General features: G+C 34.4%; 2 protein-coding genes and 3 pseudogenes across 2 annotated transcripts; 2 read left to right on the forward strand and 3 right to left on the reverse strand.

The window, feature by feature from the left end:
* Nucleotides 1-2,208: 2,208 nt before the first annotated feature.
* On the reverse strand, nt 2,209-11,905 carry TBR1 (T-box, brain 1). The gene is made up of 6 exons (XM_011358574.2): nt 10,895-11,905; nt 10,129-10,283; nt 9,612-9,733; nt 8,850-9,008; nt 7,743-7,804; nt 2,209-4,723 (listed from the first exon to the last, which is right to left on the reverse strand). The coding sequence occupies exons 1-6, from the start codon at nt 11,584-11,586 to the stop codon at nt 3,865-3,867; spliced, it is 2,049 nt and encodes a 682-aa protein (XP_011356876.1). The 5' UTR covers nt 11,587-11,905; the 3' UTR covers nt 2,209-3,864.
* A 4,580-nt stretch (nt 11,906-16,485) lies between these two features.
* On the reverse strand, nt 16,486-101,293 carry PSMD14 (proteasome 26S subunit, non-ATPase 14). The gene is made up of 12 exons (XM_011358588.2): nt 101,152-101,293; nt 95,329-95,422; nt 92,999-93,050; nt 56,825-56,896; nt 56,473-56,592; nt 53,884-53,954; nt 52,751-52,901; nt 38,528-38,635; nt 32,152-32,226; nt 28,496-28,621; nt 19,346-19,408; nt 16,486-16,901 (listed from the first exon to the last, which is right to left on the reverse strand). The coding sequence occupies exons 3-12, from the start codon at nt 93,044-93,046 to the stop codon at nt 16,803-16,805; spliced, it is 933 nt and encodes a 310-aa protein (XP_011356890.1). The 5' UTR covers nt 93,047-93,050; nt 95,329-95,422; nt 101,152-101,293; the 3' UTR covers nt 16,486-16,802.
* Nucleotides 86,725-92,990, reverse strand: LOC111738697 (annotated as a pseudogene).
* Nucleotides 101,294-106,624: 5,331 nt separating the features above from the next.
* LOC105291062 lies at nt 106,625-107,199 on the forward strand (annotated as a pseudogene).
* A 4,738-nt stretch (nt 107,200-111,937) lies between these two features.
* Nucleotides 111,938-112,056, forward strand: LOC111739401 (annotated as a pseudogene).
* The last annotated feature ends 30,464 nt before the right edge of the window (nt 112,057-142,520 follow it).

A 142,520-nucleotide genomic window follows, 5' to 3' on the forward strand; every position in this document is an offset into this window, starting at 1 on the left:
CCCGGCCACGCTGCGGCCTTGCCTGCCGGAGCAGGGCGTACCTGCAGCCTGCGGCCACAGCCCTCCACCGCGGCGCGCTCGGGTCCCGCCCGTCGTCTACACTGACCGGCGGCGTTCGCCTCGAAGGTTAAGAACCGAGGGTGCTGCACGCCTCGGCTCCAGCAGCTCCTGCCAGCTACAGCGCTCAGCCCCGAGCGGGTGAATGAAAACGATTTAAGATGGCGCGGGCTGGGAGTAGCGGGGAGGCATGAACCAGCATAAAGTGCTAGCTGCACGCTCGGCCTTTTTTCCTCCTCCTTTTGAAAAGACACTTTTGGAAACTGCAGAAATTTGCAGTGGACGGGGAGGATTCGTCGTCCCTCTCCGCCCTTACCCTGACCCCCACCCGCACGGACCTAAAAGAGCAGCTCGAAATGTAACCAGGGACGCGAACTTTGGTTCCCACCAGCCCTCTCCTGTCCTAACTCTGATTTCCTTGGAACGGCAGCGGCTTCTCAGACACATAGACGGTGTCAGTTGACTAGACACTCAAAGACTTCTTGGAAGCGAGGAGAAATGATCATGCTTGAAAGGGACAGGAAAGCACACTGCCGCCGAGAGGAGCGCGGAGCTGCGAATCTACCTCACGCTGACTCAGTCCACACAGCAGATGGTGGCAGAGCTGCAAGGGAAACGACCTCCCTAATTTTTTAAGTACTTCCTAATAGCAGCTAAAATGCGTCTTTCAGTACAAGGCACTGCGTTCCTGTGAAATCTATCCTCGGCTTCTAAGAGCTTCGCTTTCGCACATGACACTGACTCGGCTCGCGGTGACTCTGGCCCCAGGGCGGCAGGCCTGGCCGGGCGCCGCGCTCCCGATCCCCCGCGCCCCGCGCCCTCTGGCCTCGGCCCCGGGCGCCCTCCCCAGCGCACGTGCGCCTCCTGCTTGGCAGCACTGGGCGGCAAGGTCGCAGAAGCATAGGCCCATGAAGGGGGGAGGGGGGAGGGGAATCCCAAAAATACAGTGTTCGGCTTCACACGCTACCCAGGAACCGTGTTTTGTACTTTTTGTCCTCTTGTTTAGTTCTTAGGTGTGGGAAGGAAGAAAAACACAAAGGAAAATCAGTCATCGCTTTTCTAGGTGGCAGACAAAACTCCGCGGAACGCCGTCTAGTGGCGAAACTGTCCAGGGACGGCAAATCGGTTTTGTTCCCCTCTCTAATGTTCGTTTTAATTGGAACTTTGAAGCCTCATAGCATCTGTCAAATTGCAAAGGTGACCCAGGACAATCTCTAGGAGATGGTAAATTTAGTCCCGTGACCTGAGACTGGCCCAGACTAAGCAAGAGTGTTGAAACATATTCCACCTCTTTCCTGGATCTCCTTTCTTTGGAGACAAAGTACGAAATCGCTTCTCCACGAGGTAAAGGCGGAGCTCTGCAGATTCCTTGAGCAAGACTTCCCCAGCTGGAATATCCAAATTTTCTGCATTTGTCCTCCAGGGCTGGGGATCTGGCTTGGGCAGGACTGGCACAGGGATTCCCCTGTAGAAAGGATGGAGTCGTGCCTCCCAAGGATAGAGATACATCCCAAAGCAAATTTTAAGTTCAGTGGTTAAAAACTGACCTTTCATGAGTTGGCCCTTCCCCCTCTTCAACTACGTCCAACTCCCTAGTCTCCCAAACCAGCCACTCGAGAAATGTAGGTCATTCTGTGTTTGCATTTACAGATTGGCCACTGGCCTTCAAGGCCTCGTTTTTAAAGACTGTAGTTCTCGACTTTTATCTAAAGCTGAGGTCAGCCGCCTAATTTGACACGCATTTAAATTACACCCTACTCTTGCCCCAAACCTCATGCCTTACTCTGTGAAATTTAAAGAAATTCTTAATTCCTTGTTAAAGACCCTCCTTTTTCCTGCTTGCTTATTTCCAACATCAGAGATCTCAAGACATATTTGATGAGGAAGTGCATATATTTTCCTGGGAAAAAAAATGAGTGCAACAAAGTGAAAGGACTCATAGGGAACTAAGTAGCTGTAAATAAGAAAGAAAAAGGGAATTGCTAGTAGTGCTATAAAACAAATTTAAGGGGAAAATGAGAGGTGGTTCCCATTAAACAGACCGTCCTATTTTGAAATGAAGACAAGCTATTCTTCCTGAATCCTTAAAAGTAATCGCCTATAATAATTAAATTATTTTCAAACTGTAAACTGCGTTCAAACACCATAGTGTTTTACCAGATTTATTTTACTTGTTATACACAGACGATACAAACGAGCAAAAAAACAAAACGTTTCTCAATGGAGTGTGTACTTGTATAAATTATTCAGTTCACAGACAAAACGAAACAAATATAAAAATCACAACATTAGATTTACAGAAGAGCCAAAATATACACACGTTTAGACCCTGAATTCCTATTAGGAAAAATCCCCCCATGGACTGGAATCTAGATTGAATATTGTGTATGATGCATATTTCACATTAATTTTAAAATACAAAAAAAAAAGTATAGGTTTGCTACACATTAGAAATCTTACTAATCTATTTCCAGGGGGATTAATGCTCCTTATCAAATATAACAAGACTTAGAAGGAGGGGAAAATCAGTCTTAACTTGCATTAATACTAGTGTTTTCCCAAAGAAGTCAAATTGCAGCTGTTTCTAGGTGGTGGGGAAATCATTTTCAAAACTAAAATGCAGTAAAATATACAACTCACACAATTCATCTTCACTAGACTACACTATAGTTACCAACAATTCAGTCAGCTATATCATTAGTGGAATATTCATTACAAAGATTTACAGCATATAAAGGTGGAGGGGGGACTGAAAAGATATTCAGAAACAGTTTGTCAGCATATTTGGCACCTGCACAGACCAGTAATGAATTTGGCACTTTGGGGAAAAACAAATAAGGCAAAATAATATTGCTATGTTGAGCTATTCTATTTAGAAGGAATGAGGGGGAAAACATACAACTCCAGTTAACTTTGCTTTGCAGGCATCATGCCACTTAATCGACTTGCCTGTGAACAGACACCTATCCTTTGCAGGTGTTTGTTCCCATTGTCCTTAGCTATTTGTGTGTATTAGGGCGCAGAGTAATTATTTCATGCAACGGATTGAGAAGTGAGAAACCTACCATTATCTATCAAGTATTTCAGGTTTCCAGAGCCCCTTAGAATATTGTTCATTATCTCACAAGAAAAATTTAAAAAGGGGAGGGAGGTGAAGAAAAAGGCAAAGAAGGGAAAAGAAGTGAATGAAAAGGTTAAGCATGAACTGGTTTTGTGCCTTGACGATGAGAATAAAAACTAGCCATTCGTTACAGTAAATTAACACTATATACAATCGTTTTCACAGGCTTTGTTCCACTAAAATTATTAACATCCCTACCATCCATCCATCCATCCATCCACTCGGGGATAAGAAAGGACGCGCTGGGTGGGTCCAGGTTCTAGAGTCAACATCCTACGGGGAACGGGGAGGCCGAGGCTTGGCAGGTCGGAATCGCTGCTGCCTGGCAGGACTGCCCAGGTCTCCTGAAGGTGAAGAGTTTCATTACAAGAAATAGAATGAGGGGGCGAGAAAAAGACGAGGGGGAGGAGGGCTGTTAGTTGTTTAACTTCACAGAAGGAGAGTAAGTAGGAAAACCAAACGGTTTACAGTAAAGTTGAAGGTCCGTGCGCTAACTGCAGAAACTGCTGTGCAAAAAACAAAAAAGTTAAAATCACACTCGGAGACCTGCCCTTATTCGCTGCAGACGGTAATCGAGGGTCACATGAAATGACGGGGTGTGCAAAGTGGGGTCTGGGTGAGCGCTGTGAGGGGCTGGCGGGCGTCCGGGCCGCGGCGGGGCGCGGGGCCCGGCAAGCAGGGCCGGCCTAGCTGTGCGAGTAGAAACCGTAGTAGCCGCCTAGGTCCTTGGCGCAGTTCTTCTCGCAGTCCCGCTGGGCCAGCACCTCGCTCTTTAGCGGCGACGAGCTCTCGGACACAGGCGTGTCTGCGGGCGAGATCCGCCTCCGCTTGGCCTGCTCGTAAATCCCCGAGTCGCTCGAGTCGATGGACTTGATGGACGAGGGCGTCTCGATCCAGCTGGAGTCGGACAGGTCCTTGGGCTTGGCGTCCTCGGCGGCGCCGGGCGGCAGCGGCGAGCGCTCGGCGGCCAGGCCCTCGGCCTCCTCGCCCAGGTAGGGGTTGGCGCTGGCCATGCGCGCGGCAGCTGCGGCGCTGTTGGGCCAGCAGGGCAGCACCGAGCCCGACTTGGCGCCGCAGTACTGCGGGGGGCTGCGCGCGCCCCAGCCCGACGGGTCGGCGTAGTAGCCGAGCGGGCGGCCAGTGCAGCCGGCAGCCTGCAGCGGCAGTGCCTTCACCCCCGCCGCCGCGTACGAGAGCAGCGTGGCCGCGTTGCCCGCGAAGTCCGTGGCGGTGTCATAGGCCGAGGCGGCGAAGTCCAGCCGGTTGTTGGCCGGCGTCACGAACCAGCGCTGCGGCGACGGCGCGCCCGGGTCTTCGGCCTGCTGCGGCGACAGGAGCCCGTTGGTGTGCGGCACGCTGCGGTCTGTGCCTGGCCCGGGGCCCGCGCCCGCTCCTGGGTGGAAGCGGGCCTTGGCGTAGTTGCTTACGAACTGGTCCTGCAGGAAAGAGCCGGCCATAGCGTAGCGGGCCCCGGGCACGATCTGCGAGCGCGGGGAGTCGTTGGGCGAGGGGGTCAGGCGGTCCATGTCGCAGCCAGTGTAGATCCTGCGAGGGAAGGAGAGAGAACGGAGGGGTGGCGCAGAGGTCCCTTCGGTGGACAGAAGAAAAGGCCACCACTTTCACCCACCGCCCGCACTCTCCATTGGAACTTGCCGTCCAGGATAGAGACAGACAAAAGGTCACAGGCCCGCGTCTTCCCCAAAGTCAAGTGTGAAATTATAAAGGGACCAAATTGTCTACTCAGGGACCTAAAAATGATACATATAAGAAGGCTTCCCTCGTCCTATGTTCTCACTCGCCAAGTGTACAGAGGATCGAGAGAGGAGGCCAGCAGCAGATTCCCATTCTACATCTCCAATACGTGGACACATTAAGGCGGTTTAACCCAAGGACGAAGGCGTTATTTGCACAGTGGGCCTTTCCTCTGCAGTGAGAGTTTCTGAGCAAAATTTCTGAACAAGGCACCCATTCCTCCACCCTGTTAAGACAGCTTTCTTCCATTTGACATACATGGAGGCGGTACAGGTAGTGATCATCAGACCGGCCTTCACCAGTCTTCCGAGACCCAAGGATTGCTGCTGGAAGCCTCCACAGTACTGACTTGTTTCCCCAGTGTGATCCTTTAACCCCCACCTCTAGCAATTACTACCTGGAAACAAAGTCAACAATCAATAGAATTATTTTATTCAGACCTTTTCACCCCAGCTTTTGATCCCTGCTGGTAAAAAACAAACAAACAACTTTGGGGCAAACTCTTACAGTGCAGTTATCAATCTCCTCCAAGCACTTTCCCACTAATAATAGTTAACCCTTATACAACTTGACTGCATGCCAGGCACTTATTGTCTAGGACTGTACAGATAGTGATTTATTTAACCATCGCAACAATCCTTGGAGTTAGGTACTATCATCACCCCCACTTTTCAGATGAAGAAACTGAGGCAAAGGGAAGTTAAATAATTTACCCAATCAGTAATTGCCCAGACAGCAATTGTGTTACTGGGAATTACCTTAGATAAAATAATGAAAGATTAATTCTAGGCCCTGGGCCTAGAAAATCCCATTAGAATTGAGAGGGAGGAAACCAGAGACTGAATCAAGATTGGTAGAAGTGTTCTCTCATACACATACACACATGCCTCTTTTTTTATTTAGCTCACACATAAATGTTTTAATCTTTAATCAACAGACTGTTTTGAAAGAGAGCCTCAGTCTTGTCAGACCTTAATCCTTTGGGAAGGAGATTCCCTGGTGAGTGGCCAAGCAGCCCTCTAGTCCCCCTGAACTCTCGCTGCTCTCCCTTTTCTCCCCAGAAGTGAGCCATGCCCAAACAACCTGCATACCAGTGGAAAAAGGAAAGTGTCATAAAGCATTTTAGTCTTTCCTAACTCCTAAAAATCTAAAGCATCCTTTCATATAGGTAAAGAAGCTTTTCATGAAAAATATATAGTGACTTAAGAATAAAAGGAAAGTGGCTTTTCTAACAGAAGTCAGCTAGAGGAGGGGTAGGTGAGGGTTACGCTGCGGCTGTTCAGTCCATTGTGCTTACTGCACAAAATTTCCCTCCTGAAATTTAATTCCAGTTTCAAATAAGAGAATTAGAGGGAGGCAGGGAGGGAACATAACCAGCAAGATGCAAATATCTTCTCTGTTTACCACTACAGTGTTTTAAAAGAAAAAAGAAAAAAAAAAAGCAGCCTGCAAAAGATACAGTCTAGATGCCCATCTAGGTCCCAATCCTCTTGGGATTACTGAATTGATTTGTACAAAATAAAATGCTTTGGAACAGATGTTTACAACAGAATTAAAAGCTCAAAATCTACCAGACCCCCGAGTACAGAGACCAATATCTTTGGTCTCCTGGGTCACATACTTTTCATTGTGCCGGTTCCACCTTTTTAGACTATGAGGACTAGAGTTAGCCAAGTTTTTATTCTGGGGAATCATTGATGATGCTTGCTTCCTTTGAACTACTTTTGAGGGATGCACATGATGGTTATAGGCAGTAATATCAATGTCTCTCTTTTCTACTTGTTATAAAAATATCAGGAGGGAAGACTGCTATTTACCTGGAGATGGAAGAGACAGCCACTTGTCTCTTTTGCCATAAATTTAATGGTTTTTTAGTCAAAGACATCTCCAACTTTGCAGATCTATTCCAGGACTTAATGCAAGCTGTGAAACTAAAATGTATGTGCCCTTCCCTTTTATGGTCAGAAAAAAGTGTGGGAATCCCACAATCCAGATTTAGATTTTGCTATATAACACTATCTGAGCTCTCAGGTACCATACCTGGACTCTGAGCAAGAATGCTAGAACAAACCCACAAAGCACTCAGTGTACACCTACTGTTACCCCCAGAGGACAGCATTTTGATAGAAAAGAAATGGAGATAGGTAAGGGAGAGTTGGAGAAAAGGAACCAACACATTTAATTAAAACACATCTAAGAGTAAATATTTTTCTCTTAAAGTTTATAAATAATACAGAGCAACAGCACCTGGTTCCTTTCCCCAAAGCCTGAAGTGACTATAATAGCGGCTCTGCTTATGAACTTGCCTGTGGTGAGTGCACTTTTTTATTCAGTCCATAGTAAACTCGCACAGGAAAAGCTATTACACAAAACTTGGAAATGGGTAAATAAAAGTCACATATGCCAAGGAAACTGTAACAACTGCCAGAGCCACATGCACTTTCAGGCAGAATCCGGCAGTTTCAGACACAGACAATCTGAGCTGAGCATCTGCAGTGCCACATAAACTCCCTCACCCGGGAACCAGGGCAGCTTCCCCAGCCAGCCAGCCAGCCCTAGAGGCCCGCCAACAATTTTGTAATTCATAAGAAAGCTAAAAATAGGTGAAGGAAACCTTTGACCAAAACCACTGAAGTACTTAGCCAGAAAGTCGCCAGAGAGAAGGGGAGCGGGGAAAGGGAAAGAGGAAACCTGGAAAACAACCCTGTCTTCACACATTTCTAGCTTCCAAAAGCCTCGTACATAACAATCCACCTTTGACCTAAAGCCCAATTCCACAACTATTTGAGAAGGAAAGTACAAAATTACTTACGTGTCATAATTATCTCGAAATCCTTTTGCAAAGGGGTTGTGATCTATTTTCAGTTGCGTAATCTGGGAAAGAGAAAAAAAGATTATGACCTCACTTGCCTTACAGGAGGATTGGGTATTGAGGATATATCATCTGCCACCACTTACAAGGCTTTAAGGCCTCCAATTTCATCAAATAGCAAGGTTTCCTTAACAGAAAAATTCGAGGGAATGGATAGAAAGGAGAATTAAAAGAAAGTGTCATGAAAGTTATGAGGAACATGTTTAAATTAATCATGCCTAAAACTAAATCATTGCTTTCAACTGGCTCTCCCATGTGTTCTAAATTGCTTCAAATGCACATTTTAAAAATACTGTTACATTAAAATAGAAAATAAATCAATAAAATGCGGTTACACATAATGCACTATTCAGACAAAAATCTTTAAAGGTCACTTGAATTAATCAACAAAATTGTCTATTTTAAATGTTTCATTATATTTTTAAAAGTTGGTCGCTTCTGAGTCACAACCTGAAGAATCTACAAGTTGCATCTTAAAATCAGTTTTGTGTTTTGCAAATTTGCAAATGCTGAAGAGGTTCATGAGCTAGAAAACTTATTCCATAACCCACAGTAATTTGATTTATTGTAGTTTTTACATATATGAATGAGTGTTCTTTTGATCACTCAAAAAGTGATGTTTGTTTATTTCAGTCATCAGTTCTGAGACTTAAAAAAAATTTTTTTTGTAATTTTAAATGCCACAGCTTGCCAAGAATAAAATGCAGGGGGAAATCTGCTTGTTTTCTCAAAGGAAGAGGACTTTTAAAAAGAGAAAGAGAGATTTAAATCTGTTCTAGTTTGAGAACTAAATGAAAAATTCCAAAGAGAAAAAGCCCTGGAAATCCTGGCCGGTATGACCCGCGACGGAGACCAACAGGAAGCGTTTTTCTACGGGCTAGGTATTTAGGGAAGGAACGCAGCAGGCCCCGACCCCTACGCCTAAAAGGCAAACCAGAGCCAGCTGTTCCTGATGTTAGTGTCCGAGCCGGATGGCCGGGAGTGTACCAGCAGGTGCCTGGAGAAGCGGGTGCCGCCCGCCGCGCGCCCAGCCCCAGGCCCCCTTACATCGGTGTTCTGGTAGGCGGTGACTGCGATGAACTGAGTCTCGGGGAAAGTGAATGTCTGCACGCGGCCGGGCTGGCTGGTGTCCTCCGTGCCGTCCTCGTTCACTTCCACCACATGCAGGCGGGGCTGGTACTTGTGCAAGGACTGTAAAACCACCATCTGTCCCGCAGAGAGAAAGGGGATCGTCGGGCGGTGGGTTAGCGCGGTCGGTGTGCGCGAGGCTGCGCGCCACGGGCCGCGCGGAGGCTGGCAGGAGCCCGCCCCCGGCTAACTGACCGCCGGACTCGCCTTGCTGATGACTGGGTAGCTAAGGCAGACCAGTCCGCTCTCCTCTGGGAGCAAGAATTTCCCGAGCACCGGAGAAGAACCAAACCCAACGGCCCGATCCTCAGGGCCCTTCTCCTAGTCCTCCTTTAGCGAGGAACAAAGATTTTCACGACCTGCAGATCCTGTCGGGTCCTTTCTCGAAATCAATCAAATATTTGCACTTGGGAAGGTCGGGAACTCAGGAATTGGGCAGGGGGCGAGGAGGACAACTTTATAGATTAATATAATTTTGGAGGATGAAAATAGAATTTTAAAAAGTCTTTTTAATGAAGCAAAGAAACATGTATCCAGTTTCTCATGCTGACTTAAACTAATGGACTGAATGTTAGAGAGGGACGCGTGTGTGTGTGTGTGTGTGTGTGTGTGTGTGTGTGTGTGTGTGTGAGAGAGAGAGAGAGAGAGAGAGAGAGAGAAACGAGCACTTGAGCCACTGACCTGCCCATTGTTGTTTGAAGCTCCTTTGTTGTTAGTAAGTTTTAATTTTCCAAAAGAGATTTCCTGGCGCATCCAGTGAGCCCCCGTGTTGGGGGAATCCGGATGCATATAGACCCGATTTCCTAGAGAAAGAAATACGTTGTTTACATATGCCCCGGGCACTACCCAGTCCCAGCTCCTCGCCACGTAGGACACACACACACACACTCACACGCGCGCGTGCGCGCGTACACACACACACACACACACACATACACACACACCTTATTCTACTGTGAAGCCCATTAGCTGGGGCTTTTTTAGGCCGCGCTTTCTTATTAACTGGGGATGATTAAAATAGGTTTTGCATAATCCTCCCCCTTCTAGCCGCTCAGTCTGTCCCCCTATCCCCTTGTTTCCTTTTAGAAGTCATTGGCCGATCGTTTTAAAAGTCGCTCGAGCCAGTCCACAAAAGGCTTTAATTAATCATTCTCACCTAAATAAGTGTCAGGAAAACGTGTTAATTGGAAGGACTTGCCTTGCACATTGGTGTCCGCTTTGCCGCAAGGAACCCATTTGCCTCCTTGAAACCTCCAGTGATTGGGATCCGCCAAAATCACATCCACAAAAATATTGTAATGAGCCGTGGGATCGAGACCAGAAATGTTAAAACTTAAAAAAGGAAACATGCGCCTATTTAAATTAAGGGGGGGGGGGAGAAAACAAGGGGAAAAAACATAAATGTTAAAGATTAAATGCAAGAAGCGCGGCGCCAGATAGCAAAGCAAAACTTGCTCTCGCAGCATTGGTAGCGAATGTTTGCTGGGTTAGAAAAGGGGTGGTGGGGGAGGAAAAGAAATGGGGCCGAAGTCGGGGAGATCGGCCGGTGAGCTGGATTGGAGAGTCGACAGGTATCACTGCCCAGGTGGAGAGCAAGGTTGGCGACCCGCATTTCCACCTGTCGTGCATCCAGGCGTGGAAGCGTCCCTCCCATCTATCTCTCTGCCGCTGGCCGGAGCTCTCCCTCTCCCTCTCTCTCTCTCTCCTCTCTCTCCTCTGGCCACTGACTGGCTTGGCTCTCTGACCACCTTTCTAAAGAGAGATCACCCCCCACCCAACATCACCGCTGTGGTTCTACCTTCCACTTCCCCCTTTTCCAAAACCAGCCAACTCTAGAGAGCCTTCCACTCCGCTCCCGACCCCAAATTTTCGCGGCCGCGGCGGTCACAACCGGCGGTCACAACCCGGGTGCACTTGCTTCCGGGCCGCGCCTGGAGCAGAGGCAGCCGAGAATGTAGCATTACCTTCCCTGTTTGGTGATGATCATTTCCGTTTGGTGTCGATGAAATTTCAGCCAAAGGGGCCTGTTGCACAGGTATACCTGCGCTTTGCCGGGCACGAGCCCCGGCTGTGTGGAGGAGAACTGGTAGAACGGAGCTCCTTGGTAGGAGTGGCCGTACTGCTGTGGGTAGGGGTAGCCGGCCGCGGGGTAGCCCTGCGGTGAGGAGTTGGACAGGAGGCTGTTGTAGGCTCCGTTGGTGATGACTGGGTGGTGGGCCATGTAGCGGCTGGGGCTGCCGATGGAGAAGGCGGGGTGCGCGGGTCCGTGCTGGCCGGGATACGGGAACATGGCACTGGGAGCAGTGGCCGCAGACTGTGGCTGGCTAGACTGAGAGAGGAGGTAGCGATCTGCAGCAGAGCCATCGAAACTGTGACGAAGCTCAGAGACCCCGTCCAAGACAGGAGAGAGTTTACTTCTCTGGACGTCCCCTGGTGAGTCCTTGGAGTCAGGAAAATTGTCTGTATCTGACTGATTCGTCATCCCCCTGGTAATTTTTTTCAAAGGTGAACTTCTCTCCAGGTTGTCAGTGGTCGAGATAATGGGATGATCGTGCAAGACAAGCTCAGATCCGCCTGAATGTGGGTAACTGCTGCTCACATTGAGAAATTTCTTGGAGAGCATGATAGAAGGAGAAAGGCAGTGCTCCAGCTGCATAGCTCTAGAACCTGAATACTCGCCCTCCTGTCCCTGGTTTTAAAAGTCCTATTTATCATAAACTAGAAATCCACAGACCCCCTCACTAGACAGAAAGCACTTCAACCAGCAAATGCTTCTCAAAGGTTTGATTTACTTTTTTTTTTTTCCCTGGGAGAAGAGATTGGCCAATTGACACTATGCAGCAATCAGAAAAGGCTCACTTTTGATCTTGCTGCTTGTGCAGCCGATGAAACGGCTCCTGCCATTGGTTAACTGCTGACAGTAATTTAATTAGATAGACATTAATTAGGATAATCACCTGGCTTCTGGTCGCGACGATCATGGCAAATTGAAGGGGATGATTTTATTGTTGGCTTGGGGGGGGGAGGAATATGTGTTGGTTTTACGTGAGCACTGTTGTGTCACCTTTAAGCTTTGTGACCACTGCTTTAGGAAGATTCAAAGATGTGCAATTTACTAAACATTTTGTTACCTTCCCCCCACCTCCCTCCTTCTGAGCTGAGGGGCGGAGGAGGGAATTCGTCGATGCTAGGAGACTTTTCGGATCTGAATGAGCCAAATATTCAGTTGAATGTAACGATTCCAAGTGCAAAGTATACAAAGCGCGAGCCGGTGGCCTCTTCTCGCCCTGTAAAAGTTCCAGAGTCTGTCTTTTCCAGTTAATACAGAAGCACACAACACCTGAGCCAGTCCTTTGTGAGCAGGTCCTGCGTGTCCTCGGCGAACACCCCACCACCACCACCAACAACAACACACATTTTTAATACATAAATAAATAAATCACTGCTCCTGAGAGCCACAGTGATGAAAGTGGGCGGGAGGAGAGAGAAGTGGGGGCGAAAAGCAGCAACTCACCCACCCATCCACCCACCTTGGGAAGGTTCGGTTTCTTGGGTGAGCACAGAAACAGTGACAATCTATGATCTCCTTTTTAAGTTTTGAAATAATCATAAGCTGTCGAACTGAAGTGCCTTAATGTATTTGCAGTGATGTTTACGAGGTCTTAACTAAATATTTTATCAGCGAGCTTGGTTGCATGTTATCTGAAGAGCATCTAACTGGGGTGCAGGCGCCCTGCATCCCTCGCATCCCACTGCACTTCCTTCTCTCTGAGGTACTGGCTTGGTGACAGGTTCAAAAGCCTCGCCAGGAAAAGAGGACCGAGTCCTCCTGCAAATGGGTTCGCTGGAAGCACTGATCTGGGGAGACAGAGTGGAAGTGGTATCAACGCAGCGATCGTTACTGAAGACGCGCGCGCGCGCGCGCGCGCGCGTGTGTGTGTGTGTGTGTGTGTGTGTGTGTGTGTGTAAAATGTTTATATAATATGGAGAATAGAAAAAGAATCCATGCCAGTAAAAAGGAAGGATAGAGAAAAGAAGCAATATCAAAGGATGTTGGCACAAATAAAGAGCCCGAGACCCAAAGCGACCCCAGGTGTAGGAAGAAATCTCCCTACACCTGGCTCTACAGAGGAGAGCCAGGACGAAAGGGCCAAGAGCAGCAGAGGCTTTATGCGCCCAAAGCGTCTTCTCGTGGCGCGGCACCCGCGGACCTGCGGTCCTGCTGCTTTACACCCACGCGGAGCCGCGCTGCAGGGAGGCGGCGCGGCGCGCTGGAGCTTGCTCGGCCCAGCGAGCTGGCTGACAGGCGGGAGGCTCCGCGCCCCGCACTGCTGGAGCTGGTAGCGGGCGAGGCCACCCCCCACGCCCCCACCCCCGAGCCCGGCGCTCCGACTCAGACCAGCCGCCCGGCTCTGGCTCATTCTGAGGTCCCCGAGAGGCCCAGGAGTAGGCGCCCCAGCACCCCGGCGAACCTGAGAGGGAGCCCGCGCCCGGGAGACTGAGGGAGCGCGGGCGAGTCTCGTCTGGCGCAGACCCCAGGGACACATACTCTTCCTTTGCCAGAGGCCCGACGGGGCACCTCCGCCGGTGAGGCCTGTGCCTTCGAGAGAGCGTGTCTCCTGTCCCCGGGCCCCGCAGCTCCCTGAGGGAGATCAGCGATTGGGACATTGAGTGGGTTCTGGGCATGAGCAGAGAGGGGTTAACTAGACTCGACCTACGCCTAGGAGGGCGCATTTTTAGAGGGGCTACGATGGGCCCAGCGGTCAACGCTGAGCTCAGACTGCGCCCCAGGCGGGCTGGGCTCCTTGGCTGCAGAGGACACCAGCTGTGGCCTCCAGCAGGGCGCCGCGAGCAAGGCCTGGCGCTGGCGGCCCTGGGCTGGACAGGTTGATGACCAGATGTCCCAGACTCAAGCCGAGACACTGTTCTGGGAGAAAAATACAGCCAGGCCCATTTTTCCTTTCGGAAGCAAATCTCAGGTCCTGGCCTGGAAGGTTCATAAACAAGCAGGGGCTTTGCTGTTAAGGCGTCGGGGTGCGGGGGAGGGGACAGCAGCTATGACACTATGTAACACGGGTTTTCTTCCATTTACCTTCCACTACCATTTCTCATGAGAAGCTTTTGCTGTATTTTGGCTATTCTTGTTTTCTTCTTTCTTCCATCAACTTCTTTGTCCTTTAGTGCCTCCCACTCCACTGCTTCCAAGGTTACTCCCTCCTTCCTCAATGGGACACAGAGACTTAAGTGTGTAGCAAAAACGTGAGACTCCACCGGGCTTTTTGAGGCTTTGTCATTCCTAGCACCCTGGGTTTTTAAAAAATGATGCTAAAATGAAATATTAAAATATAGAAAAGGCATAGAGTGCACCTCCCTCAAGAGTTCTTAAGGAATTGAATTAGGAGATAAATATATACCCATTTTATCGCTACTAAATTGTGATTCCTCACATATAGGCTATACTTTGAACTTATATATGCTTGGAAGCTAAGACCTGCCTCAGGACCAGCACACCTACTCTTGAGACGAACTACTGTAGAGCAGGGTTTCTCAAGCTTTAAAATGCATATGAACCATGCCAGGATTACTGATTCTAATTCAGGTCTGGAGTGGGGCCTGGATTCTGTGTATATAATGAGCTCCCAGAAGACCCATGTGCTCCTGATCCAGACAGATCACACAGAACACTGAGGCTGGAGCTTTCAATGCCCCCATCCTAGTCTAAGAGGAAAGCAAGGATATCCCCGTGCTACGGGCAAGCAAGCATTTTAGCTCTAGTGCTGCCTTAATGTTACATAGTAGATGGGTAAGGACGCTAACATAAACCCCTACACACCTTAAGTGGCTTATTGAGTTTGTGATTAAATATGTCATTTCAATGCCTAACTGGGCCTGGGCCAACAGGCTGCTGCTAAAATAGCGGTACATTCTGAGACAAATGTGTTTGTTAAGCCTCTTCTTAGGGCATCCTAATTTTTATCAACTCCAAAGCTACAAAGAAAACGTAGGTTTCTTCAAGGAGGGATTTTGATCCGGTTGTGAAATTGGGAATAGCTCCAACACGAACCAAGTGGGAGAAAGTGGTATGTGTGGCTGTGAGAAGTACAAGAAAATGAGGTGATCAAATAAGAGCAAAAGGTAGAAATTGTGTAAGCCTTCTCAGTCACCGCACTCACTCAGGAGATATTTTCAGGGGACTAAAGTGAAAAAAAAAAAGTGTTTTCAAACAGAATGTTGAGCAACTGCCCTAAGATTATTGAGGCCTTCAGAGGAGGGCATACTGTACAAAAAAACCTTGACTAGCTCTAATGAACAAGAACGTGAAATAAGTCATAGAACTTCATTTATGTAAAGAGAAAAATCATGTGTCAAAAAAAAAAGCCCACGCACAAGTTCAAATTAGGCAAAAGGAAAACTAACTTCTGCTTAGATTTTAATTGTAGTTGTAAACTCAATAATTAAATTAATACGTATTACATATCCTACATACATCACTATATTTAAAAGAAGAAAACACAGAAAAGCAAGAAATGCTTAGACTATCTCTATTCCACCAAAAAGACTGTGAAACATAGGGGAAATTTAAGCCATTTCCCAAATCTTTAGTTTCTGGTAACTTCTCATTAGGTAACCAATAGCAGCCTAGAATTGTTTTAAAAAGGCAGGAATTTGGTCTACCACATCATCATACCACCTCCAGTACAGGTTCAGTCTAAATTCTAAGTCCCCAAGTAAAAGCCTCCTTTAATGAATGAAGCCTTAGAAATATTCTTGCCATTTTTCACAAAGGGTACAGATAAGAATTAAGTCTTTGTCTCCATGTTTTGTCATATTCCTTGGTGTACCTAGTATGGTGCTCCACCACGTGTTGAGTATTAATGGAGCCTAAACTTATGTAGAAGCGGGTTGCAGGAAGAGGTCATCTATGAAAACTGCCATTAGTCAAATTTTTGTCCTTTTCAGAAATCTGGTAGTTCTGCCATTAGTAAAATTTTTGTCCTTTTCAGAAAATTGGTAGTTCTAAGTTAATTTGGGAAAGATGAGAGAAAACAACAAAATTACTGCTTATGTGCTCGTTATGTAAAACTCACATTATGGCTACTTTCTTATTTTGCTTCAAAGATATTAAGTACCTTCTATGGCTGTCTTAGCTGAAAGTCTAGTGGAATTTGCAGCAGGCAACTCCCAGACAATCTCAACACTATTGGTGGAATGTACTCTTTTAAAAAATGATAAAATCTAAATTAATATTGCCCCTTTCTTCTTAAACGCACTCTTCTGAAATCCTGAATGTGTGTTAACATATTGCATGTACAATATAAACTTGCGGCAAATACTTTTAATAAAATATGTCAACATTTTTTTCTGGGTTACTAATGAGGTAGCCACTCATTAATGGCTATCATTTTACATTTGTGAAGTTGTGTTATTACATTGTTTTATGTGTTATAAAATCTTAAAATGCAAAAGGGAAACATATCTTTGTGTGAGATTTCTACAGCACTGTCGAATGTTTTTCTGTCAATTCCACCCAATGCCAAAAAGATCTCAGGAGACATAGATTGTAAATGTATTTTATTTTGTAAGCAACAATCAAAATATATTTGTGTGGCTGATTTCTTCAAATATTAAATGGGATCTTAACAAAATTTGTCCACTTTGATGTATTCTTATACAACTTTGGAATCTGCAAAGACCCTGACTAAAGAAACAGAAGTAATTGCACAACTGCGACTGAAGGTGTTACAGTGCTGCAAATGATACCAGATGTCTTACATTTAACCAAATACACCTTCAGAGGTCCCTTGATTTTGAGCATTAGGAACAATAGAGGAATATACACTGAAAGTATCAGTAATATCTTTTTGCATTGCTTTATTTAAATACAACAGTATCCAACATAGCTGCTAAACACTGGACAATATTTGAAGTCATAAGTACATCCACATGTTCCTCCAAATGACGTTTGGGATCCTAAAAGAAAAAAATAAGAAAAAGAAAAAGAAAAAGAAAAAGAACCATATTACTGGTAAACAAATTACTTAGATTTTTTTCAGTAGCTGATGAAATTAGTCAAGAAAGCCAAGCCTCGATTTATATTTTACGATGTAACTTTTCTAATATATGGTTATATTTTTTTTAGAATTTCTAAATCTGTTAATTTACTGATAAAATAGATTACACAATGAAAGACTGATTTACACAATCAATGCTATGACTCTGTACCAGAAATTATAAATTGTTATAAATAGTAACAAGAAATTCTATACGGCCTGCAATCATTGATTAAAAAGTATAAGCATTTATGTGTGTCTATAAGCCTGAGTATGTGTGTATATTTTCTGCCATTCACATATACTGAATGTCTGAGGGGGGTTCTTTACTCAAAGCAGACATACCAATAGGTAAGATGAAATCAACATGAATTCTCATCGCTTCCTGAACAATTTTAATTTAATTCCTGTATAATTTTAATATTTCAGGAATAGAGCTTTAAATGATTCAGGAAATATTCTTGGATCAAAAGTCACTGTTAGTAGTTTAAAATTTTAAATACAATTTGGATCAATTCTAAAATGTTAAGAATAAATCTTTCATGCAGCTATTTTGAAAAAAATGTATCATAGAAGTGTATAAGTACAATCTTTTAACTTACACCTGATCAAATCTATATTTGAAATGTCTGAGTTAAAAATAGGCTTAAAATTGCATTGTAATAATTAAATTAAAATGCTTAATTTATATTTATGTTTAATGCTGAGCTGAAGGAAATATTTCAGCTAAATATGAAAGCTTTGAAATAAAGACTATATACTACACAATAAAAAACTTGCAATTAAAGCATTATTTCCTTATAAGTATTGCTAAAATACCCAACACTCCTAACTTTAAACAAATGTTCATCATTGGAATTATTTCTTGGCTGTTCTCTTCTAAAGTACGATTTCAATACACTTGATTTCTTCTTAAACAACCCAGAGATACAACATGCTACTAATAATTTCAAGTAACCAGACCACAATATTAAATTTTCTTTATTTCAAAAATAAGACTTGGGGTATTTTAGGTGAAAGAGACTGAGAAAGACTGGCAGGAGAAAATGATTATTGGTCTAATTCCATTACAGACAGTTTTGCTTTTGCCATGCAGTAGGCTAAACCAGTGAAGTATTATATTTTAAAAATGATTCTGATGATTATTAAACTTTGCCAATTATATATTTTTCACTTTTATTTTAACTTAGTCACTTTATTTATTAATTGTCATATAAAACCTACGTCAAGAAACCACAACTTCAGAGAGTCATTAATTCAAAAAATATTTACTGAATTTTATAAGGTTCAAAGCTCCAAGTTGGTAATATAATATTATATATTAGATGAAAATAAGTAGTAGGAAAAAACAACAGGGTGACTATATCACATAGGATGAGAAAATAAGATGAACTATATTTCATTTTGGTTTGGAGGGTTCTTGTTGTTTTTAAATTATAATATTCAGAATGTAGTGAGATTTCATTTCACCCATTGTGATATTTTTAAGTCAGACCTTTGCCCCTACTGCTCTATTGGAGTAACTGGTTTTGTAGTGAATTGGTAACACACTTCCCTCGGTTATCTACATTACTTCTTGTGGCAGCTGGGTGATTCTTAGAGATTTCCCATCCAAGAATGGTCCTGGCCCAAACCTACATAGCTTGTGAGATGTGATGGGATCAGAGCATATGGTAGGATGGCTGAAAGCAAAGACAGCTTAGTGTCTTGCATCTGAAATATCAAGATTCTGCCAACATCAGCAATATGATAACCATGTTCCATGAAATGAAAAAAATGTAATCAACATTCTTTAAAAAACAGCCTAATTAATCTGTAGATTCTTTTAATTGGTTGGTGTGTTCCCCTCAACCTTAAGAAAATAGGAACTAAAATATATATTTCATCTTGGAAAAGTGAAAGAGCAAATATTTAAAACCCTTTCTCTTAACTCAGTATAATCCAAGAGGACTCTAAGCTTTCCTAAGAATATTACCTACATATTGATAAACACCAGATCATTTAAAAACTGTTACATATGAAATACATTTACCATTCTATTATCTTCACTGGTAATATTATTTCAAGTAACACTTGAAAAATTAAGTCAAGATGCAAGTTTCCTAATTTATTTCTAGTAAGTAATTTTCACTAAAGATAGTATCTCACAGGTGTATCTGTGATTCACTTCTTTATAGATGGCAGAGAGAATGTGACATCAAATAATTCAGTGACCTTTAAAATTAGCATTACATTTACATGACAGAAGAAAAATGTAGAGTGAACGGACAGGGGGGAAAATCATACAGGCCTTAAAATAATTTTAACTGTACAAGAGCATGTTATTATGCGACTGCATAACCAACCTATTATAGTACACCTCACCTGCTTGCCAACATTCTTTATTGCCAGCTGTTCAGGTGTCATCTTATCTTCTTCTTCTACAGCCTGTGAATGAAACACAAAGAACAGAGTTTCAAATTCTAAATTTACTTTTCCCACTGCAAAATAATCACCAAAGATAACAGTGATGATAATTTTCCTCCACTGAACCTTTTATTCAAGTAATTATGGAACGAAAAAGCAATTCTGCTCATCTTCAGAATATCCTTCAGGGTAATGAATACTATTACCACCATCATTTTGAAAATACTTTAAGAGATATGTAAAAGGCACTGAAAATATCAAACTGGACCACCAGCTAACCATTTGGACACTCTTCTGGATTGAGGGATGGCTAAACTGGAAAATAGAAGTACCTGAGGTAGCTGCTACTGACACCATGGTATTAACCAGTTCTAGTCTATCTTCTTATCCTTTTCCTACTTTCACTAGAGTTCATCCCCAACTTCTCATTGTATTCAGGAAAAAAAACTCACTTCTCCACGAGTGGTATTTAGTAATCACGAATAAAGATTAATTTGAAGTTTTCAACATCAAAAAATACTTCAATTAAAAGCCAAATCGAATAAAAATTAAATCAATCAAATCGACAAAATACACAAGCTACTTCCAACTATTTCCAGTTTGCTATAAACTCTTATGTGTGTGATAAATTTTCTAGTAGAGTAATTCTGAAGTAATTTGGAAATAATTACAGCATTTAGATCAGCTGCCACCACTGCTCTCCTCTCCCAAAAACAGTACCACTACAAAACTTCTTTATTGAGAGGTCTGAGTTTAAGGAATCTCTTTCTTAACAATGTGGCTATGTTACTGCTTGAAATTAGGACTCTGAATCAGGTGAACTCCCGGTCTATGATTTATTCATAGCATCTGATATATGGAAAAAAAAGAAAATTTAAGGATCACCAACTTTATGAAATAACACCATGGCACTGCAAATATGGTTACAAAAGGGGATAAAATGGTGGTGGCAGAAAGCAGGAAACCAAAATCCCAGCGAGGGTTAGATTTGGATACTCTAAATTTAATAATCTTGCAGCTGCCAAATTTCTTCATGTGTGAACAATGAACATGTAAGAAATGCAATCATCAGACATTTCCCATAAACTGGGAAGTTTGGCTGCATTTCACACCTTCTTAATAGTTTTGTAAACAGAGAACTTGAAAATGAGCAAAGATGGCAAGTGTCTAATTTTATAAATGGACAAACTATCTAGAGAATTTCTCCAGTAGAACCTGCCTAAAGAGAAAAGACAGTGAATAAGTACTGTATATACTGATTATTAGAGTATACATATTTACACATCATTAGGAAATATATTTATGACTCATAAAACTCAAAGAAGGAAAAATAAGGTTAATAACACTCCAAATCTAGAATTCCCTAGACAGAGAATATGTTCATTTTCAGAGTCAGATGTCACTCTATTATTCTCAGCTAGTTAAACAAGTATTTCCTAACTGGGAAATTGCTTCTCTCACTATCTCAATGTTTTACACATATGGATACACTGCAACACATAAAAAGTTTGTCTTTCTAAATTACTTTTACAAATTATGATACTACACCTTACCAACTGACTTGAAAACATATTAGATGAATGGAACAATTCACATAAGTTTGTAATCTATATCCATTCAGGGTTAGCTGTTCTAAGTACATGCCGACAACAGTACTTTACAGTATTGGAAGGAGGTAAGAGTTTTGGAATTTGGCTCAAAATACCAAACCGTGTACAAAATAGTCAACATGGAGTATTTTGGAGTACTGCAAATATCAAAGAGGGCAGACATGCAAAGATGAAAGTCAAAAGCATTTAAATCACTGACCTTATTGGAAAGGTTAAACAGAATGTAAGAAGCTCTAACTCAATTTTAAAAATCTTTTACATCATTTAACCACTTTACCAATTAGTTTTTCCACTTCCAATAATTAAAAAAGAGAGTTCACAAACTCTTTGAGAAGTGCAGATGGCAAAAAGTACTCCCAGCCATAGATGCCATCTGGAAAATGAGGAGCAGCTGTAGATTTAGGCATATACTAAGGTTGCAAACCCCCATGACAAAAGAGTAAGCACATCTCTTACATTCTTAGACCAGATCAGGCGAAATCACCACATCAAAACCCTAAATATTTTCTCCATCTACCTAAGTTACCTATATCTCATTTACCATCTGGGCAAAACCAGTTTGTCTTCATTCATAGTTCTAATCTGGCTAGTCACCAAGGAAAATTAAGAAATGGTAGCAGCAGAAACAAATGAAATTCAGGCACAGGCAGTGTCCTCACTAGGGGAACTTCTGTGTTTATGGCAACTTCTGTGATTTGGCATCAAATTTTGCTTTTGCATTCGTGCTCTTCGGTTTACTCAACCAACAAAAAAGCACTGAAAATGTTTGTGGCTATTCACACTAGAAACGTTTTTAACAGTTTATCAACAAAGACCCCCAGATGGCTATCCCATCATGCACGGTCTGCACAGTTCTAAGAAATTCCTGAAATTTGGTCTGTTATGTTATAATCCCCTCAGACGTACCCCAATCTCAAAAAGGTTTTTACTAAACCCATTAATATCATTCTCTTTTTTTATGGTAATAGTAACATTTCTCAAATGGAAAACTTGTTATCTCAAATTCTACCATACATTTACCCTTTAACAAACATGGTTTATATCCTTGGCACTTCATTAATAGTCTCTTAAGGATCCCTGCCAGGTGAGTGCCAATGGACTCAGTCTTCCTGAACTTTCTGAACACCTTAGAGCTAATCAAATATTTGTTTTCTCTTCTAATCCCTTCCTTAAACTCTGCTTTTCTGACATGACATCTCTTGTTCCCCTTCACATTTCTCTGACTATTCCTTGGGCTTCTTTTATCTCTATGACATTTTAAGTTTGTTCACTCTATATCATGTCATATTCCCATTTAAAGCACATGCTTTCGAAAATCATTTATATGGTATTTTTCACCATTAAACACTCTGCATAATTGCTAGTGGATTTCAAGATAATGTATTTTACTTCTTGATTTTTATATCAAGTCAGTGCACTGACAACTGAAAATCACATTATGGGTTTGAAGGTTGAGAATAAGTTTAAAGAAATAGCTTTTATAAAACACACTTGGGAAAGCAAAATTAACAAACATAAAACAGTTAAAAAACTATCTGAGAAAGTATAAGAGGTGTGAGTACAGAGAACAATAAAACTGGCTTTCCTATAACCACCAGGAATTATACATTAACATACACATGTTTACAAATATTAATTTACTGATTCCTTAAAACATCCCAGTGAAGTAATTAAACTACATTTTACATATGAAAATATTAGGCATTATTTCTTTGGGGAAATCACATGTTAATTCCAGCAATACTTCTATAAACTTTTCCAACTCTTTTTGGAATAGCTTATAACACTCCACTATATTCTATGCATGTCCTCAATAGTAGAATTTTCATCATTTTATATATTCAATAATCACTATTAAGTACTCTGAGCAACAGTTCTTGTTCTTGAAGGAGCTCATATTTGGGCTTTACTTGCCTATACATCTCAAATTATAATGCAATATGACATATACAAAAAAGGAGTGTGCACAAAGAATGATGGGTACACATATAACTGTATACACAAAAAGCAATGAAACTGTGACTCAAACACAGTTTTTATCAGTCTCCAAAGAGCTTAAAGCAATGTTCACTGCAATTTGGGAAATCGTTACTTTTTCATGACACATCCTGGATAATAAAAGAGCCAAACCCATGATTAAGTGACACTGAACAGCATAAATTCTTTCTAAAAATCTTCTAGGGGATCTGATTTTAAAATGTAATTAAGTGAAACAAGGGTATAAAATAAAGAGCATGTGTGTGTGTGTGTGTGTGTGTGTGTGTGTGTGTGTGTGTGTGCATGTATGATAGAAACTGTAGTTCAGCTTCTTGAAAAAATTTTCTATGGCAGAGCGTATTAGCTGCCTACCAAATATACATTTTCCCTTTCTTCTTCTGCCAATGAGATAAAACCAGAAGTGCTGGGTTGGAACTACGAAAAAATCCTGAAAGAGAACTTATTTATCTGGGAGATATCCCCCTTTGCCCTGCCATTTTTCCTGTTAAAAAACTGACTGGAACTCAAATGGAATGGCTATAGTTCTAGCAATCACTCTGAAATCGTGGGGAGATCTAAAGGATAGAAGCCAATATAAGGAAAGTGAAGCAAAAGACAGGATTCTGGGTCTACAGTGACTTCAAAGTTTCATACTGGCCTTGAAATGCAAGAGACATAGATTTCTATCTTGTTTAAGCCATTGTTATTTTGAGGTAACACAATCTTAGATATAAGTAACCGCTGTTTAGTGCAAAAACTGAAAGTAATTCAGGATTTACATAAAGTATATAATTCCTCTACTTTGCACCTTAGAGGTGACACTATTAACATGTGAGACAGAGAAAAAGGGAAGGAAATTTTGAAAAAGGGAAGGAAGGTAAGATAGTAGGAACTTTTCATATTGTCATACAGTTTAATTTTTTATACATAACAGTAGGTTGTAAATATTTCTCTAAGTTAGTACTTATAGAATTTTATTCTTCATAATAAAACCTTAGAAGACAACCAAAAGAGAACATGTTGGTTTACAGAGTTATATGCATTTAAAATTGAAAGATAAAATTGGAAGATGGCCTCAAAAAATGTTGTAATTACTTTACTTTCCCACTAGTGGTTTATTTTCCCAAACCACTTTTTTTTTAATTTGGAAAGAAATTTTCAACTTATAATTTTAACTTTTTTTTGACTACTTAATAACAGGTTAAATTTTTTTTACATATTTACGTGTCATTTGTCTTCAGTGAGTTTAATTCTTTATTTTTAAAGAATTCTTTAGATATTATGCATTTTTTGGATACCGCCCTTATATACAAATATTTTCCCCCAGTGTGACTTGTTACAAACATTTAATAAATATTACTTATTATTTTTACTGCAGACAAACTTTACTGTCGAATTATCAAAAACTTAAAAGGTCACTAGTATTCTTACTAGAATTAAAGTAATCTTTGGGAAGCTTGACATCGGCTTTACAATATTGGGTCTTTCCATTCAGAAACTATGGATTTTATTCACAAATGTTTTTAGTATTATTCTAATAAGTCATATATGTTTATATATCGACATTTCTTATGGCAGTTATTCCTAAGTATTTTATAATTTTGGATACTACTGTGAACTGATTTATCTATTATAGTCTTCAACTGGTTTCAGTCTATGTAACTGCATGGTTGCTAGCTACACAATTCTCGATTATAAGAGTTCTAACAGTTCTCCAGTTTAGTCTTGAATTTCTACGTTTGATTGCAAACATATACTATCATATTTAAATAACGATAATCTGACCTGATATTCCTAATATTTATATCTTATTTTGTTTTTCTTATCTTATTGCATTAACATAAAAAAAGATTTTCCTATTTAATATAGCTAATGTAGTAAACCAAATATAATCATATAATTACATATTTTATATCCAAACTTTCTCTCAAGTTCTAAGTAGGCAATATTTCTACCTGAAAAGTAAACTGTCAGAACTCAGAATTATAGGGCTACATGTTTAATTTTTATGTTTCTATACTATTCTTAAAATGCTCTTTTATAATTCATTTTTTCACTTGCACATTCATTTATAAATATCCAATCAAATATCATCATTATTTTAAACACTGATGCATCCTAGCACGAATAAATTAGGAGATGTGGAATAAAAGAGTTGTGACTGTTGCAATTCAATAATTAGAGAAATCAATGACTAATAATCAAGCAGAATTTCTGTGTGAAATTCAGACCTGAAATCTTAAAGTTAGAACAAAGGAATTTAATTATTTTCTAACCTCCTTTTACTTTAGGAGTTAATTGGCACCTAACAGTAATTACCTTAATTTAAAACCTCAACCAATTAAAAAGAATACTAAGAAAAATTGGTAGCATGGGCCTTTCTTTTTATATTTTAAGTGTTACTAAAAACTCCACCACATTCTCTTTCAATCACAGAGGGAATTACATTCCCAAATTTGGACTCCTTCATATCACAGCTTACACATTGTTTTCATTTTACAACCAAACCTTACAAGTTTTTGAGTACTACAGAGATTTTTTAAAACTGTAAAATAGCAAAAAACTTCTGTGGATGGGCAGCAGTAACCATAAATAGGTTATTTCCTGGCAGTGGTACCAATATGAATTTACTTAAACTTGTAATGTTACAAAGAAAAGAAAACCATTCCTAAGACTGCTGAATAATAACTTGTCATAACTTTTTAACTTATAAAAGGTTAACTGTTTTAAGTATGATAAACTAGTTTTTCTCTCTTAATCTTCACAGCATAAAAACATATACTAGAAAGATAAAAAATATTTTCCCTACAGTATAGAACCAAGAGGGATTTCCAGCCAGAACGCTACATATTAACCAGGACATTCCCTTCAGCGCCAAACCTAATTTTGTTGGAATTTAGCTTTGTATGAACCCAGCAACCATTTTTCAAAGCTCAAGTCTCTTAAAAGATGTCGCTGCTACACTTGGCAAATTTTATATACCATCTTTTGATTTGTATTTCTTTTCGCAAGATGTGCTTAATTTAAAAAGAGAAATGTTATTTTTTTAGTGTAACAATCAACACCAGTTTTAATTGTCAACAAAATCTTAAGCTCTAGCCCCTACCATTAATTTTTAGTCCCCATTTCTAACTGTTCATTTAAAATGCAACTCTTTATCTCCTTTCTCAATCCTTCTATTTCTACCTAAATTGGGAATGTTAATGGTACCACCATACTTCTAGTCATCTAGTCAGGAAACCTTGAATTCATCTTTGATTCCTCCTTCTTCTTTCACTTCATTTATCCAACTGGTGCCATGTTTTCTTTGTCCATTGATGCCTCCATTCTCACTGCCTCTACAATAATCCAGACACTTAGTACCTTTTGTTTGAGTAATAGCAAGCTCCTCCTAAACAGAATCTACATTTACAGCACTCATTCTTCTAAACTATTGTCAATTAAGTTTCTAAAGTCAGATTCTGAGTATATCATGCCCCTGATCAAAAATAACTCTATTCTGATATTACAAACCCTGTTACTTGACTTAATAACTTAAAAAAAACAAACAAACAAACCAAAAAACCCTTTATTCCCCATTATCACCTTCATGCATTACGTACTCTAGCCACACAGATTCTGAAACATGTCTTTGCCTTTTCTGTCTCTCCTAGTCTTTGCTGGTGATATTCATTTTGCCTAGGGTAACATGTCTCTGTATGTCTAAATCTTATTTAAATGCTTTAACATCTAGTACAAATGTTCTCTAAGAGTCTCCTGAGTCTCCCCCATCTGAAAGCATAAGCCTCTGAACTTCTATAGTACTTCACATGGACTTTTCTATGACAGTATTCTCTAACTTCTAACTTGAATGAGTACACAAAATCTCCTGGAAATCTACTTAAAATGTAGATGGTGATTCAGTAGGTCTGAGAGTCTGCATTTCCAATAAGAGCTCAGGTGATACTGATGCAGCTGGTCTGTGGACAATTTCAATACCAACGTGTTATGGAACACACCAATTATGGCCTAGAACTCTGATTATTTATCAGCTTTTCTTATTGTTCCCATTTTCCTATAAATGAGGGAAGGATCCCTGCCTGTATAGGAGATATTCAATATACTTGTAAACATAACACTGTATAATGTATATGTGTGTGTGTGTGTGTGTGTGTGTGTGTGTGTGTGTGTGTTTTACAAACTAGATTTTCAACCCATTGATGAGTTGTAAGCCTTATGTATTTGTGTCTAATACCTGTGTGTCTCATTGAAACAGAATGAATGGAGTCAAATAAGAAAGAAAATAGAATATATCACATGTAACAAGGATAAACATTGTTTCATAAAATTTTTGTCACAATTATATATACACACATATACATAAACATTTGCATGTACTGAGCCAAAATGTAAAATCTATTCTTTATGTGGCTTTGGTCAAAAAGTTGGAAACACTTGTTAGGAGTTGAATCACATCCCGCCAAAAGGTACACTGAAATCCCAGCCTGGTCAGAGATTGAATTTATGCTGCCACAAGCCAAATACCTGGGACTAACAGAAGCTGAAAAAGAAAGGATCCTCCCCTAAAAGCTTCTGAGGGAGCATAGCCCTGAAATAGTTTGATTTTGGACTTCTAGCCTCCAGACTGTGAGGGAATAAATTTGTTAAGGCTCCCAGTTTATGATAGTTTGTTATGGCATCTCCAGGAAAATAACACAACATAGAAGATATATTTTAGTCATAGCTCAAGCTATTTTCTTAATTTCAAAATTGTAAAAGGACATAAAACTATGAACAAAAACATTATCATGGCCACATATATTTAGCACGCAATAAACATTTCCAGAAGATTGTGCAAAATATAACTTTTTTAACATCTTCATAAAAAGTGGTCTCCCCTAGTTACTCTTCTTCACATCATCCTGTTTATTTTCTTCATAGCAGTAATCACAATGTATTATTTTGTGTTTATTTACTTTCTGTTCCCCCTACCAGAAAATAAAGTCTGTGAGAACAGGTCTTGCTTCTTACCATATTTCTTCCTACCAAATCCCTAGTGCTTAGCACATAGTAGGTTTTCAATAAATAGTAAATAAAAATACAAAGTTCATAAAATAAATTTTATGTAGCAAGTATTAAATGCTATTGTTGTCTAAAATCTCCTTGCTCCCCTTCCGTTTTAAGAAAAAGTCTTCTGAATAATGAAGACATTTAAAATGTAAAATAATCTTAATTGGTCTACAATAGGAGTTGGCAAACTATAGCCTACGGGCCTAATCTAGCCAACTGCCTGTTTTGGTATATAAAGTTTTACTAGAACACAGCCTCACTCATTCCTTTAGATATTGTCTAGGACTACTTTTACACTTCAACAGCAGAACTGAGCAGTTGTGACAGAGTGGATGACCCGCAAACCCTAAAATATTTACTATCTGATCTACAAAATAGGTGACTATTTTAAACTGTATTTATATAATACTTGATATCTAATCAAATATATTCCAAAGATTATTAGTAAATAAATATTAGAAATAATTGTTACCTTATTGTAATTCTTGGCTAATTCCAACATCTCTTTTACCACTGATTCATTGTGTTTACAGTGTTCACTGTAGTCCTGAAGTGTCAAACCTTCCATCCAACTCTTCTTATGCAAATTTAGCAACATCTAAAAAGTATAAAGAAAGAGTAATTATTTTCTTGTATTGAGAATATTTCACTTGTCTTGAGAAACAACTTCACGAAAAACTTTTGGAATGAATTTAAATTTATTAACTTCAATAAACTCTAATAAGAATTCTCTTAAGTTTATATTAATATAATCTAAGGAGTGTTCTGACTGCAGGGCCTTTGCATTTGCTGTCCTTCTGACTTGAAGGCTATTTTCCTTATCTTTGCATGGCTTACCTTCCCTCACTTCCTTAGAGATAGATAGATGCCTTCACTCACTACACTATATAAAAAAGTCACCCCAAACTATCTTAAACATCTTCGTTCCCTTACTCTGCTTTATTATTTTTATAACACCATCAACACCTGAAAATTTTTTCTTGTTTACTACATTTCTCTCTCATTAAAGAGAAATTAACAGGGCAAGGACTTTACCCTGTTTCTTTCAAGATCATCAGGGTCTAGATTCTAGAACAGTATCTAATCATAGCAGACACTCAATAAATATCTGTTGAATAAATGAAACTACTATACTATACACAAGATTGCTAATGGTTCATATAGAAGCTCAGCTTTTAAATGCCAAGAAGATAAAAAGCCATTTACTAAAAGCTTTCTGAGTTTCAGTTTAAATATCTTATGAATTGAAGGCTTGTACCAGATAATCTCAATTTCTTTCAAATTCTAATATTCCATCCATAATTTAAAAAATTAAAACTTCTTTACTGTCAGAATGAAAAGTTATGAAACTGGGAAGGAAATCACAAATTCACTCAGTTTGCAATCACAACAGCAAACTGGGATCAGACCCTACTAGTGATCAAAGAACTACTATCTTACTTAGTTCATTGTTTTGCAAATTGGACTCCTAGTTCCATGTATATAATCTTGGAAGTTCGTAAATTTTCAAGTTTAGCATCTTAATGATAGTTTTTCTTAAAATCTTACTCTAAAACTGTTCTTCAGTTGCAGACTGCCATTGAGTAAGAGTTTTTTAATGATTATGCAATGTAAAAAAATGGTGCCTACAGAACAATTATTGTTGTTTTACCATTAGAACCAGTATACTTTAAGTGAGATCCCTGAGCCATGAAGATGTGAAGAAATCATTGGAAGTGTTTGAGTTTAGCTTAGAAACATTACTTGTTTAGACGTTTGTAACCACACACAGTACAAAGTTTTTCTCATGCTGGAGAATAAACTACATGTCAAAAATCACCCATGAGGCTTTTCAAGACACTAAAGCTCCAAATTCTCTAATGCCCCCTCCTACAGCCCAAAAGCAGCTTGCATAAAAATTAGAAAACTCCAACACAAGAAGCTCCAATTTTTCTGACTGCTTCTCATCTTGGCCACAGATAGTATTTAGAAAATATATCCTCGGGAAATTTTGGTACAGCTGCAACTACATGTGCTATAAAGCTATCTATAATTAAAGGTTGAGAATTAGATTTTACTACTACTTCAAAAGAAAACAAAAAAACTTCCCACAGAGCAGCAGGACATCCCTACCATGCCTGGACAAGGATTCCATTGAGACCCTCAGGTAAAGCTTGGGGTTAAGTATACAGGTTAGTGGGATAAGAGTAAAGGCAAGGCTTCTGGTAATAAGAAAGCACCTGAACTGAGAAGCCAAGAACATAAACATAACATTAATTAATCTATGTACATAGTTGTATGTTGGTTTTTTATGCCAAGGATGGTGGCTAAGTTTATGGGGTAAAAAAAGGGGAAAAAATTATGTAATTAGCTGGATATTTCCAAATAGTTGGATGTAAGATATCAGACTGATAAAATATTTATTATATACCTAAATGGATTTTTCAGTTTGTATCTGAGTAGAGCTCCTTTTCACAGCCTATATCTACCCTATGTAAAATTAAAAATAAGTGATCAAAATATACTTCAAGCTATCAACTAAATCTACCACAGCAGATATAAATTTTGGGACATAATCAAGCAACTGGAATAGAGCTTCATGGCTCTGTGTCTCCCTTCAGGCCAAGGAAGAACTGGTCCCTTGGAGCCTCTCACTCATTGCCAAACACCTATGATCTTAGGTGAGTTTATTAGTGACTCTGACCTTTTAAAACAGTAGTTTATCAAACTTAAAATAACAATTTAAAAAACCAGAATTCTTTTTTCAAAGAAAATCTTATGCAGTGCATCCTCCCCATAATATATAAATGAGATTAAAAACTGAGGAGATCTGGTTAAAAGAGGGGGTAACTTACTCCCCCTCCCACTTACCATATGCACTAGAATCCCCTACTAAGGTACCTTTGTGAAGAACAGTTTCAAGTGGTAAGAAAGATCTTTACTACTGATTATTTATGTTTGGACTTGAGAGTGCACGTAGGAACCCAAACTTACTGGCTATCAATAGGACTCAGTGTTCTTAAGATTTTCTTGTCTTTCTCAGAGAGAAAAATAAGAAACTAATTTTTTTTAGTTAGTTTTCACCCCCATCTTTATTGAAATATAATAGACAATTAGTTGCTTGTATTTACATTGTACACTTCAATGAGTTTTTTTCAATTATAGTTGGCATACAATACCAGTTTCAGTTGTATAGCATAGTGATCAGAGATCCACATAATTCGCAAAGTTATCACCCCACTAAATCTAGTACCCCTCTTCCCCTAGTATTTATTACATTATTAACTACCTTCCTCATGCTACACTCTACATCTCCATGTCTATTCTGCAACTATCCATTTATATCTCTTAATCTCTTTGCCTTTTTTTGTCCCCTACCAAACCCCTTCCCATCTAGTATACCTCTAAATATTCTCTGTATCTATGAGTTTATATAAGAAGCCAATTTGAAGGTTGAGTAATTTTAATACTAAAGAAAAAAAAGCAGTTCTGATTGTAATTTCAAAAATCAAAAGGCAGACTTAAACGTTTGGCATTACCTGAGAGAAAAAAAGTACTTGAAATAATCCTAAAATAGTAGAAATAAAAGAATGCTAATCCACCAAGATGCTCAGTGATTTTAAAAGTAATTAAATTTGAAAATTGCCTGATACTAACAGAGAAACGAATCTAGGTCGAAATATCTGAAAACTGTATTTCCCTTTTGACTCACCTTTAGTTTACCATACGTAAACATGGTAATTTTTTTTAAACTATTACAATATTACAATCTAATTTATTCCTTCCAAATATGGAAAGCGATTAACTTAGTAATTTAGTCATTAAAGGTCATTTTACTGGAGAAGGTAAGTCAATCAGAAAAATCACAGAACTAGAAAAAAGATTTTTATAATTTATTATAAAGCCAAACTGGAATATTTCCTACTTTCTTTCCTGCTTTAGCACCTACCAATAAGGTAAAATGTCTTTCAATATATCTAATAAAATATTCCTTTATTTTATGCTGCAATTCATCAGGAATAAAAAAATATTTGGAACACATCAATGAAATAGGTCAATAATTCAAATTCAAACATACCAGGTAATATCTGAATTTGACTGATCTGAAAGAGATTTTTTTCCTCTTCTAAGATAAAAATTTAAACTTACCTTCTGTTCCAGTTCATTTTTCCGATAGTTAATAGTAATGGAGTAATAATGTCTGTTTAGTCCATGAATTAATGCCTATATAGACAAATGATTTGAAAAAGGACAAATTAATATTTCCATCTACTAAATACAAAAATTATTGACATTGTATAGACAATACCTTTGTCATCTAAAAAAAAGGGCTTTTTATCCTAAATAAAGATTAAATTAAAATATTTTTTTCTTGGCTATATGTTTCGAAGTAAGATTTAGCGGTATGGGTCATACACTCTTCAGAGTATGATATTCGACAGTTTCAGTAGCTCGGTTAACGATAGGGTTTGACCTCATCATAATCCAAATTATAAATTAATTATTCGTAATTATAAAATCATAATGTATTAAATCTGATTTTGATATGTAGAAAACTTATTTAAAAAGAAAAGCATAAAAAGTCATAAGACACTTATTCCTTCACTAATCTGGGATTTCTCTTTTTATTAATTCAGTTTTAACAGATTCAAATAATTGTGTCTGCATGTCTCCAAATTAACAAAGTGGAGCTTGTTCTTTACTAGATCTCTTTAGCTCATGCTCTAATCCAGTGACGAACACACTAACCAGATTTTTTACCACTGCACTTGATCTCCAAGACAAGCAAGCAAATCATAATACAAATTTAAGCTAATGGCATGGCTTTATTAGGAAACAACAACCCTGTATGTGTTAGAATCCATTCACAACTGCTCTAACATTTAGCTCTAGCAGAAGAAGTTCCAGTGAAGTTCCAAGTGGTATTCTGGGGAACCCTCTATCAGCCTAGTAAGACATAAAAGTACAGAAATACATCTTGGACATATTTTCAACAAGTATAAAAACAAAGAGAACTTTGGGGTTAACTCTCAAGAAACTAAAGATAAAGCTAACCAAAACAACTGCCACATTCTTTAATTATTGGATTTTTATAGTGTAAGTGTTAAGGTGTTGAGGCAGGAGAAGAAGGGGTGGAAAGGAATCATTTAATGAGCATCTGCTTTATACACTATCTTCTAATCTTCACAATAACACAGTAAGGTAGGCTGGTTCCATTTGTATTTTGACAGATGAGGAAAATAAGACATTAATCTTAATTTGTCCCAGTTTATAGCTGGTAAAAGGCAAAGCTAGGATTGCAATCGAAATCTTTCTGACTCCAAAGCTCATGGTTTTTTCTACCATACTATGTTATAATGTATCCTAAGAAATTCTTGGATTAAGTCTGTACTTTAAGGATCAGGATGAAAACCAATAGTCTTATTTTTAAACTTTGGTAGCAAATATCACTCCAGCAAGTACTAAAACATCTTAGATACATACTGTAATAATCCATTCCTATATTCCTAACATCTGTTATAACAGTTGATATACAATATTAAAGTACTAAGAGTATCTACTAAACCCTTAGCCATTTCAATAATCATCAGGAGCAGTGAATTAAATTTCAGTGCGTAGAAATGCCGCACTGTATAGATAAAAAAGTGAAACTAATCAGGGCCTCCCTTAATCTGTACTCAGCTTTATGCAAATTAGGAAGTACAACCTTTGGGTAGAAGAATCAGAAAAAGGTGCCCAGTTCTCCAAGCAGACACAGTCTGGCTGCGGAGTGGAGCTTAGACTACATTTCAGGTGCCTATTGCCCCTCATTCAAGTGCCTTTGTGTTACATCCTAACTACAAAATTATATAGAATGGCCATATAGTTAATAGCAGTGATGGCCAATAAATACAGAACCCAGACAACAGGCCCAAAGACAGGTCTACATTTTGGAAATTAACTGTACTACAGAAATACAAAGTTTGGTTATTGAAGGCACTACCTACTTGATTTTCGATCACATTGTTTAGATTAAAGTAGTAAAAATAACACAGGCAGTGTGAAATATTAACAGGTATAATAACAAAACAAATATAAGTTTAAATCAAATTATATCCTCAAGCAGTCTTCCAATTTCACTTACCTGCTGTGTACCCCCAGTGCATTTATTGAAAATCTTAAGTAAATTGGCCCTGTGCAGTTCTCCTTCCACATGAGCCCAAAAGCACAGCCTCTTTTAGCTCAATAAATAAAACATTCTCTCAAATTAACCAGTCTAGTTGACACTGAACTACAAGTTGTGGCGGCATATGCCAAATATAAGATTAGTTTTATCAAGGGGGAGACTAACCTTTGGAAAAGGTCAAATTGTAAATTAAACATCATGTACTAGCAAATGCCATGGTATGTCAGGAAGATAATGGAGAAAGTTATATAGCAAAGGAAATTTCTTAAGACATCAATACTTAACTTTTAAATTTAAACTTAAACATATGATGGACTTAGGAAAATTTAGGCAATTCTTCATTAAAACAGGGTATGTTCCAAAAGCTCATTCATTAATTGGCCATTTGAAATTGGCAACAGTTTCTCACCGGAGCAGTGTTATAAAGCTTGATTTTATAGTATATATGGTGAGTTAAATAAGCTTTCGGTGGCTGACCTGGGAAGGTAGCCAACTTTTATAGCACTGTTTCTGGACAAGATATTTTGGATTTACTTGTTTTCTTTGCCTGCCGCCCTTTCAAAGAAAAGTTCTGCCTAGGTTAGTACTTAGTATCAGTTTAAGATGAAGAATGGTTTGAAGAAGGAACTAGACAGAGGGGAGTTTTAAGATCCCACTGATTAACTTCCAGGTTACTTCTATGCTTCTTTAGTTAATCTTTAGAGTAAAGCTTTATAATTTTGTTGGTAAGACAAAATCAAAACAAGTACACAAATAATCATCTCAGTGAAATAAACTTCAAAATCAATTACCATTTGAATTATTTATATTTCTATATTTACTTATTCATGTGAATTATTAAACTTAGGTTTTAGAAATGTCTGTGGGAGAATAGGTATCTGATCCAAATAAATGTTGAATTTTGACTAAACTACTGACACATAAATAATAGTGAGAAGGAAGCAATAAACTTAGAACTGCAGTGATATATGAGCAAAGGTGGTAGAAACTTCGGAATAAAAATATAGGCACAGTTTATGAGAGGCAGTCGGCTACCAGGTTGGATGGAATTGTGTTGAATCATATTCATGTAGAGGGACTGTTGACAAATAGTTCCTAAAATAAGATCCTGTACTTTAATGGCTTCCTACATAATGACCATGTCAGATAAGTAAAAGCAACTAAAACCTACCCCAATCATACTTCATTGACATTTCCCATACTATTGAGGTTAGAAGTTATATCTCTATACACTCACTGCTGTGGAAAGCAAACATATTAGAAAACACAGCTTAAACTATATAACCTATTTACAGGTTCTTGATAGGTTAAAAAAGTTCCATGCTCTTAAAAAAGGCATGTTTACTTAGATCTGAAGCAAAATGTGTTTTGTTCTCTCTAGAGAACTGGGTTGCAGAAGGCACAAGTAGAAAAAAAGAGTTTTTGCTAAATACCTTTTTGTGTCTTTTGAATTTTGAACTGCATACATATATTATCTATGCCAAATTAGTTTATTTTCCAAGTATAGTATAAAAGAGTGAGGAACCCTGGTTATGAATATCAGTTCCTACATTAACTCACTGGATAACCGGGGCAAATTACAAACTCTCTGGGTCTCAGTTTCCTCACCTAAAAAATGACCACAAAGGTTTCTTTAAAAAGTATAACTGCTTAATCTGTTTATTAACTGCTGAAAACAATATTTTCCAAGTAGCTTAATTATGTTAGACAATACAACTGTACCCAGGACTATACTTAGAAGTCATAGCCCTAGTACAACGCATCTATGCATCAATATTTACTAAATTTCCATGCAGTTGACAACCAATCTTCACACAGACTATGACTCTTAAGGATCTGAAACGTCAGTGAATTTTTTAGTAAAATAGTTTAAAATGTTTCGTTACTAAAATAAAGACCTGTTAACTCTCAATTCCATACAGTGCCAATAACAGTCAAATGTTCCAAAATAATACAAAGTCTCATATATCAATATAAAAATCTATAGGGTAGGTATTATACTTTCTCCTCTCTACCAAGATTATTAATGGCTTTTCTCATTTAAAATGAGTTAATATAAATTTTGTCTATGAGCTTTGTCTTTTGGTAGATACTTCAACATTTATTAGTGCTTATAAATTATCATTTTTTTAAAAGCAATTTATGTTTCACTGTAGAAAGTTTAAAAATATTTGGAGAAGGAAAAACAAGGAAAAAAATTCCATAATCCTACTACCCAAAGGCAATCAATCTTAACATCCTGGCATAAATATATAGGCACGATTTACAAAATATATATTTGTAAAAAGTAGTACTTGTTTACCTTACTTTGTAATCTCTTTCTTACTTAACGTATTTGGAATTTTCCTCAAATTATTAAAATAGCAATACTTTATCACTACTTTAAGAATAATAGTAAAAAGAAAAACTCATCATTAGAAAAAGCATAGTGACTACCAGTATGAGTGCTGATGGTTGCTATCAAATTTCTATCCCCACTACTTGAAAGTTGGTTTACAAGCAAGACTCATCTCAAAACAAACTAGTTTTCCTTTGAAATAAAAGACACAGCCTTTCTGAATGGCTTCTGATCCCTGAGTTAAAAATTCTGCTAATATATATTAAAATTCTATTATGGACATTACCATTCACTTCAGGTTCTTCTGGCTTGCTTTCTTTGTAGCTTGTCTTAGAAAACTAAAATTGTTTTAAGGTGTAGCTTTGCTCTGTCACTTTTTGGCTTGATCCCATTTTAGTATTTTAGTATTGAAACTGTCTTAATACTGTAAAGCACCCAGATAGATGTCATTCAGATGGGCGCTATATAAACTGTGAAATAAATATATTTACAAATTTTAATTGGAAGGCAAAACAAACTAAAATAAGGAAAAACAATGATGCTGTGGCTGTTATATAACATTTACACAGGTCCTTTTAACTTGGGTTTGGAATCTGCTTTATAAGGTCCATCTTAAATTATACACTATAAGGTAGGATCAAAAAACACAAAGTGGACTGTTGTAGAATTAGATTTTGAATATTGATTATACTCAATTTTTAAGGTTAAAAAAGCAGTGTTTATATTTAAAAAATGAAATCTGCAACAGGTGGCTGCTGACTTGCAATTAGTAAAAACTTCTGGCAGAAACATACCATGCAGTAATCACAATGATCTTGGATTGTGAGATGCTACTTAACCTTTTGCAAAAAAATAATGAAGTAGTATGATGCTATGGGGGTTTATAAGAAAGGTCATTATCACAAGCTAAACAGGTCCAATAATATATTCTCTTGGAACATGCAAGCATGGGCTTGTCTGTACCCAATCAAAAATACTGGTAGCTTATTTCATACTCATTATACTTTGCAGTTTTCCCTAACTTACAATTTTTTTTTTTCAAAAGCAACACACCTCAAATCCTTTGAAACAAAACATTTCATTCTGATGATTTCAGATGAGTAAGTGCAACAAAAGTAAACCTCTAAAAGTATAAAGTTATCAAAGTGTAACCAAGGCTTAACCATGGTTAACTGTCAAAGCCACAACTCCCCAAAGACAGAGCAAGGTTGATTCAGAAGGGGAGCAGCAATAGCTACTATAAAGCCTTTGTCCTATGTGTTCTATGTAACCAAACATGGTATTTCTGTCCTTTTAATTAATCTTCAGAGAAGCAATTAACTTTATAAACATGGGTTGTGGTGCATTTAAAAACACATTTAAAATAATTTTTAAAGACCATAACGGTTTGTGTAAAAACAATGAGGTATGTGAATGATAGAAAGAAAACAATCACTCAGGAGGATATTAAGTGTCTCAATAAATGTAACAGTGGTGGTAGACATCACTTGAACAAGATATGAACTCTGATCAAAGATAATATATAGATGTGTTTTATAGGATTCATTTGAAAAGTGGGGATTAAACTAAAAAAAGTAGAGAATTTTAAGTACCATTTACGAATTGTTTCTGGGACCTCCTAAAGTTTACACCAATGTTCCCATGATTTGCTGCTATGAGAAATGTCTACTAATCAATCAAGAATGATACCTAATGCATTCTACCTGCAACTGGTATTGGTCCTTTACTACAATGTTACCCACGCACAGCGATAAGGTTATTATCTCAAGATAAAGGTTCTAGTATGCTTTCAAAAAGGGTGTCCTCGAACTGTTAGGAAAGTTTAAAGTTTCCACTGAAAACTGACTCATATCTGAGCAAATCTAACATTTACATCACATTTCCATAATCTTCTTTTAAAGCACAAGAAAAATTAATTGTAAACAAATGAAAATACTAAGTATTATATCTTAGAATGGCCATTTATAACAACTTTTAAAAGGTAAAACAGTTTTAAACACATTATCAAATACAGGCATTACCTGGATAGATGGCTTGTTTAAGTGACCCAGATTAGAAGTTGTTTGTCTTGGTTCATGTCCTAGGACCATCATATTAGCATTGATCAATCTGAAGGCATCAATAACAACCTGTAAAAACAAGGTGTCAGGTCAATTCTTTTTTAAAAAGCAAGTGATGATGCCAAGCAACAGTGGACAAAGCATGATCAATTTGCATCTGTTTCTGGCCTATTTCCAGAAAATCATTTAATTATAATATTAATAAAAAAGAACCTCCTGCTGACTGTGCCATTGGCATACCACCCTCAATCTTGTAATGTAAGGTGACACCAATTATTGCAATTTTCATGAAGCAGTAAAGAAAAATATCAACTCTGCATCTTTATTATTGAAATACGTCATTACTAAACTCACACCAAACAGCCTTCAATTGGTGTGCATATGTTTGTCACCTAAATTTTACCTAATCAAAATGAATGACAAAGAGAAACTAAAACTGAAAGTGAGCACAAGCTAAGGGACCACATCTAAAGCCCAGTCCTGTCACATCAATTACACCACCACAATACTTGAAATGACAACAAAATTACAACCAGCAAGGCACTTGCTCCACGTATTCTCTTCTAGTCAGATACCTTTTACTTCTTGTGACTCTAAAAGACTTTATACCTTGTCTGATGGCCTTAAATATCCAAGCCACTGTCAAGAATAGGAAGCACAATACAAGAAAATCAAGGTCATCTGTGCTTTAAGGCAGGAACATGGTATAGAATTATATGGCCCTAAATTCATAGTAAAGAAATAACAATAGGTATCCTCTTTATGCTAAGTATATTCAATGTTTCTGTATAGAAAGACTTCAAATTCTTACATGACAGAATATCCTCTGTTAGTTCTTACATATTAAGAAATTTAAGAAGAATTACATACTACCGTATTGCTTTTTTCTGTTTATTATCATGGATTTTAAAAAACTCGTTAAAGCTTTTAAATGTTGTGAAGTTTTAAGTAAAGCACTGGGACTTTAAGACAGATGCCTCTTTCAGGGAATTAAAATCAATTACCTGGAGAATAAACTCAACACATTTGTCACATAAAAAAATCTTAAAGCAGCATAATATAGTATTTCTAAATTTGCCTTTAATAGTGTTAAACACCTGAGATTTATCAACATTTTAAAAGCTATTGCTAAGTATACTGGTTCTCATTTGTATACTTATTGAGGATACCAAGAGATTAAAATTAAATTTATTTTCATTAAGCCAACTGAAATTTAATCAAGTCTGAAAAACCTGTAATAAGTATTACTACATGCTGTATGCCAAATAAAGTTGAAAGGAAGCAAGGAAGGGAGGGAGGGAAGGAGAGAGGGAGAAAGAGAAAGAGAGAGAAAGAGAGAAAGAGAGAGAGAAAGAAAGAGAGAAAGAGAAAGAGAGAAAAAGAGAGAGAGAGAAAGAGAGAGAGAGAGAGAGAGAGAGAGAGAGAGAGAGAGAGAGAGAGAGAAAGAAAGAAAGAAAGAAAGAAAGAAAGAAAGAAAGAAAGAAAGAAAGAAAGAAAGAAAGAAAGAAAGAAAGAGAGAAAGAAAGAAAGAAAGAAAGAAAGAAAGAAAAGAAAGAACCCTTTCTAAAAGGCTGTCATGAAGAGCACCAAATACAAACTTAGATCAAAGTATTACGACAAGTGATTCAATCTAAGGTCTCTGTCCACTCTGGTAGACCAAAAAGAAAGGAAAAAAATCAACTTTGAATTCTGCTTTTATTTTTAACAGTTTGAATTTCCCCAGATTCCTCTTGCCTCAAAATAAAACCAAGTATCCTCAGAACATGCATGATTTAATAGTTTGTGAAAACTTTTTTCTTTTCATACAATAACTGCAATCCAGACTTAACTTTCACATTTATATATAAATAAATATGGCCTAGGTTTGTATCTCGTCCTTATACTTTAAAAAATTTTCTAATCATGCTTTTCCATAAAGCAATAATAAAAATAGGTACTAATATCAGACATGCTTTAATCAGATATTACAATGAACATTTTTAAAAGTTGTTTAAAAAAAATATGGAAGAAAATTTTTCTAACATTTTCTACTAAAAAAAACACATAAAATAAAATTAAAATGTACACAAAAGAAAAGTGACCATCTTGATAGATAGATGTACAATTTAAATATAGAATTAAGAATTTCCACCCTTACTATTAGTGGTAAATATTTAAGAATAAAGCATCGTTTTGGTCCAATTATTTTTAGAATATTTTGATTCCATTTTAAGATTTCTACAAAATTATAAAAATTCTATTATATAACAAACAAAATGCCTATATACTTTTTTTTTTTAATAATAAACACTTTCAAACTAAAACGGACAGCTACTTTACATGCAAAAATCTCTGTAATATTTCTGGGGAATATTATACGCAGGTGTGAAACTTCATAAAAAAGAAATGAAAATACCAGCTACGCAGATATCATGGTCATTTAAAAACAAATCTAAAATAAAAATTTTAAACTCTATTAAAAAATTAAGAGAAAACTTCAAGAACTTAATATACTGTTCAACTACCGATGGCCTATGTTAAATAACATGCTTAGACTGACAATTCCTGAGGAGCGATATAATAGCCAATAGAAAATGAATACTTTACACCAAGTTTAAAGGAATTTGCTGCCATCACTATAGCAACTGTCTTAAGGAAACTAACATTTTCAACAACCTGCAGACCAAAATTAGATTTAGTACGCAATAAAAATATAAATATGGCAATACAGTCTACATTTTAATTTCTGTACAATTTTGTAATTGCTTTTTGTGCCATGAGAATAAGCAGAGTTCTCCTTTACAGCAGCCTATCAAAATAGACTCATTAATGTCCAGTGCACTAATGAGCAATGGATAAAGAAGGTGTTAATTATGCCACAGTAAGATTCAAGGAAAAGCCCTAGTGAGCACTTGGAGGTGTGTACAAGCTGAAGGAGTTTCTCCATGTTTACGCATTTACAACATGATGCAACAGAAGGACAGCAAAGTGATGGTCACTCCACGGTTAAGAATGGAAATCTTAGATACAATATACTGACCAAAGGATCCCCAAGGATTAATTAAGGTATTAGGCGGAGGTCAGGGGAAATAATCCATTTTTTGGAGCTATATAAATTTCTAAACAGTTTGTTTTAAAGTATATATACATTAAACCAGTTCAGTTTATGTCTTACAAATCCAAATAGTAATTTAGCCAAAAAATTTGACATAAAAACTACCTCCTTAATATATAATAATGAAAACTTGCAAGCTAAAGTATGAGGAATAAATAGGATGCTAGACTTTTGTAATTTCTTTCCATGTTGAAGTCCTACACACAACACTGAATCTCTACTCACCAGCCTGACCATTTAATTTTTTCTGGTACAAGTGCCTTGAGACTTTTCAGAGGTCACTGCAACAGTAGACAGCTTATAACAAAACCATTAGCAGTTTGGCTAGCTTAGGGAAACCTCTTACTTTCTTTTTTTGTTTATTATCACTGCATGAATCTGCAGCATATGATAGTTTATAATTTCTCAGGCTTGTTAAATTCATGTTAAAGGTCTGTTTTCTTGTTGAATAAATTTTGTTCATATAATGCTGCCTATTTCATACACTCAGTCTTTAATAGCACCTTTGGTCTATGCGCAACTCACAGATCAAAACAGAGGACTAAAATAGGGGTTGATGATGCTATTTACATGTGTGATTCCTGCTGTCTTCTTGTTAGTAGCTTTAATATAATAGAAGACCTTGTCTGTTTTGTAATTAACACATCTTTACTGGAGAGATATTTGGAAGTGATTGCTGTGAATATACTGGTTAGTAAAATAAACACAATCACACACCACTTTCTGTTATCAGACAAATTTGTGAATTGTACACATTATATTCCAGATCAACAAACTGTGATATAACAGCCAAGTAGAAGACACATATTTATATAACCCTTTATTTTTCTGAAAATATGTATTCACTCTGACCTTGCAAATATAATTAGCTTGTGGGATGTGCAGATTTCAGTACCATGGTTGCTTTACTAATTGCAACTCTTGGAAATAGATACTAAATATTTGGAAGCTGCCAATACAAAATAAAAACTGCATCTTTTTTGTACATCTGTCTTAGATTATAAAAGCAAAATAGTTTTAAGAACAATACTGTGTTCCATGTTTATTCCAAGCACACCCGAGGGTCAAGGACCTACTGCTTTATTTTAATAAAGAATCTGGCTTAGGGTTCAAATTGCAATTATTTTTGAATTCAGTTTAATCCATATTTTTTGGCTTCTTTCACGAGTATAGTACAGTTTATCCAATATGCTATTTATTTTTAAATTCGTGTTTTCATACCAACTGCTAGGTCACTGAAAGACTAAACTAAATTTCTAAAGCACCAATCTATAATTCCCAATTTTTACATTTAAAGGAAGCTATTTTTTTTTTAAGTAACATTCTAAAAATTAGTTTAATACAAAGGTGTTTGAAAGAAAAAGGCATAAGCACTTCTGGCAATAGTTACAATTCGTAATTTATCTCTCCTTCTCTCTCTTTTTTTTAAACAGTAGCTGCTACCTTTGGCACTTCCAGTTGTACTTATACTGAAGTCAATGTCTATGGGAAATGCTTATATATATAATAAACTAGAATATTTTTTTAAAAGCTTGAAAAAAATCTATGACCTCAAAATCAATGTCAAACATAAAAAAAAAAAGTTAAAATTCAGTTACCAGTTAAGTTCCATATCTGAAATCATATAAACTCACCACCATATAAAGTAAGTCTCTAAATGACTACATAAACACTAGGTGTGGAAAGAAAAGCAACACCCCGTATCAAATACCCTTTATCACCTAGAAATGACCTGTTATCAACTGCTTAGACTGTTTCGAGATTCTTTAAAAATTAAAGGTGCATGTGACCTGGGAAGTACTGCTTGAGTTTGTGACCATTTCGTTACTTCTGCTGCCATGCACTGCCAGACAAGTATAAGAGAAAAACATCTTATGTCTCTTGTAAGCCCACAGCATAAAAAATTCAAAGAAATCTTACTTTTTATGCCATTTCCAATGAAAAGCACTAAGAACTAAAACTGACTCATGCCAAATGCATATCACTGCATTGCTGTGATTTCTTAGTCTCAAGTTTGCAACATGGAAATTATTTATAAAATGTCAATTTTAGCTCTGGAAAAGAAATTCCTATGTGTATGTACATTTTCTTTCTTCATCCTCAGAGAATTGCTTACTGTAGCTAGAGGTCTGTAGTACAACTTCAATATATTGGGAGAGAAAAAAAAGGAAGGGATGGGGTATAACCAGCATAATGTACTGTTTTTTGACAAGTGAAGATGCACATCAAAATTCAAACAGTAAAGCTACAAGTTTTGAACATATATGCCTTAATGAAAACAAACTGATCTTTAGAAACTAGTATGGCAAAAGGTAATTAGACATTTATAGATTCATGAAACTTTGTAAAAACATATACTTAAGTCTTAAAGTTTGGCAGAATTTTTTAGTGTATGCATGTAGTCAGTATGGTATAGGTGTTTAAATGCTTGAGACACTCTGGTGTCAGAATTCTCCCTAAATCAGAATTCTGGCTCTATCACTTGCTAGCTAAATGATCTAGGGTAAGTTATTTAACCTCTCTATGTCTCCATTTGTACATAAATGACACCTCACAGAGTTGATGATATGATTAAATAATACATGCGTACTTGCCTCCATAGTTCCTAGAGTTGTTAACTGTGGCAGTCACAGAATTGTCCATTTAAAATCTCCTTTTAATAGAACCTGCTATGGAGAACATAGCTGACTCACAACCTCCAGATGCTACACCTCTGAACCTCTAGGGGTTCACCCCAGGTCACGCTTCCCTTGGGCTGCTCTAGCCATTGCCTGAGCACAGCAAGGGTACTAGAACCTAGCCATTTCTACCAAATAAGGGATTCTTCTAAAAGGAAACTATCTCAAGGACTCTCCATTAGCCTGGCTGCAACTTTCTTACAAACATGCTGCATGCAGTCTGATGCTCTTTCTACCCAATCCTGCCTTTCCTTTCTCCTTCCACAGGATCAGACATGTACTGATGTCTGAAGGGTCTCCCTAATAAACCTCTTGCACATCCAATTCCATTTTGGCATCTGCTTATTGGAGCAACCAAACTGACACAGTAAACAAAGCAGAGTACTGCTACTGTAACATAGTGTTAAAGTTAGAAAAAAGCTACCTCAAAAATCAAATCAGAATGATAAACTAGCCATCCTCAAATGCTTGGCATATGAAAACATCAAAAGGAAATTAGGGAGAAACAATTTAAAGATATATTTCCTTAGGAAAATTCCTAATTAAAATAATTTAAATAGCAGAGTTATACTGAATATTATTACTTTTTTTAAAAAAAATGGCGATATGTCTAGAATCTTGATACTCTTGTAAGACACTTATATGTGACAAATAGTGAATTTAAAAACTGAACTCCTTAAGGGGCTATTAATGAGCTATAAGAGACTGTCATTACTGGGCCACTGGTCTGATATCAATGCAGAGTACTAAGTCTATCTGGTAGCTACTCAGCCAGCCCACATAAAATGAACAACTGATTTCTGATTCCTTTCTAGTAGACAAACAAAGCAGCAGAACTGGTATGCTTATCAACAGCTCCACATAAAGTAAAGAAATAAAAGGCTCTAGAGACTAAAGGCTTACCAAGGCAGTAGTAAGCAAGGCAGTAGGGTGGGTGCATGAGGAAAATAAAGGATTTATATACAATTCTTGTGCTTTAATCTCACCTTCAAAGAAAAATGCAAATATATCCTCCAAACTGCCATCTCTCAATAGGCAATTTCATTTTTGTAGGAAAAATAAGTAAAGGTCATTTACTTTTCTGTGTATCACTTTTATGTATTTTTAGTGGACTTATTAATTAAATGATTGTATAAAGATTATTTTCTCTAATCCTCTCAACAACTAAGAGGTAGGTATTAATACTCTCAATTTATAGATGAGTAAACTGAGGCTCAGAGTAAATGATTATAAATTAAATGAAAATAAATTAAAATAAATCATAGTGATACCACTATGATTTACACATACACAGCATGCCAAAACCAGTACTTTTCATCCCCAAGCTATTTGATGTAACAGTTATCCTAACACAAAAGCAAGAAAAATCTACTATTAGGTTCAGTTACTTGACAGCAAGGTTTATGTCTTATTAGGTTTATTCACTATTAAATATCTACTCCCCAGCAGAGTACCTGACACATACAATACGGCGCAGAATAAATATCTATTGACATGAAAAGCTCCAAGAAAGCGTTTTTGGATACTATTTTATATAATGTTTTGCCGTTCATGTGCTATTTTTCCTTCCAAAAAAAAAAAAAAACATTCTTTATGTATAAAAAAATCTAATCTCTTGCTTTACAAAATATACATTTCCCATTTCCTTATCACCGCACAGTTTTGCATTCATGAAAAACTCTTCCACTGAATGCTGAACTGAAAAACTCAAACATCACAAAGCATTTACTTGTGTTTAATGTGGAATAAAAACTGCATATAATACAGCTATTTGAAGTGTAAAAAGTGGCAGTGGACATCTATTTATCAGCTTACTAGTAGTCTAAGAATAACCACTGAGGAATCACCTATGACTTAGAAGAAAATTTACCAACATAATGAATTCTACCCTCTTCAGGATATTACAATGATAATAACATATTAAACCTGCTAAAACTAAGTCCCAAGTCCAGAAACATCCTCACAATTAACAAGGGCTATTGTCAAATTATTTGAACATGATCTTAATATATATGGGCTATGAAAAGTCCTCTTATACATTGTTTCCATTAGCTGGTACAACACTGGCATTAAGGACAGGGAGTAGATCTTACTCTTCTCTAATGTCTCCAGTGTATACCTGGCATACATACAGTAGTAGTCAATAAGTATCTGTTGAATGAATGACCAGGCATCATTAGACTGGGGAAAGAAGAGCATTCAAGAAGCAAGAGAGTCAATAAATAATATCCATATAGATAATGGGACATTGTTTTAAAGGTTTTCCTGTATCTTTACTGAAACACCTAATTCAAACTGATTTGAAGCACATTTATATCACTCAAAATGCATAGCAAGTACTAAACAATAATAAATTAGCTCAGAGATTATATTAATATAGAAGCTCTAAAAGAATCACACTAAGAACTGTTAGTTTTATAAGATTTATGCTTCTTAGAATTGTAAACATAAATTTGCTTTAACATTGCTAGCTGACAACTTGATTATATAAGCTAAATGCTATAAACTATTAAGTTTGTCAGAGATAGTATAGGCACATTAGCATGTATAATATTTTCTTAGATATCCTCATGGATTAAATCTAATAGTGTTATAAAAGTCCAAATTGATAATAAGAGTGGAAAACATGACGCAAACAAAAGATAATATAGTAACTAAACATTCCAAGAGTTGGGTGGGTATGTTCACAGAGCTATATTAAAAGTAGAAATAGAATTTTTATGTGTCCTATTTTCTATTTTTCTCTTTCAATCTGGAAAACTAGATGAAGATAAGGTGGGGGTGGGGTGTGTGTGTGTGTGTGTGTGTGTGTGTGTGCGCGCGTGCGCGCGTGCGTGCATGCGCGCACTTTGAGATTAGGACTACTCGGCCCTAATTGATCCTTATGGAATAATGATCCAAAGAAAATCTTATAAACAACAGCTATTATAAACATATTTTACTACATTCAAAATACAAATGACACGTTAAACTCTAGCTCTGATTACTCATAAATCAAATTTGTCAAAGCTACTGTCTATGAACAAACTGGCTCACTGATCTTATCAATTTCATGCGTTTAATAAATGACTTTAAGACTACTAAGATAAAAATTACTTACAAAATCTCACAAAATTAACTGCTGTTTTTTAATATGCTGAAAGCCATAACTGATAACAGCTGACTGCTGATGTATTCATTCCTTGATTTTATTTGTTTATAAACAAACAATTATGAAGAAAACTACTCTTGCCAGACACTATATAAATTCTAAGATATGTAAATGTTTCTCCCCCAAAAGAGGCCCCAATCTTGTGGGGGAGACAACACACAAATAGATGAATAAAACACAAAATGGCTTTAAGTACAATACATTAATCATGTCAAAGGCCAAAATTTTAATGTTATATGTTCATTTTCCTCTTCATCAGCATGTCCCAGAGAAATATGCTGGAAAACAGTAAATGCTCAATAAAATTAGCTGAGTCAGAAGAGCATTCCTAAATTAATCAGGATTTAGAAAATACAAGAAGGGAAAGTTTTCATATCTTTTGTAGCCATTACCTTCATCTTCCTAAAGTAAGCAAGTTATTAATTTATAGACTTGTTCTCAACAAAATTTTCAGAGATATTCTGAAAAACACACTAGTTATTTCTTTTAAGTATCAATTATTTTAATCGTCAGAATAATAAAGTACCATTTATTGCACACCTATTATAGCATGTGCACTCTAATCATTACATATATCACATCATAACGTTCATAATATTATGAGATAGTTTCTAAAATTCCTGTTTTATAGATGAGAAATCTGGAGCTCAGGATGATTAGGTAAATTTGCTCAAGGTCATGCTGTAGAGAAAAGATAAAAATGGGATTCTAACACAGGCCTGATCTCAAAGCCTGTGCCCTTCATTACTCTATGCCCTGCCTTTATGATTTTCAGAAAATATAGTAAGAAAAAGCTAAAACGAAACTATTATTTCACTAGTTTAAAGCCCCTACTATTTAAAAACTTTCTAATATAAAATTTCTTGAATAAAATATTTGCTCCTTTACCCTGGGAAAAAAAAAAAACAACAATCTTCTAGATATTTGAAAATAAATGCTAAGGTCTTGTAACATTCATTCTCTAATTCATTTCTCCTTTATTTATATTTATTCTTCAAAGTCCTATCTTTTTTGTAAAACGCTGATTTAAAAAAAGCCAACAAGAACTACTTAATTTTACATTCTAATAAATGTGTGAAAAAATGAACAAAGAGCTAAGTACCAGCTGAAATGATATTGTTTCTACATTCTTCCCTACAGGTACAAGATCTTGAGTGATGTCTTGTCCACCCATCAAAGCTCAGTCCAAGCTTCATCTACACCATTTTTTCTCTTCTTCTAATTTAATTCGCATTTACTATGTTTGCTATACAACTACTACTTTACTGCATAATGGCACACACAAGGTTCTGAATAGGTATTTATTGAATAATTTGACCCCAGGAACCAATTTCATACTTAGATATGGAAAAAAAAAACTTATCAATATAATTAGTATTCTATCAGTATGAAATGTAGGATTAGCAGCATATGATGAGCAGAATGTTATGTCTCACTAGTAATACTAAATGTATATGACTTATCTTTCCAAAGAGACAAAGGCCATTTTTTCTTTAGTATCTCAAAATTGTTAGCATACAGTCACATCAGGTGTACTTTAGAAATACCTACTGATGATAAAGACATTTTTAAAAGTCCATTGAGTATTTCTGATTAGATTAAAACATGTTTTCACAATAACCCAGACAATGTTAATACTTATTTGGCCTAAAGGGTTATTAGTTTTTTTGTTTGTTTGTTTTTATGTTTTCAAAATAGAGAAGAGACAGAAATTGTTTGGAGTTAGCAGGTAACATTTGAACATTATACTAACAGGAGTCCTGACAATGAAATGAATCTTTAAAAGTAGTAATAGCTGTATGCTAGTCTTATGACTACACCAAGTGATCATTCTTTTTGCCCTAAGGAAGAAGTACAGTCCTATTACAAGGTGAATTTACCCCTTAAATCTGCTGCTGGATCAAGTCCAAGTTCTGCGCTGAACATACAAACTAACAAAACATTAAGCAAAAGGATGCCACTGTGTCACTTGAGAACTGAAGTTTAAAATATTTAAATAGGTATATTTTACAAATCAACTAAAACAGAATCTTAAAAACCACTTCACTGATAGGTTTAGAGCAGAGCTTACTGATAATTTTTATGAGTTACTCTCCATTTAAATTATGAATGTTATTATCATTGGTTTCACTATAGCATTTTTAAACATTTACAGGATTATAAAATATAAGGAGTGATATGGATTTTTTTATCATATATTTTATTATTTATATCAGTCTCAATGTTTGGTCCTAGGGATGTCACAAAAGCTGAAAGATATAAGTCTGTCTAAATTGTTTTTTAAACTTAATAGAACAAGTACTACCTGAGAAAAATTACTATATAATACCTATTATAAATAGTAGAGAACTATTGAAAACTTAAAAGAAAATGTGTAGCTCCTTCCTCTGATTTATGCTGAAGGGAGTTACACCTATCCCTGTAAGTTAAAAAAAAGGTCCCGCAATGACCTGTAGTAGTCATTTTCCATTCCTGAGTTACTGTAATGATATCATCCATAGTTGTCTGATATTCAAGGGCCAGTAAACCAGCTTGGGCTCTGAAATTCTGTAAACTTAGATTTGTACCCTTGTTATGCTGCTTAATAATGGTATGATTTCAAGCAAAGTAATCTCTTTGAGCCTAATATTGTTACCCTTTCATTGATAAAATAGAATAATAATAGTACCTATCTCCAGAATTACTGAAAAGAACGAATGAGACAAGTTGAAATTGGGCATCAACACAATACCTGGCACACAGCAATAAATCCAAAGGTACAGTCAAGTCACATAAAAAGAAATCAGACATGAATTAAAATTATAAAGAATCCATGCTCATCTTATTCAAAAACAGAGAAATACTGGGATTTATAAAAATAAAAATATAAAATATACAGGAGAAAGGTACAGAGACCCAACTTAAATCATTTTCTTATAGACTGCCATTTTTAACTCTTGATCTAATCATTGCCTTACTAAATATTTTGACAGCTTTCAGAAATCCAGTGTTAAAGAGGAGGAAGGGGGAGTCCTATGTTAGTCCTTAATTTTAACAAGTGTATATTCTTAAGTTTAATGATTTAACTAGAACACTGGCCATGGATTTACTAGCATTTAATTTGCTTCATAGTTTTAACAGATCTTAACATTGAGAGAATCATAAATTATAACCAAAATCAGACATCTTACAGATGAAGTTACATAATTAACAAAGAATTGGATCCTCATTTTAAGTGATGTAATTGTATTAATCTATATGTTAGGTACAACAATAGATGTGATTCATCAATGATGCAAATTCATATTAAATTTTTTCAAAAATATTTTTATGACAAAACTAGACAGTAATGATTTCATAATTTTACATATTTTTAAACACTACATTTACCACATGACAGCAGTCATGTGATAATGAGTATTTTTAAATGCAATGCATCTTTTAATATGAATTATGATTAATTAGAAGTTTAACAAAGCAAATTCCAATGTTATATAATACTTAAACTAAGTTTAGAAACTAAAACTGCCATTTAAAATATTATAAACAAGATAACCAAAAATAAAATATATACTCATTTATTTACATTCTATTTTGAGAATGCTTTCGTTTATTGTATTTAAGTTCATATTTTCCTTTTCAAAGTGTCCACCATCACATGAGCCAAGTATCATAAAAGGTCAGTCACACTTATACTTAAAATTAAGCCTCAATTATTATTTGTAAATATTGTTGTAGGAAGACTTAATTGAATAATTCTGCTACATTTCTAAAATAATAATCATTACTAAATAAGTTACTAAAAAAGTTACCTTAATTATTACAGAATTAAACTTAGGAAGTATTATACTATAACTTTAATTCATAAAATTAATAACAAAAGTCAAGGCTTTTCAACTCCTTTTATCTATATCAGTTAAGTAACAATACACTTATTAAAAAGGAAATAAACTGACATATAGGTATGCAGCCAGCATCAGAAGTTATCCATTTTTAACTGCTTAGTATATCAGCTATTATTGTTTTTGTGGCTAGTTTCTGTCTCTGAAAACCTAAATCACACCTAATAGGATCGTGATTTAGAGAAGACTTCGATTTTTATTCACCATAATATGTCAGAAAGTGCTCAACTTTAAATTCATGGCAAGTAAAAACTCCATGTTTTAACAGCCATATTTAGTTTGTTTGAGCTGGTGAGCAGATGTAAATGTAATCTGTAATACTATTAAACTCCAGGTCTGATAGATGACAGCAAGCTAATATTTACTTTTAAGTGATCCAAAAAGTATTTGTAAAAGCTGCATAAAAAGGGTTCCATAAATATATTGTTATTTTATTTTAACAATTATTCTACACTACAATGGAAGTACATGCTCAAACAAGACACCTCAGCAGTATTTTAAAGCAGTAACCACCTAGCCAATTTCTGTATGTTCTGTAGTTTTTCTAATCCACTCTCCCTGTGGTTGAGCAAAATCGAATTGCCTCTCACATTTGCAGACAGCTCTGTGAAGGTGATAATAGAGCTGCTCCCTGCTGTCATGAGGCAGGAAATAGGAAAATGGCATATGGGGCTAGAAAGAAAGAAATAAAAAAAAAAAGAAAGAAAGAAAGAAAAGGAAAAAATGGAAGGAAGGAAGGAAGGAAGGAAGGAAGGAAGGAAGGAAGGAAGGAAGGAAGGAAGGAAGGAAGGAAGGAAAGAAGGAAGAACAAGAACAAGAACAAGAACAAAAGATTTCAACAAAGAACTATAACCCAATGTGCTTTGCAAGTTAATCTCTTTTCAGAATCATTTAGCATATTTAATCATTCATCTGTGTCCTCACTCTAAAAATGGGAATGATTGATACCAAGTCTTTGGGGCAAGTTTTCATTGCCTAAAATATTTGGAACATACAACTCCAGAGAATGTCCTGCACAATGTCTGCAAAATAGCTCTTTAACTAGATTTTCAAAATATGCCGATCCCAAATTTACCACTGTAAAATAAAGGAAGGTAATGTTCATTAAAATACTAATGAAATGTGTATAGCAGGCTTATAGTATGGTTTAACATTCCTAAATTTATGAAATTAAAAATTAAAGGTAAACCTTTGTGATTAGATAATAGCTGATTAATCTCTAAATAATACCAAGACATTTATCAACTTATACAGTTTTTTAAAGTAAACAGGAGTTTTTGTGTAATTAAGAATTCTGCTTTAAACAAAATAGGTTTTTATTTAATGTATCTATAAACAGAATGTGGCAGCGGATACTAATAAAGATAGAATCTACTCTACCTTTCCTTTTACACTCTGAATGGGATCCACAACCACTGCCACAGCTCTCTCCGACAAGGCTTCAAAGCTCTGCTGAGTGTTGATATCCACACCAGAAAGCCAACAACCAAAGCCAGGGTGACTGTGATACCAACCAACAACCATCTCAGGCCTGAAACAAAGAGGGCATTCAGCTGTTCAGAACAGAACAAGTAATATATTTATGATATGAAAAGAAACAACACACTAACAGGGTATAAATTAAGAAGAGATGAAAAACACACAGGTGTGAAAAAGCACCATTAGAAACACTGAAATCATACACCATATTATCCAGAAAACATGGAAATGAATAAGTGTGACAAAGGAGTGCTATCATTAAGAGATGCACATTAGCAGTGGTAGATAAGGCTTTCAGTTTTTCACCTTGTTACCACACTTTCTCAGAGCCAGTTTTTACCCTTTCAGCATTCAAGTAAATATCTTCTCTTTAACTCCTTAGCTCTGGGAGTTGGATTTTCCAGGCAGAGTACATTTTTAACAATGGACACCAGGATCCACTGTTGTGAAAGGATTAAATATCAATTAAACCAGCAGTAGAACTAGGAACTCAGTCAAAAACCAATTTGCACTGTTCTGCTCAGCTGCTGAGCCTTTTGCTAACATTAATTTTGAAGTTTTTTCCACAGCAGAAGAATTTGAGCAAGAGAATGACAACTACTGAGAAATTTAAACTGCGGGAGAAAACCTGAAGAATACTTGGATTTTATTTGCCCTGTCTTTAAAAGTCATATGCCTACAAATATAATTAAATATTCAGAATCTTATTCAGTTGCAACTCTCAAATACATGGAACATACAAGCTCTTTCAATTATAAGTGACTAGAGAGTAACTCTGTATGCTAAACAAAAGGAAGCTATAGCCCGAGCTTACTATGTACTGGCTTGAGATTTTAGCACGAAGCAGTTTTCTGACTGGCCAATTTCTCTGAATCTAGATGGAAGAGAGACTAGATAGGTGGTACGTAGCACTGACACAGTGATACTTTTACATTAACTACATGGCTGGAATATTCATAAACATCCAAAATTTTGAGATACATTTCTGAAAATATTTTCTATTATCCCATATTATGACCATTTAAAATACTTGCCTTCCTGTCTGCTTCAACATATCCAACATTTTGGCTTGGAACACTGGATCAACTGCCTCTACACTGACACCCTGGTTTAGAAAGAAAGAAAAATGATTGGCTTTTATAACTACGACAAAAAAACTTTATATTATAATGTAAATGAACAAAAAGCTACCAAAAAACCCTATGTATATTATTTTGAGATACCAAAATAATTTTATAGGTTTTGATAATCATATTTGCTACCCACTCTTGTCATTCAATGATAAACCGTACATCAATAAAGCTTCTAAAATTGCCAAGTACTAAACTGCTATTAGCTAATGAGTTAAGACAATTTTCAGGATCCTTTAAGAGTTCATGGCCATGAGGGGATGGGGTGTGTGTGTGTGTACGTGTGCTTGTGTGTATGTACACACATATACCAGAAATAGCAAATAACTTAACTATTTTTTGGTTAGACCTGTCTAAGCAAGTATAGTTCCTAATGCCATCTTCTGATAACTGATAAGCATCTCACCTAAAGTTCTACAACTATTCAACTATTATAACAGACAACAGTTTCAAGTCGTTTTTTTTTTTTTTTTCAGTAAACACTTTGAAGAAGGAAAATAATTTATTAGTTTCATATAGTTGTTTTTGGGGTGTGTGGGTTGGAAGAAAAGGAAGTTTAGTGCTTCTGTTAGGACTACTTAGTAGATAAGGGGGCTGGAAGAAAATATATACTTTTGAATATTATCTCAAATATAAAAGCATTCAAAAAAAGTTCCCCACCACAGACAATCTATAACCAAGTCTTTTAAATACTGCAATATTTTGCCAGTTCAACCAAAAGATTTTAGAACACGGAACTATTAAAGGCATTCCTATCATCTCTTTAGTGATACATCACTGCTATTATAGCTTCCACAAGGCTTTCTAACATCAGGAATTTAAGTCTAATCTACTTAAACAAACCAGTTAACATAAGCACTTTCTTCTCACCAAAACAAACAGTATTTTGAATTCTAATTGAGAGTGTATACTCAAGAACAGGGGTATGCAATCTGCTGCCGACAGGCTAAGAATTTTTTTTTTCTTTTTTTTTACATTTTTGAAGAGTTGTTAAAAAAAAAAAAAACAACACCAAGAATATGAGATAGAGACATATGTCTTTACAGAAAAAGTTTCCTAACTCCGGCCAGAAGAAAACTTTTTAATTCTACCACATAGTGAACAAGGGGATCAAAATGTTCTATTTTATATATTCAAACATTTATTCAGAATGATAGCAAAGCTTAAGAACGCTTTATTATAATGGATAAGCACATAAGGACCACATGTAACAGTAATTCTACTATGTGTTTTACATATTCTGACATGAAAAAGTAGATACAAACATAGTCTAAGATTCAAATCTAAATAGTTAATATGCAGTGCATTTCTCTGTGTCCACTGTACAAAATAAATACAATGAACATCCATTCAGGTGGATGAAATCAGCAGATCCAAACTAGTTTACCTCAACAAACTGGTTTAATTAGAGAAAAATTTGCATATTTTTCTATATTTTGCATTATTTCCAAATACACCGCATTCTGTAGCAACGATTCCATTTAAAGTGCTTGTTATAATGATACATATATATTGCACTGTTTAAAAATAAAATTTGTTTTTCTCTAACATCTACTTTATTAAAGTATACTTAAAGAGTCTCAAATAGAGCAAACAGCTTTATAAAAACAATTTCTTTAATCCCGTTTTTTTTTTAATAAGGCTCAATAACAGAAAGGTTGAATATTAGACAACAAATATCTATAATAAAAATATCTCTATATATATATCATATTTTTCTAGGCAAAGAGATGAGAAGGACATGTATGTTGTTTTTTGGAAAGTAGGTAGATTGGTTACTGTTTTATGGCCATTTTTTAAAAATCTAAATGCACATCTATCTACACAAGTTCAATGCATTGAACAAAATAGCAAAACAAAAAAACCAAAATATTCCAGAAAGAACAATGATTCTAAACAGGTAGAATAGATGACTTTCAAAGTCTATATGGAGTATGTTTCTTCTATAAACAAATGATCATACCTGGGCAAAAAAAACCCTGGGCAAAAAAACTCCTGCAGGGGACACAGCAGGAGTTTTTAACTTAGCATTCTGAATAGGAGAAATTTAAAGAGTCATTTATTACCATATGTAGAACATTTTTAAAAAGGCCATATTTCAAAACAAAAGGAGCAAAACATGAGGACTAGATATGTATGTGAATTAAAATCTAATTAAGAGAGTCTCTGAAATCTTTTGAACCATGCGTTCAAACGAATCAAATTAATATCCTACTATTTTAGGGTAACTAACTTATAAATCCAGTATGCTGTGCTAGTTTAAGCTGAAGGTAAGAGTAAACAGATTTTATGTTATATCATTCAGTTTGTGGACTTACAGGGAATTCATGATGCATTTAAAACATGAAAAATTTAATTCAATACAATCTAGAAATTTCTATCATTAATCTTACAATCAATTATTCCTATGAGGAAAAGAAAATATGATAAAATTTATTTTACATAGGAAAAGAAACACATTTACTTGCAGCAGGCAACTATAAAAGTACTCACTGTTCCTGACTGTGGCATAGCAAACACATCAATCACTCTGACGGTGTAATCATCAACAAATTCTCCAAGCATCAGACCCATAACTTCCATTGGAACTCCAGCACGACCATGTTTTAACATCTGTAAGAGGAAGATATGTGGACAACAAAGCTTTGAAATCTTAGACCTTTTTTTCTTTTTTTAAATTAGAAACCTAATTTTGTTTCAGTGGAAATAAAACACTCTACTTTACAGACGTACCTAAAACAAGAGCTTTCGTCTGAGAGAGTTAAGGTGACAAATATTCTAAAGTAAAAGATACAGTGAAAACAACAGAGCTTTCTAAAGCAAGTTAACTCCATTCAATACTTACTTTTAGCAGTGCCAGGGAAGAGATATAGACTTGTTCTGCTGTGTCCACTGCAGGAGCATCTGTAGGTGGCCCCTAAAACAAGCATACCAATTATTATAAACAGAGAGTTTATGAGTTTAAAATTAAAGTTACATGTTATATAAACTTGATTGCTTTAAAAAAGTTTTGGGAAAGCATGTTAAGTATCCTTTTATTCAGGGACAACACAAATAATCAAAACAAATTTGAAATATCAAACCTGTAGAAAACACATCAAACTTAGTACTCAGCAAGTGTCCAATGGACAGAAAGATTAAATCTTTCAGCAACACTAATCTACCTCCACTACAAAAAAACTATAATGCACCAATTAACCACAATGTGAATATAAAATGCTATTAGACTAGTATGATTAACTACAGGATCAATACAAACAGCAAATTCTCTGAGCCTGATTTTCTGCTAAAGACAGCATATAGTTTAGGGCTTTGGGATCTCTTTGCAGATAGTAGGTATAGTGAGGGAGGAGGGCAGAAGACTTCTAATCCCTAGGTGGAAAGATCTGTGAACAACATACTCTACACTGTTCCCCTCCCCCTATACAGTAATAAATTTAACACAATTAATCCCAGGTGTGAAAAAACTGGGTGAGACTGGTATAGCTAACATGAAAATACTTCCAAATTCTGACCATTACCTTTAAAACAAATATTACTATTAAACTTACTATTGGCTAAGGAAGATACTGTATTTCTCTCTATCTTCATCGAAGATAGAACTGTATTTGTTCTATCTTCATCGAAAGCAACAAACCTCTTTTACTATAACATCCTGTAGCACAAACAGCTTTTACCCTCAAGATGACTACAATCTTATAAATGTAATTCTGCCCCAACTGTACAAAGAACATTTCTTTTTTAATACTGGGCAGCCTAGGAAATTAAAATGAGATGTGACTTATCACTGCCAGATCCAGTTTTGCTCAAAATTCCTTTTCCTCAACAATAACTGTTACAAATTATATAATGAATATGTTAACTATCCAAATTATGTCAATATTCTATCTTGCTCTTATAGCTTTACTTAAAATTAAACAATTGCTTTATACATTACATTTCACACTTATAGGTCTACGTATACTCTGTGCTTCCTGTCTATTTACATGCTAAATTCTGTGATGGGGGTGTTAAAAGCTCATTAATATTTACTGGAAGCATTAAGTATAAAAGGTTCTATAATACATTTTCTCTAAATATAAGAATCATACAAAAATTACCTGTTTTTGCTTATGTAAAAGTAGTAAGAAGAATCAAGTCCCTCCAATTTTATTTTCAATAATAAATGCCAGATAATAAATTTAAAAACCAACTGAATTATTCATCTGTTGTCACCTAATTTATTGTTAGCCTTTCAAAAAGATATGAATGTTTTTCAGAATGAAAACTTACAGTATGCTAAAGTGCTATCACACCAAAACATTTGCTGAGGTCATCATATAAAACATGGTTATTTTGTTGATGTGATCATTTTATTCATCTAAGAAAGTTAAGAAAATTTAAGAAGAAAGGTGAGAACACTAGTAAATTGTGATGAGAGGTATTAGAGAAGTAATATTTTAAGGTCGGGATAATGAACACTGTATTCAAATTATGTCCTGGATCCAGAACAACTGCATATGGAGAAAGAATTTAAACTGATATCTGTACTACAGTTATTAATACAGCCTTTCTCAACTTGCCAGAAAATATTTAAGAAAAAAAGGAAGAGGGAACCAAAACATCACACCATCACCAAAATGTATTAATGACAAAGTCCAGAAACTGTGTCTGAAAGCAACTAAAGAAGAAACAGTTTTGTTCAACTTTATATATAACTAGTTCCTAGCAAAGTGCCTGACACGTAACAAGAGAACTGAAAAATACTGATTGAAAAAAAAAATGAATGAATAAACTGAGGTACTGCAAGCCAATGGGACAAAAATGGAAATACCCATCAGTTACACTGTGAGAGAGAACAAGCCATATGCAAGTAGATAAGAAGATTCTTATCTCCTCTCTATTTTCTTCTGACTCAGAAACATATTACTAGAAAACTATGCAGCTGCTTCCCTACTGAATGTCACTCTTTTTTGAGATAGCAGCCAGTGATATTTCCTGTTGTCCCTCTCACTCCATTATTACCCTGTTTCTTGTTCTAGTCAGATTAAATTTCCCAGAAAACAATTTAGCAAGAAATAGAGAAGAGTTCGTAGCAGTAAAATACATCCTGAAAGGAAGGAAGGAAGGAAAGCTGGAAAGAAAAAAAAAAAAAGTAAACCATGTAAAACGCTGTCTGTGGAACAGATGGTAAGGACCTCTGTTAAAAGTGAGTATCTGAATCTGAGGCTATCATTTTTCTGCATGCTCACCTGTTCAGAATAGCACATAACCCAGCAATGAAGGAGAAGAAAATCCCATTAAAGACCCTGGAAACTGAGCTAAGAAAGATACGTAAAACCTGTTGAGCTGTAGATCAAAAAGTTGAGAAAAATGTACGGCTGTGGACAATTTACATAGATTGTCTTTTGGCCAACATTCCTGGGGAACAGCATTCTGATGATTCGAAGAGAGGAATGTCATCTAAAAATAGAAATCACAGCAAAATTTATAAAACTATTTGGCATTGGTACAGTATACAAAGGTTTCTTATTGTTGAAGTAGAGAGTTAAAGGACAGACCAAGGTGAAAAGATGAAAAACAATTAAAAATTAAAATCACATTGGAGGAAACAAGGGTAAAAATAACAGTGATATAGAATACAAACTTTAAAAAGATGTCTCAGAGCAGAGTAAAATTAGAGAAGAAAACTATTAGACATATGATATTCTAGGAGACAGAAAGGAGCTGTAAGCTAAGAAATACAATTGTTCCTAAGGATAAAACAAAAATGGGAAGAATCAATAAGCAAAGATGAAGCTGAAGAAAACTTTCTTGAATGAAAAGTCAACTTTTAGATCACTAAATGTCAGGCAATAATCGATGAAGAAAGTTTTATACCTTGAAAAATCTTAGGAAAATCTTAATTACATGGATAAAGCAAAATTTCTAACACCATACAAGAAGGAAGACTAAATAACCTGAAGAAAAAATGCAATTTTAAATTTCTTTGCAATGTTAAATGGCAGAAAACAATGAAACCAAGTTTCAGAGTTTTAAGAGAGAAATCCTGAGTCAAAAATCTTATTCTCAATTTAAAAAATGTCTAAAGGCCCACAAATATATTACTAAATATATAAAGGCTCAGGAAAATATGATTTATTCAAGAAGTATCCTCCTTCAGAGAACTTCTTAAAGAAATGATCCAGTTAAGCTCCCACGAATCAAAATTAGAAACTTAAAAATGGAAAAGCCATTATATATATATATGTCTGTGAAGACCACTGAAAGCTGTTAAAAATAGAGACAGATCTAAATAATATAAATAAGTAGGGTCCAAAAACACAGATATTATCCAAGTAACTAACTACACATAAGGCAATGGAGAGATGAAGCATACAAAATTCTTTATTTTACATTAAGGAGGGGAAAAAAAGAAATCTGTTTAACTGTTGACTTTGACTAGTATAGAAATATGGATTAAAGAGTTTTTTGAATAACTTTAAAATAACCACGATAAACATTAAAACTGGATGTATAGCAAATCACTGAAGAAAAAGTGAACCCAACTGACAATAAAAAAACAGCACAGAACCAAGCAGGGAGTATAACAAAAATAACAAACAACATAAAGTAAGATCAATTATACTGGTAATGAAAAATATAAATGAACTAAAGTCCATTGTTAAAGTTGCTCAAAATGGGTTTAAAATGGACATTCATGTATATGCTGCTTATAAATGACAAAACAAAAAAAAAGATTGGTGATTTGTCAGTCAGTGATATGCCCATATTACTTTTTATAAAATAAGCCACAATAGCCACTATTTTTATTCATCCTCCTTTTCTTCAGTGATGTATCGTATTAATAGATTTCTCACTATTAAATGATCTCTTCTGGGATAAATTGTTCAAGTTTGATTTACTTTTTTTTTTTTTTACTTAGGATTTTTGTTTTCTTGTTGATAAATTAGGTTAGTCTGGCATTTTCTTTTTTTCTGTTAATTTGTCAGGTTTTGATATCATTATGCTAGTTTTATTAAAAAATTGAAAAGTTTTACAATTTCCCACTTTCTATGTTCTAATATTTTCATATACTAAATTATCCATGCCTTAAAAATTTGGAAGAGTTCATTAGTAAAACATTTGTCTCTGAAGCTGACTTTGGAACCAATATAACTTTTTCAGTGGTATTAATAAATTCGAGTTACTTATGTCTTGAGACTAGGTGGACTATTATATTGTTTCATAGGATTCATTTCATTTAGATTTCAGTTATCACTGTAGAATTGAACATATTCTATTTTAATTTTTCATTTTTAACTGTTTAATAATAAAAAACTAAATTTGTTTCTCCACATTATATTATATCACTACCCAGAAAGATTAATGACTTACATTTTTTAAAAAGTCAAATCATAACAAAAAGTACGCTAAAAACTTCCCAATTCATTCTATGAGTCAGCATTACCCTGATACTAAAGTCAAAGACAGAACAAGAAAACTACATACCAATATCTCTTATAAACATCGGTGCAAAAATCCTCAACAAAATACTAGCAAACAGAACTTGGCAGCATATTATAAGGATTACACACATGACCAAGTGGGATTTATGCCGGCAATGCAAGGATGATTCAACACAAAAACTGACCGATGTAATAACCACATCGACAGAATGAAGGGGAGAAAAACATATAATCATCTCAATGCAGAAAAAGCACCTGACAAAATGAAACACCCTTTCATGATAAAAACACTCAACAAGCTAGAAACAGAAGGAAACTACCTTAACAGAATAAACACCATATATGAATAGCACATAATACTTCATGGTAAATGACTGAAAGCTTTTCCTCTAAGAATAGGAACACAGCAAGGATGCCAGCTTTCACCACTTCTAGTTAACATAGTATTAAAAGTTCTAGCCAGAGCAATTAGGCAAGAAAAGTAAATAAAATATATCAATTTGGAAAGGAAGAAGTAAAATCATCTCTTTTTGCAGATGATGATCATATATATAGAAAATTCTAAAGATTCCACACACATTCACCAAAAAAAAAAAAAAGCCCTGTTAGAACTAATAAATGAATTCAGCAAAATAACAGGCTATAAAATCAACATGCAAAAATCAGTCATCTTTCTATATATGAACAATGAACAATCTGAAAAGGAAATTACAAAAACAATTCCATTTACAACAATGTCAAAAAGAATAATGCTTAGGAATTAACATCTATCATCTATCTCTGACCTAGGTGAGGAAACACATTCTAAGTACAAACTCAACTGAACAAATAAAACAATAAAAAGCTGACAGCATAATCTAAAATTCATGAATATCAAAAAAACTAAAAACATAAAAATACCTAAAAAATTGTTGCCCCATTTATGACAAAAAGTCAATACACAAGTTAACAAAATACTGAAACTTTAATGGAAACACGGGCAAAGAATATAAAGCAATTAATTACATAACAAACACATGATGAAATAAATATGAAAAAATGTCCAACCTCACTAGTTGACCTTCTTTAATTAAGAAATACCAATTAACACATTAAGATATTGTTGCTGTTTTTCTATCAAGCAAGCTTTATAATGCCCAATTTTGAAAAGGGTATAATAAAAGAGATACTCTCACCACTGTTGGTGGGAATGTGAATTGGTATTTTCTATCAGAAAAGCAACTAAGCAATGTATATTAAGAGCCTTACAACTGCATAAACTTTATGAGCTAATTTTGCACTCAGATAAATTATTTGTCAGTAAGCAGAGATAGCTGAATGAACTAGGACATTTACGATAGTTCTTAAAATAATGCAAATAAACCTAGGAACAAGATAAGCAATAATTAATAATTAAAGAATATTGGTGAAAGCTCCTTCCTCTGAGATCTGATTACTGTCATCATCTTAATCGGCAATTTTACCTTAAATTAAAAGTATACCAGCCTGCTGCTATACTGAATATTTTGAACTTAAAATCTTGAAGGAATCCTCTTCTAATTTAAAAAGAAAGCAAAATCAAAGAGCATGGCCACTAAGCACATTCACATGAAAGCAGATTTCTCTCCCTTCTCGGAGGCTATGATAGCAAGGGAGGTAAATTAGGAATTAGCCCATTAGACAACCACGTTGGCTTCAATGTATACCAGAGCAAAGTATTTTAAAGCACCTAAAGATGCAGGCTTTTTTGACCAGTTCTTGACTGTAGGTAAGGGGTTCCACTTAAGAAAGTTGTACACTCGCAAAATCTGAGCTATCAATGTGAGAAAGTGACTTAAAATCATGATATACAGGAAAGGTTCAAAAAACTCGATGTTGCTTGGAAGAGAATCAAAGTACAAAACAGCTATCTTCAAATATATGAAAAGCTGTCAAAGTTCAGACTAACAGTTCTCAAAGTACAGTCCCTGAACCAGATGCAGCATTGGCATTATCTAGGAATTTGTTAGAAATGCACATTCTTACTGAATCAATTTTGAAATTTCTGGCAAAGCCCAGAAATCTAGATTTTGAAAAAGCCCTCCAGATGATTCTGATGCTTCCTAAACTTGGAGAACCACTTATTTTAAATGACATAGTTTCAAGAACTATGGCTAATGGGATAAAGCTATGGGGTAATTGAATTTGGATTCAATATAAGAAAAAGCTTGTACTGTTCCAAGCTGTTCAAAGAGGAGCTGAAGTCAATGAGTTCCCTATAATTGAAGTTATTCAAAATAAGTGTTAGAATTTATGAAAATGTTATAGAAGGGGCTCAAAAATTCGAAAACTGATTAAATCAGATGCTGTTTTTAGGTTCCCTCCTAACTTACTAATGATAGCAATTATCATATTATCTCCCAAGGGAGACATCTCAAATTCAGCATCTTCAAAAATCAAACTCACCATGTTTCTCTATGAACTAACTTTCCCAACTTATAATTCTAATTATCTTGAGTCTCAAACCAGAAACCTACACAAAATTTTTGACACTCCTTTAGTCCTTATATTGAATATATCACTAAGTTTTATCAATTCTTTGTTATCCTACAGTGTGACAGAGATTTCAAAATAGTTATTTTTGGGAAAAGAGTCTCCAGAAAATAAATACAGAATTCACTCCTAGTCAAGTTTAGTATATACTGCATATCTACCATACTCCCCAAATTTATGTTGTATGTTAGAATATTAAAGGCTCTAAGAAAAATCCTGGAATGGAAAAAAATCTGTTTATCTTTGTTTAACCTAAAGTTTTCCGAATCATTCCATGGGCCACATGGTCCTCTCAGAGAAAATCTGGAGTTTCTTTTTCAGGCTCTGAAACAACTTATCATTTTTTCAAATGTAAGGCAGTGATCAATCCCAGGCCCCAAATAATACTTAAGGATTTACTATGTGCCTAGCACTTTAGCTATATAGTTGAACAAAAAGAAGCTTATGATGCAGTTAGAAAGGCAGAAAAAACGTACACTGGCATAGATCACCATGACTAAAATGCAATTTCTGACTTCTAGCAATGTGATCTTTCTACTACAGCATACCATCTCATTTTCAGATGCCCAAATCTACTTTTATTCTGGAAGCTTAGCTCTTTTTCTTTGTTCACAATTTTAGATTCCTCTGCCACCTGGAGCCATTTCTTATTAAAGAAAATAGAAAAAAAATTTGGGATGTTCTTCTTTATCCAAAAGCAGTTAGTATGCCCACTGAGAACAGGGAACACTTTTAAGAGCCTCCCTATATTTTCTGAAATCTAGGGCACACTGGGCTTTGCAGAGTAAAACACACTACTGGATTTACCTATAAAACAGTACATATGCTACTATGAAAACAAAAATATGCCTTTTCATTAAAATATAATGTAGAAAATTATGTCACAAAACATTTGGGGCTTTTAATCATAGCATATAAATGATAGAAAAATAATAAAAAGGCAAGCACAATTCTCACACATATTGCCTTGTTCCAACAATTAAATTATGATTGTATATATATGGATAAAATTATTTGAGTATTTAATGTATTTTAAAGAACTAAGTAAATATACACAACAAAAACTGAACACTTACTCAGAGAAGCAGAGGTCTCAAGTAAGAATTTTCAAGGTACTTCACGTGCTATATGACTATACCCTAGGCAAATAAAGATATTGAGATATATAGCTCTATTTCAAATGTTAAATAATTTAACTTAAGGGGGAAAAAGTATAAGTCTGGGTTTTCAAGGCGGGGGAATGCAGAGAGTAGGAGCAGTCAGGGTAATGAAGTGGTACTGGGAACAGAGACCGAGTCTCAGGATTATGAGATGCTACCCAGGAAAACAGACAAAACCATGGTTTTTATCCCTGACCCACAGAAAGTTTCCAGCTCTGCCTTCTAGCTCTGCCTTCATATGTTAAATTTACAATCCTAGGACTTCAATGAGAAACAAAAGATTTCAGAAGCAGAAACTGATAAACTTTTAAGTTAGTCTTAAATTAACTACTGTTAGCTATGTTTACATCCAACTAAAATGAACATATAGTAATCACATACAATGCCAAATTCTACACATTCCATACAGAAGATGAAAAAAAAATTTGAATAAATGTACAGAATTTAATTACTTCAATCATCTTTCATTTACTGAGAACTTATTATGCTTAAGAAACTAAGCTAAATGTTGGGTAAACTAAAGTGAAAAACTGTAAGATATGAATCAAATAAAAACCAGGCCCAAATATTTTTTTGAACTTTTAAAATTGGCTTAGGCTGTTACTATTATTTAAAAAAAACAGAAAATGTTTCCTTTCTGGTGCTTAATCAACAACATAGCTCTAAACTTGTATAGTGTGTGAACTATTCAAGTTAACTCTGCTGACCTTATAACAACTATTCTACCACCATAGTAAGTACAAAAGTCATTTTTTTTGGAGACTGAATATGATGTAACTTAAACTTCAAGGTCCTTCAATAAGTGTTAGAATAACTAAAGGTATCAGTATAACTTCAATAGTATTAAGCAAAAAAATAAAATAAAATTAAAAAACTAAAGAAAACTGGTCTGTATTTTACATAATGCCACTATGAAATAGAAACATACACATTATTGACAACAGATAAGCAAAATAAGAACCATCTGAATGTTCTGCACTTTTATAATCTACTATTATAGAAACTTAAATGAATGTCACAATTTGAAAACTGGAATATGATGTAGCTATATACTGCTGTAAAAAACATGGAACTAAATGCACATAACCCTCATACAAACAAATTGAAAAAACTACTTTTGTTATATAATTTCTCTTTACTTAATTCCTATAGGAAACTTTGAAATCACTTAAGTAAATCTGACTCTTTAAAATAAGTTTGTTTTAAAAGTGGGGAAATTCCATTTCAAACTAAGATCATAAATCAGTTAACAGAACTGTGCAGTTGACAGGTGGGCCATATAGGCACAAGTAGTGCAACTGACCTTTACACATACATGAAAATCTACCCAACCAGTGATAAATTACCTATCATGGACTCCACGAAGGCATAAAACACCTCTGTACAACGAGTTTTGATCTGCCACATTTAGTTAAAAAGAAATTATTATTCACAAATTTTAAATGTAGTTAAATTAAATTAGACACTGGTTGTTTTTTCTCTTGTTGTTGTTTTCCCATTTAGGTTAAAATTTGATCCAGCATAAAAAGCTGTGACTTTTACTTGGGCAGCCCTTATTGACTAAGTGTTAAAAAAAGGCATTTGCCATTATAACAGGATAAAAACTAACGCCTCAAAGTGTTACCTACTCAGGTCTTTTAACAAATTTGTTAACACTATTAGTTATATTACTCCACCTTTCCCTTAGTGTGAACTGGTATCAATTATTTAGCCAATTTTATTATGTTATTAAAATACCTGCTGATTAAACATGAACCAAAGTGTCACTTGAAAGAAATATAAAGAGTATCACTGAACTTCAACAGTCCAAAATATCTAAAAATATAAATTTACTTTGAGAAATAATATAAAACATTTCAAATTTGTAAAAAAGTTATTATAGAAGTAAATGGTACATAGGAATTATTTTTATAATGACTATTTAAAGGTGTATATTTGGTCCTGCATTGTAGAATTATGTTTAAAGGTCTATTAAAATATGCATTTTTCAACAAAGAGAAAATAAACTTTATAAACAAATAAAGGGGACTATTTTAAAAAAATAAAATAAAATCTAAACATATAATATACTGAGTATTTGACAGAAAATAATTCTTAATTTATGGTATCCAATATAACTCTCAACAAATTCTGTCAAAAATTTTAAATTTTGATGAAACCAGCACCTTCAGTTTCCTCAATTAAAAACCCCTTAAAAAAATACTGAGCATGAAATAAGTGAATTCAAACATATACAAATAACTACCGCTGTATTGTTTATCTTACCCAGAAAGGTAAGAAACAACCTTTTAATACTTTAATTTTGTAACTAGTGTGAAAAACAAGCTGCATGTAAACTATTTCTACTGCCTGAGCTTCAATGACTAGCTGAGGCAACCTGTTATAGGAGGTGTTAATTGGCAATAGGAGTACAAGTCAGAAGCATGTTCCCCATCGTCCTAACCCAGCAAGGCTAGGTCATTAAAGTGGAAATGAATTCTTTCATGTCGACTTAACCCTTTCAATGCATGATTTCAGCTGTTTCCTCTCAATTAATTTTAAAAACTTGTTACTTTTTAGAGTTAAAAAAAAATGTTCCAAAAAAAAAAAAGGTCCTTTGCCTGACAGTTCCAATGACTATATTCAGAAGAGACGAACAGAGCAAGTTAATTGCAATGTATTATTGCAACTATCCTTTCTGAAAAATATATAAACTAATTGTATTTGTTTAACATTGAAAAGAAAATATAGGATATACTATTTAGAAATAGCTTGGAACCATTTAGTCACACAGAGTTTTGATTTAAATTTCTGTTTAAGGATCCAATGACTGTCCCATGTTAAGTTAATCAACTCGACCTTGGGATAGAATATTAATTTTTTTATTTCCATAATGTCCACACAAGAATCCCCAATATAAAAATGTTTTGAAACATATATATGTTAAATACTTTTCTAATTATGGTTCATTATTCTGCTAAGGTGCATAGTCACAGCATATCCTGATGACTGGTTGCCAAAAAATCAAAATTCCTTTTATGGAATGATCTCAGAGGTTTCCAGATGGCACATTAATTCTTAAAAAAAAAAAAAAAAAGACAAAAAGAAGAAAAGGAAAATAAGAATGGAAATGTCAAAATAATGATGCATTGCTTCTGAAATGCTGTATTTACAAATGTTAATATTCCCATATATTTTTAAATATTATAGGCATTTAAAATAAAACTCAATTATATAAATAATATTCTAAATAATACGATTAAAAAATTAACATATATGCATTTCTCATCTCAAAGTAATCTTGGAGGTATTTCTTTAATAAAAATATCAGACTAAGAACCAAACATTAGAAAACCTGTAATACCTAACGTTATGTAGCATGTGATAAATCAAAATTACCAACATGACAACACAGACATGATTTCACCCACTGTTGCGATACAGGTGGGCTCTGGAGGAATTATAACCAACAATATGTTTATTAGAAATCTGATCAGCAAGGGCTTAATTAATAATGGGCAATGTAATGGTTCGAGGATGTCAAAAAATGGGAATTATACTATATTCCTACATCCTACTCTGTATTCCTTACCCTACCTCACCCATCTCCTTTTAAGTCTTCCAATATTTGACAAACTCAGTTCCTGCTTCTCTGAAAACTTTTTTTCCATAGACCTACTGGGCTCCTCCAATATAGGAAACTAAGTGGCTGCTGTGGAGCCAATATTTTAAGAATATAAAATGTTCAGTGGGGAAGAAGCAGTGGGGTGAGGCAATGTAATGGTAGGGGTAAGGGGGATATGACACCTGATCAAAGTAACATAGAGGCTGGTGACCTAGTACACAGTGACCAACTGTGACATTTCTTTCCCTTTAAGACTACCCTTGATATTCACTCTGAAACAATTTTCACCTACTTGAGAATGTATGAATATGTATGTTTGTGAAATATGTGGCAAGCCTAATCACTTTAGACATCTATGAAATCTGTCTCACAAGAATAAGGACTATTTCCCACACTGGGTGACTTTCACTCTGCGCCATAGCAAGGAGGAAGGAGCAAGCACATCCTTGGCTATCTTTGTTATAAAGCATTATCATTTACAAGGATTGGTTAGTGAAACTTCAGAAACCATAAGATAACTACACGTGTTTAGGAATGGCTAATACACACAATCTTTTATAACTGGAAATAGAATCCCAGAATCAAGCAGAACCTTGAATGTCTTACATAGAACATTAATGTATCAGAACTGTTCCATAACAGGCCCTATAACTAACTGGCTTTGGCTTTAAAGCTCTTATAGTCATGGGTGGCCCCCCTTTTTCTTTTACACTGTTCAACTACAGTACTATTTATTTATGTATTTAAATTATGAAACATATAAAATATAGTCTGCCAGAAATGAACTGGTTATTATGGGAAGCATTCATAATTTATTAATTGGCCCATTTTCTAAATCAGGAGTCCCCAACCCTCAGGCCACAAACAGGTACCAGTCCATGGCCTGTTAGGAACTGGACCACACAGTAGGAGGTGAGCTGCGGGAAAGCAAGCGAAGCTTCATCTGCATTTGCAGCCACACCCCAGTGCTAGCATCACTACCTCAGCTCCACCTCAGCTCCACCTCAGATCATCAGGCATTAGATTCTCATAGGAACACTGGTTCCTGGTACCAAAAAGGTTGGAGACTGCTGTTCTAAATTATACTATGCAAAGCCAAGTATGAGCTGTCTGTCTGTCTGTCTCTCTCTCACACACACACAGAATACATGTTTTTAGCTATTCACTCAACAACCATGGACTTGAGAGCCCACTTGCCATGTACTGGTAGGCAGGCCTCTGCCCTTAAAAGGTTTACAAACAAGGCAGGGGAAAAGGGAAAAACAGTAAATGTAACATAGTAGTTAAGTACAAAAGTAGAGACGTGTATACAGGGTACAGAAGTCAGAGCACTCTATTTGATAAAATCTTCCCTTATGCTAAGAACTGAAGACTATGTAGAATTTTTCCAAGCAAAAAAAAGAAGAAAAATATGATGGGTCAAGGCATTCCAAGAAAAGAAAATGACACATCTAAAGGCACAGCAATCATCTCGCACACTACCATTCAAAGCTTTTTAAACAATAAAAAGGGGTGACTAAAGCATGGATTCTTAAGAAGTCAAGCATGAGTTAATACTGCTTCTTTCAATGGGTGTTCTTCTGAGAACGAGACTTTTTTAAAAAGGTCATCTTTAAAAGAAGTGCTTTTTCTTATCCACCTTTGCCTTTATGAAAAATATTCAGCACTTTAAATATAAATCAAACAGTTTGGAGTTCTCTGACATGCTTCAAAGAAATACACAATTATAAGATAATAAAAGACATACAAAATGTTGTCTTTCAATAATATGTAGTATCTTTACAGAATTTATACAAATATTATCTGATTTACAATCTTGAGGCCAGGGGCTATTTCTCTTTAATATACAGTTCTCAGAACAAAATATTCTTTCAACAAATAATATTATAAAAAGCTGATTATCTGACATCCAAGCAATGGGTACCACTGGAAGAGAAAAGAGTTCAAAGCTGAGATTAGCTGGATCACTGATCAAAGGAGCTGAAGGTTAAGTGGATGCTACTCTGATCAGCTGTTAGAGCCACTAAGGAGCCGTAAAAGCCAGGCCCTAGAAGTGCTAACAACATATACTAATAGCCTTGCCTGTCTGGTGTATCTTGCTTCAAATTTTTCAAAAACGTTACATTTGTATCTTGCTTTATATTTTTCAAATATATTTATCCCACCTAATAAAAGAAGATCAAGGAACAATATATAAGAAAAAAAGAGCACCATGCAAAAGAGAGAGACCCCCCCCCCAATAGAGGGGTGGGGGTGGATATGGGCATGGTTAGGAGGAAAAAAGGAAAAAAAGACGGGAAAGCTCTAGGTGCCACACACTATGACATGCACTACATATATGATGAACGAATTAGATGAGGTGCTAGTCCTTAAAATGTAGAAGACAGATAATGCATGTAAGTATAGAAATGAATATATAATTGTAACTTGGGTTTGGTACCAAAATAACAGAAAAGAGAATAAGCCTTGGAGACATAATAAAACAAGGCCTTATTTTCAAAGAGCCTTCCCAGAAAGAAAATAGGCAATAAATATGTAAGCCAGCAGTTCTTAACCCTGTTTATTTCTCAGAATCACCTGAAGAGCTTATAAAATTCTGATTCCTGGACCCACCCTCAAAGGTTCTGGTTTAAATTGTTCTGGAGTGAGGCCCAGGAATCATTTTTATTTATTAACACCCCAAGTGATTCTAAAGTACAGCCAAAGTTCAGAACCACTGATGTAAACTTATAAAGCAAAGGATTTAATTATTGTGAGGTTAATGAAATGATTGGGTTGAGTTTGCCTGGCCAGCAGGGTAGAAATTTAAGCTGTCTAGAACCAATCGGCAAAGGCATATTTAATATTTATTTCTACAGGATTTTATTATAATTTCTACTTAGTGAAATACAGAACTTTTACAAAGTGTCATAGAAATATGAAGTAAAGAGATTAATCTGGTATGGATACATCATGTGTGATGATTACTGCTATCTACCAAGTATTTCTTCTGGTCCTTCTCTCCAGCACATAATAAGACTGCACTTCCTTGACCTCTTGAAGATAGATGTGAACATGTGACATGCTTTAGTCAATGAAATGTAAGCAGAGGTGACCTGTGATTTCCAGTCAAAGCTTTGTAAGAGCCAGTACTCAATGATAGTGCTCTGTCAGCTTGAATACAGAGTAATGATGATATCATAGAAAACATCTGGCTGATCCATGACAGACATTCAGCATGAATGAAAAAAAGCTTTGAAATGTTAAGCCTTGAGATCAGGGGTTGTTCTGAAGCATAACTCAGGCTTCCTGACTGACACCATTGAAGACTTCTGGGGACAGGGGATTATTTAACAAGTCTGGAAGGAAAGTAAGTAGTACTTCATTAGACAAACAATGGAGGTAAAGGGCATTCACTTAGAGAGAATACCTTATACAAAGTCATAAATGAATGAGCAGAATGAAACTTGAGGAATTACAAAAGAGTATAATATGGCTAGTTTAGTAAATAAAAAGGTTGGAGCAAGAGATAAAGCCGGAAAGAGACAAATCATGAAGGATCAAAAATCTAGACAGGAGATCAACTCATAAAAGGGTCAAAGGGTCCATTCCACAAAGTGGTTCACATACTAGTCCTCAATCTTCTTTCTGCCCTAGTATACCTAAGTGATAAGACCCACTCTCACCAGTAACAATGGCATACTACCACACATACCATTTTAGAAAGTTCCCATTTGGTTCTGATTATGTCCCTCCCTTCGCTATCTCAAGATTCATTATATATTTGCCTGAAGACTATAATTTTTTTCCTATGGCGAAGATGACTGAGGCCTTATGAAAGATATTTAAACAAATTAATAATCAGGTCTGCATTTTAAAAAGGACCCTGTCATTTCAGGTGGTAGATTTACTAAGGGAGACTGGTAATAAGGAGTACAGATAAAGAATACATAAAGGCCTGAATAAAGCAGAGGCAATGACAGAGAAGAAATATATTTGAGACTTTTAGGAAGCAGACTCCATAGTAAAATATTTGGGGAAATTGAGGAAATGGAGAGGTACACTGTGGTTACATGTTTCACCTGGGGCACCTGGGTGAACAGCAATACCTTTAATCAAGACAGGAAATACCTTTAGGCCATATCCAAAATCTCCAGAATCTGACTGCTTCTTACCCCCTGCATTATAGCACTCTGTAGATAACTATAAACATTACATGGAAATGAAATCCATTTATATCTCATTCTAATTAATTCTGTTTTTACTCTTATTAGAAATGATGTGAGATCTCCTTCCTCCCAACTACCTTGATTAATCAAGACCTGGCAAATTTGAACCTGAAATTTCAAATTTAAGCCAATACAGCTATAATAACATCATATCTAGTCTGTCTGCAAATGGCAGCTTAGCCCCTACCCAAAGAGGAACAATTCAAGACTATCAAAAGCCATGATAGCATTGAGTTATTCACTAAAAATTAAACATAGTAACAACTACTCTCAGTGGGACTAGTATTCTTCCTTCTCGGTATAAACCACTGAAGTTTTGCCGGATAAAAATATGATACTCGGTTAATCTGATTTTCAGATAAATGACTATTTTTTAATATGTACGTTCCATTCACTATTTGGGACATACTTATATTTAAAAACTATTTGTTGTTTATCTGAAATTCAAATTCAACTGGGCATCTGGTATTTTTATTTTCTAAATATGGCAACCCCACTCCCAAGTAACTACAAATACTTTCTATTTTAAATCGATATTCTAAGTCTCTCCCATTTTATTTGTTATGCCTAGTTTAAGCCAGAGGCAGTTTTATATTACTACACATACCAAGAATTTATTCAAAACCTACTGTTACTTCTTTGCCTTTAAATAAATAATTCTTTAAGACTAAAGCACCTTTGTCAAATGATCACTCAATTCCTCTTATAAAAAGCACAAATGAAATTTACATCTTGAGATACACACTATTTTTTTTTTGTTGGAGATCAGCATCTACTTTGAAATCTTCTCTCTCCAAATGCTAAACTAATCATTCACTGACAAACAAATGTCTTTTACTTTAGGCAAGAGAATATTCCCAGTTCAGAGCACACTGCACATGTAGCCCTGGTGGTCTCTCCAATCTCTGCCCCTATTCTGGCTAACAGCGGACTTTCCATGCACGCCCTGGGTAGCATTCTTCAGCTGCACTAGATTTTTCTCTGCTACACACTTTTTTCTCATCATGTCATTAAAGTCCCCAATTAAGTAAAACACTGTAAGAACTTGGCATTCACTTGTTTCTAACTTCACACAGCATCTGGGTCAGTGCTCTGCATTTTACTATCACTCTCTGATAGAGTATCTTAACAGAAAAGTCAAAAAGCTAAGAGAAGGCTACTGATATAATTGAAAGATTTCCACACTAGAGAAAGATTATCTAACACATACAAAAAAGATGCTCAATAAATAACTCTTTGATCTCTTTATACATGTAGTTTTAGCTTTTATTTTTGATCACTATCTCACACATTCAAACATGCCAAGGAGGCATTCTGATGCCTCCTGAGCCAAGTACACAAGAAAATGCCAAAGGCAATCCTTTGCTTGTGTGGTCTCCATTAAGAACTTTAGATCCCTTCTCCCAAAAGAATAAGTATATCCAAAAGGCTGAATAAATGAGAAGCTAGAGAAAAGCAAACCAATATGCTTAAAGCATCCTTAGAAAAAGAACAAGAGACTGCGATAGTAAATCAACTAGGCAGCAGACAGGGCACAGGGGTCATTCATTTAGAGATTTGATCTGTCTTAAGCCTGAGAGAAGAGTAGAAAGTTGCCTTCTTGAGAGTGAGAGATGTTAATGAGGCAGGTATGTGAGTAGGTGAGAGGAAGAGAAAGCCAAGTAAAAACTATCCACAGAGTGAGCAACTATTATTTTTTCCGGCCACTGTTGGTTTATTTCTTTTAAACTTTTAAAACTTAGAAAATACTTAAGAGATACAAAAAGATCTAATAAATAATAAATACACTACCCAGCTTATGAAATAAAACACCACTAAAATAGTTGGGCTGAAGCTCCCGTGTCATCCTCTTTGACTAACTACATCTTCTCCATACCCACTTGTAGCCACTATTCTAATTTTGGTGATTATCACACATTTCTTTATACTTTCACTATATAAGTATACATAAGTAATATATAGTATTGCATTTACATGTTTTTAAATTGTATACAAGAACTTCATATAGAATGTATTGTTCTTTCCACTTGCTTTTCTCCCTCATCATGTTAGTATGGATTAATCATGTTGATACGTGAAGATCACCAACTTTACAAAATTCCACTGTTACATAAAATTATATACACATTTCCCTACTAATGGATGATTAGGTTGTTTTCAATTTTGTGATATTATATCTAGAGATCAGCAAACTATAGCCTATGGGTGAGCCAGATGGTTGTTTTTGTAAACTGAGTTTTACTGGGACACAGCTCAGCCCATTCATTTTTGCATTATGCATGGCTGCTTTAATACTACAGTGGCAGAGTGGAATTGAGTAGAGTTGCAAGAGAGACCAATTGGTCCACACATCTAAAATATTTACTATCTGGCCCTTTAAGAAAAGAGTACTGACCCCTGTTATAAATAATGCTGTTATGAATGTCCTTGTATCCATGTGGGAAACTTTCCCTAGAGAACATAATTGGGAAATAATGTGCTAGGTTGTAGAGTAGGCAAATCTTTACTGTTATTAAGTGTTACCAAAATGTTTTCCAAAATGGTTGTACAGTACCACTAGCTTATATGTTTACAGACCATTCATGTTTCTTTCGGTGTTTGTATCTTTTGCCCATTTAAAAATTGATGTTTTTTTCTTACTGATTTATAAAAGCTAAAATATATTTTGATAACTAATGCTTTGACCAGTATACGTTAGATATATTTTTCCCTATCTGTGGCTCACCGTTTCGTTTTTAACCTTTCTTCATGCTTCAGGTGCATCTGACAAATGAGGATTATAACAACAATCCAACTTCATAAAGTTGTTGCAAAGATTACATGAGTTAATATAGTTAAAGTGCCTGGCACATGTAAGTGCTCCACAAATGTTAACTATTTTATAATGCTGTTTTTAAAGAAAAATAAAATTTTAATTTCAATGTAAATTTATCAATCTGTCTCTTTAGTATTTGTGCTCTTGTTTAAGAAATCCTTCCCTACATATTTAATTTTATGTGTCCATAAAGCAATATAGGTCTCAACCTATCTTATTTATTTAGTACTTCTGAATGCTAAGATTAACATTTCTGTTCATCTGGTTTCAATTTACTATTCAATTTCGGCATATTTTCTTAAAATCTAAGTACAATTTTAATATGGATCTCTCTAAAGTTCAAGTAAAAAAGAGAATTCCATCTAGACTATTCAGTGCAACACAAAATTTTCCCATTAAAAAGTAAACAAAAGAAATCTGTTTATGTCCAAGATAGAGTAACAGGAACTAAATTTATACTCCTACATAAAACAAACAAACAGATAAAACTATACAAAACAATAGTTTGTAAGACATTGTTGATCAAGCAACAAAGGACAGTGAGAACCAGAAAACAAAGGAGGTGAGCCCTACTACTACCTAGCTCACTGCTGTGAGACAGTTTCCAGGCTACAGTCCAGGGGGAAGGAAACAGGTAGAGCCTAATGGACTGAGTTGAGGTGATGAGACTGAGAATACTGGGAGATCAAAGGTGAAAATGCTCTCAATGCTCTAAGCTGAAAAATACACTGAATGGTATTAATGGAAGATTAAACTTTGCTCAAGAAAAAAATGAGTAAATCTGAAGACACGGCACTAGAAAATGAAACACAGAGATCAAATTTAAAATACAAAAGACTACTGTGAAAACAGTATGGTAGTTCTTCAAAAATTTAAAAATAAAATTTACATGATCCAGCAATTATTCTGGGTATATAACCGGAAAAACTGAACACAGAAATTAAAACAGGTATTTGTACACCAGGGTTTACAGCAGCATTATTCATAATAGCCAAAAAGTGGAAACAACCCAAATGCCTACCAACAGGTGAATAAACAAAATGTGGTATATCATACAATGGAATTTTATTCAGCCTTAAAAAGGAAGGAAATTCTGACACCTGCTACAACATGAATGAACCTTGAAGACTTTATGCAAAGTGAAAGAAGCCAGTCACAAAAGACAAATACAGCATTATTCCACTTATATGAGGTACTAGAGTAGTCAGGTTCACAGCAACAGAAAGTAGAATGGTGGCTGCCAGAGGCTGAGGGGAAAGGGGAATGAGGAATTATTGTTTAATAGGTACAGAGTTTCTGTCTGGGAAGATGAAGACGTTCTGGAGGTGAATGTTTGCACAAGAGTGTGGATGTACCTAATGCCATTGAACTGTATGCTTAAGAATGGTTAAAATGGTAAATTTTATATTATGTATTTTTTTACACACACAAAAAAATAGAGTGCTTGGACAGATATAAATAAGGTATGGAGTTTATAACATAGATAAAACTAAAATGTATAACAACAACACAAAGGTCCAGATACAAAGTATACTATTTTAACATTCATATGCTGTAAGTGAAGTAGTAGAATATCACCTAAAAGTAAACTGATGAGTTAAAGATGTATACTATAAATCCTAAAGTAAGGATTAGACTAACAAAACAAATTAGAGCTAGAAATCCAACAAAGGCAATAAAATGGAATTATTAAAAAATTCAATGTAAAAGGAGGCAGAAAAAGGAAAACACAATGAAAGAACCAATAAGAAAAATAAATAGCAATATGATAGATTTAAACTTAATCATATAAATAATTGCATTAAATGTAAATGACCTAAATATCTCAATTAAAAAGGCAAGATTATCAGACTTGATCAAAAACAAATAAGACCTACCTATATGCTGCCTACAAGAAAGGTAGTTCATACAGGTTAAATAAAGACCTAAATAGGTTAAAAGGAAAAGGACAGCAAAGATATATACCACATTAACACTAATCAAAAGAAAGCTGGAATGGCTACATTAATATCAATTTCAGAGCAAAGAATATTACAAGGAGTAAAGGTCATTCATTATATAATGATAAAGGGTCAATATGATCATCTCAATAGATGACAAAAAAGGATGTGACACAACCTAATATCCACTGCTGATGAAAACTCTGAAAAGGAACTTCTATAACCTGATAAAGAACATTTATTCAAAAACATACACCTAATATTATGCTTGATGATTTAAGAATGAAAGCTTTCCTAAGATCAAGAACAAGAAAGGAATGCCCACTTTTACCACTTCTTTTCAACATTTTACTGAAGGTTCCAGTCAGTTCAGTAAGACAAATAAAAGGCATCCAGATTAAAAATAAATAAGTAAATTCAGTATATAAGGAGGATGACAATGCCTATCCACATTCTGACACCTTAAAATATTACTAAGAGGCATAGATATTTTGGAATCAGAAAGACTAAATATGAAGTTCAATTCTTACTTAACTGCTTAAAACTAAGACTTACTTTCCTTGTGAAATGGTGGTAATCATACCATACCCATAGAACCGGTTGCTATGGGAATTAAATGATAAAACATATGTACTACAATTAGCATAGTGCCTGGCACACAGCTGCTACTATTCCACCTACTACTTGTAATGATAAACTTTTGCTACTTAAATTACTGATGTCTACCAAGAAACAGCAATTCTAATTTCAGTACAATATTTTTACTTTAGGAATACTAAATTTAGATATAAAAAGATTCATATTTTGTTTGTTTTTTCTTAACTGAGTTTAACTCACAAACATGTCTTTTGGGTACTCACATTAAAAACAAACAAAACCCTGACACATTTCCTTCATTGTATGTACAGAGCATGTCTAAAACTGGTTCTTAATCTGTATACCTGTGAAAATTGTGGTTACTGATTTTTAAAAATTAATCTAATTTTCTTTAAATAATTTTGAATAAGTAAGTCATTTAAATAACAGTACAAAGTATTGACAATAGACCTTAATAAAAAATAAAATCAAGGAAAATTAAAAATGAGCTTATTAATACTTACCAGTGTACTAAGAATGTAAAAATCACTTGTATTCAAGGAACCAAGTTGCAACGTTTTTACTTCTTTGATATAATTCTAAGGGTTTGATTTCCAATAAGCAACATCACTGAAAATACTAAAGAAAAAAGTATCCCAACTCATAATATGCTTCCATAATCCATATACTTTTTGGACCTACGGCTGTTTCTAAATAGTATCAGCATTTTAATTTTCTTGTTTTCCATCAGTATTCCAATATACCATAAACTATTCAAAAACAAGCAACACTGTATTAAGACAGTGACCTTGCTAAAATGTAAACCGTTGTGCCAGCTGATACACAAAAATTCTAAATTCACATATAAAAAATAATGTACGGATGCCTATGTGCAATTTAGAGAAGTCAAGTGAATAAAAGGGAGAAGAGTGTCTGTACTTACAAACCTAAAATGGGCTAAAAAAACGCCTTCGTAAGTTCTGCCACAATTCAACATTAAACATAAGTCTCTAGGCTTGTGATAGCCTTATTATTAAAATAATAACAATAAAGCTATCATCTACCACTCTTAATTTGAGCTTCTAGCACCATTCTACAGGCCCATTACATACACTACTTCTAACAGTCACATTAATCCTGCAAAGTGGAACCGTTGTACCGACTGTACAAACAAGGAAGCCAAGGCTCAAAGATTGTGTCCAAGGTGATCAAGGTTAAGTGGCGACACAGAAATTCAAAGCTGCCAGTGTTGTAGTAAATATCCTCTTGAAAACATTAAGCTAAGAGACAACCTAAGTGTGTATCAGTAGAGGACTATTTAAATAAATCATGATTCATCCATAAAATGGAATAGCAAATAATAATTTAAAGAAAATGTGGCAGTTTTATATGTATGGATATGGGGTGGCACAATTCCAAGATATACTATAAAGTATGTACACTGCACTGTCCAATACAGTAGCCACTGGCCAAATGCAGCTATGTAAACTTAAATTATTTAAAATTTAAGCATACCACTCACATTTCCAGGGTTCGATAGCTAGATATGGCTTGTGGCTACCATACTGGGCAGCTAGATACAATACATTTCTACCCTCACAGAAAGTTCTATTGGACAACACTGATATAGAGTATCTTTAGAAGGACAAAAAGAAACTTGTAACAGCGATTGTTTCTAGGAAGGGGACAGAAATGGCTAGGACACTTATTCAATATATACAAGTTATAATTTCTGAACTCTAACATGTCACATAATACTTAAAAAATAACTATTTACCTATTTGAAGACACTTGGCTTAGTTTTCAAAAAAACTCCTTGAGGTATTCTAATAAGAAGCAAAAAAGGTTCAGAAGTTCTGAGGCATAACAGATACAGGATAAAGGATAGAAATCATCTCTCCAAGACTTCCTAGATACACTCCTGACCACTACTCTAACTTTATTAAGCATTTATCTATCCACAATATTATTTGGGATATCATGAAAAAGATTACAGAGATATTTCTGAGGAATTAAGGGAACAGGAACAGAAAAAATATCATTAAAAAAATGCTTACAAAGCATGAAAGAGTAGCTGTGGTCAAAAGGCACAGGTCACACTGTCACATCTATTTCTCTTCTTTTCTTATACTTCCATTTAATGCTCCAGAACAGCAAACACTTTAAGGCAACAGTCTTTCAGTTCTGCTCTGAAGTCACATTTTTTTCAAATGTCATATTTCTTCAAATGTTCTAATACACTGAACAGGTTACTTAATTGCTATATGTCTCAATTTCCTCACCTATAAAATGGAAACCTGTTGATTAACCAAGGGTATTTACTAACTGCTGGGCATTTTTGCCTAGGAGAGGGAAAAGCCAAAGCTTTGAAAACAAAAAAAGCACACTGGTCAGGCACTAAAAAATAACAAACAACAAAACATTTGAATAGATACTTTTCTCTCACTAGGAGATGGTCAGTCTTGGAAGGCTGAAGGGCCTGGGGATGATGTTAATATATGAAAATCCACCCTGGAAGAAAAATGAATAGGAAGAGAATTCTAAACCATCCGCATTCCCGCACATTAACATTGCATTCTCATTCTCTCTTCTTGCTCCATGGATCTCTGCCACTGTTTGGATCTAGCCTAGCTCCAGAGACCTGCCGTTCATTGTTGCCCAGTACATACTGCCTTCCACAGTGAATGTGAGCAGGTCAGAGGTCTGTGCCAGGGCAGACAGAAGGCCAACCTGGTGAACAGAGAGTGACGAGGGCATGAATCTGTCCCCATAGAGACTGGTGACCAGGAAGTCTATCCAAATTTCAGGAATTTAGATTTGTGGTAAACAAAAGCATAGTACAGTCCTATCAGATAAGAATGTCATTCAAGAACTCCAATATCTAATCATATCCATATCCGCAATCATTCAAGGAAGTCAACTTACTAAAGAAAATGTCTTACAAAATATAAGGCCAAACAAGGAAGATGTGGCACAATGAAGAACATATGACAATTATTTCCAGAAATTTGTTTTCAAGCTGTTAGAAAACAAATTTTAAAATGTAATTACTGTAATTTAAATCCTTAAAAATTTATAAGGCAGATGTTCAATTCATTTCAGATAATTACTACATGTAGAAATCTCTTTATGTGGCCTTAAACTACTATCCATTTATTTAAGGCAGTGAGACATTTGAAAATGAGTTTATATTAATGAGAAACTGCAGAGAAACTTGCCAATGTGTGCCAGCTCCATGGCTCACGAGTGATGAGCATCACCTGCCTGTGCCAGTCAGATCACCAAACAACTTTACTGTGAAGGCCATGAAAGAAGCTGTTAATGCTCTGGTTTAATCTCAGCACAGGCCAGAGCAGCAGATTAAGCAGAACTTCACATCAATGGCAGGTCTCCCAAGTTCTCTTGATGCCACAGAATTCATAAGTGGGATCAGTATGTTCTAAAAAAACATGGTACTGCAAAAGGAAATAAAGGTTCTACAGCATCAAGCAGTGTAATACTTGAAACCTCATAATCAAAGTGACAGTTTTCAAGTGCCATTTATGATGCCCTAGTCTGGAAACATCCCAGCTAACCCATCTGATCAACAATTTCACAGATGGAAGCACTTGATGGCTAATTGGCAAGTCTATTATTCAAATAAAACAGTTCTCTGTACCTCTTCTTTCATTATTACAAGTCAAGGTACAACAAGACTGGTCATTCGAATTAGCTGAATAAGAGAAGCCTTTCTCAAAATAATATTTTTAATGAAACAACAAATTTTGGCAATTAGTTTAGAGCACTAATCAGTTTCTGAATAGTAAGGAAAATTTTTTATAAATTAAAAAGAGTAAGAACTGTAAATCTTTATTAAAAAGTTGTACTATTTGTAACCTCTACCTTTTATCAATGTCAAGATATACATTATCATGGGAATAAAATGAATGAAATAGTCACTCATTCCTTAAATATTCTTAAAACATGGACCAAGTGTTACATGTCAGAATAAAGAAAAACCCTCTCAAATATTTTAGGTTTCCTAAAATTTAAAAAGCAAGCATCTCACTCTTCACCTGCATTTTGCAATAAAAAATTCCAAACTATTTAAAGTTTTTTACTTTATGGAGCAAATAGCTGATGACAACACTACAGACATTATCTACCTGCAGAAATGCTGAATAGGCTCTGACATCAGAAAGACTTGTGTTCCTACTCTAGCTCCACTTCTAAATAGTTCTGTGACTCTACCCTATAATATGGAAATAATTATGCTTACCAATATAGAATTGTTGTGAAGACTAAATGAGAAGATTAAATACATAGAACACTTGACATCAAAACATGGGAGGCATTCAGCATTAGTCCATTTGGCTTGCATCCTCTCCCCCACCCCACTTCTATAAATTCTAGAAGGAAATCTCAATACAATTGTCAAAATATGTGGGTTCTCTTTATGGATACATGCATTTGCTCTAGATCCCACTGACAATTACATTCCTTACTGAGTATCTTGCTATCTCCCTATATGGCTACAATTCTCATAGCCCAAAAGGAAACCTTCAAGAAAGAGCCTTATAAAAAGACTGGGCTATAAAATATTCAAAGATCTCACTTACTCTATAAACTAGAAATTAGGAATTGTGTATAGTAACCAGAACCTGCAAATTAGAAGGAAACAGCAGCCAGAAACTGTGCAATCAGGTGCAAACTAAAGCCAAAATTATCTCCCTACAGTAACACAACTATATAATGGTAACAAAAATGTATTCCACTAGATAATGAAATAAGTAGTTTCCCATGAAGTAAAAAAAATACCTTTTCTATAAAACAGAAAGAGTACTTTGCCAAAACTAGGTTTTATCAGTTTACCATCTACTCTTGATAAGCATTTTGCTTCCAATTACTCAGGCTCTGGTGTTTTCAACACAAGGAAATAACACAGAGGTAACACGGGCATGTAAGAATACAATCAAGTAAAAAGAGGGAAAATGTATATACAATGAGTAGGAGAAAAGTATAACTACCATAAATATTAATTTGTTTATTGTCCCCAAGCCTCCCATTGTGCCCAACACACGTGGCGTTCAGTCTCTCGAAGGGAAGAACCTGTGAAATCACTGGCAAGTCTGAAAACCAGAACTGGGAGGCTGTCTAGTGGGGACCATTGCCCTGTTCTGGTGGCAGATTTCCAGGGCACTCAACCCAGATAACATCCCAAAAAGAACCACCTTAAATGTATGTTGTAGGAGAGAATACTAGCCATGTCTGCCTAGATTTTAAACGAGTATGATATCTAGAGAACTGTCTAAATGATAACATGAACTGAAGAATCAGAAGTTATGTTATTTACACAGGTATAATACAGGAAACCCAAAGGTCAATGTACAAAATGAGCAAGGTAACCAGTGAATCAAATATGTAAAACAATGTTGAGGGGAGGGAAGGAAAAGACAGACTGAATTTTTATGATCATAACATCTCCATATTAGACAGAGATATCTTCTCATTTCTCACCCCATATACTCTTTCTACCAAAAATGGCATATCAGCTGTCATAGATCCTTGACTTCATATCCTTGACTTCAAATTAAAAATCGTAACATTTAATTTTTTATCATAATTTTTTCTATTTTATCAGAATGTGATTAAATAATTTTGAAAGACAATTTCACTGTAATTGAAAATACGTCACTGCTCCCTAATGTTCTAAAGAATTCAAACAAAATCATTTAGGGTAATTTCATACCAAAGTAGAAATTTAACATTCACAAATGTCAAAGACCTTTCCCTTTCAAAGACTAGCCCAGTTAAATATTCAAGCAAAATGACACAGATTAACTAGAATGCCCCACCAGGAATCGTTTCCCTTTTACTTGAGAACTCTCAGGAGTTGATTTGAGACCTCTCAGGAGCACCACATTTTTCATGGGGTTTAATATCTATTAAGAATAATGCTACAATTACAACTAGAAAGTGTATGCTTTAATTAGCTTGCTTTTGACCTGATCTCTTTTTTAATTTTCTACAAAAGAAGCATCAGCTCAATTACATGAATAGAATGATTAGGAATTATACTTTTAAAAATAATAAAATTATTACACAAGAGCAACAAATGAGAAAAACTTAAAGGCATCTTGTATTTTTGCTTTGTTTCTAAAGCAAAATCACTATTTGTAGTTAAGCAAAGAAATAAAACAATTAAAATTTCTTGACCCTTACCTACTTCTTAAAAGGAAAAAAAATGGCCACATTAATCTACCAGTGTTTAGAAAAAGTCTTTGTAAATGTTCAGAGAATCACATCAGGATAGCTATTCAAAGAATCAAAGAGAAAAAAAGGTAACCAGAAGCATCCATCAATATACAAAAATTGTCAATACGGACAATAGGCTGAAGGACTCAAGGAACAAAAAAGAGAACTTACAAAAAAGCCTTTCGTAAAAGCCTGCTCATTTTCATGCTACTGTGCCAGTAGTAAATAAATGGTTTTATTTCAAATGTGACAGGTATAATGATTAATTGTACACATTAACCTATGATGGCTCAAGTCACACCAGAATTTCTCTAACAGATAAATATACAATAAATATAAACATCATAATCTGCAATTTAAAAACAGTATGGCAGTCCTTTCTTGTGTCTGCTTCCATTTTTGCCTTATGTCTCGTCTCTGGAATATCCAGGTTCTTTAAAAATTTAAGTCTGATAAGCATAACTCCTTTACTCAAAAATCTCTAATGACTTCCCAACTCACTCAGAAGAGAAACTTCTACAAGACCCTGCATGATTTAGTCTCCAGCAATTTCTCTAGTGTTATTCTCTTCAACTCTAAGACTGAGGGAAAAGATGAAATGCCTAAGTAAGGCATGAGACAAAGTTCTGAACAATAAAAGAAATTGCTGATTTTGTTTTACTTGGTGGCTTTTAAAAAAAGTACTAAGCACTAAAGAAAAATGTTATTTAACATCATTTAATGTTCTTTTGTTTTAGTTTGTTGGCTTTTTAAAAACAGAGAACATTACATATGAAGTGGAAGTTCCTCTAGCCTCCTTCCCTTCTCATGAATTTGGTGTGTTATTTAGGACTGTGCTGGATAGCTACATTTAATTACATAAATATAAATAAAACAGCTACATTTAATTACATAAATATAAATAAAACTAAAAATTCAGTTCTTCAGTCACACTACTCACATCACATTGACTCAATAGCTACATGTGTGTATTAAATTAAAATTAAAAGAAACTTAAAATTCAGTTATTCAGTTGCTCTAGTCACATTCAGTTGCTCTAGTCACATTTCAAGGGCTTAATAGCCACATGTGGCGAGAGGCTACTGTCTTAGCACAGATACAGAACATGTACATCACTGTAGAAAGTTCTCTTGGACAGTGGTTTTACTCAAGAGTTACGTACTCTAAAAAAAGTGTTACTTTATGTTTTTTAAATTAACGTTAATGCTTACATATTGTATATATTGCGCTACAACCTTAATTTTTCTGATTATGTTTAAAGGTCTATTATGCATAATATGTAGAAATTAATCTAGTTCATTTTAACTGTTGCATATTTCATCATAACACATTTTGCCACAGATAGATGTTTAAGTGTTTTTTAATTTTTCAATAATCCAAACACTATTTTAATGAATATCCTTAAACATGTCTTCCAATATACATGTGTTAAGAGTTTCTCTAAAGTGAATAAATGGAATTGCTGAGTCACAGAAGTTAGGGCATTTCCAACATTACTAGACACTGTCAAACTGCTTTCCAAAGTGACTTTTAATCATTTATACAACACATACGGTGTGTTCATTCAACATCTATTTATTATCTTCTATTTGCCAGGCAATGTTCTAAGCACTGAGATGTAATCCTCAACCAGCTTCCACACACACACCTCACACCAGCCCACCCTAAGGAAAAAAACTTACGTGAGAATTTTTGCTTTCTAAAATCTTCATTAACACTTAATACATCAGACTTGTGTTGGAAAAAAATCTAATATTTGTTTTAATTTTCATTTCCCTAATATATAGTGAGGTTGAATATCTTTCCATATGCTTGTTAGCAATTCTTCTACAAATTACCATTTTATGTTCTTTTTACTATGAGGTTGTCTTTATGTCTTACTAATTTATGGTTCTGCTAAATGTGTTACAGATAAGTGTGTTGCAAATAACTTTTTCCCCTCTACAGTTTGTACTTTAAGTTTGTTTCTATTGTCTTGGTTGGGAAAAGAGTTAGTAATGTATTGAAGTAGTCAACTTACCAATCTTCTCTTTTGAGTTATATTTTTCTATTTTGAGGTCATAAGGACATAACAAACACTTTCTTCCAAAAAATATTTTTGCAGCTATCTACTGTGTGTGCCTGACATGCTCACAACTGAGTTTATTTTATCCTCATAAGAACCATCTGAGATACATATTATTAATCTCACTTTAAAGATATGGCAATTGTATTTTTTGTGGCAGAATATACATAACAAACTTTACCACTTTAGCCACTTTTTGTTTGTTATGTCTGAGCTTATTTATTTGGTACTCTTACAAAATCTCATTTTTGACTGGACTCAGACTTAGAGGTAGAAGCTCTCAGAGAGGAAAGTCTATGTCTCTCGGCAATCTGTTCCTGGCATTTCTCTTTGGCCTCCTTCATTATCTTGGCCAAAAGTTTAGCGTATTCTGTAGCCTCTTCCTTATTTTCTTAGTATGCTGTTTATTCAGAGCAGGACACGTGGAGTAACAGGATGTTAAATCTTGGGTGCTTTGGTCCTAAGTTTCTTATCCTTCTTTGTTTGGAGGCTTTCTCACAACATATTGGCGGGCATCATGTTCTTTACAGAGATTGAAAAGTTTGCAGATTCTGTTAACTCTTTTGGGCCCCAGGCAACGAGGAACAGTAGTATCAATGAGACCAGGAATATCTTTCTCCCCTTTTTTCACAATGACCGCGTTGAGAACACTCAGATTGGCATCCACAATGCAACCCCAAACAGATTTGCACTTTCTTTCTCCAGTCCTCCTTGGTCTATAACAGGAATGCCCCTTACTCAGTAGCAGGCAAACAACCTGAGTCAAGAGACCCTGCTTCATGGGGAAACCTTGTTTGTCATTCTCGCCACTGATATGAACCACATAACCCTACCATTCTTCACCCAGAGCGTCAGCAGCAACTTCCGTGGCCACATGTTTCTCATAAAAGGTATGAAGTTTTCGTTCATCATCCACTGGCAGCCAGTGACTGGGAAAGAGATGTTCAGCTTCGTCCTGAAGCAGCTGACCATCTCCAAGGTGCCACAAAAAAAGAACTTAGCCACTTTTAAGTAGACAGTTCAGTGTCATTAAGTACATTCATATTGTTGTGCAACCATCACCACTATCCATCTCCAGAAAACTTTACATTTTCCAAACTGAAACTCTGTACCCATTAAACACTAACTTCGTACTCCAATATGACTTCCAGCCTCTAGCAACCACCATTCTACTTTCTGTCTCTGATCATACAAGTGGAATAATACAATATTTTGTCCTTTTGTGATTGGCTTATTTCACTTAGCATGATGTCTTCAAATTTCTTCCATGTTGTATCATGTGAGAATTTCTTTCCATTTTAACATGAAATAATATTCCACAATATGCACACCCCATATTTCGTTTATCCATTCTGCCATCCAGGGACACAAGTTGCTTCCACCTTTTGGCTATTGTGAATAATGTTGCTATGAACACAAGTACACTCATATCTGAGTTCTTGCTTTCAATTTCTGGGGTAGATACCCAGAAATGAAATTGCTAGACCATATGGTAATTCTATGTTTTCCACAGAGGTCACACAATTTTAAATTCCTATCAGCAATGCACAAGGGCTCTCACCAATAGTTGTTTTGAGGTTTTCTTGGATAATAAGTATGCTGATGTGTATGTTTTCCAAAATTATAAAGTTCGATTTTCACTGTTAGGTCTTCGTTTAGTATGCACATTTTTGTGTAAAGCATAAAGTAAAAATCTAATATTAGTTTTCCCCCCATAGAGAAAGCTCCTTGCTTCAGCAGGAGCTCTCTTTCCCCATCAATTTGTAATACTATCTCTATAACAAATTAAGTTCCCATATAAACATAAATCTATTTCTGGGCTTTCTATTTGATTAAACTGATCTACCTGGCTATCTCTATACCAATATAACACTCCTTGAGTCATATATCATTAACATATATTTTGATATTGGCTAGAGCAAGTTTCATTTTTTCTTCTAAGAATTTCTTGCTATTCTTGGATTGTTTTCTCCTATATGAATTTTAGAATCAGATTTCTAATTCCATGAAAATTCTAGTTGGTATTTTTATTGGAACTACACTGAATTTATGATTAATTGGAAAGAACTGGAATGTGAAATTAAGATACCTCTTCCATAAAAATGGTGTTATTTTTTCATTTATTCCAGTCATTTTTCCCCATTGCTATGTTAAATTAATCCTTTCTATAAAACATTAGACTAAAACCTAAAAGACAAATAATGAACATTTTTCCTCCAAGGCACATAACAGTAAACCAAAAAAATTGTTATTAGCTATAGATACAAAATTCACATACTGTATAAATTCATGAGTTATAACAAGTAAAATAGATCATATCCAATTCATGAAGTTATTTTTTTAGGTCTAGCCACTTGAAATAATTCTTCAAAATGTAGCTTACATCCCACCACTTTCAGAAAGCCTTCTCTGCTCTCTCATCTACAATATTTTCCTTTATTTTTGCATCAGGAATTTACTGAGGTCTGTATCAGAGAGCTGCAAACTCATCACTTTCAGGCAACGCGTGGCCTGTGTAAGTGTGCTTAGTTTAACCTATACCAGGTTTCTTAAAAACTGGAGACCAAAAAAATTAGGGCATGTCGCATAAAAATCACAGGATTTCTGACTTGCAGGTTATATCTCATACTTTCTTCTCAGTGACCTATCTATGAGTGTCTATCTCCATGCTTCCTTGATTACCAGGGTAGGCAAATTACACACTGATTCTTACAGCTTCCACCTAAAAGTGACCTGTTAATTTCTAACCCACATTCCATTGGTCAAAGCAAAATCGTGGTCAGACTAACTTTAAAAACAATGAAAAAGTAAAATCCTACAATGTGCCTAGAAGGTAAAAAGTCAGAAATATTTCATATCATTGATGACTTTGCCTTCAATCTCTTCCCTTCTACCTAGTCTCCAAACTACCAATAGAATTACTTCTCAGAAACAGACTGAATTATCTCACAACTCTGCTAAAAAAATCTTTATGAAACTATAATGTCTACATGATAAAAAGTAAAAATCACTAAGAATGGCATTCAAAATCTTTCATAATCTACCCCAAAGTCTTTGACTAGCTATTTTTTACTATTATTTCCCCTCATATCGCCTATTCTCCAGCCTTTCTGAATATGTCTTGGCATATATCCCAAAATTTAGTTCAAATATCATCTCCTCAATTCAAGTCCATGTTTCCTTTTTTTTGTGGAAAAAAATTTAACCCTACATCCACTGTACTTACAAGCCACATTACTTATAACGAACACTAGTATTCACTCATTCAAAGTATTTAATATGTGGCAGGCACTTAAAACATAATTGCCATATAACTACTAGAATGTAAGGTCCCTAGATTAAATAACTATGTTCTTGCTTACCCTGGAATTCCCTGTAGCAACACCCAACACACAGAAACTCAAAATATCGGTCTAACAAATTCAAATACAAGACAAGATAAATGACACTAACATTTTATTTAAGTTTCATTTATTTTTATGCTTACTTTGACTGTTTCTGAAGCTAAAATGAACCCAAAGACTTGAACTAAAACTTTTAGAGACTGGAGACTATGTTTTAGCTATGTCTATCTCTTTGGTTTTGTCTTCTCTGCTCTTGGAAAAAGTTTAGTTGCCAAGACCTAAGTTGGGGTAGTTACAAAGATAATCGAGTTGCCAAATCACAGCAGTAAATGCTTTTAATTCAATCATCTCACATTTTTTTAGTAATTTCAAGTCTGTAAGCACTTTGGCAAAGTAAATGTAAAAACACATTTGCAATTTAAAGCTATTTGTTTACAAATTCTAATAGTTCTAATAAAACATCTGTTTGTTTCTGCTTTAAACTACTGATAAGTTACATTGAAGTAGAAGACTGTTGACAGATTTAATGATTTTAGACTACCACTGTCCAAGTATTAACATCTAAGAATGCAAGATTTAAAAAAATGCAATATTAAAAACAATACAACTTTAAGTTGTTTGTAGGTATGGGCGCCATAATGAAGAACTAAAGGAAAAGTACCACAATAAAGCTAATGGAAGAAAAAGTTTTAAAAAAGACATTGTGAACAGTGTGAAATACTAGTCTAGTTGAAAAAGAAAAGTAGCCAAAAAGACTTGGCAATCTGAACAATTTCAGTATAGTATTGGAGGAGGCCAGAATATAATCTCAAGAGAGTCAATGGAAAAGAAAGTAGAATACGTTGAGTATAAGCTATTATTTCAGGAATTCTAGAATGAAATAGAAGAAAAGGTATAATGGCAGGATGCAGTGAAGTTCTGTTGTTTTTTGGATCCAGGAGACTTTTAAACATCTTTGTAGGCAGAGGAGGGGTATTGATGGGGATGAGCAAGGTTTCAAGAGAGGATAGGATCAGAGAATAAGTGGAAAGAGAAAAGAGAAAGGTTACTTCTACTCAGAGAAAGGTAAGAGTCCTTAGAATGGATAGAAAATCCTATTCTGCTCTTATTCCTATGTTTTAAAAGAACCATTTGTAAACTTACCAGCAAGTTTTATGGAAACTATTTATGAAGAAATTCTACTTTTTCCATTAAATAGTAAAATAATAACATTCTCCACTGATTTTTGTATTATATCTGCTTTTCTACTTTTTTGGCTGCTATAGATTATCTAATGGCAAGAGTGGCTATTATCAATCCAAAGATCTCTGAATTATTAAAAGATAATACACTTAACATTTCAGGTTGCAGAAGTAACATTGTAAGTATATGTCAAATTAGTCTAGAACATGAGTAGAATAAAATTTAAGGAAGAAAATTTAATCACTGAAAACCTATTCGATAAAGGAGCTATCACGGAAATTAGAACACTGCAAATTACTCCCTTGAGAGCCTGGGAATAATTGGGAAGATGAAACACATACATGAAATGAAAGACTCTCAAGTAATGTTTTTTAAGTTCAAATAAGAATACAAACTGAGGATACAAGGGTTGATTAAATGATCACAAACCAAGGAGAGGTTATTAAGCCAATACTTAGTTGTCCACTTAATGCAAAGGTTTGCAGTGGTCACTGAGATATGATGCAGCTCAATTTGTGGCCAGTAAAACCATTATTTCATGTCCAGCAGTTTCTCAGCATGGATTTCCAACATGGATATGTAATTTATTGCATCTAATGTTTAAGGAAAGTTATTTCGGTATTTAAATTTCATACAACTTCCCTTAAAGAATTCTACTAAAGCAACATCCTTACCTGTAATTTGCAGGTAAATCTACAGTACTTACATACCACCTCAACTCACTTCTGACACTTTTACATGCCTTAACATTGTTATTGCTACTTTCAGAATAAGTTAGGGAAATTCTAGAAGGTATCTAGAACATTTACAAAGTATGGAAACAGATTTGGAAGAGTCAAGTTCAGAGGTCCGTAGGGTTCTTAAGTGAATGAATTACATCTTACAAAATTAAAGAATCATGAATAAACAGGCAGACAGTAGAGGAACATGAGAATATTCAAAACTTAACAAAAGTAAATGAAAAATAACTGAAGCCTATGCAAAGATGCAATACAGAATCACAAAATGATTTCAACTTTCTAAAATATTTATTAGTCATAAACGGAGCTAATCAAAGAATTATTAAAAGTGCCTCTAAAACACTGAAAATTTCAAGAAATCACAAACTGTTTCTTACACAAAATATAGACTACTTTGAGTGAATAAAGACAGTCATTGATAGCGCTATGGAAATGAGGAAAAGTTGGTAACTGTAAGGGTTCTAAAGGTGAGTTATAAAAATATTCCCAAAATTTGGTCATAAAACAATACATTAAAGTCTTAGAAAAGGAACAACACATAGTCATCCCTTTTGTTAATGGAGGACTGGAAAGATAATCAGTACAGAACTCAAAAGAGGCAGAAATTTCTTCTTTAGCTGAAAGCAGATAAAATACCCTGATAGAAATCTATCTAGAGGCCATTTGCCCAACAGCATAGAACAAGATAAATGATAATATTAAAACAACTGAAAACTCACTTAATTTTAATAAGAAAGTAAAAGAAATCATATATACCAAACTTATAGAGAGATATTAGTTATTAATTCAGCCATGTATCACTAGAAGAAATTTATCAGTATTAACACTGTACATACGAATAATCTATGGGTCACTTTTCTGGATCTTACCAAGAGTATACCAGGTTTACTTTTTCATATGTTACTTCTAAAGTCTACATTGTAAACCCAGAAATAGGATATTCTTAGTCTTTTCACTAAAAGGCAAATTTGATAATCTAATATATCCCAAAATTTTAAATCAAAGCAGAGAAAATTCTTATTCCTAGGACAAAATTAAATTAATAGAAAATGTTCTCCACATGTTAGTGTTACAGTACAGCAACCAGTGATAACGTAAGCTTCTTACCATAAGGTTATCTATGAGTCGATTTTCTTGGGAGTGATTTCTTTCTCTTTGGATAACTAGAGAAAGGCTTGCAGTTTACAAAGAAATATTGAGTCTATATACTAACCTGGCCCAGTCCAGGCATACCTCCTCCAAGTCTAAGAAGTCTGTCCATATTTCTAGAAAACAGAAACAAAAGAAAACGTTCCTAAGCACAAAAGTGTTTACTCAATTGCTATCTATATAATTCACCTTCAGTCACTCAGTATGTCAAAAATATTGGTGGTAATTACAACACAACATCAGACTTCCTGTTAATTAACACCACATATTAATTCAAGAAGCTGTCTTCCATGCTAATTAACAGACCTTATTTTACTGCTTTGGTTTTGGGTTATCCCCAGTTTTAAAGACAAGCAATCTTAGCATACTTTCAAAACTTTGCTATCATTTAGTTAATTATATTTTCTTATTGTTATCTAATAAAGTACCTGAATGAGGAAAAATTGCCTGAAATGCTAATCATATGTGATTGAATTTCATTCAATTTGTCCAGAGTGTACAAATAAAAATCCTCACTTTTAAATTAAATTTTAACATCCTCATTAGTAAGTTCTGTGCTAATTAACTTACAGCTTGTCAGTTATCATCAAAACTACATGTGAAAGACATTGTGAGCAGATTATGGATCTCTGAATTAGCATCAAAGGCTTTTAAAAAATGAACTCATTATACTAAAAGAAATATTATAAACATTAAATACATTAAGATAGTGTCCTAGAACCTACACAAATATTTTGTGTTATTTCAGATGTTGAGAAGATATACACCTTTTTCACTAAAGAAATTCAGCTGCAGTTCTCAATTATAATTTTAGAGTTAATACAGAGAGGATTAACTTTGAAATATCAATCTGATTCTTTTTTTTATGCCAGGAATAACTACAGAAGACATTCTTATAAGCCTGAAAAATTCACAGAAGAAATCTAAGGCAAGAAATAATCGAAGGTAATAATATGGCCTCATATACACAGAAGAGTAATCCAATTATAAAAATTAATATTTAGTACAACTAAATACTTTAATCGTGAGAATGAAACATTGTTTTCTACTTGCTACTATGTCTTAAAAGTCCTCTTCTTCCTAAGTATATGCTTTAGAAAATGGTATTAGTACAAATATATTCTAAGTTAAATGTTAAGAGTTTAGTTTAGTCATTTGTCCATGTTGTTTTACTAGTTAGAACTGCTATACAAACTAAAATTCAATAATATACTTATGATCATTACAGTGTAATCATGTTTGCTGAATCCTGCTTACAATTTAATGCTGCAGTGTTAACATTGCAAACTTTATTCAAGACCACATACAAAAGAGTACACAAACGATACAGGCATGAAATCTTCACAAAGTGAACAAATCCCCATAAGCACCACCTAAATGAAGGAACAAATAGTTAGCACCTAAGAACATCTTTCATGCCCCCTTCCCAGTCTCTACCACCCACAAAGGTAGAATTCTAACTTCTAACAGCATACATTAGTTCTGCTGTTTTGAATTTATATCAATGAAATCACACACTTTTGTATCTGGCTTTCGCTCAACAAGTTTGGGAGATTCCCAACAGATAAACTCATTTAAAAAAATGAAAAGGTACGTAAGAAAACCTGACAGGCCAGACAAAATTTCTGTTTAATAGCCTTACCTCATACTTCTAATAGCAACATTTACATATAAAATCTCCATCAAATTCTCATTAAAATTCCTCAACCCAAATACAGCATTCAATACATAGCACTTTTTAAAGGCTGTAGACAGAAAAAAAAAAAAAACCTTGTATATTTTAAATATTAAAGACATTTCTCTAGAATATATTAGCAATGGAAAATTTTTTCTTTTGGACCATTTCAAGCTTACAAACTTAAAAAACAAATGGAAAAAAACCCTAACAACATACAGAACACTTTAGACATTATATATATTCCAGGCCAAAGTCAATTCCCAGCTGTGTTCAGTTTATCTATTCCCCCTGTGTTGTTTCTGATGACTTTACACAGACTCCAGATGCTGTGAATATATATGAGCGATGTGGGGAGCAGAGGGAAAGAAAATCTGGCAGGTCAAATTTGTGTTTTTAGCAAAATTAGATGTCTCAGCAAACAGGAAAAAATATTTAACAAACTAAAACATTTAAGATAAGATAACCAGATTTAATAAAAATAGTAACATTTGGAAATGAAATATATTGATAAATGTTCTAAATTTATCACTACCTTTTTTTTGTTTACAAAAAGCAAACAAGAACTAAAATGATAGTTATCTCAATGACTATCATGAGCCTTAAAATCTGGTTATCTGATTTACAATTTGATATGTTAAAAATGATACATTTTCATAAGATATTTAAATCACCTCCTGAAAGAATAGGTAAGAGTAAAATACATTCTTAATTCTCACCTGGTCAGTAACTACAACTCCTGTGGTGTTAAGCTTCAATTTGTTGATAATACTGGCAAGTATGATTCTTCTCAAGTATTTTTTTCTCTCTTTCCTATAAAAAGTAAATAAAATCAGATATAATCATGTTGAGAACTGAGAAAGAAAATATGCCAACAGCTTTAAAAGAAGCAAAATTCCTAAAAACAGAAATCGAAATTGATTTTTAATCACCATTTCTAGAGGATATAGAATGAAATAGCATCCCAGAGAGCTACAGAACATAGTGATTAATCCTATATCCAAATTTTGTTTTTAAGTTTCTTTTTTTGAGTTCTAATTATATGTAAACATTGATATTTCATGACTTTTAAGTCTTTCTAGAGCTGTTTCAAAGAAAAGTACTCATATTTTTAAATAGAACAAAATTCATTGTGCAATTACCAAATAGGCCCATTGCAACATTATTACAAATCTGTAATGTTATGGAATCTTAGTGACGTTTTTGTCCTATGTCTTGAAAGATTGCTGTTTTGTCATCCTAGGAATTAGTTCATCATTTCTTAATTATTCCCAACTATACCAAAAAAGACTAAAATACAAAAATGGAAGAATAACAATCATCCAAAATGATGCAACAGTGAAAAATACATTGCAGCTATTGTATCATTTTTCAGTTTTTATTGTGCTGCCAACAGCATTGCTTCGTCTTTCAAAAAGATATAAAAGACTAGAGACATCATCTTTGTAGTCTTCTTTTAGCTTTCATTGAACACAGTCGAGAATTCAGAATTGTCCATATTCTACCAATAATGGCAAAGAGAGAAGAACTGACAGAAGGGAAAAAAAGTTTCACTATTAGAGAATCACAAGGTGAATATAAAGAAAGAAGTCTAGTCTCTAATAATGACAATAAAATTGATGGTACAAGTCAGTTTTTTTCGGCACTACTGACATTCATAACTAAAAAACTTTTTTGTTGTAGGGGGCTGTTTTGTGCATTATAGGATGTTTAGCAGCATCCCTAGCCTCTACTCACTAGATACCAGTCAGTGGCACCCAGCCAGCCATGACAATCAAAAATATCTCCAGACATTGCCAAATGTCCCCTTGAAAGGGCAAAATCACCCCCAGTTGAGAAAAACTGATTTATAAGCAAAATCTCAGATTATGCATCTTTAGATGACAATATCCTAGATTCATTCTTTCTAACTTAAGAACCAATGAATGCTGGAAACAGTTCAACATAGAATTACCACGTGACCTAAAAATCCACTCCTAAGTATACACTTCCCAAAATTAAAAACAAGTATTCAAAACATGAACATGTACATGCATGTTTATAGCATCACTATTCACAACAGCCAAACAGAAGAAACAAATGTCCATCAAAGGATAAAAAAATAAATTCTAGTACTGTATAGTCAAACAATGGAACATATGAAATATTATTCAGCTATAAAAAGGAATGAAGTACTGACACATGTTATAATGTCAATAAATTTCAAAACATTATGCTATGTGAAAGAAGCCATGCACAAAAGGTCATATATGAATTCCATTTACATAAAATATCCAAAATATATAAATCCAGAGAGATATAATGCAGATTTGTGATTGCCAGGAGCTTGGAGGCAGGGGAAGTAAAATGGAAAAACTGCTTATTGGGTAAAACATTTTATTTTAGAATAATAGCAATGCTTTGGAAGTAGACAGAAGTAGCAGACAGAAGTAGTAGCTGCACAGCTGTACTAAATGACAGTGAACTGTTCACTGTATAACAGTTAATTTTATGTTATGTAAATTTTGTCTCCATAAAGTATTTTTTGAAAGGATCAGTGAGTGAACAACAATATATTTCTAAGAGCAAAAAAGAAATATGACATTCTCATCCAGTCAGGTATTCAACAGGACTTCATCACACACTATTTTACAAATTCTTTTGCTAAAGAGATATGTCATATTCTTTTATCTTTTATTATGTTGATACAGTTCATATGTGAAAAAATGCTGAAGTGTAACGCAAAGGTGAGTAAAGGAAATAATGTAGAAATGAAAAAACTTCATGGACTAACTCTAACTGGTGTTTATAAATCTAAAATAAAAATGTTTTACAAGCAAAGATGATGACCATCCTCACTTCAACAAAATTATGAGCTGTCAATGTTTTAAAAGTATTGCAATTGGGTAGTGAAAAAATTCTGGATATGGATGGTGGTGATGTTTGTACAATGCAAACATACTTAATGCCACTGAACTGTACATCTAAAAATGATTAAAATGATAAATGTTAGGTTATGTTTATTTTAACACACATATACATTCCATGTATTACAAGTGCAAGAAGAACCAGAAGAAATAATAAGATAGGGCCTATTAGAGATGTATTTAAAAAGTGGAGCTGATCTTTACAAGATAAACATGATCCAGGTTTACGCATGATGGATGATGAGCAGTTAATTACATACAAAGGATGTTGTCTATTTCAGGTACACATACCTTCCAAACCAGGAAAATACAAAATAAAAATCTGTATAAAATTTTTCTAAAATTTTTACTTCTGTAAATTATTCATAAAATGACTTAACGGTGTAAGAAGTGCAAAAAGGTCCACTGGACCGAGATGGTAAATGGTGATGACTATTTTTCTTGGTATATGAGGGTTCAGAGCTATGACTGCAGTCTGAATACCAATATTCAAATTCTGGCTCTGACATTTATTAGCTCTGTGTCCTTGGGTCAGCCACTTCTCTCACTCTGTTTCCTCACCTGCAAAATGGAAATAATGACAGCATCCACCTCATAGAGTTGTTCTGAAGATTAAACAATGGACATAAACAATATTTACACCATGTCTGGCATACAGAAACAATGAATGCTAGCTGCTGTTATCAGCACAAGCATCCCACAGCACCAGTATATCTACAGTACATCCTACACAGTTCCTTCTTTCCACCAGGTTTGCCACTTAGTGAGTTTCAAAACACGGGCCATATTTTACAGTAATAAGTGAATCGCAATGGAGAGGAGGGACTTGCATTTTGCAGAATTTAACAAAGGGGTTCATAAAATTAGAATGATACACTATAACATAAAAGAGAATACTTCCAATTCTTAGAAAGAAGCAATACAAAAGGTCTATGGAGCTAAACCAAGTTTCTATACCTATCAAAAAGTTGAGGACTCAGGGGTCGTTCATGATATGATTAACTTTACTTAAAAGATTATCAGATAATATGAATAAAGTGTTTATATGTAATATGTCATGCATACAGAAATGTATCCTAATTAGTAAAAACAGTACAAAATAAGAATCAGTACTTTCAAAAGGTTAATGATTTTCCACTTTTTCATCTCCCAAATTAATATCTGAATAGAACCTGACATAGATTGTGTTCATGTTAGAATTAAAATATTTACAGGAAATTTATGAAACTATAAATAACCCTCAAACAACAGATCTTTCAAAATTATCTTAATCTGAATTCAGAATGTGACAATTTTTTTTAACTTTTCAACTACTGGTATCCCAATAATTTATAAAATTCAAATAAAATCAAGAAGCCCTTAGCTGTTTGGGTTTATCATTCTGTTTCTTAGTTCACTTTTCATTTTTCATTTCCCTGTCCATATTGCAGTTAAATACTATTACTTCTCAGACTGATGCTAAATCTTATTTAAACTACTTTATATTTGTGATTTCACTGGATTTCTAATTCCTCTACTCTGATTTGTGGAAAGTAATTAGGAACTTTTTTCATATTCTTAAGGGCTTTCTTCAGCATAAGAAATACAGAGTCAACATTAAACTTAATTATATAAACAGGATTTTGCAAGCAAGATTTTCCCTAGTTTAAAATAGTAAGGACAGAATTATCATAAGTATTTCTTGTGGTGGCTCCTAACTACAGCATTCAAGTAAAACATTTATTAAGTACTACCTTCTGTATAAAGTGATACAGAAATAAAGCCAGTAAGAAACTTAGTGGCTCACACTGAAAGAATTTACAATCTTCCTGGGAAGGCATTATACAAACTCATGAAAAATACACAAAGCAAAAGGACAGCAATGTAGAGCTGGAAAGGCTCGGGAGCCAATCAGATCCAGATTTGAATCCTGGTTTCAAAACCTACTTGGCTAAAGGATCTGGAACAAGTTACCTTCTTCTATACTCTAAACCTCATCTATAAAATGGAGACAATACCTATCTTGCAAGTCTGTTGTAAGAATAAATACAAAGCACCTAATAAGTACCTGGGATATGCAGTAAGTACTCAATAATTTTAGAGCTGGAAGAGATTACTGGATCCAATTCTCACATGGGGACACCAAAATATCATAAAACAATATCAATGTCAAATGAGTGCAACGAATAGAGTATATGACAAGTTCATGAATAAGAAATCACGAGTATTCGGGTAAAGCTTTCACAGGTGAACACTGATTTATGAAACAAACATTGCTATAAAACTGAAAACAAATAAAAGCACAATTGTTTCTTGTTACTGATTTGCAAACATGGGTTCTGAACTTAGATACTAAACGCACGGTTTACATGACAAAAAAATAGGATGAACCCATGTCATAGAGGTTAAAAACACAACCTTTCAACTGGGACAGCAATATATTATTTTCTAAGCACCTGACAGGGGGGAAATCTTCCAAAGTCAACAGGTGAGGCTTCATTAAAAGATCATGACTTCAAAACCTCCTTCTGATGGCCAGATGTAATTTTGTTCTGAGACAAATTAAAGACAATATTCAGGTTTTTCACTAAATACCACTTCACTAAACACATCTTAACTGTAGTTAATTCTGAGCCACTATGTATCTTAATCTCTTCAAATGCACAATAACCCATACAATTTGTTTGAAACATGTATAATTAAACTTTCATGGTTGGTAGGCTTACATGACACAAGGTCACCATTATGTTAATTATCTCCATTAAAATTATATTCAGCTCTTTTTTGTTATTTCAACATTACCAGTGACTGTCTTGTAACTTTACTCATAAACACTGTCAGTAGTATTAAAAACATACTTTTGTGAGCAGTGAAAAAAATCATTTTCACCCTAGAATTATATTTCTATGCTAATTTTTAAAGCCTCTTTGCCATCTTTCTCACGAAAATCTTTATCAACTTTTGGTACGATCTTAATTTCAAGAATTTTTCATTTAGTCACTAGATTTATAGTCAGACGCTTTCGAAAAGTTTACGTTTTTCTTAGTTTGACAGAAGCTAAGAAATGTCACCAACGAAATTTAGTTCCAAGTGGTAACACACAGTAGCGGACTTCTACTTTACTGAAAACAGGAAATGTAATCAATTCACCAACAATAATTCAATTAGGATAAACTGAAAGTAAGTTAAAAGGCATTGCAGGAATAACTACACTTTGTTTTGAAGATTTTCAAGATTAAAAACCAGTGAATCTCTGGGGGTTTTATTTGTTTTCTGGAGTTGAAAACCTAACACCAAGAGAAAAAGGGTCAAGGCCTATGGGAAGAACAAGTGAAGAACAAGTAATAAAGAAAACATGCGTTTAGTGAGAAACTCAATTGAGCGCAAATAGAATCCATAAACACGGGTTATCCCTATGCAGGAAGGGATTGGTTACCAAGATGTGAATTCAGCATAGCTGGAGACCACATCTAGACCTAACTCTGCCAGAAACCCGAGTAGCCGGAGAAAAGGACGAAGGAGCCTGAGCTCCTCCCTTAGGGCCCGGGCCTCCAGTGACAACTCGGCTGGGCAACGTGACTCAGGAAAGCACGGGGCTGACAGCGGCCTAGCGCGGCTGTCTCCGCGGACCTCCGGGGCCTGCCTTCCGCGTCTTACCTCCGGGCGGTCGGGACCGGAGGCCGCGGTCTGGACCCTTGTCTTCCAGCTGCGGTGACGCGGCGACGGCGGTGGCGGCACGGTCTGAGGCTCGACCCTACTCTGGCTCCGCGAACCGGCGATGAATCAGCCCGATTCCATTCAAAAGAGTCGCCCGGGCCTCTGCCGCGAAGCACTTCCGGGTTCACTGCTCCGCTTCGGCTTCCGTTCCCCCGACGGCCAATTGGAGGCGACTCGAGAGTCGAGAGGGCGTCCCAGCAGGGGCGCAGAGAACAGACGGCGCTGGCCACGGGGATCTTCTTTCTCGACTGGGAGTGGGCGGCGGAATAGTGCCTGGCCTGCCCCGGCTTCTCAAACATCCTCCTTTTTCTCCTCGCAGGCTCCTGCCCAGATCTAGGACACCGGCCTATCCAGCCCGAGAGGTGACTGCCTGGGAAACAAAACTTCAGGACTACCGAGATCAGAATCTCTTTCGTTCTGGTGTTTTACCGCGGCCTCACTCGAAAACTAAAAGGTTTACATGAACTAAACTTAACTTGGTAATCTGAGAAGCAAAAGAGAAAAGGGAGGGGTGTGAAAAAAGGGGAAATCGGTCAGATGCTCTTTTCCGTAGCGCAGCCTTCCCACGGTCTTGTCTTTACCGCTTTGCAAGCATTGGATTTCAGAGAAAACCAACGTTTACCAAGTGTTAAAACCACCTGTTTTGAGCTCAGTTTAATTTACAGTGCTTAAGGAATCATTTGCTCTTGTTTCTCCATGTAATTTGCATGAACAACGTTGCATCCATCATCTGCTCTGCTAGGATTTAAGAGCAAAAGGGCCCAAGAAATGACTGACTTGGAAATTTATATCACACTTAGATGCAGTCTTTGTTTAGGACAGTATGTTTACCAAGTCCCACTGACTTCGTCAAATAACATTGCAAATAATAAGCATTTAACACACAAACACACAAACTAATTTAAATAATGTCTTTAAAACATTCCTACACCAAGAATGGTGATGAATCTACTGGGTGGAGGGGAAGAAGGGATTCTAGCATCTGAATCCAAAGCTATTTGAGTGGTACAATTACACAGAATTTCTCTCTCAAAGTATTCCATCTCCATCTAAAAAGTATATAGATTATTTAATCATCAATAATAATTATATTTGGATCCTCGTCTTTATGTTTTCTCCCAAACCTCATTTACTTTTTTTTTTTTTTTTGGAGGAGGCGGGGAAGGTCAACGATCCCATCTTCAAGAAGTTTCCCTAATCATACCTGAGAGTAGACACTTCCCTCTTATTCAGCTGTTTCCACTGGCCTCCCAATTAATAATCCTGGAAATCATGAAGTGTCTCCTCTGTAAAATTGCTTTCCCAATCCACTACTCCCCTCTCTCCATTCTCTCTACTTCAACATTAACTCAGGCCTTCGTCACTTTTTCCCTAGAATGCTGTAATAATCTCCTTAATCCTCCTGCCTCCAGTCTTCCCCACTTCAATCCATTCTTCACTTCACTGGTAAAGATTTTTTTTCTTCTATACAAACACAGTCATACCCCTATGCTTGAATTTCACCAGTGGCTCCCCCATAAACATTAAATACGAAGATCAAAAATCATTCAGCTTTGTTTGGAGCACCCTTGCTCAAGCTGAATCAAAGTATTTAGCTGGGTAATGAGATGTCCATAGAGACTTTAAAAAACTCTAACATATTCCTGGGAATCTAAAAGGTAATCTTCATGCTTAGGGTTGTGTGCATGACTAGGGCTATGTGAATGCTCAGGAAAGACCTGAGAAGGCCCTACGTTCTCACCTGGGGCTAACCTCGAGAAGCTATATAAGAAGTAAAGACTAAGGTTGAGTTGTAAATTCCCTGGCTGAGTGTTGAGGTCGTGCGCCAACACACAAACTAAGACTCTCAGCAAAGACTAGGGGACTTACTAGTTAAAGACATTTACAGAAATGTGTCCAGTCAGCAGACCACTAAGCCAACTGAGCAAAGACTTCAGTGGTCACACATGACAAAGAATACAGACTTGAAGGAATTAATTCAGAAAAGTCACTAAACTAAGAACTACTACAAAAAACAAACAACAAAAATCCCGAGGAGAGTAGAATCTAATTTCCAGAGTTGCCACATTTTAGTATTAAAAATGTCCAGTTTTCAAAATAAAAAAATTTAAAAATATGATAACATACAAACAAGGATGTAATGCCCATATACAGGAGTAAAAACTATCAAGAGAAACTATTCCTTATGAAGCCCATAAATAAGATATTTTAAATGTTCACAAAGCTAAAGGAATCCATGTCTAAAAAACTAGAGAAAGTATAAGAATATTTCACCAAATACATAATATCAATAAAGAGACAAATAATTTTTAAAAATAAAAATTGTGGAGTTGAAATGTATAACAACTGAAGTGAAAAATTCCTTAGAGGGGCTGAACAAAGATTTGATTAGGTGCAAGAAAAAATTAGCAAATTTGAATATAGGTCAGTTGAGATTATACATTCTAGGGAACAAATCCAGGCATACTACTTTTTATTGCACTTTGTAAATACTGCATTTTTTTTTACAAATTGAGTATTTGTGGCAACCATATATTGAGCAAGTCTATCAGCACCATTTTTCCAACAGTATTTGCTCATTTCATGTCTCTGTCACATTTCAGTACTTCTCACAATATTTAACACTTTTTCATTATTACTATATTTGTTACGGTGATCTGTAATAAGTGATCTTTGATGTTACTATTGTAATTGTTTTGGGGCACCATGAACATTAAACATATCAACATTATCAGGAGTTTGGAAGTTGACTCCAACCCTTATGGATTACTTTGAGAGATTCAGGACTTCAGTGGAGGAAGTAACTACAGATGTCACAGAAATAGCGAAAAAACTAGAATTAGAAGTGGAGCATTAAGATGTGACTGAATTGCTGCAATCTTATGATAAAACTTTAATAGATGAGGAGTTGCTTGTTATGGATGAACAAAGAAAGTGGTTTCTTTTGATGGCATCTACTCCTGGTGAAGATGCTGTAAAGATTGTTGAAATGACAATAAAGGACTTAGAATATTATATAAACTTAATTGATAAAGCAGCTGTGGAGTTTAAGAAGATTGGCTCCAATTTTCACAGAAGTTTTATAGTGGGCAAAATGCTATCTAACAGCATCCTATGCTACAGAGAAATCGTTCAAGAAAGGAAAAGTCAATTGGTGTGGCAAATTTCATTGTTGTCTTACTTTAAGAAATTTCTACAGCCATCTCAGCCTTCAGCAACCACTATCCTGATCAGTCAGCACCCAACAACATCAAGGCAAGACCATCCACCAGTAAAAAGATTTTGACTCACTGAAGGCTCAAATGATGGTTAGTATTTTTTAACAATAAAGTCTTTTTAAATTAAGGTATACACATTACTTTTTCAGACATAATGCTGTTGCAACTTAATAGACTACAGTATGTGCTGTAGAACATATGTGCTGGGAAACCCCAAAAATTGTGTGATTCACTTTATTGAGATACTCACTTGACTGCACTGTTCTGGAACTAAACCCACAATATCTCCAAAGTATGCCTGAAAAAAAAAAAGAAAAAAGAAACATAAACAGCATTAGAAGGCTGTGGGACACAATCACACATACCAACATATGTATAATGAGAGTCTTAGAAGGAGAGGAGAAAGAGAAAAAGGCAGAAATAATATCTGAAAAATAAAACTTCCCAAATTTGATGAAAAGTAATCTACACATCCAAGAAGCTTAAAACTCCAAATGAGATTAACGCAAAGAAATCCACACCTGGACAGGGAATAACCAACCTCTTGAGAGCCTAAGACAGGGAGAGAATCTTGAAAATGTCAAGAGAAGCCACTCATCACATAATCCTCAATAAGATTTACAACCAAAGCTATGGAAGCAGAAAGCAGTGGGATGACATATTCAAAAAGACTTTCAACCAAGAATTCTATATCCAGGAAAACTATTTTTAAAAAATGAAGGATAAATTAATACATTCCCAAAATGTCTGTATAAACAAATGAGCGAGAATTCATCACTAGGAAACTTGCCCTACAAGAAATCCTAAAGAGAGTCCTTCAGGCTCAAATGAAAGGAGATTACACAATAATTCCAATACATATGAAAAAATAAAGAACACTTGTAACTACATAAGTAAATATAAAAGACAATACAAATATATTTTTGTTTGTAATTCATTTTTTCTCTTACACGATTTAAACAAAATGCATAAAGCAATATTTATAAATCTGTTGATGGGGATTTTATGTATACAGATATAATTTGTATTATAATAACAGCATAAAGGAGGGGGATAAAATGAAGCTATATAGTAGTAAAGTTTTTGTATATTATTTAAAATAAATTGGTATTACTTTGAACTATATTGTTATAACTTGGTAATTGTAATCCCCAGAGCTATCACTAAGAAAATACTCAAAAAATATATAAACTAAAGCCAAAGGAATTAAAATGGTACACTACAAAATATGTACTTAACACAAAATGGAGGAATAGAAGAAAAAAAGATGCAGAACATTTAGAAAACAAATAGTAAAATGGCAGATGTAAATACTACCTTATCAATAATACATTAAGTGTAAAGATTAAACATTCCAAGTAAAAGGCAGCAATTATCAGAATGGATTTAAAAAAAGATCCAACTTTGCAGTCCACAAGAGACACAATTTAGATTCAATGACCCAAATATATTGAAACTAAGAGGATGAAAAAATATATATCATACAAACAGTAATTAAAGGATTTAACTTTGGACATTGTTCTGGCATTCTTTAATCAAGTTAAAAATACAATCACCATTTGACCTAACAACTCCATTTGATATATTTACCAAAAACAAATAAAAACATATGTTTGCACCAAGCCTTGAACATGATAGTTTATAATAGTTTTATTAATAATAGCTCTAAACTGGAAATAATCTAAATGTTTCTCACCCGATAAATGGATAAAGCATGGTATTTCCTAACAATGCAATAATACTTAGCAATCAAAAATAAAACTACTGATACATGCAACAGTATGGATGGACTTTCAAAAACATCATGCTGAGGAAAAGATATGAGACACAAAAGCCTACAAACTGTATAATACCATTTTAATGAAACTAAACAAAGGAAATCAAACATATAGTGACAAAGCAGATTAGTGGTTATCTTGGGGATTGAAAGTGGAGTTAGGTAGGAGAATTGCTTGGGGTTTGAAAGAACTTTTTGGGTCGTTGGAAACATTCTAGATCTATCCTATGGTGATGGTTGTCAAGGCTCATCAAACTGGATAGTAATGTTACAGAGCTGAGAAAGTGAGAAGGCTGCATCTGACTCCCTCTCTCATAGCCATTGCAGCACATTGAGCTCTGTAGAGACAGCACTGGGGTAAGAGCAAGCTGGACAGGCACTGGGCAACTCTGTGCTCCCTGAGGAAAAATCATTAAAAATGGGCAAAGGGGATCCTAAGAAGCCGAGAGGCAAGGTCATATGCGTTCTTTGTGCACACTTGTCAGGAAGAGCACAAGAAAAAGCTTCCAGATGCTTCAGTCAGCTTCTCGGAGTTTTCTAAGAAGTGCTCAGAGATGTGGAAGACCATGTCTGCTAAAGAGAAAGGAAATTTTAAAGACATGACAAAGGCAGAAAGGGCCCAGTAAGAAAGTGAAATGAAAACTTATATCCTTCCCAAAGGGGAAGCAAAAAAGAAGTTCAAGGATCCCAATGCACCCTAGAGGACTCCTTCAGCGTTTTTCTTGTTTTGTTCTATCGCCCCCAAATCAAACGAGAGCTTCTCAGCCTATCCGTTGGTGATGCTGCAAAGAAGCTGGGAGAGATGCAATATAAAACTGCTGCAGATGACAAGCAGCCTGAAGATAAAGAAGGCTGCTAAGCTGAAGGAAAAATACAAAAAGGATATTGTTGCAAACTAAGCTAAAGGAAAGCCTGATGCAGCACAAAAGGGAGTTGTTGAGGCTGAAAAAAGTAAAAAAAGAAGCCGAGGAAGATGAAGATGATGATGAATAAGTTGGTTCTAGCAGAGTTTTTTTGCCTGTCTATGAAGGATTTAACCCCTCTGTATATAATTCCTTTTAAAGAAAAAAATGGAAGTGTAAGACTGTGTAAGATTTGTTTTTAAACTGTACAGTCTTTTTCTGTATAGTTCACACACTACTGAATGTGTCTTTATATAGGCTTGTCCTGGTGGTATTTTCAATAGCTACAGTATGGGGGTTGTAAATTGGCATGGAAGTTTAAAGCAGGTTCTGTTGGTGTACAGCACAAACTTGTTATATATGAAGATGCTAGTTTTTTTATATTCAGTTGTCTCTGATGCAGTTTATATGAAATAATTGTTTTGCTAACTGAATACAACCCTAATTGCAAAAAAACTGCAGCTGTTTTGTTGACATTCTGAATGCTTCTAAGTAAACATTTTTAATTTAAAAAACTCATCAAAATGGGTATGTTTAATTGTATATATTTTATACTACCATAAAGTTGATTTAAAAGAAGAAAAATTCCTCAAATGTGTTAGTTTATCCCTTTTCTTAGCCACATCAAAGTATTTGTAGTTAAATCATGCTTTATGCCTCAGAATTTTCCAACTTACTGTTTCTCCTATCTGAAATGTCCTTCCTCCCATCTCCTACCCACACATTCCACCCTACATTTTTAGAGAGTGGTCAGTTAGTACTGGTTATGTATCTTACCCTACAATTGAACTCTATCATCCTTGTTTTACTTGTCAGCCTTCCCATCTAAACTTTAAGCATCTTGAAAAAGCAAAGAACACAGCCTGGCCATTGTAGGTACCAAAAATTGTTGTTGACTATTGAGGTAATACTTATCCAAGTACTTTGCTTGCTAAGAACACTCAAAAAGGTCAGAAACATTTTAAATCCAGATACAGTCCCTCTTAAAATAATCAATTATTTAAAAATAAATGAATAACCAAATTTATGAAATTTAAATGGCCACATATCTGATATGAATATCATATAATGCTTAAAGCATTCATTGGGTAAGTCCCAATATGGCTTTGGAGAAGACTATAGAGCATAGAATTGTGAAATGTTTGATATGTTTCTCAAAATCATAAATTGCCAAAAGTTCACTTTATTAAATATGCAATATACATTGTTTCAGAAAGAAACTCTCCTGCTTATTTGGTATCTTCTAAACCTGACCGTTTTGTTAAATGAATGAATAGCTCTGGCTAATAGCATTAGCACATACCTATTCAAAATGCATCAACCTTATTATAAATTAGTACAAAAATTTCTTCCCATTTTTAAAGAACATTATATGCATATACATATAATTCCTTTCATATACAAAGTCTGATTATGTGTCTAATAAGAAATTGTAACAGTAAATTTTCAAATAGTCCAGCTTTACAATTATGAATATCAGAAAAAGGCTGTTGCCATTTAAATTTTTAAGAAATGTTTGGAAAGAATTTAAAAACATGTTTTATGTTAAAAATTCAAAATCGGTTTTAATTGTTATACCTAATTATAGTTTTGAATTATGCAGTTTTTTGAGTATTATAAATAAATATAGATCTAGCACAAGGAAAAAGAAAAATAGAAAAATATTTACTTTTTAAAGTACAGTGAATTTAACATATAAGGCCAATAGAATAATTGTTACTTCTGCCAGATGGTATTTTACATTTTGATAAAAAGATATATTCTTAATCATATATGTCAAGGAAAAGCGACCATATGTTGTTAAACACTTCCAATTTGTCATTTAATTTAAAAGGCACTACTGATATTGCCATAAAATTTTTGGTGATGTGGTCTAAGTATCCTTGGTGTCAATAAAATTTCATCTCAAATAATTTCCTTATTTCTCTTTGAGCAAATATTTCGACAAATAATTTCACTAGCATCTATAAGAAGAAATATCATAAAGAGGATAAATCAGAATCCAGAGTCTATATTCAAGTTACTACTGGGTAAAAACCATAACTTCTGTTTTCAAGAAGCCTCCAAAAAGTAATTTACTGTATTCCAGCAAAGTAAAATATACAGGGTAATTCAAATCATTCTAAATTGATGTGCTTTAAGTTCAGAAACCAAATATATTCTTAAGATTAAAAAATAGAATGATTATAGTACAAAATAATTTTGCACATTACAAAGGTTTTCTAACTAAAAAAAATACCTTATGGAAGACACAGAAAATAGCATTCGTTCTATAATGGAAAAAAGGAAATTGATATTAGAAGATTATTAAAGCAAAGGTTTCAAAATAGTGGTTTGCTCCCTTATCTGTGGTTTCACTCTCCATGTTTTCAGTACTCATGATCAACTATGGTCCAAAACACTGAATGAAAAATGCCAGAAATAATTCATAAATTTTAAATTGTATGCCATTCTGAGTAGCATTATGAAATCTATCATTGTCCTGCTCCGTCTCCCACAAGATGTGAACCATCTCTTTGTCCAGCATATCCACACTACATATGCTACCAGCTTGTTAGTCACTTAGTAGCTGTGGCGTCAGAAGGTCAGTAGTGACCTAATGCTACGTCACAATGCCTACATCATTCACCTCACTTCAACTCATCATTTAGCCACTGCATCACCTCACAACATTACAAGAAGTAGTACAGAACAAATATTTTGAGAAAGAGGGAGACAGACCCCATTCCTCTAACTTTTATTGTTGTTAATTTCTTATTGTGCCTAATTTATAAATTAAACTTTATCATAGATATGTATGTTTAGGAAAAAACAAAGTATATGTAGGGTTAGTTACTATCTGCGGTTTCAGGCATCCACTAAGGGTTTTAGAAAATATCTCCCGCAGATAAGGGGGATATGCCTTTGTTTCCTCTGTCTTTTTGAAAAGGGAATTTGCTGATCCCTCTTCCTCTGCCATTCCCAACCAGTTTTTCTTTTCACTCTACAGGTCTCTATGTATGATTTCATTCAGGCTGAAAGTTTGAATTGTCATGTCCATTCTGACAACTTGAAATTTCCATTGTCTGTGCCTATCTCTTATCCAGGTTTTTCACTGTTGTATGATTATATCACTATTTATCCATTCGCCAGTTGATGGACATTTAGCTTATTTCCAGTTTTTTGCTATTATGAATGCTTCTATAAATATTCTATGTGTTCCCTGGTCTGTCTTACCAAGAGATTCTCAAGAGTAAATATCTAGAAGTGAAGTTACTGGATTCTAAGACATGCATCTTGTCGATTTTACTAGATAATACAAATCATATTCCAATATAATATTCAAACTTTCTCATTGTTCTTCATCATCACTAAAATTGAATTTTGTTACACTTCTTAATTTTTGCCAATCTAATGGGAATAAAATGATATATAATTTAGTTTTAATATGCATGTTCTTGATTACTAATAAAGTTGCACATCTTTCATACGTTTCTTAGTCATTTGTATTTTCTCTTTTCTGAAATGCCAATTGATGACTTTGGCACATGCTTGACTATGGAGTTATTTGTCCTTTTTCGCATATTTTCAAACTCTTCATTTTGTACTTCAGTAAAATGAAACCCAAAGAGGATATATCACATAAGAAAGGTTGTGTAGCTAGTTAGTAGCAGAGTCAAACTCATAGTAACTAGTGATTTTTTTTTTTTGTAGAAAAACAAATCGTGTGCAACTAATGTCATTTCTCTCTGTTATAATTTTACTTTTCTAAAGTGGAAACAAGTATAATATTAGATTTCTATGACACTTTAGATTGCATATGATCACCTCTTATCTGAGCCAAGCAGATGTATGAACTTAGCCATCCACTGAGATTGGAATGCTGCTCCAGGCAGGCTACATCCTATAGTGAACCTTGGTATGTCACAGGTCTGTTCATTGTATTTGCAAATAACAGAAGAAATGTGTTAACAACTATCCTGGAAACTCAAATTTTGGGGATGAAGTGAAGGAAGTGTAGTATAATGAAGATTCCCAGATGAGTCTGATCTTTCTACTCATTGTGATCTAAATACTGATTGTGTAAAGTGATTGAGAGGCAAAATCAAAATACAGTGTATTTCTCGTTGTTTATTGTGGGTAACAGGTGGTAACAAGTGTTACCCACATAATACGATTTTAGATAGTCCATAGACATTCTTTGTATTAATAGATATGTACTTACTTTGATGTATACTAGAAAAATATATAAAGAGCACTTCGGACTTGTGATTCAATAGTTATTATTTCTTAAAACAACACTCAATTTTTTAAAGCATCTAATTAAAGAAAAAGATAAACAATAACACAAATAGTATGTGGGTGAGGGAAATTGTGAAATTGATACAGGAATGACCAAAATTTGGGATACACTGGACAATGATTTTGATTATACGTTAATCCGGTTTTATAAACTGACTCTAACACATCCATTTGTGTGAACTTGGGAAGTTATTTACCTTCCTTGGCCGAATTGTTTGTTATATTAGTTGCTTTAACAAAGACCAAAATAGTAATGGCTTAAACAAGTTATAAGATTTCTTTCTATTACACATGAAAGTTGAAGGTGGTGAGGGGGTCAGGTTGGCACTGTTCCATGAGACTGTCCAGAAGCCTGCTGGACATCTCACACTACAGCATATGGGAAGGGGAAACAAGGAAGTATGCAGCAAGCAGCTTTCTACTAAGAGCATGAAGTCAAACTACGCCTATTACTTTTGTTTACACTCTAGTGGCTAACTGCAAAATAGACTGTCATCTCTAGCAGGAAGAAAAGAATGGACTTAAGACATTAGGCATTAAGAAACGAAGTCTAGGGCCATGCCACCCTGAACGTGACCAATCTCATCTGATCTCGGAAGCTAAGCAGGGTCAGGTCTGGTTAGTACTTGGATGGGAGACCACCTAGGAAGCCCAAGTGCTGTAGGCGTTTAAAAAAAAAAAGGAAAAGGAATCCCTAGAGATGGAAAACAAATGAGGCGTGCCCTCTAGTTCCCCCAGTTGTCTGTCCCAGCTTACTGCCTAAAGGAAATTTCCAAGCTTCAGCACAAGGAAGGGAAAACCCAGAGGTTTACTTGAGTTGAGGAGACAGAAGTGGGAGTCTGGGGAAGCCAGGCTGCTAGAATTCACAAGGCAGAGAACAAGAGAGGAGAGAGATGCAGAGGGAATATGCCAGAGACCTTCAGAGAAACCCTTTTGAGTATTCAGCTGAGTGGTGATCAGTGCAATGCATGTGGCTGGGGAAAGAACCATAAAAGGAATGGCAATCGGCTTGTAGAGGCCAGGAATAAAACTTGTTCCCAACAGCAATTGACTTGGGGAAAAAAACCCTAACTGAGGCAGTATCACTAGAACACCAAGTAGGATATGCTTCGGTAGTGGGGAATAATTATCCCTAGACTAACTGTAGGTCTGGTACTGCTTAAAAAAATTAAAAGCAAGACCCCAAAGGATCAAAACGTTTCTAAGTGACTGAACCAGATTCAACATTAATATATCAATTCTCCTCAAGCTGATTCTAAAATTCATATGGAAGTGCAAAAGACTTAGATTAACCAAACAACTCAGAGAACAAAACTGAAAGGCTTACACTAGCTGACTTCAAGACTTATTATACAGCTATCATTAATCCGGACTGTGGTATTTGACACTTCTAGAATTAAACCCCAGTTGTATCTCTTACTTACCCTGGGCAAGTCACTTAATCTCTATAAGCTTCAGTTTTCTTATTTGTAAAATCAAAATAATATTAACTATTTTACAGGATTATGTGGCTAAATGAAACAGTGTATACAATACATTTAGCACAGCACCGAACCCGTAAAAAAAAGTCAGCTTTTATTATCTACTCAACCCCAGGCTCCATAGGAGAGAGACTGTATATGCCTTGATTATCACCGTAGCCTTAGGGCCTCAGAAGGAAATTGAGATTGAACTATCTCAAGCAAAAAGTTAACAAGAAACCAGTTAACTATCTAGTTAAGGAACTTTAGATATTATTAAATGGACAATTAGCTCCTACTTTAAGAGTAAAAATATTAGTGTCTCATTGGTTGGATTTACATAAAGTCTGAACCTTTTGTAAAATAAACTTGATCCACTTACAAATATGAGAATTAAATCAAATGTGTTAAGTACGAGAAAATATTGCTCCAGTTAAACTTCAAAAGCTTTATTAGCCTCTAATGAGGTAGCTTAAACAAGATCTCTTTGTTGGATGATATTAATTGGGTCTATAAAGAATCCTATTCTTAGATTATAAGTATTTAATAACGAACTTGATTTGTAGATTTGTTCACTCTAAACTCTTTTCATCTTTATATTAGTTTTCTTAGCATTTTGTGATTTTTTTCTATAATTACTGTGTATTGAATAAGTTAAGCAATAATCTTAATGCTTTAAATGTTAGTATAGTAGATGAATTTCCTAACAATTTGGATGAAAATGAGCTCATTCATGAAGAATATTCATTCACAAAATGACTAGAGTTCTTTACAGATAGATGGTAACATTTTAAATAAATCTCAGTTGTTGGGTGAAAGGTTTGAAAGTGGTAATTCTGAGACTACAAATAACTTGATTAAGAATTAAAAGAGCAGATTATTTTTCTTTACTAAAATAATTTTTTATTTTATGTTTCAAAATACAATTGGGCTATTAATGCTTAACAGAGCAATTGAACTATTAATTGTTCTGACCAAAAACATTTAAAAACAATATTCACATACAAGGCATAAAATCTTTTATAGATATATAATATGTAACTTTATGAGACTTTATGAGACTAGCACGCAAAAAGGCTGGCTAGAATTGTAATACTAACCATGGTATCTCTGGTACAAAATTGCCTTGAAGGTGATAGCTCCTCATAATAAAGTACTTTGGAAATTTGGAATCATGCCAAATTTTATTACATTGTAAAATGTTTCTAATGAATTTTTACTCATTTGGAAGGATTTAAAAATAACTCTAAAAGAAATACCCGCATTGTATATTTCTTTGAAAAGTCTATACAATTTTTCCTAACCTGCACATTTCTAGACTACATAGTACTAAAATAAGTAATTAAATAATTAATAACGGGACACATACAAAAGATTTAAAACCAATCAAAACTATTAAAAACTAAACAAACTGATGAAATCAATAGGCTATTTAATTACTGCAAAAAAAGATTTATTTCAATGGCTAGCGTAGTGTTTCATTTAATGTTAACAAAGGGATGGTAAACAGCAGCAGCAGCAGAAGTCTGGGTCAGATTATGCTGCTACCTTTGTGATTTTAGATTATTTAACTGCTCTGAGCCTCAGTGTGCAGGACCAGAGAGTAGTTTTCAACTTTTTCCTCTTCCTCTTCTTTTTCTTATTCTAGCAAAGAACATTTTGTCAAATGGAATCATACTTGGAGCACCAATAGACAAAGCAGATAAATGCAGAACTGCTCTGCTGAGGTGGTGGGTGGGAAAACCTGGAACTCTCTGCAGATTTGTTTATGCTATTTTTCACTGTATAAAAGTTTCAAAAAGAGTTTGATGACTTTGCTTTTGCTTCTGGGTTGTATATACCCAGGAAAGGATTTTGCAGCATAAAAATTATTAAACAACGATCATATCTTCCTTCTTCAAAGACTTTTACATTTAAATCTTGATCTATTTGGATTTTATTTTCATGTAAGGAATAAGGTAGAGCTCCAAATTCACATTTTTCAAGATTACTACCGAATTGTTCCTCTATTTATTAAGTAATGTCTTTATCCTACTGATTTGAAATGTCATCCTTCTCCTATAATAAATTCTTACATATCATCAAATCTATTTCTAGTTTCTGGTACTTTCATTTTAGGGATGCTTCTGTCCCTCCACATCCTTCACCTAGTGCCAAGACAAATGTTATATTACTGTCCTGATTTTTTTAAACTATGAAGATTTTCAGTTCTGTATACTAATTGTTAGCATTTTGTATATCTTTTCATACCTCATTTACTATTCTTTATTTTCAACTGTGTAAAAAATATTGACATATATTGCAATGATAACCAAATAAGACATATATAAAATACTAGCTTAGTGGTTAAGAGCATGAATTCTGGAGCCAGAATGAGGTCAATTATGCTACTTATTCAACAGAGTTGTTGTGAGGAGTAAATGACATAATATTTGTGAAGCACTTAGAAACTTTACGTTTTGGTTACTATAATCATTGCATATACTCTGGAAATCAACTGATTTAGCTTGTACATTATATATTTAATCCTTTTTTAGTCACTACCCTTAAATCTTAATATGACTATTTAACTTATCAATGTCTTAATTTAGGCAGTACCTCTCTCATTTCTCCTAAACAAAGGATCTTAAGATGCTTGAACTTCAATAAACTCCTCTTCCATCTTCCATACTATTATTGAGTTCCACGTTACTTTCAAGAGTCTCACGATTAATCATTACATTTATTTTTTTAATTCAATATTAGGCTCATCAACATAGTTATCTACAATCAATATTCAAAAAAGTTTTTTAAAATCTATTTGTATTTATTTTTCATTTTATACCTCCCATATCTTTACTATGTTGACGTACCTACATCATCAACTTCTTCCTCACTTCGTGATCTTCGCTAGTCTCAATTCTTTTGAAATTAAATAAATAATCTTCAGTTTAATCTGTACAATTTAAAATAAACAATCATTTTAAGCCTCAAACAAAACCTCTTGATGTAGCCAGTTCCATATTGTCCTATTGCAATGACAAAACAATTACTCTGAAACTATCGTCTTTTGCCACTAGGTGGCGCCTATGTCTAAGTAACACAATCTATTCTTTAAGTTAAACTGTTTGAGAACAACCTCGTCTTCCTTTGAGGTAAATTCTGTTGGTGAATTTTCATGATGGATGAAATTTGTCTCTTTAAGATTTAAAGATTTGTTAATTTTAGACAATTTAGATTAAAGTCTTTCTAAATTGAGATATACATCTCCCTTCTTAAACTAAAGCATATAAACCTGTGTCCTGATGATTAACAGTGAACATCATAAACATCAATTACAGTAATGCACAAGCATATACAGGTTATCCCCACTGTTTGACCCTAAATTAAAGAGCCCTAGATAACTATGCTTTTTGAATTCACCCTTTACAATATTTTAGTCTAGTCTAGTCTTTTGGGCTCCTTTTGTAACAGCATCTTTTTTTCTTTTTCCCAGATATTACTTTTTAAAACTAACTTCTAGGAGTTAAACACCTTCTTTCCCCAAGCTTTGTTTTGAAATATTGCTATCTCTCTAATGTATAATGATCAAATAAATCAGATAAATAAAGTTATTAAAATTGGGTCAAATATAAGTTCTATTGATAAATTACACAGATTTCAGTATGTTTTATGGCATCTGTTTTGAGGATTCTATGACATCTATTTTGAGTACTAAGATGTTCTGATAGTTGAAGTTGCTTAATAAGAGATATATTTGAAACTATTAATTATATTTTTAATTAATAATTGAGGTACACAACATTCGAAAATTTGAATACTGTTTACTGTATTGACTTTCCTTTGACTTCCTCCTTTTCATTTCAGCATTAATAATGTCATTGATCCCATTAAAGTGACTCCAGGAAGAACTAATTCCATATAGGTTTATTTTTTGCACCTTGCAAAAAATATGAAAGTATGTCTATTGAAAAAACAATTTTGTTTATAAAAAGAAAATAAATTTGTGAAAACATGATATTAACCAACAAAATCATTCTTAAACTTTAGTATACATCATAATCAAGTAGTGATATTGTTACAAATGTGTACAGATTCAAGGGCCTCAATTCCAGAAATTTTGTTTCAGTTGGTATGAAGTAGACACCAGGACTCTGTAATTTAAATAAATATCCCAATTGATTATTTCACTTCTCTGTGTTTCTCAGAATTCCTAGTTGACACTAAAGAAGAAATTCTCTCTTGAATGGATGTACAGTTGAATGTTTTATTTTGGATTCAAAATTAGATGTTATACAACTGTAACTTAGAGAAAGGAAATTAGTTTTCACAACAAAGCCTTTTCCAAAGTAAGACAATACTGGCAATTCCATTTAATATTTATTTTCTCAATAAATAACATTTGGGGACCTCTCTTCATAGTCATAGTCACATCTGAAGATGGTAAACTAAAGTCACTTCAGATTATTATTTGTTAGTAAGACTTTCTAATATGTAATTATGAAGAATTAATTAAAATTAAGGTAACTATCTCAGTTTCTTTTACACTGATCCTTACTTATTTTTAAAATGCTCTTTCTAAAAATCAACTTTTGTCCTTCGTACCCTGTAGTAACACTTTTCCATGCCTTTTAAGTGACCCTGTTTTGAGGAGTGTTAACACTTCAGAAAAATCTCTAGATACATGTCATGTATCTTTTGGTCTACTTTAATAACAAAACGGAGTCTCCTTGTTATGCTCACTTGCTCAGCCAATGTACATTCTTGCCCCTGTGTTTATACATTCATTAGTGGTTTTTACTTGTCTAGTCTTTTGGGCCAGAAAACTAGAGTTTATTATCCTCCAGGTGATGAATCTTCTTATTTACAAATTAATTGCAGATCATGTGTGGGCAGCTTGATTGCTGATCCTGCCTAACGAATACATTTAGTGTTTAATTTTTTTTCTGTTGCTATTTTCTAATTTGAAGTGGGTAGACCAAAACCAATTAGTTCTATTCCAGTTTTTCAGTGCTTTGCTGCATGCTTCTTCTGTCACTACAGATGCTTATGACTCTTAATGTATGGCTTTAAATAACATCGATATTAGAGATGTGCTGATATTAAATGACATGCTCCTGATAACTGCATCTTTCAGATAAACCTGAAAGCTGTTAATTACTTCAAGAAATTTTAGGTCACACACTCACAATGTGAATTAATTTATCTTCAACAAAACTACTTATATTCAGATTGCTTTAATAATAATTATAATCATAGAACTAGAAATCTTTAAGAACGTTTAAAAACATAGCTCAAAGACTATAATGACCCGTTGAATGCGATTTTACCAGAGGAAAGTTTTGTAGGGTTTTTGGTATCTGAATATGAAATTAAAAAATAGACATGTGGGATATTTTAGCTGTAGAAGTTTGTAGGTTTTTATATTTCTCAATATCTGTTCAATAAAGAATAAGAATGAAGTAGAAGAGCAATCTTGCACTTGTGAAGACAAAATTTATTGGGGCTATCATAAGATTCCAAAATTTCTGGTGATTTTTATAGTTTGAGATTTTTGCATTGGTGAGTGAATGGGAAGTTGAATTTAATGAACAGGTATTTATGTAAATATATCATGGTACAGCCATAATCCTAACACCACATGAATCTAATATATAATAGAAACTGCTTCATTTTTTCATGATAAAAAATTGTGAACTGGTTCTATATCATATTAGACTAACGACACTTCATTATCCTTAACTTTAACATCATAACAGATAACTAGTTACCCAAAAAGCTATGTGACATTAACTAGCACTAGATATGTGGAACATAAAGTGTAGTGAATGTGATATAAGTGGATTTAAATATAACTTTTTTGTATGTATTTACAACACTGTGCTAGGCATGATTGTATAGGTTATTTCATTTAATTTAATCCTCAACCTTATAAATCTTTTGCAGATGAAGAAACTACAATTTACTTCTGGTTTACTAGTTTTCCTGTTGTCAATTATATATGCTCCAGCAGAAGTCAGCATCACCATCACTAGAACACCAGCACAGTGCCTGCATTGTAAACACTATGTAAGTGTTAGCTGATTTCAAGATTATTATGAGTATGTTAATGATAATTATGATTTATACTAACAGAATGAAATAAAATGTTCAGATGAAAAGTAAAAAAACAAACAAACAAACAAATGAAGCAAAAAACTCCTTAATGCTAAGACTGGTAAGTGCTTGGAGATTTTCGAGCATTACATGGGTGCTTGAACTGGATGAATTTAAAATAACGTCCAACTCTGAGATTCTATACATTTATGTAACACTGCTCTGTTTTCAATCGTGGAGAAGCCTTTAAAAACATACAGCTAGAGCACAAAACCATTAGGATGATAGGAATATGAGGCAGAAACCATGTTCTGATGTTCATAGGCCACATTCATGGCAATCTATCCAGAAGAGTTCGAAGCTGTTTATGTATAGAATTGTTTGTTCTTAATCGTCTACATAATAGTAAAGTAGTCACCTAATACATAAAACGAGAAAGAATTGACTAGAAAGGATGCCCCCTGCCCCAATTTTTTAAGCCGTTGGCTTTGTACTCTCATCTACAGAATGAGCAGAGGTTAGAACATTCTAATTCTATTTCTCTGTAGGACACCAAAAATAGAAGCAGCTTGCATTGAAATAGTACTGTGACTAAGCCTAGCCTCACTGTTGCATGTTTCTAATTGCATGCACTTCAAGGTTTGAGTTTTTTTAGAAAGCTATTAAAAAGTGGGAAAGTAGGCCCTACAGTATGACTTAGAGTTTACTTTCAAAATTCAACTACTTAAAATTCATTAGTATTTAAGGCAGTGTTATTTTTCACTCCTTTTTACTTTATTCCTTTTCATTTATATAAATAGTCATACAGACAAGTTATATGCTCATGTAAATGGGCTTTAAAAAAATAACTGAAAAAAAAAGATGACCAGTTAGAAAAATATATAGAGGAGAGATTAAAAAATATTTTAAAATTGTGTCTTACTTTACTTTTGGCTACCTTAAATGATAATTGTGTTCGAATGAACTCCAATGAAACAGAATTTTTACATGTTTGTGCCAACAAACTGGGAAGAAAGTTTGATTTTTCTGCTAATCTCCCAGATGTTTGCATCCTTGTTGTAGTATAATCGCTTTTTCTGCCGAACAAGTAGGTTCTTAGAGTCAATCCCTAATTTCTCAATCAAGTTAATCTTAACCTCTATTTGTAAAATTGTCATAAAATAAAATTTACCATTTTAGCCATTTTTATGTGTACAGTTCGGTGTCATTAAGTACACTTACACTGTTGTACAATTATCACCACCATCCATCTCTTTTTTTTTTAACCCTTATCGCTAGAGATGTAGAATTGGGCCATTGGTACAGTTTTTCTGACCCCCCACTTTACCTTTCTCGCTGGTTTCCACAAGTTAAATTTGTCATGGGCCTTCTAATCTAACAGGCCACATCTATTTATCTGTATTTGCAACAGATACTAATAGCATGAGGTAACTAAGGAAAGTGATGACATTAGAAACTAGATGGGCCAAAGCATATTATGAGGAATAATAAGGATGTTTGTAGGCTCAAAGATGTTTTAAACTTTCTGTAAAATTACAATCATATATTTGAAATGAAGAATTTTAAAAAATCTCTAAAACTAAAAGCTAAAAGTTTAAAGCTATCGAATCTTGTAGCATGGAGTTTTTTTCTTCATTCTATGAAATATAGCACACAAGATATAATTTTATATATTAGGAATAAAACTTGTAAAAATATCAATTCTTTGTACATTATTTGTATATCTGAACATATTACTATATATATTGAATCTCCAAAATAGCTTCTTACAGTTGTTCTTAAAATGCGTGTGTAAGATAAGGCCAAACTCACGCTTCCAGTAAATCTATTCATTCCATAATTTAGTTTTCAATTGAGCCTCAACATATATCAGGTGAAAATAAGATGATCCAAATCTGTCAGTATTGATGTACATGTAGGTGGTTCCTTTATTATAATTTGTGAAATGCTTGCAAGCTGTCTTGGTGAGGGATCTCACATGGAGAGAGATAATCAAGATACAAGATAGCAAAGGTCAGTCAAGTTGTGCAGGCAAAGGTTAGTCAAGTTTTGTGAAGTGATCAAGTACAATAGGTTTTAAACAAACAAGGCACACGTTTGGCCTATTCAAAGGCAAGGGGCTATGGTACAGCATTTTTGTGCGAATTATTTGATATCTTAAAAGCTAAGTCTTGTTATTTCTTTTCAATCTAAAGTGACTGATAACACTTCTGAAATCGCCTGCTTCCATTTGAGTGGCATGTCATTAAAAATCCCAAGCTTAGACCTTTCTTATTCCCTTATTAAGTACTGCAGTCAACATCGAAACTGTCTACAACCATGAGTTGTCTGTGTTTGTCTTTATATTAACTGCTTTTCGATTGTATTGAGAAAATCACTTGTTTTTCAATTACTTATTGTATTCTAAAAGAAACAGTTGTCAGAAATAAGTTTACAGTGGCGAATGGCTGCCTCAATAGGTGTTAAATCAATTTGTAATTTTCATTTAAGAAAAGGGATCTGCCAAACTACCCACTGTTCCTTTAGTTACTGATTTTTGGTAGTGATGGCATACTTAATTCCAAAGAGAAAATTTTGTTTTTTTAAAAAAAATCAGGTGAAGTCAAGCCTACAATGAGCTATGTTAACATTTTGCAGGAAATAAGTTTTTTTAACCTTTCTTTTTTATATGTTTTAATTTTCTCCCTGAAATGATATGATCTCTCTTCATCCTACAAGTAAATCTGTTTCAGAATCAAAGTTCACAGTGGAGAGCCAACGATTGAACTTTGTGTTAAGGTAGAGAAATGACAAAAATTGCAGAGAAAACTAAAGAACAAACTATGCAAGTAGATGTTAGGCTAAAATAAAGCTTGTAATTTTAGTTTTTTTCACCCTTTACATTTCTCTTGAGGTCAACCGCTGCACATCAAAATCAACAACTAAAACAGCATAAGCAAGAACAGTAGGTAGGTTTGTTGTCGGACAAGGTTATGTTGATGCCAATCCTCACTTGGGGTAAAAGAACCATTGCTAATTCGCGAATATTAAAACAAGGCCACATAAAGCCTTGTTCTTCCTTAAACACACATAACATTGCAATGAATTTGCCACGTGATTTTGATCCCAATAATAACTAGATAAGTACAGTGCTTGCAAATCCTCAGAAAATCATTTTAAATTACCAAAGGCAAAGGATTAAAGGGCTGCATCTGAAAATAAAACTGTTGCGTTGAAGTGTGGCCAACAAGGCAAAAAGCAAATGGTAGCGGGGTAGAACCCAGTCGAACGGATGAGTTCTTCTGGGTCTACCTGAGGAAGGACGAAGATGACAGAAGTCACTTAAGAGCAGTTCTGCTTTCTGCCTCTTTCGTTCTTGCCAGGGTGCCCACTTTAAAAGTATCCAAACAAAGAACCACAAACCCGCCAGTCACACCATAATACCAGCTTGTGTTTACATTTTCAGCTCTCCGGATCGTGATCCTCTTCAGTGCACACAGAGCGAGTGCTCGTGTACACGCGCCCGTCCGCCATCAGCAGGGCTGCAACTGTAAACACAAGCTGGTATTTTGGTGTGATCGCGCTAATATGGCGGTGTGCGAGGTCGAGGGGTGGGAGGTGAGCTGTGCATCCAGCATTTCCTTCCTTTCGTCAGTTTAAGTCAGGCTGCTTACGCAGTAGCTGCTTTTCAAACTCGAATAACCCAGCTATTTTAAAAGAAATGAAGACCTACCTTAAATAATTAGAGGGGCTGCCCTGGAGAACTGTCTTCCCAGGAGACTGGTGGAAGCTGCGTCGCTCCTCAGACAGAACCTACGAAATCAGACCGTGGAAGGCACGTAACAGTCTGGTTCCGAACACGCGACCAGGTGTTCTCCACGGCCAAAGTGCTGGGTAAAATAACCCAAGGTCTCTATGGGGCTTCTCATCGCAAAGGAAAACCATCTAGATGGCCTGTCCATTTAACTAAGAAAATAGGGAAGGAAAAGTGTTTAATTGTTCAGCGTACCCTAAAGAGAAATGCACCAAGTTTGAGATGCAGCTCAGAATACTGTTCCCACTTTGCTGTTGAACAAAAAAATTATTTTTTGCTGTTTGATTACAGATAGGTAATATATCTTTAACCAGACTTGTGTTAGATGGGATCTCCAAAATTATTTGGATTTTGAACTACTGTGGAAGTATCCTCAGTAGAAAAAATATCAAAAATGGTATCCCAGTTCACCCCAACAAGGACAAGAAAAAGATCATTAGAAGCAGCTGTGTTGGAGCTTGATTCCCATAGAAATATGGGCTAGCTATTACATAGATAAAATGAATTTTATAGTCACATTTATTCCTTCATGCAGATACAGGTAAATATAATCCTTTAAGTTTGTTGATTTTTAAAAGTTATTCTTACTAACATCATCAGAATTAGGAAGATAAATGGTGGTTTCAATAAATGGGATGCATTTTTCTTGCTCTTGGCTTTTTTTGAATGACGTTTACATGAGGACTGATTATATTTCAAGTAAAGTAATTTAACATTTCTGTTCCTGCTGACAACACAGACATTTCTTTCCATGCGTATTCTTTAGATTTGTGTGAAAAATAGTCCTAAAGTCGAATTCGGTTGTTAAGCTGTGTTTGTTGCTTTGTGTTGTGTATAGAGATGGAAAACAGAAAACAAATTTCCTTTTTTCTGTATGAAGTTATTTCTGGTTCACCAAAATTCAGTTTGAAAAAAAATTAAAAGAAACAAAGTTTTTCATCTTAAGGCAAACAGGCCAATAATAATTGTATATTTTATATGTGTGTGTGTGTATGTGTGTGTGTATTTAGTTATCCCATAGACAGCAATCATTACTGTGACAACACTGAAATTTCTAGAGGTAAAAAAGGTCAAGTAGTTCTTTGGTCCATTACAATCTTAAAACTTTCTACAAGTGTGGAATTATCAGCCATCCATATGTTGAGATATGTGGAGTCTCCTTCTCTTAGATTAATACAGAGCATTGACCACTTCCTCTCTTTCATTTGCATGTATTCATATGTCATAAACTATGTAATGGATCATATAAATATCTATATAATAAGCAAATCTATAAATAAATAACTAGAATAACTAAATAACCTATATTAGCTTGTTTTAAGTGAATTCATTTCGGGTTTATCTTGTTTCATCTATTAGACCATCAACTATTTAAAAATTTGAACTACATTTGAGTAAAAGTTGTAGCTCCCACAGCGTCATGTATTTTGCTTATCTCAGTAACGACAGCAGTACTGCGTAAAACCGGAGGTGGTGGGAGTTGAGAAACTAGAAGAGGCCAGTGTCCTGAAGGACTGTTAGGACGGCAGCAGGATTTCCCGCATTTTCCCACAGCATTAACGTATCTTTTACTACTAGTTCCACAACAGTGTCTTCATTTTCCATTGACTTTAGAATTACAACTCTTCAGAAAGAAAAGGTAAGTAGATTTAAAGAGTAAAGGAAATAATATGTGATCGAAAACAAAAAAGCCATACTATTTTTTTGCTGTATTTTCCTGATTTAAGGTTTTTACCTGCCTCTTTCTTCCTTGGACTGCTTTAATAGAAAAATGTATGAAAGCAATTTTATTTTCTATTTGTGTAGTTGAAATTTTTCCATTGGGAAAATGTATGGCTATTTCTGAATTTGAATAGGTAGAGGAGAAGGGGGTAACTATCATAAGATTTTGCTTCATCTTATTAGCATAATGCCTTTTCATTTAGAAAAAGTCGATAAGTTTTGTGAAATGATTATTTGGTTTGTAGTTCTTTTACTGACCAGATCAGATTCTGTGGAGGCTAATGAGAAAGGTGATACCTACGTTTTCTTCTTAGGCTCATGTTAGAAGTCAGCTCAAAATGTCATTGAATGGGACAACCTTGGGCCTCATTCATAAAAAATTTTTCTCTTTTCAAGAAAGAAATCTGTTCAGATTAAATCAAGCTTCAGAGAAAATAATGAAAGACTTAGTTTGGATAATCAGAGTTTTGAAAAGTGTAGATTAAAACCCATAGCTGAAATCTAAGTGAGAATTTACATAGAGCAAGTAAGTTTAAGCATTTGCAACATTTTAAAATTTTACTTTCTCTAGAAAGCAATTTCTCATTATATATCATCGTTTTTCCTCCTTATTCATTATTTAAAATATTTCTCATATGATGACATAGATAGAAATGGGAAATAATTTTATAATTGTTAGAGCGTATATAAGTATACGTAAAAGTAGAGAATTAGAAATGACGAGATAAGTAATGCATTTGTAGTTCCTACATTTGAATTAGAAGAGTATGGACAAGACTTAGTCTCAGCAATAAATTATGTCATGTAGGCAAATGAATAAATAATAATATATCACAACAGAACATACATGAATATATATTAATACCTAGTGTGATTAAAGCAATGTAAGATGTACTTAAAGAAAAATATTAATTGAGTCGGTTTTATTCAATGTAAGATAATCAGATAAAATGCTAACATGGGTTATAGCAACTCTTTCGAAAGCATTTAAGAACTCTTCTATCTTTAACCTTTGATGGAAATGATCAGTTACATCTCCCTAGAAATTAACTCAAAGGGACTAACACTGCAGGTTCTCTGGTGGTTTCAATGCCATGTGTATGAGAAATATCTACTGGTTGAATAGAAATTTATTATTTTTCCACTAAACATGGAGAGGGACATAATCTGAATGAGGCATTTTCTAGGCATATCTTTCTTTCTCTTTTTCTGTTTTGTAAGAGACTTTGCTTTTTGTAGCTTTTTAATAGGTGTGATGTGTGAAGAGAGGAATGGCAGAAAGGCAGAGATGTAGAGAATTATTATAAATATTTCACATTATACTTTAACAGTTGTTTACCAGAGAAATTTTTCTCTGTGTAAATAAGTACTGTTTTAAACAAAATCATTGGTTTATTTAATACATAGATGCATAGTCCTTGTTAAAAATTAAAACAATATACCAGTACATTAGAGTATAAAGTGAAAGTGCTTATCAGCACCTTAAAACATATAATTTTATCATTAATATACCTGTTTATCCTAGAGGTAAATAAAATTAAAAGTGTAGTGTCTATTGCTTCAGAACATACTCTTATGCATTTACATCACATAAATTGAGGAGTTTTGTTTGTTTTTTTAAACTCTCAACAATACATTTTGGAAATTTTTTCATGAATGCACATATAAGATCTACCTCCTTCTTTTAAGACTGCTGCATAATGTTCCAAGTACAGATGTATCTCAGTCTATTTAACTATCTACCAAAGATGCGCATTTAGTTTCTTTCAAGTATTTTCTGTTGAAAACAATGATGCAGTGAGTAGCCTTGTATCCCTATCTTTGTGGGTGTGTTTGAGTATTTTATAGGGTGGATTCAAAGAACTGGAATTGCTGAGTCAAATATATGTGTATTTATTATATTTTGATGAACACTGTTAAATTGCCACCTACAATGAATGAAAATGCCTAAACACTTTTAAACTATAGCTTCAAAAACAGCAAAATTTTTAGTTCAAAGAACTAAAGTGCCAGTTTTGATACTATTTATTACATTGTCAGTTCATCCAACCAACAAATAAGTATTGAGGGCTGCCATGCTTCATGTGCTGTTTAGTGGTGGGACAGTAAGTTACAAGGACAGTAACTTACAAATAAGTTACACCCTTCTTACCCTTAAGATCATAGTTCTGACAGCAGAATCCCAGGATGCAATTTCACCTTCGTTTTACAAAAAAGGAATGAATGTTTGAATACAAAATAATTTAAAACAAAATTGATTTTTGAAATTGAAGTAGACAGCTTATGTGTATGCATTGGTGATTCTATGACCAAGAAAGCAAAGCTATCACTTTTGATCACACTCTTCCAAATAGATTATTCTCTCTAAGCTCAAATGCAAAGAGAACTTTAAGGGATATTAAAATTAACTAATTCAAAACTAACACAATCAACACACTTTGACAGCCTATTAGTCATGCAAATATGATGTTATTAATTGTTGGAATAATGCACTAAAAAATGTGGAACCCATTTGTAGGCTTTTGAGCAGTGAAGGCCATTTAATCAGGTAAAGATGAGTAACGGGGAGACAAGTGAGAACAGGCCTTTACTTGGGCCCAAATAAAATCAGTGCCAATATAATCGGTAGCTTTGAAAGAGTATTTTTTCTAATTGGGCAGGATTAATGGACCCATTATAACACGCAAATGCACTACTTTCTTGCACAAAGGTTACACCACTGAACTAAGAGGTAGGAATAAACGAATGTGTTTTCCACATATACACACATTTCTCAAAACCATTGGCAAATAATTAAATTAAAAGAAAAACCACTTTACTTCATTCTTGCTTTTTACCAAAACATATTTCTTATCATTGGATCTAAATTAATTGATAGGTTTGTGCTATATTTTTGAAAACTGACATTTATTCTTTCTTAAAACTTCTCATCTCACATATACATATATATGCATACACATAAGAAACAGCCAGTGCCTCATAAGACTGAAAGCAAAGGATGTCTCAGCTCTTCCCAATTGACCTTTTACTGAGAATTTCTTGGTTTTTGTATTGCAGACCCCTTTTTAAATGCATTGAAGATGCCACCTGAAAAAAAATCAGGTTTTCAGAACTAACAAATAACATTTTAAAGGGCATTTTAGTTCCAAAACTTGAATCTTTGGAGGACAACTTAAAATATATAACTCTAAAATTAAGCCTCAAAGGAATGCTTAAAAATACATTTAAACCTAGAGATTCTATATTATAATCAAGAACAAATGGTTATAATTTTGGCCACATTTATTGGATGCTTGGGAATAATAGCCCAAAATGCCAAATGTATTTCTAATACATCTATTGCTATTTATTAAGAAGAAATAAGAGTAATTAGACCACTGTACTATTTTGTTTCTTGTTCAAAATGTGCATAAATATGTCAATGTATTGGTATGATGAAACTACATAATAAATATTTGAATTAATTTATTAATGAATGATGCAAATTAAAGTGTTAGGCAACTTGAGATAAATTCATAGGCTCACAGTGTTAGAGAGTTCATCTGGTCTGTCATTGACCTTCAAATGAAATTTAACCAGATTGATAATTGTCAATTCTCTTACTTATAAAATAGAATATTTCTCTTTTCAGAAATAGAAATTTAAAATTCTTTCTTGATATTTATCTCTAGTATTTCCCTGGTGGTTTCAATGCCATGTGTATGAGAAATATCTACTGGTTGAATAGAAATTTATTATTTTTCCACTAAACATGGAGAGGGACATAATCTGAATGAGGCATTTTCTAGGCATATCTTTCTTTCTCTTTTTCTGTTTTGTAAGAGACTTTGCTTTTTGTAGCTTTTTAATAGGTGTGATGTGTGAAGAGAGGAATGGCAGAAAGGCAGAGATGTAGAGAATTATTATAAATATTTCACATTATACTTTAACAGTTGTTTACCAGAGAAATTTTTCTCTGTGTAAATAAGTACTGTTTTAAACAAAATCATTGGTTTATTTAATACATAGATGCATAGTCCTTGTTAAAAATTAAAACAATATACCAGTACATTAGAGTATAAAGTGAAAGTGCTTATCAGCACCTTAAAACATATAATTTTATCATTAATATACCTGTTTATCCTAGAGGTAAATAAAATTAAAAGTGTAGTGTCTATTGCTTCAGAACATACTCTTATGCATTTACATCACATAAATTGAGGAGTTTTGTTTGTTTTTTTAAACTCTCAACAATACATTTTGGAAATTTTTTCATGAATGCACATATAAGATCTACCTCCTTCTTTTAAGACTGCTGCATAATGTTCCAAGTACAGATGTATCTCAGTCTATTTAACTATCTACCAAAGATGCGCATTTAGTTTCTTTCAAGTATTTTCTGTTGAAAACAATGATGCAGTGAGTAGCCTTGTATCCCTATCTTTGTGGGTGTGTTTGAGTATTTTATAGGGTGGATTCAAAGAACTGGAATTGCTGAGTCAAATATATGTGTATTTATTATATTTTGATGAACACTGTTAAATTGCCACCTACAATGAATGAAAATGCCTAAACACTTTTAAACTATAGCTTCAAAAACAGCAAAATTTTTAGTTCAAAGAACTAAAGTGCCAGTTTTGATACTATTTATTACATTGTCAGTTCATCCAACCAACAAATAAGTATTGAGGGCTGCCATGCTTCATGTGCTGTTTAGTGGTGGGACAGTAAGTTACAAGGACAGTAACTTACAAATAAGTTACACCCTTCTTACCCTTAAGATCATAGTTCTGACAGCAGAATCCCAGGATGCAATTTCACCTTCGTTTTACAAAAAAGGAATGAATGTTTGAATACAAAATAATTTAAAACAAAATTGATTTTTGAAATTGAAGTAGACAGCTTATGTGTATGCATTGGTGATTCTATGACCAAGAAAGCAAAGCTATCACTTTTGATCACACTCTTCCAAATAGATTATTCTCTCTAAGCTCAAATGCAAAGAGAACTTTAAGGGATATTAAAATTAACTAATTCAAAACTAACACAATCAACACACTTTGACAGCCTATTAGTCATGCAAATATGATGTTATTAATTGTTGGAATAATGCACTAAAAAATGTGGAACCCATTTGTAGGCTTTTGAGCAGTGAAGGCCATTTAATCAGGTAAAGATGAGTAACGGGGAGACAAGTGAGAACAGGCCTTTACTTGGGCCCAAATAAAATCAGTGCCAATATAATCGGTAGCTTTGAAAGAGTATTTTTTCTAATTGGGCAGGATTAATGGACCCATTATAACACGCAAATGCACTACTTTCTTGCACAAAGGTTACACCACTGAACTAAGAGGTAGGAATAAACGAATGTGTTTTCCACATATACACACATTTCTCAAAACCATTGGCAAATAATTAAATTAAAAGAAAAACCACTTTACTTCATTCTTGCTTTTTACCAAAACATATTTCTTACCATTGGATCTAAATTAATTGATAGGTTTGTGCTATATTTTTGAAAACTGACATTTATTCTTTCTTAAAACTTCTCATCTCACATATACATATATATGCATACACATAAGAAACAGCCAGTGCCTCATAAGACTGAAAGCAAAGGATGTCTCAGCTCTTCCCAATTGACCTTTTACTGAGAATTTCTTGGTTTTTGTATTGCAGACCCCTTTTTAAATGCATTGAAGATGCCACCTGAAAAAAAATCAGGTTTTCAGAACTAACAAATAACATTTAAAAGGGCATTTTAGTTCCAAAACTTGAATCTTTGGAGGACAACTTAAAATATATAACTCTAAAATTAAGCCTCAAAGGAATGCTTAAAAATACATTTAAACCTAGAGATTCTATATTATAATCAAGAACAAATGGTTATAATTTTGGCCACATTTATTGGATGCTTGGGAATAATAGCCCAAAATGCCAAATGTATTTCTAATACATCTATTGCTATTTATTAAGAAGAAATAAGAGTAATTAGACCACTGTACTATTTTGTTTCTTGTTCAAAATGTGCATAAATATGTCAATGTATTGGTATGATGAAACTATATAATAAATATTTGAATTAATTTATTAATGAATGATGCAAATTAAAGTGTTAGGCAACTTGAGATAAATTCATAGGCTCACAGTGTTAGAGAGTTCATCTGGTCTGTCATTGACCTTCAAATGAAATTTAACCAGATTGATAATTGTCAATTCTCTTACTTATAAAATAGAATATTTCTCTTTTCAGAAATAGAAATTTAAAATTCTTTCTTGATATTTATCTCTAGTATTTCCTTGACCTAACAATCAATGCTTCCTTATAAAAGTCATGTAAAACTGTTTTTTAATAAACATTTTTTGTTCTTATTTAGACATAGAGAACCCCCACTTGGCATCTTTTCTCTGAAAATAAATCTTACGATTGAATACTAATCAAGTCACACCTTAGCCTTTTAAGAATAAATAATGTCAATTCCTTTAGCTTTCCTCAGGGACCTAAATTAGATCTTTTTGGCTATTTTCCTGTTTTTTGAACTCTCATCAATTTTTCCACATCTTTTGAAAATATGATCCAACAGGAAGTAATTTTAAAACAAAACTTTAATTAATACATGATACAGAGGAGAAACTGTCCCTTGCTTATTTAAGGTGATTTAGGAAACCATAAAAAAATTGTTTGTTGATTATTTGTACTTTGTAGATAAACTTTAAAGTCTTTTTCTCCTGTCCTTTTACCTAGACACTCTGTACAATCCTATATTGCACTAATGTTTACAAGCGTAGCTTCATTGGCTGCTTTGAGCATAATTTTTTATATGATCATTATCCTAAATTGAATTTTAGTTCGTTTTTTCGAGATCCTAACTACCTCAATTAATTTAATATCATTTAAAAATTCGTACAGTTTAGTTTTGACTTTTTAAAATAAACAGAAAATATGTTATTATGAGTCCCAAGAGTAACCCCTCAACTCCTTCGTGGTAAGCCCTTGCTCATCATTCTAGATATTTTCCTAGATTGAGAAGGTATTTTCTTAAGTAATTAATGAGATAAACATATGTAATGGACTCAAAAGTTTATTTATTCATCTGTGGAAAAAATGGTAGAGAATAGTCAGAAAAATCCTGTAAAAGGAGGATAGGGTAGGAGCTACTCTGTCCTTCCACATATTAAAGTGTCTCACAAAGCTGAGTATACTGTGAGAAAACACGTACACATTTCTCGAATCACTAAATTCTAGGTGCAATGTATTTGACATTTATTATCTATATCACTGAATCTTCACAATGACCATATTTTAACAGTGAGGGACCTGCGACCTAAAAAATATAATTATCTCAGTGTTGTTGATAGTATTATTTAATTTACAAGTCTTCATTTCCTCCAAGTCCTTGGCACGCTTTCCCCCTGAATGCAGTGTACCTTCCTTTTTCATGCACTTAGGGTTTGGCCATATGATTTTCTCAGACCAATGGGAATGTGGATGGAAAAGAGAATATAAGTTGAGACTTAAGAAGTGTGGCCCAGTTTTCACCAGCCCTGTTAGAGTATGTTCTAGGGAGCTGTTATTCAGCCTGAAAAAAAGCACGTGAAACAGTCATAAATTTGACCTAGAGCCAGGAGCAATGTTCGTTTGTGTCCAGCAGAACACTGCAATGTCAAAGTTGACCCAGATAACAATGGAAGAGGAATAAATGTTTGTTGTTGTGAGCCATTAAGATTTTGGGGGTGTTTGTTACACAACACTACTGCAGCAAAACCTGAACAATATTCTCAGAATCTCATTGATACAGATCATGTTAATACAGATAAATGAAACAAAAGGTAAAATCTAGACCTAGATTACAATATATCTAAAAACTTAGTGGAGAAAATATGGATTGCTCAAAACTGGTGTGAGAATATTAACTAACCATTTAAAAAATATATATAGTTAATTATCTGTGTCTTTTAAAAAAAGTCTAGATAGGTTTAAAGGTATAAGTGAAAAAAGACATGAGTATAGTTAGAAGACATCATAGGAGAATTTTTTCTCACTATCTCATCATAGAGAATGTCTTTTTAAGAATGATACTAAAGACACTGAATTCAGTGATAACTTATAAATTTGATTACATAAAAACTTTACGTGGCAAAAATGACACAAAGTAAAAAGACTAAAGATATACTGAAAGAAATACATATCATAAAAGATTCGTATTTTTAATCTTTAGCCATTTACAAGTCAATAATAATAAGATATACACTTCAGAAGAAAAGCAGGGGAAAAAATTAATTCACAAATACAAAAATAACAGTAAACCATAAAAAATATGAAAACTCAATAAACTTCATTAGTAATCAAATTCTTGAAATTAAAGAACAAGGAAATACCATTTCTCACCTATCAGATTATAAAAGATTTTAAAAATAACATTAACACTTAATATTGGAAATGCTTGAGAGCAAAATCACTATAACTTTTTTGGAGGACAGTTTGGCAATATTATCAAGAGTTAAAATTATGCAGACTTATTGATTTAACATTTTTATTTCTTAAGAGAGTAATGTGTCTAATGTAAAAAGGTGTTTTAAAATATTCATTGTAAAATATTGGAAACTAAATGTTAATCAATGGAGAATTAATAAAATAAATTATGGAACACCATGAAATAAAATATTCATTTTAATGGTAGCCATTAATTATGAAGATCTGCATTTATGGACATTAAAGGACAGCAATGAATATACATTACAAGAAAAAAGAGGCTAAAAAACAATATGTGTAGTGTGATTTCATTTTATAAATATATGAAATATATATGAATAGAATTAATTCTTGAAGAATAGGCAAAATACTCAACAGTAGTTTTTCCTAGATGACAGGGTTATGGTTGAACTTCATATAAGAAAGTAGTTTTTCCTATAATATTTGAATGTTTTTTACAATCAGAATATTATATACTTACAGTCAAGAATAATAGCAATAAAACTTTCTTTTTTGAAAATAATATGAAAAATAGCAGTATCTTCTACTGGAAATATGGAAAAAAATCTGGAGAAATCAAAATAGGTCATATCTATTCCTTCTTCTTTGTCTAGGTTCTCATAAATTATTCATGGAAATCTTATCTATAATAATTATTTTTGTTCATTATTTCTTTGCATTTCTTATCAAGAAAGTGACAAGTATTATATTCTGCATTTATATTTTAGAATATTCCTCATAATTGCTATTTTCTTAAGCTATGTTTATATGATTTTAAAAAATCATATAAGTAAAAACAATTATATTGAGTAAAATTGGAGGATTTCCACATAAAGCCTAAACAACTGACCAACTTGAACTAACCAATTACTTTAGAATTATTTTTAAAGTTAAAGTCAAGAAAATTAAAAAATCAAGTTTTCTCAATTATTTAAAGAAAAAAGAGAGTAGTCTTCAATAAAACAAATTAAGTGACAAACAAAAGCAATTATGTAGTATACATATTTATATTATACATCTATGTTTCTGTATATAATCTATAAATATAGATGTATAATTTACATATATTTATAAATATATAAATCCAGAGATGAACTAATAAACTACAGAGCTTATGTAGGACTCATCTAAAAAAACTTACAAAATTTTACAAAGAAGCATAAAAGGTTTTGAAAAGTGTTCCTATATGGAAAATGACAATATTAGATAAGGATCCCCCAATTCATTTATAAATTTAATGTAATTCTGTTTTGAATTTCAGGTGAATTTTAAAATCCAAACCTCCTTAAAAGGCTACCTAAAGACTACCTTATAATAAAAAGCAAAATTTCCTCTTCCCCACAACAGTCATTCCTACTCCCCCAAAGTAACATTAACAATTTTTTTTTGTCTATTCTTCCAGAAATTTTGTATGTATCTATAAGGCACATACTCACATACACATGAGCATACACACATACATCTATGCTTTTTCTGACTTTTCTTTTTTAATTATAGGAGGGATAATCATACATACAGTTCTACAACTGGCTTTTTTCACTTAATATATCTTGGGCATTTTTCCACAGCAAAACATATGTTCTCAAGTGAATATTTTTAACTTACTAAAGTAATTATGAAGTATATGAAGAATAAATAGGGAAAAAATGACAAAGAAAACTTCAGGGGGAAAAAACTACTAAAGAGGGACTTGCAAGATCAGATGTAAGAATGTATAATTAAAATATTGTGATAAAGGTGGAAGAATAGAGAAATCAGTGGAGCAGAAATTAATCTCAGGAGTGGACCCTGAAATATAAAAGCTTTAGCTTGATTCAAAGTCTTTTCAAATCTGCAGGAAAAAAATATATTATTCAATAAATATTCAGGGACAATTGCTTACCAATTGGAAAGAATAATCAAATCTTCACATGGTAAACCAAAATAAGCTGCAGATTAAAGCATTAAATGCACGACATGAAAACAAAACAAAATCATCAAATATGTAGGAAAAAATATAACTGAATATCTAATCTTTGTGAGAAATATTTTCTAAATGTAAGCAAGGGTAGAAATTTTAATGAAAACATTTGAAAGATTGACAATTTAAAAATGAAAAATCAATAACAAAATATAATATTAGCTTGGAAAAATACTTATAAAATGTATGGCACAGTGTTACTATCCTTACTATATGAAGAATTCTCATAAATTAAGAAAAAACAAAACATCTCAATAGAAAAAAATGGATGATGTGTAGAAAAAAGCAAACCATAATGAAACTGTTTCAAATTTTTTGTCTAGTCTTCATGTATGAAATATATTAAACTTTTCATGTAATCAAAGTAACAAAAACTAGAAAAAAATTTGTTTTCAAACATCAAATTAGAGAAGATTAAAAACATTGTGTTGGTGAAGATATGGATAAATGGGCACTCTCATACACTTCTATGTTGGAAGGCATTTTGGCCTTATGTTCAAAATCTGTATTAAAAAAAAAAAAACCAAACCTTTTTGACCCTGAAATTTCCTTTTTAGAAATTTATGTGGAGACAATAATTGCAGATGTATGCAAATATAGTATACAGAGATGTTCGTTATAGCATTGTTTATAATGTAGGAAAATTAGAAACCACCAAATATATAGTGTTAGAGAACTTACTGGATAAACTACAGTACACTATATAGTCATCCAAAATAATTCTGTTTGACAATTTTAATGATAGGAAATATTTGTGATATTTTAAGTGAAAAGTGAAGGTCACAATGAGAGATGTCATTATTCTAATCATTTTTTATATATATCATTGCACAGAAAAATATGCTGTAAGGATATACTCGAAAACATTAACAGTGGTTATCTCTAACTGGCTGGGTTATTGGTGATTTTTATTTTATTATATTATTTCCATAATTTCCACCACAAACACTTATTAGTTTTATAATTACAAATGTTATAAAATAAAATACTTTAAACAAATGTTTATGATTCAGACATTGAAATTTATGTTTTTCCTCGAGAGACCAGTTGCTCTGGGTTCCTTTGCGCAGTTTAGTCATAAACCCAGGTAAGCTTTTGGGCATTCTACAGAAAATATAAAACATTACAATAAAATTATGTGTTGATTTTGTAAAAAAACAAAACAAAACAAAACAGTCTTTTGCTAGACAAAATCATGGAGCTAAAATATATTTTTACTTTTAAAAATGAAACAAACTATTATAATTTAAAAAATTCAATTAGCATTATATGCATTTAAGTAAAGATTAAATGGCTCACCCCAATTATATTATGTAATCCAGCTTTATTTTTTACTTAATGGGAACATCAAAAAGTATAGTTTTATAATTTAATACTCAGCAATAAATCATTTTTAACAAAAAATTTGTAAATGTTTTTCCATATACTATCCCTAGAGTATAAGTCATATCATAAAATATGACAAATAACTTCAAAGAAGTCTTCATTTGGTCTTGATTTGGTGGCAAACATATATACACATATTATATTGAAAATGAAATTAATGTAAACTTAATAAAATATTAAAATTTTAATGTGTAAAGCAGCTAGTTAAAACTACCTTTCTTGTTCATATATCCTTCTTTCATTTGCTATTTATATTAGTAAAACAAACTCTGTACAATCCTCAAATGGTTAATATAAAAGTTTAAAAGACTCCCAAATAATAAATATGGTACATGATCTTCTTTAAGGATTTTTAGATATGACTAATTTGGCTAGCAGAATGATAAGAAACAACCTAATGACACATTGACACATAAACGGGGTTGGGGGGCATAAATTACAAGCACAACCTGAAAGAGAAGTGCAACTCATTTTCCATAACCCAGATACCTTTTTAACACATCCATGCTTTATCTAAAACCAGGTGCTGGTCCCAAAGGAGAAAACACTGCCCTCCAGTGGTCTTCACTGGAGAAATGGAAAGAGTTTCAGGTACCATAACTGCAGCATTTATATAAAACATTGTGTATTTATCTAGACTCATTTCTGGCTGTATTTCTTAAGCTGAAACCTATGTCTACAACTGAGCATAAGAACAAAATCCCCAAAGTAAATTCTAATATTTGGTAGTTACTCCAGTTAAATAGAAATATTAGCTAGGAGAATGCTTATGGCTTTCTGACCCCAAAAGCTGACCATTTATTTGATTATCATAATTAGATTACACTAGCCATCTATAGCTTCTCACTTTCCCGATAAGGAAGAAGAGATTTCATCTCTATGTTTCCCTTGTTGGCCAATTTTTTAGCTAAAAGACATTTAAAATTGTACAGCAGGCAGAACCCCAGGGGACCGAACAGTGTTCCAACATCCTTAAAGGCTTCCCATCACTTGAAAAACCAAATTCTTCCTCCTGTTTCTTAAACTAACCAAAGTAGGCAAAAGCAATTTTAAAAAGTCTTTGTGTCTAGCATTGGAACTTTCTCATATTTCACACCATTATATAAATGTCACTCTAACCTATATGTATCACAAATGCTACGCTAAATTAGGGCCAAATTTGCAACCTAGTTTAACTGGGTTTCCTCTTTTTGCAAATGCAGTTTTTGTGTCTGCATTTAGCAATGCATACAAAACTGTCCGTGTAGCTAACTGCTTCGAATTGCTAAAATTGAGGATGGATGTGTAGATCGCCTGAGTCTTTATGCATGTGCCAAAGCAATCTTGTTTCTAGTCGTATAAAGACTTCTTAATCAAAGGGACCCGAACTACACTGCTAAAATCTTGGACTACTTCATTGACTCTTTTTGATTTAGTAAAGGAAAAATGGAGTTTTAAGAGGAGAGAGATGGTTTTCTAATCTCCATCCCTCTATCCTTCAGACACGACAGTAGAAGGGTCTCACATGGTAAGAGCATGGACTTTAGAGTTCCACAGCTGTAGGGGCTCATCCATTATTAGCTATGTGACTTAATCTTAGCCTCATTTGCTTCGTCAGTAAAATAAAGATAATAATGTTGGCCTCATGAGGTGGTTATTATAATTGAATGAGGGAATATGTGTGAAGTGTTTTACACAGAGAAAGAACTTAACTAAGAAATTATTCTATCACCATCACTTCTTAGACTATTAATCCAATGGCCAAGTAAATTTCCTAGAGGCATAATTTTCTAAAAATATTACCCTTTATCATCTTAAGTAAAGGTTCCTCATTCAGTTTACTATATAGAAAATGTCCTGAGTCCTCCAGATACATTCTTCAAAACAAATGTCCTGTGTAAAGATAAAATATTTTAACACCATATTGCTCAAATATAGCACCTTTAAATATGAATCAATTTTTTATTCTTTTCACTCCTGCGGAAAGTGGTATCTATTATACATTTATCTGGATCCACGAAACACTTAAGAATAAAAAAACGACAAATATAGAAATTACAACTATTATGAAAGTGGTATAGGCATTAGACATATTTGCATATATTACAGTGAATTATAGAGTTCCTAGGCTTGAGAGTATAGAGTTCCAGAACCATACCTGTTCTGGTTATTTGACTCAACTTAGAAAAGTTACACTTCAGAAAGAAACACTGCTTCCTTTAGGAGATTAATGCACTCTCCTTTCAGATGAAGAAAAACCTACAGATACAGTTTAATGAGACACATGGCTTCACTTTTTCACTAGCTGTGGTGATAAATTTTTACTGAGCCATGGTCCCACATCTTCGTCTCCTTCCACTGTGTACACCTGCAGCTTTAACATTTTCTATCTGGATAAGTTAATTGAGTGTTGTTTTCTATCTGTGACGTCTTCCCAGTCATCTCATTATGAGACTTTGTGTCACACAACATAGAATCTTTGATTAATCAAAATAGTTCTTATAACACAAACTGTTTATGATTTATAACAGTAAAATATATTGAATTGAGACTACAATGATTTGATAAGTATTCTGTATTTGTCAAACTCTTAGACAATTTTGAGATAAAGTTCCACTTACAGATAGAACAAAGTTAAGTCCAGTTAGAGACCGCAATAGTGTGTATGTGTTACATTGAAGACTGTGCATAAGCATTATCTATGCATCAATAAATATGAAGAAAATAAACTTTGGTTATAAGTTATAGCTAATCTAAATTAATCTCAAAATTTGACAATGAAATATGAATTTGTGACATTTTGAATTTTTAAAAAATGCATCATAGTTGTAACAGTACCAAAATAACCTAAAGTCACAACACTTTTTCCTAGTATAATTATATTATTATAATTCTTTACCTTGACAGATGACAATTTTAGAAAACTCTAAATTTCTAGTATATGCACTAAAATAAAATGTAACACATAGACAACTCACCATAGTATAAGTAACACATTCAAATTTAGTAATTTATTTTCCAGGTGGAAACCAGGCTTCTTGGAAGACTTCAAACTATGCCAAATGGTCTGATTTTACCATAGAGGTAGGCACTAAAGGACTAAATTTACTTCTGTGTAATCTTTGTTAACTACATTTTACATGCAAATGTCTATACAACCATGTTAATGAAGTTATAGAGAAGGAAAGTTGGCATTCCTATTGTTCTGTTTTATTCAAAAGCAACTTTTCAATTGACTTGCTACATCATTTTAAATCACTTTTCATTTAGTCACAAGAAAAAAGAAATGTCTAACAATGCATGCAAATTAATCACAAGAAAAATACCTTACTTATGAGTAAAATTTAGATTTGACAAATTTTCTCTTATTCCTCATAATCTTCAGAACATAGGATACTTCTATTGGAATCAGACACGAAAAGTTCTGTTAATCATAAATATTTAGAAAAGTGCCATCTACTGATCCAGAGTTGGTTAGAGAAAAGGACTTTTGTCCTTCCAATTAGGGCTCAAATTTTTCTGTACTCTAAATGGACTGGATGCTTAATTGACAGTTATCTAAAATCCTTTTTCCAAGAAATATAAACAAATGTATTTAAATTCCCCATGGGCGAATTTCCTACTAAAAATTTGGTATTCAAGCTTCAAAACTTGTATTGGAAAAGTGTACCGTATCCTTTCAACTGAGTGTTAATAATCCAAAATTTCTCTTTGACTATAAAAGAGTTCCTAGAATGTAAAAAAAAAAAAAAAGGTTTTTAAACTAAAGGCACACTTGATTTGCAATAACGCTAGAAATGTAGGTGATAAAAGGAGAGAAAGGCAGAAATAATGGTTGCAACTTTGCATTTATGGTACATGTTACAGCCAGGATTGATACAATCTCATCCTGAAACATCCAGAAAAATAAAGCAAAATAAAACCTCCTTCACCCTTACACATTGAAGGGAATCAGGATCCTGACCCAAATTTCAAACTCCTGAAACTTGGAAATATCTGTAAAACCTCCAACACCAATGTTTCTAAAACCTGCCACATCCCAGAAACAGGCAGATCTTCAACCATGGAAATATGACTATTAAGAATTCACAGATTATCTGAAACATTTGCTAATCACCCCACCCCCGTGCTAGAGGGAGAGGAAGACTCAAAGCATTAGAGAAAGCCTGCTGTGAAAATGCCAGGCCCTTCTTCGGGTTTAGGTTTTTAACCTAATCCCAGCCACAACTATTGTTATGATTGTATCAGAGAAACAGGGTACTTGTGTGTGAGAACTGGGGTGGGGTGGACCAGAATGTTAAGAAATTTAACAAGTTCATATAATTTTTTTCTTTAAATATTTTAAAGTGTTGTGTTTATACATGCTGGGCAACAGAAACCATAAATCTTGCTGGATTTCTGCAAACTGCTGCATGAAGCATACAAGCAGCATTCCTGTCAATGGAAGGAAGAGACAGACAGAAACCAAGACAGAGACAGGCAGCACCCCAGGACTTGAAGCCTGTTCCTACTGTAAGCTGTAGTGGAAGAAGATGATGACATCCAGAACAAAATGTCTTTTCCAGGAGCTCTTGCTTTGTGATCTCTGTGTATAGAAAGAATGATCAATAAAAAGGACTTAATTTCCTTCTTTTCTGGAATGGAAATCTAAGGGCTTTTTAGTTATTTTTAAACTTCTTCCTGTAGAGTCCATTGTTGTGTTCCATGAAAGAGACAGAACTCAGCAAGACAACAAAGACTTGATCTGTAGGAGAGAAGGCAATAAAGAGCAAGTCCTCTCCAGAGAGGATAATTAATCCTTAGTCATTCATCCTAGAAGTCCCAGTTACAGTTAAGGTTAACGTTCAGGTAGCTTCTTTCTATTTTCTTTAAAAATTTTTCTAAACATTTTTTTCCAGAATGTTATACTATTAATTGCCAATTTGCATATGTGTGCAGCTGCTGTTTTGGCTCTGAACTCAATCCGATAAGCTTGCTGGAGGTATCGCAGAGCACTTGGCAGCTTTCCTATTTGAAAAGAAAGCCTCTCCCCACTACAGAACAGCTGATCGTCTATCAGCGATAGACCCTGATGGCGTGAATTACAATTACACTACTTTTCACACTAAATCTGGGTGATAGCTACTTGGAAAGAAGTTTCATCATTTTTTACCACAAACTGGAAAAAGAATTACATGGTCATGCTGTGCTTTTAAAGGCAGTTTGGTTCACTTTTGTCTATTTAACACCTAATTCCAAGAAGTCCATAGGCATCCAGAGATCTGAATGGCGCGTAATGAATTCACTGTTTAGATTGAAGATTTAAAAAATCTACCTCAAATTACATTTATTAGCAAGGCGACCAGGAAGTGTTAAAGTTGTTAGACGCTTCATTTATTAAATAATTTGTGGGTATTTTCAGTTGTCATATCTAGAGTCATGGGGTTTGCTTATTTTTTTAATTAGCAATCCAAAACAATGCTACTGCAATTTAACAATTCATCACATAATCTTGGGCTCTTCAGCTGTGAATGTTAGATAATTCAGATTGTTATTTTGATCTGTTTATAAATGATTTGGGTTGCATTGTGCTGTGAGATCTGCAGCAGCAGCCAAGGCAAATCTTTCTCATCTTTCTTGCATTGCTCAGGAGAGCTGAGGGGCCTTCCAAAAATGCATTTTGGGAGTTTAGCATCCAGCAGGAGGAAACAAGTGTTGGGGTAGGGGACACTAATAATTACTTGATTTATATTCATTGCCTAGTTAACTTCTTTATTAATTTACATTTCCTGTCTGCTTGGAAGCACCTCTTTGCCAAAGTGCAGCTTATCGGAATCCTACATCTCTCATTTTCTGGGACGTTACAAAGTACGGTCTTTCCTTTTCTTGCAAGAACCCACCAATCATCAGGAAACCTAAGAGGCCCCTAAACAGCCCTCTTCTCTTTCTTCTCACTTTCCCCTCAGATCTCCTCCCCGCCCCCATCTTGACATTCAAATCCATTTGTTAAAGAAAAAGAAAAAAAAGGAAAAAGAACAAGAGTTAAACCCACCTCAAGCAGCAGAAGTGGAACACACTCATCCTGACGTAGTTAACCTAAGAGAAAAATAGATTTTGTTTTCCTTTTTTAGTCGCTAGCTTTATTAGATTTCTCACTCTCACAGATTATCCGAAGACTACCCATTGATTGATCGCCCGTAGAGCTGCATTTGGTGTAAAGAAAAAACTCACAGCTTTATTGGCTCCCAGGAGACAAAACAAACAGAACAAGATATTCATATTAATGCAAACAATGCAACAAATGAGGGAAAGAATCGCCCGGCTG

Source organism: Pteropus vampyrus, unplaced genomic scaffold (assembly GCF_000151845.1).
Source record: "Pteropus vampyrus isolate Shadow unplaced genomic scaffold, Pvam_2.0 Scaffold2, whole genome shotgun sequence".
NCBI classification, from domain to species: domain Eukaryota; kingdom Metazoa; phylum Chordata; class Mammalia; order Chiroptera; family Pteropodidae; genus Pteropus; species Pteropus vampyrus.

Coding starts and splice junctions, on each gene's coding strand:
- PSMD14 (XM_011358588.2), bottom strand. CDS start 93,046: ATGGACAGACTTCTTAGACTTGGAGGAGGTATGCCTGGACTGGGCCAG. Junction 56,593..56,824: donor CTTCCCTGGCACTGCTAAAA/GTAAGTATTGAA, acceptor TTCCTCTTACAG/ATGTTAAAACATGGTCGTGC. Junction 28,622..32,151: donor AAAATGAACTGGAACAGAAG/GTAAGTTTAAAT, acceptor TATACTTTTTAG/ATGTTGCTAAATTTGCATAA.
- TBR1 (XM_011358574.2), bottom strand. CDS start 11,586: ATGCAGCTGGAGCACTGCCTTTCTCCTTCTATCATGCTCTCCAAGAAA. Junction 9,009..9,611: donor CTTCAAACAACAATGGGCAG/GTCAGTGGCTCA, acceptor TCTGCGGGACAG/ATGGTGGTTTTACAGTCCTT. Junction 4,724..7,742: donor TTTCGAGATAATTATGACAC/GTAAGTAATTTT, acceptor CTTCCCTCGCAG/GATCTACACTGGCTGCGACA.